Here is a 144,179-nt window from a genome sequence, read left to right on the forward strand (position 1 = left end):
TTGACATTGGGGATAGTAAGCCTGTAAAGTTAGCTCCCTACCGCATCAACCCTATCAGACAGAAAGCTCTCGATAATGAGATCAAGTATATGTTGGACCATGGATTGATCAAGAGGAGTTTCAGTGAGTGGAGTTCACCAGTTACCTTGCAGCCGAAGCCAGATGGGAAGGTTAGGTTGTGTGTGGACTTCCGGAAGGTTAACTCACTGTCTAAGACCGATGCTTATCCCTTGCCTCAGGTCGATGACTCCGTGGACAAGGTGGGAAATGCCACTTATATCACCAAACTTGACTTAGTAAAAGGATACTGGCAGGTCCCGCTGACAGAACGGGCTAAACAAGTGGCTAGCTTTGTTGTCAGTGGTGCAGTATATCAGTGCCAGGTGATGCCTTATGGATTGAAGAATGCTCCAGCCACTTTCCAGAGGCTTATGGATAAAGTGGTGGATGGCATACCTAATTGTGTCGTTTACATCGATGATGTCATTGTGTATGACACCAAGTGGGAGGAGCACCTTGATCATGTGGAAATGCTCATTAAGCGGTTGGAGGAAGCTGGCTTAGTAGTCAACTTGGACAAGTGCGAGTTTGTACGTGCTAAGGTCCAGTACCTTGGATTTGTTGTAGGACATGGGCAAGTGTCTCCACCTCGGGCTAAGGTGGATGCCATTTCCAACTTTGCAGCACCCCAGTGTCGCCGTGCCCTCCAGCGATTTTTGGGCATGATCAGCTATTACAGAAGATTTATTGGAAATTACTCCACAGTGCTTGCCCCTCTTACTGACTTATTGCGAGAGGATAAGAAGTGGCAGTAGACAACCGAGCGTGAGCAAGCTTTTACTACTGTTAAGTCTCTGCTGTGCCACCACCCTATATTGCATGCACCAGATTTTGACAAATCTTTTGTGCTGGCAGTTGATGCCAGCCGAGTAGTGGTAGGAGCAGTGTTGATGCAGCCGGATGAGGGCCAGGTTGAACATCCAATATCATACTTCTCAAAGAAGTTTAATAGAGCCCAGAAGAACTATTCCGTCATAGAGCAGGAGTTATTAGCGATTATCCTGGCCCTGCAACACTTTGCTGTCTACCTGCCCCCTTTTGGCCCTGTGATCAAGATTTATTCAGACCATCATCCCCTGCAGTATTTAAACAAGTTTAAATTTAAGAACCAGCGTTTGACCTGCTGGAGTTTTGCAAGAGTACAATTTAGAAGTTAGGCATATTAAAGGGATTGATGACGTAATTACTGATTGTTTATCCAGGGAGGGGTCAGGGTCTTGATTCGACAATTTTGATCCAGGGCTCAAAATTTTCCCTTTGGGAAGGGCGTGTTACGCTTTCCACCTGTCCGTTCCCATGGGTGCAGCCGTTACAGCTGGGCTAGGGGATTATGCAGTATCCGTGTCATTCGCGGAGTTTAAATTAGCGAGTGTTACAAGTTCTTTTGTTTCTTTCATTCCTGACACTGAGGGCAATTTTATTTAATACCATGCTGAGAATGCATTTGATTATTTTGATTGTCTTATGTGAGCTACCAGTATATTTAATGATGTTTTGCTTGCATTAGAAGTACCAATTCATTGTAGAGAGAGAGTTGCACGAATTTAAGTTCCTTATTAATTAATCTGATTCATGCGTTCACGCTTGGCTGCACACGAGCCTAGCATTCGACCAGTGTCTTCCCAACCAGCTTCAGTATCGTGTGTGTGTGTACACTCTCTCTCTCCCCAGTCATATTTTTACATAGAGAGAACACGTCGGTGTCTCTAAGCCGAGCTGGCGTTTTCATTTAAGTTCATTTTATTCTTTTGTTTGCTGACTGAGGGAAGTAGCTATTTTATTTGATTTTATGACCGTGTTGCCTTTGGAGGGCCAGGCTGGCTCACCGTGGTCCACTCGCTGCCTTTATTAACGTTCCCCAACACACGTACATACACACACACCCCTAACCCCTACACAGTTCAGTCCCATCTCCTTGCACAACGCTAGTGAGAACTATCGTGAGCTATCAACTGCGTCCCCCCTTGGACACGGGTTAAGTAGAAATTCGTCACCACCGGAAATAAGTGGGAGGTGTTCCTGTAGACTGTCTCGGGCGGTATTATTTCCGGTAGTGACGATAGTAGGCTAAATCCATAGGTAGGCTGTTCCATTTGTTACTATCAAAGTACAGAGTGTTGCATACTTAAGTGATAATTCTTCCGTTGCACAGTTTTTCTCTAGTTTACGGAGTGTGAGTGCCGGGGTCTGTGTTATTTTCTCAAGCGCAGTGGAGGCCGATCATCTAAACCTACCTTGTTGTCTTTTTGTAATAGCCCCGGGCTGGCGCTACCGTATAGTGGCGACCTCGCAACAGGATATCCTAACAGTGCCTTCTTCTTGCTAGGATATCGTTACCTTGGCGTTCTCTGTGCTTTGAGGTGAAGTTGATGAGTGTGAAGTTTCTCAGTCAGCATTAGTTATTTCATTATTCAGTACTGCCATTGAATTGTCGCCATGGAGTCATGCGTGTCTACACCGGAAGGCTTACGTGCTGAGTCACCTGTGGATAAGGAAAATATGGAACAACGAGAGGCACATAGCAAAGGTACTCCCCGTGTGAGGCCTGTGTTTAACTATGGTGCTGAGCTGCCTCGTTTCGCTACCCCACCATTACCATGTATGATGCCGCCGAGCCAGTTTACAGCAGTTCCCCCAGGTATGTCTAGTGCTTTCCCTGGAGTTGTTCATTCCACTCCCATATACCCTGGAGTCTTGTCACTGGAGGCTCAGTTGCAGTTGGAGTTGAAAAAGATGGAGATGGAAATGCAGCGTGCAAGAGAGAAAGAAGAGATGGAGATGCAACGTGCCAGAGAAGAGATGGAGATGCAGCGTGCCATAGAAGAGATGGAGATGCAGCGTGCCAGAGAAGATATGGAGATGCAGCGTGCCATACAAGAGATGGAGATGCACAGATGCAGCGTGCCAGAGAAGAGATGGAGATGCAGCGTGCCATAGAAGAGATGGAGATGCAGCGTGCCAGAGAAGAGATGGAGATGCAGCGTGCAAGAGAAGAGATGGAGGTGCAGCGTGAAAAAATGCGATTTGAGCTGGAGAAGACTCGCTTGGAGGTGACTGCTAATAGGTCTACTTCAGATACCCATACCTCAGGCCGTGCAGAGGATAGGAAGAGTTGGCTCTCAAAGAGTCTGAAATTAGTGCCAGCGTTTGATGAGTTGAACGTGACAGAATGGTTTGTCAGGTTTGAAAAGAAGGCTAGGGAGTTTGAGTGGCCCAGACAGCGCTGGGTGGGCTTGGTATCTAATGTGCTGAAGGGAAAAGCTTTGGAAGCGTATAATAGGATGAGCCCTGAGGATGTAGATGATTATGATGAATTTAAAGCAGCCATTCTGAAGGCATATGAACTTAGACCAGAGGCTTATCGGTTGTTGTGGTGCTTGGAAAAGACCTGCTGACACCTATATGGCCTACGCCAGGTATCTGGAGGAGACGTTAGACGAGTGGTTGCTGAGTGAGAGCGCCACTTCGTATAACGAGGTGCGTGAACTGCTTTTGATGGAACATTTTACCAACATGGCTGACAAAGAAATTGGTGTTAAAATTAGGGAGAAGAGATTTAAGACCTTGAAGGAAGCAGCGACGTGGGCTGATGACCGGGTGTTGGCCTTGCGGAGTATGGGGGTCAAGTATGCTAATTGTCAGTATTCCAGGGAGAGGACTGTGAGTGGTCCGGCCTGGGATAAATCTCCTGTGAATCAGTCCAAGGGAAGTCCAGAGGAGAAAAGGAATTCAGGGAGAAAGAGCCCCGTATCCAGTTCGAAGCTACTTTGTTACTTTTGCAAACACAGTGGGCACATCAAGCCTAATTGCCTTAAGTGGAAGGCCTCCCAAAATGCCAAACCAGTGGCACTAGTTGTAGGTTCGAGTCAGGTGAATGAGAGGAGTTGGGAGAGTGGTAACGGTGAGGGAGAAGTCTGTGGAAAACTGGAGTGCAGCCGGCTGTGCTCGCTGCCAGCTCAGGCTGAAAAAGTTACCCAACATGCTACGCCACCTCTGGATGAACTGCCTCAGAAATCGTCCCTAGACTGGTGTAAACCTTTTATGTGTCACGGCACAGTGAAAATTCATGGGATCAATTATCCAGTTACTGTGGTTCGTGATACCAGTGCACAACGGTCTGTGTGCAGAACCGTGACTGGAGGGCCTGTAAACTCAGGGAAGTATGTGCTGTGTAAAGGCATGAGCTCAGATGAATACTATGATTATGTTCATGTGGAACTCGATTGCCCCATTGTTCAGGCTGCAGCTCAAGTCGCTGTTGCTGATGTAATGCCAGTAGAGGGGGTTGATTTTCTGCTGGGGAACCACCTGGCTAGGGAGAAAGTTGTTGTGGCAGAGAAGTGTTTTGATGCCCCAGAAATTGGTATTGAAGTTGATGCAGAAGTGGAAGCCATGTTCCCGGTCTGTGCAATTACAAGATCTATGGCACAGGTTGCAGCCTGGGAGGAAGAACTGGCGAAGTCACAGGTTCTTGGGGTCGACTGTGATGAGGCAGGGCCACCAATGGAGGAACCTAGTGAGCAGGGTGTTGCTGTGGTGGGTGAGGAGAGTAGGAATGCGTGAATGGGCGCCGCCCCACTTCCCACTCAGGACACTAGAGGTGGTGCTGAGTGTGCCTGTGTGGAGACTGAACCCAGCCCACCGACTGAATTAGAAGAATTTCAGGACGCTGGGGTCGACTGAAGGGATGCAGGACCACCGTCAAACGCACCTGAGGAACAGAGTGTCACTGTTGAGGGTAGAGGTGATGATGATGTCAGTGTCGAGTCTGACATTCCTCCCCCTGTCGAGTGTACTAGAGGTGGCGCTGAGATTGATCACCCTTCGCAATCCAGTGTCCCGACCAGTCCCTTATCTCAGTCCTCAGTAGAGCTGGCGGGTGTTGGGCCAGCAGAATTAAGGGTGAAGCAACAGGCGGATGTAACATTAAAGCCCTTGTTTGCTCGAGTAGGGGAAGAAAGAAGTATGGAGTGTGGTAAGGAGGAGTTCCTGATTAAAGACAATGTTTTACATCGCCGATGGAAGCCCACTGGCGCCACGGTGGATGGAGGAGTGGGTGAGTTAGTGCAGGTGGTGGTGCCTGTGCAGTATAGGGTGCCGTTAATACAGTTAGCACATGAGGGACCTTTAGCAGGTCACCTGGGAAATAGAAAGACAGTGCAGCGCTTAAGATATAACTTTTGGTGGCCAAGTATGCCGGGACAAGTTGCTGCGTACATCAAGAGCTGTCACACGTGTCAGATAGTGGGCAAGCCTAATCAAGTTCTTCCTGTGGCTCCTTTGACTCCCATTCCTGCAGTTGAACCTCCGTTTACCCGGGTAATCATTGATATCATGGGCCCTTTACCTCCTACTTCTGCTGGAAACAAGTATTTGTTAACCATAATGGATGTTACAACGCGATACCCAGAGGCTATACCAATCAGAAGCATGCAGGCAAAGTCAGTAGTCAAGCAACTTATCCTGTTCTTTACTCATTTTGGCCTGCCCAAGGAGTTGCAGTCAGACCGTGGAGTGAATTTAACATCTAATTTGTTTAAGCAGACAATGACAGAGTTGGGCATCAAGCACATTTTGTCCAGTGCCTACCATCTGCAATCACAAGGTGCCCTGGAAAGGCATCATCAGACCTTAAAGACAATGCTGCGCACCTTCTCCTATGATAGTGGAAAGGATTGGGACTAGCGGTACCCTTTGTTATGTTTGCAGTGAGAGAGGTACCAACTGAGTCATTAGTGTTTTCACCCAATGAGTTAGTGTTTGGGCACAGAGTTCGTGGTCCCTTGGATGTGGTGCGAGAGGCCTGGAGTAACAACAAATCTGGCAACCAGGAATCCATGCTTGACTATGTCTGCCGCACTCGTGAGAGACTGCATTGCGCTTTAGAGCTTGCCCGTGACCATCTAATCGGGGCTCAAGCGAGAATGAAGGCTCGTTACAATAAGAAGGTCAGAAGTCGTAAGTTTAAGCAAGGAGATGAAGTTTTGGCACTGCTGCCCATGCAAGGAAAACCTCTGGCGGCTAGATTCAGTGGTCCTTATATTGTGAAGAAGAGAGTTGGGGAACTTGACTATCTAATTGTTACCCCAGATAGGCGGAAGAGTACTCAGTTGTGCCACATTAATATGTTGAAGCCATACTACCGCCCACTTGATTCTCATTGTGAGATGACTTCTGATGTCTCTCACCTGGGATGTGAAGGACGGGGAAGGGAGGACGTTGCATCAAAGGAACATGCTGTGGAGGGAGCTGTTGGTACCGGTGATGTGAGTGGTGGACCAGGGTTATAGCCACAGTCCCTAGAAGGTGACTTTGGAGTGGACGTTGAGGGAACCAGGGATAAGAGCGCTCCTGTAGTTTTGGCGGTTGGTAGTGAGTTGGAGGAGCAGGAGGAAGTGCTTAGTCGTGGTGAGATGTTACCAGCTGACCTATGGGAGGGCAATGGTTATGCAGCTCTGGTGGAGAAATTGCGACACCTTGATCCAGTAAAGCGAGAAGAGCTGTGCAACAGATTATGGAAACATCCGAAAGTTTTTGGAGATTCACCGGGATTGACAACTTGGGCTACTCATGACATTGACGTTGGGGATAGTAAGCCTGTAAAGTTAGCTCCCTACCGAATCAACCCTATCAGACAGAAAGCTCTCGATAATGAGATCAAGTATATGTTGGACCATGGATTGATCAAGAGGAGTTTCAGTGAGTGGAGTTCACCAGTTACCTTGCAGCCGAAGCCAGATGGGAAGGTTAGGTTGTGTGTGGACTTCCGGAAGGTTAACTCACTGTCTAAGACCGATGCTTATCCCTTGCCTCGGGTCGATGACTCCGTGGACAAGGTGGGAAATGCCACTTATATCACCAAACTTGACTTAGTAAAAGGATACTGGCAGGTCCCGCTGACAGAACGGGCTAAACAAGTGGTTAGCTTTGTTGTCAGTGGTGCAGTATATCAGTGCCAGGTGATGCCTTATGGATTGAAGAATGCTCCAGCCACTTTCCAGAGGCTTATGGATAAAGTGGTGGATGGCATACCTAATTGTGTCGTTTACATCGATGATGTCATTGTGTATGACACCAAGTGGGAGGAGCACCTTGATCATGTGGAAATGCTCATTAAGCGGTTGGAGGAAGCTGGCTTAGTAGTCAACTTGGACAAGTGCGAGTTCGTACGTGCTAAGGTCCAGTACCTTGGCTTTGTTGTAGGACATGGGCAAGTGGCTCCACCTCGGACTATGGTGGATGCCATTTCCAACTTTGCAGCACCCCAGTGTCGCCGTGCCCTCCAGCGATTTTTGGGCATGATCAGCTATTACAGAAGATTTATTGGAAATTACTCCACAGTGCTTGCCCCTCTTACTGACTTATTGTGAGAGGATAAGAAGTGGCAGTGGACAGCCGAGTGTGAGCAAGCTTTTACTACTGTTAAGTCTCTGCTGTGCCACCACCCTATATTGCATGCACCAGATTTTGACAAATCTTTTGTGCTGGCAGTTGATGCTAGCCGAGTAGGGGTAGGAGCAGTGTTGATGCAGCCGGATGAGGGCCAGGTTGAACATCCAATATCATACTTCTCAAAGAAGTTTAATAGAGCCCAGAAGAACTATTCCGTCATAGAGCAGGAGTTATTAGCGATTATCCTGGCCCTGCAACACTTTGCTGTCTACCTGCCCCCTTTTGGCCCTGTGATCAAGATTTATTCAGACCATCATCCCCTGCAGTTTTTGAACAAGTTTAAATTTAAGAACCAGCATTTGACCCGCTGGAGTTTGCTTTTGCAAGAGTACAATTTAGAAGTTAGGCATATTAAAGGGATTGATAACGTAATTGCTGATTGTTTATCCAGGGAGGGGTCAGGGTCTTGATTCGACAATTTTGATCCAGGGCTCAAAATTTTCCCTTGGGGAAGGGCGTGTTACACTGTCCGCCTGTCCGCTCCCACGGATGCAGCCGTTACAGCTGGGCTAGGGGATTATGCAGTATCCGTGTCATTCGCGGAGTTTAAATTAGCGAGTGTTACAAGTTCTTTTGTTTCTTTCGTTCCTGACACTGAGGGCAATTTTATTTAATACCATGCTTAGAATGCATTTGATTATTTTGATTGTCTTATGTGAGCTACTAGTATATTTAATGATGTTTTGCTTGCATTAGAAGTACCAATTCATTGTAGAGAGAGAGTTGCACGAATTTAAGTTCCTTATTAATTAATCTGATTCATGCGTTCACGCTTGGCTGCACACGAGCCTAGCATTCGACCAGTGTCTTCCCAACCAGCTTCAGTATCGTGTGTGTGTGTACACTCTCTCTCTCCCCAGTCATATTTTTACATAGAGAGAACACGTCGGTGTCTCTAAGCCGAGCTGGCGTTTTCATTTAAGTTCATTTTATTCTTTTGTTTGCTGACTGAGGGAAGTAGCTATTTTATTTGATTTTATGACCGTGTTGCCTTTGGAGGGCCAGGCTGGCTCACCGTGGTCCTCTCGCTGCCTTTATTAACGTTCCCCAACACACGTACATACACACACACCCCTAACCCCTACACAGTTCAATCCCATCTCCTTGCACAAGGCTAGTGAGAACTATCGTGAGCTATCAACTGCGTCCCCCCTTGGACGCGGGTTAAGTAGAAATTCGTCACCACCGGAAATAAGTGGGAGGTGTTCCTGTAGACTGTCTCGGGCGGTATTATGTCCGGTAGTGACGATAGTAGGCTAGATCCATAGGTAGGCTGTTCCATTTGTTACTATCAAAGTACAGAGTGTTGCATACTTAAGTGATAATTCTTCCGTTGCGCAGTTTTTCTCTAGTTTACGGAGTGTGAGTGCCGGGGTCTGCGTTATTTTCACAACGCAGTGGAGGCCGATCATCTAAAACTACCTTGTTGTCTTTTTGTAATAGCCTCGGGCTGGCGCTACCGTAACAATATATATATATATATATATATATATATATATATATATATATATATATATATATATATATATATCGATATCCATGTCTATATATCTCTATATCTATATCGATATCCATATCTATATATCTCTATATCTATATCGATATCCATATCAATATATCTCTATATCTATATCTATATCCATATCAATATATCTCTATATCTATATCTATATCCATATCTATATATCTCTATATCTATATCGATATCCATATCTATATATCTCTATATCTATATTGATATCTATCTATATCTATATCGATATCCATATCTATCTATATCTATATCTATATACATACATACATACATTCATACATACATACATTATATTGAACAACCATGGAGGTATCACACGACCTTATTGCACGCCCACTATGTCTCACTGCAAATATTTGATCCACACATCCTTTGCCATTTCTAAAGCCACCCTGTTCAACACTCATTAGGACTTCTGATATCTCTTTTACTGTATGATAATTCATCCATATACCTTCCCTACAACATTCAATAAACTTATGCCATGATAATTCTTGCACTCACTGCGCTTACCTTTAATTTTGTACAGGTGTTCAATCACAGCCTTTTTCCACTTTGCTGGCAGAGTTTCACTCATCCATGCCTTCTTACATATCTCCAACAAGCACTTCATTCCGCTCTCTCCACTACTCTTAATCATGTCTGCATACACCTCAACCCCAGCTCCTTTCCCATATTTCAGCCGCTTCACGGCTTTCTTCACCTGTATGAGTGTCACCTTTCCTGGGACTATTCCTTCTCTGCACACCCCCAAGACCAATCATGTTTACAGCCGCTCTGCTTTCTCTCCTGTACTCCAACTCATCAAGCTTGCAATATATTCTGTCCATCTGGTCCTTACTTCAACCCCTTGGGTTAATAATCTACCACTTACATCCCTCATACTTTCACATTTCTTTCCGCTGTCACTTCTGTATCCCGCACCTCTTTCCAGAATAACTTTCTATTATCAGAATAGTTTGCATTCATTTGTCTTCCTAGATCATCATTTATCTCCTACTTTTTCCTCTTCACTAGTCTCTTAACGAGCAGCTTGCTCTCAATACATTCAGTTTTTATTCCGATTGAAACCCTGTTCTGTAAACACTCTAGCCACTTCCTCTTTTCCTCCACTGCTCCCTTAACCTCTTCAACCCACCATGCCATACCTTCCTTCTTTGTTGTTACTCTTACCACACCACCCACCACTTTAACAATTCAATTCAAGTAGTTTATTAGACATATGTGTAAGTACATATTTTTTAATACAAGATATATAAACATGGTGGTACCGTTAAATGAAGCATTTTTTAAAGTCCCCTAAGAAAATATAAATAAAATATAGATGCCTTGCAAATGTATAATACTTATATACAGACAAAATTATGCATCTACTGTACAGTCATAAGGAAAAGTATCGTTATGCTTCAGAGCTATGCACTATGACACAACGACGAAATGTTGTGGAATGATGGGACAGGAAAGTTTGTACCGCAAACCCGTCAATGTCGGTTATGTGAGACACACATATTTGAATTTGTTCTAGAGGTAATAAAAACTACTTAGATCTTTTGGCCTCTGTGCATAGAGACAATATATTTCATTATCTGGCACCGAATTTATTAAAATATAACAGAATGGTGCAGAGTCGGCAACACACATGCAGACAGGCAATAAGTATGTGCAGCGACGCCAGATGTATGATAGTAATTCAGCCGATACAAGCCAAGTTAATAAATTTCAGTGTAATAATGATATGTATTGCGCTCTACATATAATAAATGTTGAGTAGAAGGAAAATAATGTGTTCAGTCTCATTGCTTTAATATCTTGTATACCCACCCCCTGCTTCCAAAACAGCCTCTAGACGTCGACGCATGGATGCCACTAACTTAAGCATCCATCTGAACCATTTAACCACCCATCTGAAGCAAACAAATGAACTCGTGCATCCCTGCTACAGTATCATTTAAAAAGCAGTCAATGCCTATAGTTTTAATACACTTGAAAATATTTTATTTGTTGTATTCTATAGATAATTAGTGTTGAATTGTAGGAAACTAATAAACGTGCCGTTTCATTATTAATCCCCGGCGGGACGCTCAGAGTAACGCAAACACGTACTCTATATTTCCCCATATGGCTCATTCTTGCTCATTATTCCAACTCTTGTAATGGGATTGTGATATGATAGGGGAGGGGCGAACAGCAAGGACCCGCCCACATAGCCCAGCTAAAGTTCATTTTGCATTGAACATTCCTGGGGGTAACGAGAGTTTTTATTATGACTGTACATTGCATGTATAATCAACATATAAATCGCAACAATTTATATTAACAACTGTGCTTAATTTCCAGAACATACACATGAGATTCTATTAACGAATTCATACACACAAATGCATAAACTTTTGCTATTGCTCTTATTATCCTTTTCTGAAGCAACTGTAGTGGTTTTAAATTAGTCATGTGTGCCATACTGCAAAACAACATTGCAGTAATGTAAATAAGGATAAATTAATGTGTGAGGAGTGTGTCAGCGGTTAATAAATGTTTTACTTTATGTAGGATGCCTGGTAATCTAGAGACTTTATTGTGTAGCTGTGTGGTATTTCCAACTAATATTTTGGTCTATCAAGACTCTTAAGTACTTAATTGAATTTGAACTTTGTATTGTTTCCCCACATAATTTGATCGCAAAATTTCCAAACTTTTATTGCCAGCAAATAATAGATTTTATTTTTTTTCAGTATTTATAGATAATATGTTTGCTGTTACCCAAGTTGTAACATAATTCAATTCAATATTTAATGTGCTTGATAATAAGAGTATATCATATGCTGAATAAGTAATAATTGTATCATCAGCAAAGATAATAAATTTTAATAAGTTTGATGACTTAACATCATTTATGTATATTAATAATAGTAAAGGACCTAATATTGATCCTTGGGGAACTCCAGTTTTGATTTCTACATCTCCTGACATTATTTTATTTATTGAAGTATGCTATTTCCTATTGCATAAATAGCTATGAACCATTTTAGACATGTTTCTTATACCATAATGCTGCAGTTTCTTAATCAAGATTTTATGATTTAATGTATCAAACCCTTTTTTTAAATCAAAAAATACTGTTATTACATATTTGCCACGCCCTAATTCCTGCAGCACATGAGTCATTAATTTTGTAATTGCCAATTTTGGAGAACGATTCTTCCTGAAGCCAGAGATTCCGTTAAGATATTATTAATTGTAAGTAAATGATTTAATCTGTCGTACATACCTCGTTCATAGATTTTACTTAAAACTGGAACTATTGAAATAGGTCGATAGTTGGAAACGTCATCCATTTTCCCCCCTTTGTGAATAGGTATGAGTTTAGCCACTTTAAACCTCTCTGGAAAAATACCTGCGAAAAGATAATTAATTTTGAGATAATAGGAGCTAGGATTGTTACGGTTATTTTAATTACCTTAACGTGAATACCATCATATCCAGGTACTGAATCTTTTGTAGATTTTATTATAGAAATTATTTCTTCGTCTGATGTATCCAACAGTACAAGGTCTTGCTAGGTGTTTGACATATAACACATGGGAGATAAATTGCAGGTTGGAAGCTAATTATTAGATCATTGAAGACTGATATCTGAGAAACAGTTATTAATTTAATCACTTACAATTTGTGGGTCACAAGTATCACGGTTGTTCATATTCATACATTCTATGTTTTGGTTCCTTTTATATTGAGAGTTGATCACTTCATTAATTAATTTCCACGTTCCATTAGAGTTACTTGCACTGTCTTTAAATTTAGTAATATAATAATGCTCTCGTCTGTTTCCATCATGTTCTTAACCCTGTTTCTGTATTTCCTATAATGAGTTTCAAATGTCAAAGGGCGTTTTATATATTTCTTGTATAATTTATGTCTCTCCTTGATATGACCAAGTAGTTAGGATGTTACCCATGGTTTGTTGACTTCTTTTGCCTTAATTTTTATTGTTTTAAGGAGAATATTTTCATCCACTACCCTTGTTATGGCATCTGAAACTGTATTATAAGCAGTATTTGGATTGTTATCCATGTGTATGTTATCGAACTCTTCTTTCATTGCCCGACATAAATGCTCTTGATTGACATTGTTATAATCTCTATATGAAAAAATTAAAGGTTCTTTTTCACTCTTACTTTTACAATGAATAACTGGAGCAAAATGATCAGTTACATCGGTCAACAAAATACCGGATCCTGATATAAAAACGAGGCCATTAGTCCATATGTGATCAATGATCGTGGCACTCTTCTTATTTACTCGTGTGGGTTTATTGATGCATGGATAATATCCAAAACCGGCTAGTAAATCTATGAACATTCTAACATTTGTTTGCGAATTATTATGTAAATTGATATTAAAATCCTCTAGCAAAATACATTTTTTACCAGTTACAGCTATGTCCCTAAGAATATTTTCTAATATTTCTATAAATAACAGGATGCTTGCATTTGGTCTCCAATATAAAACACCACAGGTTATGCGTTTACTTAGGAAGTATCACTCATCATACTCTTATCACAAATTTGGCAAGAAATAATATTTTTCATATACAGACATACCTCCCCCTCCATAATGTTTCCTATTATTAGCATATAATATATATATCCTTTCAATTTATATAAATCCTCAGTATCTTTGGAAAGTCGTGTTTCACAATAAGCCATTATATCAATATTACGAGGATTTGCAGAGATACCGGAATGTAATAGAAACTTTTCTAAATTACTGGGAATAATATTAATGTTGTACAGTAACAATATTGGACAAGATTTTTCACTGTTTAAAAATTTATCAAAATCTTCTTGATTATATTTAGAAATAGGCAGTGAAATATTTAAACCACTTAATTCATCAGAATTGATTAAATCTTCTTAATCATAATTTATATTAAAATGATAATTCAAGATATTAAATTCAACATAAGTTAACACTGACAAACTCTCATTCAGCAGATCAGGAATTTCATCCTCCTCCAAGTGCGGAAAAAAAGCCATTATGAATGAAAACTATACATTGTGAATGAGAACAATACAATTTTTCATGTCTATACAAGTACTTACAGGGCACCTTTAATCTTTTTTGATCTTGTACTTCAGATCACAGTGTTGTCTCTGAGCTCCTCATCTGCCTGGTCGGATAGTTGACTTGGAGGGTGCTGCACTGACGGAGCCATGGCAGCAGCTGAACCAACAGCAGAGCGACTCCCATCTAGCTGAACAGCAGTCGGCATCGGCCGGAACAGCATCAGCCACAGCACCCACATCAGCCCAATGTTCCTCCGAGGTCTTCGTGGTGAATTCCTGCAACAGTGCTATCCGTTCCCTCCGCTCTTGAATGATAAAATTAGTATGACTGAAGTAGGCAATTTTCCATTCCGTTCTTGCCTTCTTTAGCTCCGGTAATTGGGCTTTTCTTGCATGTGCAGACGATTCACACATGTCCTCACTGATAAAGATGTTTGTGTTTTTAAGTTTGGCGGAGTTTTGTAGGGCTAGCTGACGCTCTTCAAATTTATTGAAGCAAGCCACCACAGTACGGGGACGAGTGACTCCCGAATTGGTAGTGTGGCTCACTCTGTGAGCCCGCTCAAGCTGAACTGGGCCCAGTTTCAGCTTAACTAGATGCAGTCTCTGAATCTTGGACTGAGTTTGTTCCCACGTCTCATTTGGGTTTTCCTCAAGTCCATCAAAGCGAAGATTGTTCCACCTCGAGTAGTCTTCCTGGTAATCCATCTAATCATTTAGCTTGTTTAACTTCTCTTCAAAGGTAAATTTCTTGCTTATTTCCTTCTTCAGTGTAACTAATTCTTCTTTGAAAGTCTTATTATCACACATCAAGTTGTCCACTTCCTTCTGTGTGAATTCCAATGAATGAGTCAATTCAGCGTTGAATAGCTCAAGTTACCTCATTCTGTTAGTTAGATAATTCAGAAGTAACCCCATTGCATCCTTATATGCTTTCTGTTGCATTTCCAGCATGATCTTGATGTACTCTGCAATCAGCATTTTCTTTGATATTAAGTTGTCAGTTGCTATCTTGCAGAAGTTTGTCATCTCTAATAGCAGGCACAGAGCAAAAACAGCACGTCATCACACTAAGGCGGCCAGAACACCTCTCAACATTCCTAACTAAGCAATTCCTATATGCATTCCACAGGCTGTTCAGATCCAGTTCATTCTAATTCACTGATTCCAGCTCCTCCCGTACTTTGGTCCTATATTCATCTGCCATTTCTTTGATTCTTCTCCACTTTCAATGTTACTCCCTGTCTGCTCCTCTCTCCCCTGGTCCACCTCACTCCTCTCATCTTGATCTTGCATACCACGATCATATCATCTGACAAACTTCCATATCGTCCTCTCACGGCCCTCGTATCATTAACCATTCCCAGCACTGACCTCTCTACAAACATGTAATCAATCAGGCTCCTTTCAACATAATCTCCGTTCCCACTATACCATGTATATTTATGTGCATCTTTGTGTTTGAAATACGAGTTACAAATGCACAACCTCCTTTCCTGACGCATATCTTTCAGTCGCTTCCCATTATCATTTCCTCCTGATACTCCATTACAACTCATTGTGTCATCCTCAGGACCAGTACCTACTTTTCCATTCATACCACTTATTACGATCACTTTATAGCTCTTGGGCATTACTCCCACTGCTTCATCCACCTCATCCCAAAGCCTGCCTTTCTCACTCCCGTCATCACGTGGTGCATACGCTGCAATCACTCCCACTTTCACCTTTTCAAATTTAAACTTGACAAACAACTCAAGCTGACACATCTGTAGTTTCTCAATCCACTCTGCCACACCTCACTAATCAACAAAGCAACTCCTTCCTTCTATCTTCCTCCCTCATTCATGTCCGATCTTACACATTTCATAATAATAACAAAAACAAAAACAACAGCAACAACAACACAGGTAGAACAGTTGTTGTTGTTGGTTGATTAGTTGTTGTTCTTTGGTTAGTTGGTTGTGGTTGTTGTTTGTTTGGTTGGTTGGTTGATTGGTTGGTTGTGGTTGGTTGGTTGGTTGGTTGTGGTTGGTTGTGGTTGTGGTTGTTTGGTTGTGCTTGTGGTTGTTTGGTTGTTTGTGGTTGGATGGTTGTGCTTGTGGTTGTTTGGGGTTGGTTGTGGTTGGATCGTTGTGCTTGTGGTTGTTCGGTTGGTTGGTTGGTCGTGGTTGGTTGGTTGTGCTTGTGGTTGTTTGGTTGGTTCGTTGGTAGGCTGGTTGTGGTTGGTTGGTTGTGCTTGTGGTTACTTGGTTGGTTGGTTGATTGGCTGGTTGTGGTTCGTTGGTTGTGCTTGTGGTTGGTTATTTGGTTGGTTGGTTGCTTGTTGTGGATGGTTGGCTGTGCTTGTGGTTGGTTGTTTGGTTGGTTGGTTGTGGTTGTTTGGTCGTGTTTGTGGTAGGTTGGTCGTGCTTGTGGTTGTTTGGATGGTTGGTTCTGGTTGGTTGATTGTACTTGTGGTTGTTTGGTTGGTTGGTTGTGGTTGGTTGGTTGTGCTTCTGGTTGGTTGGTTGTGGTCGTGGTTGTTTGGTTGGTTGGTTGTGCTGGTTGGTTGGTTATGGTCGTGGTTGATTAGTTGGTTGTATTTGGTTTGTTGTGGTCGTGGTTGTTTGGTTGGTTGTTGGTGGTTGGTTGGTTCTGGTGGTGGTTGTCTGGTTGGTTGGTTGGTTGGTTGTGGTGGTGGTTGTTAGGTTTGTTGTTGTTGGTCGTGGTGGTGGTGGTGGTGTTGGTGGTCGTAGTAGTTGTGGTGGTGGTGGTGGTTCTTGTTGCTGTTGTTGTTGTTGTGGTGGTGGTGGTGGTTCTTGTTGCTGTTGTTGTTGTTGTTGTGGTGGTGGTGGTGGTTCTTGTTGTTGTTGTGGTGGTGGTGGCAGTGGTTCTTGTTGTCGTTGTTGTTGTTGTTGTTGTGGTGGTAGATGTTGTGGTTGTTGTTGTCGTTGTTGTTGTTGTTGTTGTGGTGGTGGTGGTGGTGGTTGTTTGTGTTGTTTGTGTTGTTGTGGTGGTAGATGTTGTGGTTGTTGTTGTCGTTGTTGTTGTTGTTGTTGTGGTGGTGGTGGTGGTTGTTTGTGTTGTTGTGGTGGTGGTGGTTGTTGTTGTGGTTGTTGTTGTGGTTGTTGTTGCTGTCGTTGTTGTTGCTGTAGTGGTTGTTGTTGTCGTTGTTGTTGTTGTTGTCGTTGTTGTTGTTGTGGTTGTTGTTGCTATCGTGGTTGTTGTTGCTGTCGTGGTGGTTGTTGTTGTTGTGGTTGTTGTTGTGGTTGTTGTTGTGGTTGTTGTTGTGGTTGTTGTTGTGGTTGTTGTTGTGGTTGTTGTTGTCGTGGTTGTTGTTGTTGTCGTGGTTGTTGTTGTCGTTGTTGTTGTTGTCGTGGTTGTTGTTGTTGTCGTGGTTGTTGTTGTTGTCGTGGTTGTTGTTGTTGTCGTGGTTGTTGTTGTTGTCGTGGTTGTTGTTGTCGTGGTTGTTGTTGTTGTGGTAGTTGTTGTGGTTGTTTTTGTTTTTTGTTTTGTTTTTGTTGTGGTTGTTGCTGTTGTGATTGTTGTGGTGGTGGTGGTTGTAGTGGTGGTGATGGTGGTGGTGGTTGTTGAAGTGGTGGGGATGGGGGTGATTGTTGTTCTAGTGGTAGTGGTGGTTGTTGTTGTTGTAGTGGTGTTGGTGGTTATGGTTGTTGTAGTGGTGGTGGTGATTGTTGTTGTAATGGGGGTGGTGGTGGTGGCTGTTGTTGTTGTGGTGGTGATGGTTGTAATTGTTGTGGTTGTTGTTGTTGTTGTTGTTGTGGTGGTGGTGGTGGTGGTGATGGTGGTGGTGGTGGTGTTTGTTGTTGTTGTGGTGGTGGTGGTTACTGTTGGTGTTGTGGTTGATCTTGTTGTTGTTGTTGTTGTGGTGGTGGTGGTGGTGGTGGTTGTTGTTGTTGTTTTTTATACGAGAGTGAAAAGCACATCAATATTCTTTTTTACGTTATCACAGTTTCAATGTGGCTTATGGTGTAATATGAACCTCAATAATGAGCAAATGGTCCTTTTTTTTTTTTTTTTTTTTTTTACAATCAACTGGGCTCTACGTAATTATAAAATGCTTCTAAAAAAGAAAATATAAGAAATTTCTTGCTTGTTTCCGTGACCCCCTAAATCATTTGAAAATTATTGTCATTAAACAACCCAGATGTCAGCTCAATCTACGTGTCAATCGATTTCTTGTTATATGTTTCATAAATGTGATTTTTTCGCCTTCAGAAATGTCAACTGAATTTTTGAAATACTTCGGAGTCTTTCGCAAACAGTTTTGAGTACATCTGTGGTTCGCCCGAAAATAGGTTTACATAGCCGAAAAGTTTATGCTATCAGCCGTAGCTAGTTGACAATTAGCATTACTTTTTATCCTTCAAGTCATGGCAAAGACGAATTAAAAAAAGAAAAAATATATATATTTATAAGAATTATACTGTAGAATCCAGTTAATTTCAACACGACATTTCAAGCTGACGCTCCTGCAACCTGATTTTTATCAGACCCATCACGAACAATAAAACGGCAAACACTATATAAAGAACCCATTATCGTTTAAAACTTTACATCTCAGTGAGGCTATTTATTAATATTTCCCTAATAATGCATATCCTATAATCAATACCTAAATATTTTCTTGGAAACCACTTATTCCATTTCGGGGTGGGGGTGATCTTACCTTGGTAAATATGGATAATGATATCGCACAATCGACATAATGGGAAAATATTCCGTTTTTAAATTTGATCAGCAGGCTCAAGATGCCACTTTACTGCATTAGGTATATGGATAAAAATAATATCCGTTTTATCTTTAACTTTCCAAATTTTTTACAGGTCTCTAATCAAACAAAATTCTTTGGGGCTAAACCTATGAAATGTCAGTCTTCTTTACCAAGGAATCGATTTTATCCCACTTTTTACCTCATTTAGTCTTGTTTACTGATTTATTTTTCCGAGATTGAATTTTTACACCTTCAGAAATGTTTCTGGAAATTTAGATACAATTAGGAATGTTTCTAAGCTAATTTAGAGTACATTTGTGAAAGTTGCATATTAAGTGTTTTAGCCATCACTTATACTGTTTCTAGGATCACAAGTAAAATATTTTTGAATTACTCCTAAAGAGAATGTTTTTACCTTAAAAAAACAAGTTGTACAATTTTTCTATCCTGAAGCTACCACTACGATTTCAAAATTCACAATTGACCTTCCTAACGTAAAAAAACGTTATCCAGACGACATTAATTAATGTACTGTTCCTCCAACCTACATTTTCCTTTTTTAAGCTGTCACGCACTATAGGGAATAGCTACGCAGATTAGGACCAAAGTTATAAATAGCAATGAAATATATATCTCGGTATTTCGATAGTGTTTATACTTTCCCTTCAAAATTTTTATGTGTCTATTGACCATCAGTATTCCTTCTCAAGAGTTATCAGAGTTTTTAAAGGATTTCGCCTAAGGAAATGTGTCTTAAGGTGTAACACGAACCTTCAGAATGTTCAAATACTTTACTTTTTTTTTTAATTAAATGAGGTGGCTCTAAATATTTTCTAGTGCTTCTACTACAGATAAAAAAGAAATTATCCGAAATTTCTAGCTTTTAAGGTGACCCCCACCTTAACTGAAACTTATTTTTCTTAAACACCTCAGATGCCAGCTCTCATTAGGTGTCAATTGACTTCTTTGTTGATTTTTTCACTCTCAGAAATGTCTTCTGAGTTTTGGATACCATTGGGTGTGTTTCCCAATCAATTTTGAGAACATTTGTTGAAGTTGCATATTTAGCAATTTTGCCCAAATATGAGTTTATACACCCACTCTAATAAAATAGTAAAATAGTTTTTACCTACCCCCAATTGGCATTTCTTTTTCTTCTTGAAACCATAGCTAATATGAATTTTAAAGAAAAAGACAAACTCATCGGATTTTAAAACTTCAGTTAATCTGAAAACGACAGACACAACATGTCATGTCGACGCCTTCGCAACCTGATTTATTTTTTAGACCTAACATGAACAAAAAAAAAAAAAAATGGGGTATGTGAGGAACCAAGTCTATCTATCTATTGCCAGACGCCTCAATCCCGTTCGGGGTGGCCACAAACAGATCGCCTCCACGTCTCCCTGTCCCCCGCCATTTCACTGCCCTACTCCCAACTCACACCCCCCTCTCTCATATCCATCCCTCCATCTCATCCTCGGCCTCCCCCTCCCTCTTCCCCCCTCCACCTCACTCACATACACTCTCTTCGTTAGTCTTTCACCCTCCATCCTCTCCACATGGCCAAACCACCTCAGTGTGTTCCTCCTAACGCTTCCTATCACATCGAGATCCACACCACAACGCTCCTTTATATCCTCATTCGTCAGCCTGTCTCTCCATGTGACTCCACAGGCTCCTCTTAAATAACTCATTTCCACTGCTCTCACTTTTGACTTGTGTCCTTCCAACAGCGTCCAAGTTTCACTTCCATACGTTAGAGTTGGTATCACAATACTGTCATGTAGTAACTTTTTCACTTCCATTCTCACTTCCCTGTTTCTTATCACTGCTTTCAAAGAACCAGCAACCTTTCTTCCCTGCTGTACCCTTTCAAGCACTTCACCCTCCAAACCTCCACCCTTACTCATCACACTACCCAAGTACTTAAACGTACTCACATTTTCCAATTCCTCACCATCCAACCTCTCTGTACATTCACTGACTTCACCTCTCTCAAAGACCATCACTTTACTCTTCCCTACATTCACCTTTAGATTCCGTTTCTTACACTCCCAAACTCATCCACCAAGCCTTGCAGCTCCCCTTCGTCTTCACCTAACAACACAGTATCATCTGCAAACAACAGTACAGGGAGTTTCCAAACACTATCTTCTCTCACCAGGGCCTCTCCAACATCCACTACCCTACCTTGTACACCCGAAAGCACTAATCTCTTCCCCATGGTAGCCGGAGTCACGGCCAGTGAGCGACCAGGCGATCGAACACCCCACAACTACCGCCCCTCCCCCAACTTTGTGAAAGCTTTGGTGGATAGATATGGAACGGCTAAAGGTGGTGATGTTATAGTGTGTCGTGTTCGTTTTTATACACAATCAGAACCAGTAGGGATAAAAATATAAAGGCATTTAGTGTGTAATACTGCGTAGTTATCCAGAACATATGAGAAAAGACCGAAAATGAAAGAAGACCTACGATATTGTATGTGAAATTGTCTATATACTTACGTCCTCTGTTATACTGTAACAAATAAGTATAGTATAGTGAACAGTATCTGATGAAATATATGATGTCTTTTCTCATAAATTCTCACTCCCACCTCCACTATACATTCTCACTCCCACCTCCACCACCCTTCAATCTGGGCTGCTGTCTCCACCTAAAGCCTCTCATACCCTATCGTCCCCCACTCCAACCCATTGTTAACCAACATAAACGGAGATAATGATGATATAATCCGTCAGGTGTTGATCATATTTTACCATACACCTCTGCATGAAACACCAACAAATAAATAACAATACTCCGGTATACCTGCCAACCATTTCTTCCTGTTGTAAGGTGTTACGTGACATACGCATTGCAAGTTGAACCTTGTGTTACAAGGACATTCGTTAACACAGATTGTGTGGTTTTGGACGTTCATTAATTCATATGAGGGAGGCAATTTAAGCCTTACATTATCCTGTCATTATTAGATGATCTAAAAGAATCTGGGATCGGCTCTGACGAACCACAAACTCCCTGTTTGAACGAAAATATCCCGACCTCTTGTCACAACAGTGACACTATGTCATTATTTATACGACTGGATGTGGGTCAGTCGTATACATAATGACATTGTGTCACTGTTGTGACAAGATGTCGGTATATTTTCGTTAAAGCAGAGAGCTTGTGGTTCGTCAGAGCCGATCCCTGATTCATTTCCTTCATCCTGTAACGACAGGAACATAAACCTTACGTGATTAGAATGTAAGGCTTAAATTGTCACGTTCATATGAATTAATGGACTTCCAAAACTACACAACCCGTATTAACGATAAACAAACGTATGTCCTTGTAACACATGGTCCAACTTGCAGTTCGTTTGTCATGTAACACCTAACATCAGGATGAAATAGTTGGCATGTATACCGGAGTATTGTATGTTATTGATTTGTTGGTGTTTAATACAAAGGCGTATGATAATATCAATATGATCAATAACTGACTTTTCATTATTATCTTTGTTTATGTTGGTTAACAATGGGTGGGAGTGGGCTGCCAGAGGGAACGAGAGACATTTGGTGGAGACAGCAACCCAGAGAGAAGAATGGTGAGGGTGGGAGCGAGAATGTATGAGAAACGGCATCATATCTTTCATCAGGGGCTGTTCACTATACTATACTTATTTGTAACATTATACTATAGTATGTAAGTATATAGACAATTTCACATAAAACATCGTAGGTCTTCTTTCATTGTCGTGCCTTTCTCATATGTTGTGGATAACTGCACAGTATTACACATTAAATGCCTTTATATTCTTATCCCTACTGGTTCTGATTGTGTATAAAAATTATCATGACACTATAACATCACCACCTTTAGCCGTTCCACATCTATCCACCAAAGCTTTCACGAAGTTGGGGGAGGGGCGGTAGTTGTGGGGTGTTCGATTGCTTGGTCGTTCACTGGCCGCGACTCCGGCTACCATGGGGGAGAGATTAGTGCTTTCGAGTGTACCTCTTTTATTACCCCATCCATGAACAGATTGAACAACCATGGAGACATGACACATCCCTGTTTCAACCTAACCTCCAAAGAGAAAAATTCACTTAGTTCACCATCCACACGCACTGCAGCCTTAGCACCATCATTCATACTCTTCACAGCATTCAGCAACTTTCCATCTACTCCATATATTCTTAACACTTTCCACAATCCTTGTCTATCCACCCTGTCATATGCTTTCTCCAAATTCATGAAAGCCGCATATAACTTCTTTCCCTTCTCTAGAAACTTTTCCACTAAAGATCTAAGAATGAATATCTGATCTACACAACCTCTTCCATTCCTAAAGCCTCCCTGTTCTTCTCCAACTAATTCCTCTGCTCTTTCTCTAACTCTGTCAATAAGTATCCTACCATACACTTTTCCTATTATACTAAGAAGACAAATGCCCCTATGATTACCACACACTTCTTTTTCCCCTTTTCCTTTATACAAGGGAATAATTATACCTGACTTCCAATCCTCCGGGACTCTACCTTCCTCCCAGGCCAATCTGCACATCTTCCACATCCATTCTACTACTATCTCTCCCCCATGTTTCAGCATTTCACCACACACTCCATCAATTCCTGGGGCTTTCTCCAATTTAACTTCCTTCATTGCTTCCACATCTTCTATCCTACTGATTTCTTCCTGTCTTCTCACATCCCTCCTTCTCCCAGCCATTCCCCATCCACTTATACTAGCATTACATCCATCCTCTATGTTCAACAATTCCTTAAAGTGTTCTCCCCATCTGCTCACTTTTTCTCCCTTCTCCACTAGTAACCTACCATTTTTATCTTTCACTCCCCTGCTAACCTCACTTCCACCCTGTCTTACTCTCTTCACCTCTTTCCACAACATTTTCTTAGTCCCTCCACTTTACACTCAAATTCCTTCCAAATTCCTCATCCACTCTCTTCTTACTCTCTCTTACTAATCTTTTCACCTTTTTCTTTCTACATATAACTCTCTCTTCCGCCTCTCAACTTCTTCCACGCCCCTATTTCTCATCCATTCATTGTATGCTTTCTTCTTTTGTGCCACAGCCTCTCTCACCTCTTCAGTCCACCACGCTGTTCCTTGCACCCCCCTCCGTCTTCTCTTCCTCCCACACACCACATCACATGCTGCACATAATTCTTCAGTAAATATCCTGCACACACCTTCCACGTCCCCCATCTGCTTCAATTCATATTTGCCCAATCGTTCCTCCACTTCTCTCTTATACTCTGCCTTTTTCTCATCCTCTTGTAACCTTTCAACTCTCCTTGCAACTACTTCCTCTCGTCTTTCCCTCCTCCTATTCCTTCATCTTACTTGTATCCTAATTCTGGTCACCACCAAGTAGTGGTCAGAAAGTCCACTCCCCCAAACTCTATAACTTCTTGCATCCATTACACATCTTCGCATCCTTTCATCCACACACACATAATCAATCATTGCCTTCCTTTCATTCAGTTCACCACCCACCCTTCTCATCACTCGCCATGTATACCTGTGGATCATTTTATGCCTGAAGAGGGTATTGGCTATCACCAACCCCCTCCCAGCACAAATGTCCACTAACGCACTGCCATTCTCATCTATCTCAGCAGGCACACCCCACTCACCAACTATTCCATCCACCTTCACATTCCCTATTTTACCATTCATATCACCGATCAAAAACACTCTCTCAAGTAATGTTTATAATTTGTATATCTCAGTACGTCTATATATTTACTTTTTCCTAATAATATATATCTGATAACGAATACTTGAACATTTTTTTAAACGATTTATTGCCTTTCAGCGCATGATATTACATTGCTAAATATGAATAATGATACCACACGATCCGTCATACTGGGAAAATATTCCATTTATTAAATTTGATCAGGAGGCTCAGGAGGCCAAATTAAAGCCCTGGTTATATCAGATAAAAATAATTTTTGTCTTCTCTAAATTTCTAAGATGTTTACAAGCCACTAGTCAAAGGAAACTCTCGTTTTCCAGCCTTCTTTCCCTATGAATTGATTTCGTCCTACGTGATACCTCATTTATATTTGTTACTGATTTTTTCTTTGAGTCGGAATAGCTTCATCTTCGATAGTATTTTCTGAATTTTAGATGGAATTGGGAGTGTTTCCGAGGTAATCTGAGCACCTTTTTGGAAGTTACATATTTAGTGTTTCTCCGTCAATAATGAAGTTTTTAGGATCATTCAAGTATAATAGTTATGAATTACTCTAAAAGCAGATGGTTTTACCGTAATAAAACCTTTTTTTCTTTTTTTTTTTAATCCTAAAGTTACAACTACAAATAAAAAAATCACAAATGATCCTCTTTCTAACATGGAAATCCAAATAATATCCAGACGATATTAATACAGTTCATTCACTCTTCTTTTAACCTGCGTTTTTTTTTTTTTTTTTTTTGTAGGTGCCATGCACTAAATTTAGGTCTACTAAGATGAGGAATACTGTAAAATTACAAATGGTAATTAATTATATGTATCCGTATTCCGATTGTCTTCTTACTTTCTCGTATTAATTTTTACGTGAGAGTCAAAAGCTCATCAATATTCCTTCTCACGAATTATCACAGTTTGAGTGATGTTACCTAAGGAAATGTGGCTTATAGTATAACACAAGCCTAGATAATGTGCAAATATTGTTGTTGTTGTTTTTTTACAATCGTGGGTGTCGATGTAATTTTAGTGCATCTACTGCAGGTAAAAAAGAAAAGATTCGAAATCTATTTGTTTCGATGACGCCCACATCAAACGAAACTCATTTTTCTTAAGCTCCTCAGATTCTAGCTCTTTTTACGTGTCAATCGATTTTTTGTTATTTGTTTCATGTTTTCTAAGCGATTTCATCCTACATGTTACCTCATTTAGATTTGTTTCCGTTTTCTCTTTCGATGAGGAATTTTTTTCACCTGCGGAAGTGTTTTTAAATTTTAGATACAATTGGTAGTGCTTCCCAGGAAATTTAGAGCACCTCCGTGGAAGTTGAATACTTAGTGTCTTCCCCCTCAGTTATGCGGTTTTTAGGATCACTCAAGTACAATAATTTTGAATTGTTCCTATAGAAGATGCTTTTATCATAACAAGTTACTACTACAAACAGAGAAAGTCGCAAATGACCCGATTCCTAACGTTAAAATCGAAACAATCTTGAGACGATAATAATGCACTTCATTCAGCGTTCCTTCAACCTGCATTTTTTTGCATGTGCCATGCATATATATGCAGAGCTGTGGCACAAAGTTATAAATGACAATTATGTATCTCGGTATTGCATTATTTATACTTTCTCGTATTATTATTTTTTTTTAATCCGAGAGTGAAAAGCACATCAATATTCCTTTTCACAAATTTTCACAATTTGAAGGTGTCCTATGGTGTAACATGAAGCTCAATAATGAGCAAATAGACTTTTTTTTTTTTTTACAATTAACTGGTTCTACGTAATTTTAAAGTGCTTCTACTGATGATAAAAAAGAAAATGTAAGAAAATTCTTTCCTGTTTCCGTGACCCCCTATATCACTTGAAACTTAATGTCATTAAACACCTCAGATGTCAGCTCAATCTACTTGTCAATCGATTTCTTGGTATGTTTCCTAAATGTGTTTTTTTCACCTTCAGAAACGTCTTCTGAATTTTTGAAGTACTTAGGAGACTATCGCAATAAGTATTGAGTATATTTGTGATTCGTTCGATAATAGATTTACCTAGCCAAAAATCTTATGCTATCAACCGTAGCTAGTTCACAAATGGAATTACTTTTTATTCTTCAAGTCACGGCAAAGATGAATTAAAAAAAAAAAAAATACATTCCAAAGAATTTTAGATTAAAGTTAATTTCAACACGACATTTAAGCTGACGCTCCTGTAACCAGATTTTTATCAGACTCATCACGAACAATAAACACGCATACACTATATAATAAACACATTATCGTTTATAAATTATACATCTCAGTGCGGTTATTTATTAATATTGTCTTAATAATGTATATCCGATAATCAGTACCTAAATATTTTCTTGGAAACTATTTATTCCCTTTCTGGGTGATCCTACCTTGGTGAATAATGATATCACACAACCGACATAATGGGAAAATATTCCATTTCTAAATTTGATCAGCAGGCTCAACATGCCACTTTACTGCATTAGTTACATAGATAAAAATAATATCCGTTTAATCTTTATCTTTTCAAAGTTTTTACAGGTCTCTAATCAAACGAAATTCTTTGGGGCTAAACATATGAAATGTCAGTCTTTTTTAGCAAGGAATCGATTTCATCCCACGTTTTACCTCATTTAGCCCTATTATTGATTTATTTCTCCGAGATAGAGTTTTTACACCTCCAGAAATATTTCTGGAAATTTAGATTCAATTAGGAATGTTTCTAAGCAAATTTAGAGTATATTTGTAGAAGTTGCATATTTAGTGTTTTCGCCATCACTTATACGGTTTTTAGGATCACAAGTAAACTATTTCAGAAATACTCTTAAAGAGAATGCTTTTATCGTAAAAGAACAACATGTACAATTTTTCTATCCTGAAGCTACTACTACAATTTCAAAATTCACAATTGACCTTCCTAACGTAAAAATACGTTATCCAGACGACAATAATGAAGTTTACTATTTCTCCAACCTGAATTTTTCTTTTTTAACCTTTCATGCACTACATACAGTGTCTACGCAGATAAGGAACAAAGTTAAAATAGCAATGAACCATATATCTCGGTATTCCGATAGTGTTTATACTTTCTCGTATAAATTTTTATGTATTGCCCAAGAGTTATCAGAGTTTTTAGAGGTTTTTACTTAAGAAAATGTGTCCTAAGGCGTAACACGAACCTTCAGAATGTTCAAATACATTCACCCTCCCCCCCCTTTTTTTTTTTTACTTTAAATCATGTCGCTCTAAATAATTTTATAGTGCTTCTACTGCAGATAAAAAAGAAAATATCCGAAATTTCCCGCATTAGCGGTGACCCCCACCCCAATTGAAACTTATTGTTCTTAAACACCTCAGATACCAGCTCTCCTTAGGTGTCAGTTGATTTCTTTGTTGATTTTTTCACTCTCAGAAATGTCTTCTGAGTTTTGGAAATAATTGGGTGTGTTTCCTAAACAATTTTGAGTACATTTGTTGAAGTTGCATATGATAGCGATTTTGCTCAAATATAAGTTAACACACCCACTCTAATAAAATTGTAAAATAGTTTTGACCTACCCGCAATTGGTATTTCTTTTTCTTCTTCAAGCCATGGGTAAGATAAATTTCAAAGAAAAAAAAGACAATAAACTCATCGGATATTACAACTTCAGTTAATCTGAAAACGACAGACACAACAGGTCATGCCGACGCTTCCGTAACCTGATTTATTTTCTATACCCATCATGAAAAAAAAAAAAATGGCGTATGTGAAGAACCAAGTAATGTTTATAATTTGTATATCTCAGTACGGCTATGTATTTACTTTTTCCTAATAATATATATTTGATAACCAATATCTAAACACTTCTTTTAAACGATTTATTGCCTTTCAGCGCGTGATATTACCTTGCTGAATATGGATAACGATATCACACGATCCGTTATACTGGGAAAATATTCCATTTATTAAATTTCATCAGGAGGCTATACAGATAAAAATAATATCTGTTTTGTCTCTAAATCTCTAAGTAGTTCACAAGTCACTTGTCAAAAGAAAATCTCATTTTTCAGGCTTCTCTCCCTATGAATCGATTTCATCTTACGTGGTACATCATTTCGATTTGTTACTGAATTTTTCTTTGAGTCGAAATAGTTTCACCTTCGATAGTGTTTTTTTAATTTGAGATAGAATTAGGAGTGTTTCCTAGGTAATCTGAGCACGTTTTTGGAAGTTACATATTTAGTGTTTTCTCCGTCAATAATGAAGTTTTTAGGATCACTCAAGTATAATAGTTTTGAATTACTCTAAACGCGGATGGTTTTACCGTAACAAAACCATTTTTTTTTTTTTAACCTAAATTTACCATTACAAATGAAAAGGGTCAGAAAGGATCCTCTTTCTAAAATAAATATCCAAATAATCTCCAGACGATATTAATAAGAGTTCCTTTAACCAGCATTTTTTTGGAGCTGTCATGCACTAAATTCAAGTCTACGGAGATGAGGAATAAAGTTACAAATGGTAATTTATCACATGTATCGGTATTGCGATTGTCTTCATACTTTCTCGTATTAATTTTTAGGTGATAGTCAAAAGCTCATTAATATTCCTTCTCATGAATTACCACAGATTTTAGTGATTTGACCTAAGGAAATGTGGCCTATAGTGTAACACAAATCTTGATAATGTGCAAATATTCGTTTTATTTTTCTTTTGCAGTCAATCATGTGTCGATGTAATTTTCAGTGCTTCTCCTGGAGATAAAAAAGAAATGTTTCGAAATTTATTTGTTTTGGTGACGCCCACATCAAACGAAACTTATTGTTCTTAAGCACCTCAGATGCCACCTCTTTTTACGTGTCAATCTATTTCTTGTTATATGTTTCATATGTTTCCTAAGCGATTTCATCCTGGGTGTTAACTCATTTAGATTTGTTTCCTTTTTCTCTTTCAATGAGGAATTTTTTTCACCTGCAGAAGTGTTTTCTAAATTTTAGATACAATTGGTAGTGCTTCCCAGGAAATTTAGAGAACCTCTGTGGAAATTGTATACTTTGCGTTTTCCCTCCTCAGTTATTGGGTTTTGGGGATTGCTTAAGTACAATACTTTTGAATTATTCCTATAGCAGATGCTTTTATCATAACAAGACAATTGTACCATTCTTTTATCTGAAGTTACTACTACAAACAGAAAAAGTAGCAAATGACCCGATTCCTAACGTTAAAATCCAAACAATCTAGGGATGATAATAATGCACTGCATTCCGCGTTCCTTCAACCTCCATTTTTTTTATGTCATGCACTATATGTGTGCGGAGATGTGGAACAAAGTTATATATGGCAATTAATAATGTATCTTGCTTTTGCGACAGAATTTATTCTTTCTCGTATTAATTTTTTATGCCTGAGTGAAATGCACATCAATATTCCTTTACACAAGCTATCACAGTATGAGTGTGGCTTATGGTGTAATATAAACCTCAATAATGAGCAAATTGTCTTTTTTTTTTTTTTTAGTCAACTGGCTCTACGTAATTCTAAAGTGCTTCTATCTATCTATCTATCTATAGCCCGACGCCCTAATCCCGCAAAGGGTGGCCGCAGACAAAACGCCTCCAAGTCACTCTGTCACCCACCATTTGACTCCCCTCCCCCCAACTCACCCCCCCTCCCTCATATACCTCTCAACTCCATCCCTCCACCTCATCCTCGGTCTACCCCTCCCTCTCCCTCCCTCCACCTCACCTACATACACCCTCTTAGTCAGTCTTTCATTCTCCATCCTCTCCACATGTCCAAACCACCTCAGTGTATTTCTCCTAATCTTTTCAACCACATCCACATCTACCCCACAACGTTCCTTCACTTCTTCATTCGTCAACTTGTCCCTCCATGTCACTCCACATGCTCCTCTCAAGTAACTCATTTCCACTGCTCTCACTCTTGACTTGTTCCCCTCTTGCAAGGTCCACGCCTCGCTTCCATACGTCAGGGTAGGGATCACAATACCATCATGCAGTGACTTCTTAACTTCCATACTCACCTCCCTATTTCTCATCACTGCTTTCAGTGTGCCAACAACCTTCCTTCCCTGCTGTACCCTTTCACGTACTTCATCCCCCAAAGTTCCATCCTTACTCATCACACTACCCAAGTACTTGAATGCACTCACATTCTCCATATCCTCACCATCCAACCTCACTGCACACTCTGTGACTTCATTCCTCTCAAACACCATAACTTTACTTTTGTTTACATTAACTTTCAGCTTCCTCCTCCTACACACTGTCCCAAATTCATTCACCAAACCTTGCAACTCCCATTCATCTTCACTCAACAATACTGTATCATCAGCAAACAGCAACACCGGAAGCTTCCAAATCTCACCCTCATTCATTAGGGCCACCCCCACATCCACTGCCCTACCTTGTACCTCCTTTACGACCCCATCCATATATATATTAAACAGCCATGGAGACATTACACACCCCTGTTTCAGTCCCACATTGAGATCAAAGAACTCACTCAGCTCACCATCCACTCGCACCGTAGCCCTAGCTCCCTCGTACATACTCTTCACAGCACTCAGCTTCTACAGCAGATAAAAAAGAAAATATAAGAAATTTCTTGCTTGTTTCCGTGACCCCCTTCATCACTTGAAACTTATTGTCATTAAACACCTCAGATGTCAGCTCAATCTACGTGTCAATCGATTTCTTGTTATATGTTTCCTAAATGTGACTTTCTCGCCTTCAGAAGTGTCTTCTGAATTTTTGAAATACTTAGGAGTCTATCGCAATCAGTTTTGAGTATAATTGTGGTTCGTTGGAAAATAGGTTTACCTAGCCCAAAATCTTATGCTATCAGCCGTAGCTAGTTCACAAATGGCATTACTTTTTATCCTTCAAGTCACGGCAAAGATGAATGAAAAAAAAAAAAAATACATTCAGATCAATTTTAGAAACCAGTTAATTTCAACACTACAGTTCAAGCTGACGCTCCTGCAACCTGATTTTTATTTGACCCATCACGAACAATAAAACCACATACAATATATAAGGGACCCATTATTGTTTATAAATTGTAAATCTCGGTGCCGTTATTTATTAATATTTTCCTAATAATGTATATCCGAAAATCAGTACCTAAATATTTTCTTGGAAATCAATTATTCCCTTTCGGGGTGATCTTACCTTGGTGAATATGAATAATATCACACAACCAACATAATGGGAAAATATTCCATTTCTAAATTTGATCAGCAGGCTCAAGATGCCACTTTACTGCATTAGTTACATAGATAAAAATGATATCCGTTTTATCTTTAACTTTCCAAATTTTTTACAGGTCTCTAAACAAACGAAATTCTTTGGGGCTAAACCTATGAAATAGTCTTCTTTACCAAGGAATCGATTTCATCCCACGTTTTGCCTCATTTACTGATTTATTTCTCCGAGATAGAATTTTTACACCTCCAGAAATATTTCTGGAAATTTAGATTCAATTAGGAATGTTTCCAAGCTAATTTAGAGTACATTTGTGGAAGTTTCATATTAGAGTTTTCGCCATCACTTATGCGGTTTTTAGGATCACGAGTAAAATATTTCTGAATTACTCCTAAAGAAAATGCTTTTACGGTAAAAGAACAACATGTACAATTTTTCTATCCTGAAGCTACCACTACAATTTAAAAATTCACAATTGACCTTCCTAACATAAAAAAACGTTATCCAGACGACATTAACTCAGTTTTCTTTTTTAATTTTTCATACATTACATACCTACGCAGATAAGGAACAAAGGTAAAATAGCAATGAACCATATATCTCGGTATTGCGATAGTTTATACTTTCTATTAAAACTTTTTATGTCTATTGCCCATCAGTATTCCTTCTCAAGAGTTATCAGAGTTTTTAGAGGTATTTACCCAAAGCAATGTGTCCTAAGGTGTAACACGAACCTTCAGAATGTTAAAATACTTTTTTTTTTTTTACATTAATTCGTGGCTCGAAATAATTTTATTGTCCTTCTACGTCAGATAAAAAAAAAATTCTCGCTTTTATGGTGACCCCCCACCTCAATTGAACCTTATTTTTTTTAAACATCTCAGATGACAGCCCTCATTAGGTGTCAATTGATTTCTTTTTTGTCTCAGAAATGTCTTCTTAGTTTTGGAAGTAATTGGGTGTGTTTCGCAATCAATTTTGAGTACATTTGTCGAAGTTTCATAATTAGCGATTTTGCCCAAATATAATTTTATACCCCCACTCTAATAAAATAGTAAAATATTTTTGATCTACCCCCAGTTGGCATTTCTTTTTCTTCTTGAAGCCACGGATAAGATGAATTTTAAAGAAAAAAGACATTAATCTCATCGGATATTAAAACTTCAACTAATCTGAAAACGACAGGCACAACAGGTCATGTCTACGCGTCCGCAACATGATTAATTTTTTAGACCCATCATGAACAAAAAAAAAAAAAAGTTTATCCAAGTAATGTTTTAAATTTGTATATCTCAGTACGTCTATGTATATATTTTTCCTAATTATATATATCTGATAACCAATACCTAAACAGTTTTCTTTTAAACGACTTATTGCCTTTCTGCGCGTGATATTACATTTCTAATTATGGATAATGATATCACACGATCTGTCATGCTGGGAAAATATTAAATTGATCAGGAAGCTCAGGAGGCCACTTTAAAGTACTAGTTAAACAGATAGGAATAATATCTGTTTTGTCTCTAATTCTCTATGTTGTTTACAAATTACTAGTCAAAAGAAACTCCAGCCTTCTTTCCCTACGAATCAATTTCATCCTACGTGATACCTCATTTTTATTTAACTGATTATTTCTTTGAGTCGGAATAGTATCACATTCGATAATGTTTCCTGAACTTTAAATAGAATTGTGACTGTTTCCCAGGTAATTTTGGCAACTTTTTGGAATAACATATCTAGTGTAATCTCCGTCAATAATGAAGTTTTTAAGATCACTCATGTAAAATAGTTTTGATTTACTCTTAACCCGGATGGTTTTACCGTAACAAAACATTTTTTTTTTTTAATCCTAAAATTACCACTACAAATGAAAAAGGTCACAAATGATCCTCTTTCTAACGTAAAAATCCAAATAATCTTCAGACGATATTAATACAGTTCACTCATTCGTCCTTTAACCTGCATTTTTTTGTTGATATCATGCACTAAACTCAGATCTACGGCGATGAGGGATAAAGTTACAAATGGTAATTTATCAGCGATTGTGTTCATACTTTCTCGTAATAATTTTTAGATGAGTCAAATGCTCATTAAAATTCCTTCTCACGAGTTATCACAGACTTGAGTGATTTTAACTAAAGAAAATATGGCTTATGGCTTAACACAAGCCTTGATAATGTGCAAATATTCGTTTTATTTTTCTGTTGCAGTCAATCATGAGAGTCCATGCAATTTTAAGTGCTTCTACAGGAGATAAAAAAGAAAAGATTCAAAATTCATTTGTTTCGGTGACACGCACATCAAACGAAACTTATTGCTCTCAAGCACCTCAGATGCCACATCTTTTTTCGTGTCAAACGATTTCTTGTTATATGTTTCATATGTTTCCTAAACGATTTCATCCAAAGTGTTACCTCATTTAGATTTGTTTCCGTTTTCTCTTTCGATGAGGAATTTCTTCACCTGAGGAAGTGTTTTCTAAATTTTAGATTCAGTTGGTAGTGCTTCGAAGGTAATTTACAGCACCTCTGTGGAAATTGTATACTTCGTGTTTTCAACTCATGCGGTTTTTGTGATCGCTTATGTACAGTAGGTTTGAATTATTCCTATACCAGATGCTTTTATCATAAGACAATTGTACCACTCTTTTTTCAGAAGTTACTACTACAAACAGAAAAAGTCTCAAATGACCCGATTCCTAACATTAAAATCCAAACAATCTACAGACAACAATTATACACTTCATTCTGCGTTCCTTCAACCTGCATTATTTGGCATGTGTCATGCACTATACGACTCCGGAGATGTGGAACAAAGTTAAAAATGGTAATTAATTATGTATCTCGAAAATGCAATAGAGTTTATCCTTTCTTGTATTAAAATTTTATCCAAGAGTGAAAAGCACATCAATATTCCTTTTCACAAGTTATCACAGTATGAGTGTGGTTTATGGTGTAACATGAACCTCAATAATGAGCAAATAGTCCTTTCTTCTTTTTTTTTACAATCAACTGGATCTACATAATTCTAAAGTGCTTCTACTGCAGATAAACAAGAAAATATAAATTTCTTCTCAATTTCCGTTACCTTTTTTTACATCAATTGAAACTTATTGTCATTAAACACCTTAGATGTCAGCTCAATCTACGTGTCAATCGATTTCTTGTTATATGTTTCCTAAATGTGATTTTCTCGCCTTCAGAATTGTCTTCTGAAATTCTGAAATACTTAGGAGTCTTTCGCTATCAGTTTTGAGTATATTTGTGGTTCGCTTGAAAATTGGTTTACCTAGCCCAAAATCTTATGCTATCAGCTGTAACTAGTTCACAAATGGCATTACTTTTTATCCTTGAACTCACGGCAAAGATGAATTAAAAAAATAAAAAAAACAATACATTCGTAAGAATATTAGAATCCAGTTAATTTCAACACGAGAGTTCAAGCTGACGATCCTGCAACCTGATTTTATCAGGCCCATCACGAACAATAAAACCGCATTCACTCTAAAAGGAACCCATTATCGTTTATAATTTGTACATCTCAGTGCGACTATTTATTAATATTTTCCTAATAATGTATATCCGATAATCAATACCTAAATATTTTCTTGGAAATCATTTATTCCCTTTCGGGGTGATCTTACCTTGGTAAATATGGATAATGATATCACACAATCGACATAATGGGAAAATATTCCTTTTTTAAATATGATCAACAGGCTCAAGATGCCACTGTACTTCATTAGTTACAAATTACAAAAATAATGTCCGTTTTACCTTTGTTTCCAAATTTTTTACAGGTCTCTAATTAAACGAAACTCTTTGGGGCTAAACTTATGAAATGCCAGCCTTCATTATCAAGGAATCGATTTTATCCAACGTTTTACCTCATTTAGCCCTGTTACTGATTTCTTTTTCCGAGACTGATTTTTACATCTTCAGAAATGTTTCTGGAATTTATAATTAGTGTTCTCGCCATCACTTACGTGGTTTTCAGAATCACAAGTAAAATATTTGTTAATTACTCCTAAAGACAATGCTTCTACCGTTAAAAAAAAAAAAAAGGACTATTTCTATCATGAAGGAAACTACAATTTCAAAATTCACAATTGACCTTCCTAACGTTTTTACGTTATCCAGACGACATTAAGTTAATTTACTGTTCCTTCAACCTGCATTTTTTTAGGCTGCCATGCACTATATAGATACGAAATTAAGGAGCAAAGTTACAAATAACACTGAATCATGTATCGCTGAATTACAGTAGTGTTTATATATTCTCGTATTAATTATGTATCTAATGCCCATCAGTAATCCATCTCATAAAATATCACAGTTTTTCGAGATTCGTACCTAAGGAAATGAGGCTTAAGGTGTAACACGAACGTTCAGAATGTTCAAATATTCATTTTATTATTTTTATTTTACATTCAATCAGCATTCTCGATGTAATTTTAATGAAGTTATACTGTAGATAAAAAAGAAAAAAAAAATCGAAATTTTTCGCTTTTCTCGGTGAAGCCCACATCAATTTAAACTTACCGTTCTTAGACACTTCAGATGCAAGCTCTACTGTAAATGTGACTTTTTTCACCCTCAGAAATGTTTTCTGAATTTTAGAAAAAACTGGGTTTTTCCAAATCAATTTTGAGTGTGTTTGTGGAAGCTGCATATTTAGCGATTTCGCCCGAAAGTAGGTTTATACAGCCATCACTCTACAAAAAAAGTTTTGACCTACCCGCAAAGTTTATGCTATCAGCCGTAACTAGTTCATAATTTCCATTTTTATCTTTCAAGTCACGGCCAATATTAATATTAATATAAAAACAGACAATACACTCATCGGAAGCTTAGAATCCAGTTAATTTAAACACGACAGACAAAAGTTCCAGCTGACGCTCCTGCAACTTGAGTTTTGTCAGGCCCATCATGAACAATAAAACTACGTCTATGAGGAACCAATTTTCCTTTGTAAATTGTACTCTCAGTACGGCTATTTATAAGTTTTGTTAATAATGTACATCTGACAATCAATACCTAAAATAATTTCATGATAACCATTTATTGCCTCTCGGAGAGATTTTCTATCTATCTATCTATCTATCTATTGCCAGACGCCTCAATCCCGTTTGGGGTGGCCACAAACAAATCGCCTCCAAGTCGCCCTGTCCCCCGCCATTTCACTCCCCTGCTCCCAACTCACACCCCCCTCTCTCATATACCTCTCCACCCCAATATGGATAATCATGTCACACAACTAACATAATGGGAAATTAATTCATTTTTAAATTTGATCAGCAGGCTCAAGATGGCACTTTATATCATTAAGTTGTATATACAAGAATAATATCCGTTTTATCTCTAATTTTCAAAAAATTTTACAGATCTCTAATTCAATAAAACTCTTTGGGCGTAAACCCATCTAATGCCAACCTACTTTGCCTTGGAAGCAATTTTCTCCTAAGATTTACCTCATCTAGCCTTGTTGCTGATTTATTTTTCCGAGACGTAACTTTTCAACCTCAGAAATAGATACAGAATTTTAGATACAATTGGGAATGTTTCCCAGCTAATTTAGAGTATATTTGTAGAAGTTGCATATTTAGTGTATAATTATTCTGAATTACTCCTAAGGAGGATCCCTTTACCGCAACAAAACAACATACATTTTTTTTTTTTCCCTAGAGCTACCATTACAAATTCAAGACCCACATGTGACCTTCTTCCTAACGTCAAACAACCTTATCCGGACTACATTAATTCAGTTAATTTAATGTCTCTTCATCCTGCATTTTTTTTTTTTTGTGTGTGTGTGTGTGTGTGTATCTGTTTGAACTGTATGCAAAGGCAGATGAGGAACAAAGAATGAACCATATATCTCAGTATTGCGATAGTGTTTATACTTTCTCGTAAAAATTTTTATGTCTATTGCCAATCAGTATTCCTTCTCAAGAGTTATCAGAGTTTTTAGAGGTTTTTACCTAAGGAAATGTGTCTTAAGGTGTAAGACGAACCTTCAGAATGTTCAAATACTTTCTTTTTTTTTTCTTACACGAAATAATTTTACAGTGCATCTACTGCAGATAAAAAAGAAAATATCCAAAATTTCTCGCTTTTTTCGGTGACCCCCACCTCAATTGAAACTTATTGTTCTTAAATACCTCAGATGCCAGCTCTCCTTGGGTGTCAATTGATTTCTTTGTTGATTTTTTCACTCAGAAATGTCTTCTGAGTTTTGGAAATAATTGGGTGTGTTTCGCAATCAATTTTGAGTACATTTGTTGAAGTTTCATAATTAGCGATTTTGCCCAAATATAAGTTTATACACCAACTCAAATGAAATAGTAAAATAGTTTTGACCTACTCCCAGTTGGGATTTCTTTTTCTTCTTGAAGCCATGGATAAAATGAATTTTAAAGAAAAAAGAATAATCTCATCGGATATTAAAACCAGTTAATCTGAAAACGGCAGGCACAACAGATCACGTCGACGCTTCCGCAACCTGATTTATTTTTTAAACCCATGAACAAAATATATATATATATATATATATATATATATATATATATATATATATATATATATATATATTTGATTAACCAAGTAATGAATAAAATTTGTATATCTCAGTACGGCTATGTATATACTTTTTCCTAATGATATATATCTGATAACCAATACCTAAACAATTTCATTTTAAACGACTTATTGCCTTTCTGCCCGTAACATTACATTTCTGATTATGGATAATGATATCACAATATCCGTCATACTGGGAAAATACTAAATTTATTAAATTTGATCAGGAGGCTCAGGAGGCCACTTTAAAGCACTAGTTAAACAGATAGGAATAATATCTGTTTTGTCTCTAATTCTCTGTTGTTTAAAAGTTACTAGTCAAAAGAAACAAATTTTCCACCCTTCTTTCCCTACGAATCGATTTCATCCTACGTGATACCTCATTTATATTTGTTACTGATTTTCTCTTTGAGTAGGAATAGTTTCACCTTCGATAGTGTTTCCTGAATTTTATATAGAATGGGGATTGTTTCCCAGGTAATGTTGGCACCGTTTTGGAAGTTACATATTTAATGTATTCTCCGTCAATAATGAAGTTTTTAGGATCACTCATGTAAAATAGTTTTTATTTACTGAACGCGGATGGTTTTAGTAACTTTTTTTTTTTTTCCTAAAGTTACCACTACAAATGAAAAAGGTCACAAATGATGCGCTTTCTAACGTAAAAATACAAATAATCTCCGGACGATATTAATACAGTTCATTTTTTTGTTGGTCATGCACTAAATTCAGATCTACGGCGATGAGGGATAATGTTACAAATGGTAATTTATCATATGTATCGGTATTGTGATTGTGTTCATACTTTCTCAAAATAATTTTTAGATGAGAGTCAAATGCTCATTAATATTCCTTTTCACGAGTTATAACAGTTTTGAGTGACTTTACCTAAGGAAATGTGGCTTATGATGTAACACAATCCTTAATGTGCAAATATTCGTTTCATTTTCCTTTTACAGGCAATCATGAGTGTCGATGTAATTTTAAGTGCTTCTACAGAAGATAAAAAAGAAAAGATTCGAAATTTATTTGTTTCGGTGACACCCACATCAAACGAAACTTATTATTCTTAAGCACCTCAGATGCCACATCTTTTTTCGTGTCAATTGATTTCTTGTTATATGTTTCATATGTTTCCTAAGCGATTTCATCCTAAGTGTTACCTTATTTAGATTTGTTTCCGTTCTCACTTTCGATGAAGAATTTTTTCACCTGCGGAAGTATTTTCTAAATTTTAGATTCGGTTGGTAGTGCTTCGCAGGTAATTTAGAACACCTCTGTGGAAATTGTATTCTTAGTTTTTCCCCCAGAGTTATGCGGTTTTTCGGATCGCTTATGTATAACAGTTCCGAATTATTCCTATAGCTGATGCTTTTATCATAAGACAATTATACCATTCTTTTATCAGAAGTTACTACTACAAACAGAAAATGTCGCAAATGATCTGATTCCTAACCTTAAAATCCAAACAATCGAGAGACGAAAATAATGCACTTCAATCCGCGTTCCTTCAACCTGCATTTCTTTGCATGTGTCATGCACTACATGTCTGCGGAGATGTGGAACAAAGTTATAATTGGCAATTAATTATGTATATCGGAATTGCATTAGAGTTTATACTTTCTCGTATTAATTTTTTATGCTAGAGTGAAAAACAAATCAATATTCCATTTCACAAATTTTCAGTTTGAGTGCGGCTTATGGTGTAACATGAACCTCAATGATGAGCAAATAATCCATTTTTTTTTTTTTTATACAATCAACTCCATGTAATTTCAAAATGCTTCCACTGCAGATAAAAAAAGAAAACAGGAAATTTCTTGCTTCTTTCCTTGAGTCCCTGCATCAATTGAAACTTATTGTCATTAAACACCTCAGATGTCAGCTCAATCTACGTGTCAATCGATTTCTTATTATATGTTTCCTAAATGTGATTTTTACCCCTTCAGAAACGTCTGAATTATTGAAATAGGAATCATTCGCAATCAGTTTTAAGTATATTTGTATTTCTTTCGATAATAGGTTTACCTAGCACAATAGCATATGCTATCACCCGTAGCTAGTTCACAAATGGCATTATTTTTTATCCGTCAGGTTACGGCAAAGATGAATTTAAAAAAATAAAAAAGAATACATTCGCAAGAATTTTAGAATCCAGTTAATTTCAACACGAGAGTTCAAGCTGACGCTCCTGCAACCTGATTTTTATCAGGCCCATCACGTACAATAAAACCGCATACACTATATAAGAACCCATTATCGTTTATAAATTGTTCATCTCAGTGCGGTTTTGTTAATATTTACCTAATCCTTTATATCCAATAATCAATAGGTACAAATCAGAAGGCTCGATGTAATTTTAATGAAATTATACTGTAGATTAAAAAGAAAAAAATCGAAATTTCTCGCTTATCTCGGTGAAGACCACATCAATTAAAACTTACTGTTCTTAGACACTTCAGATGCCAGTTCTAAATGTGATTTTTTCACCCTCAGAAATGTCTTCTGAATTTTGGAGAAAAAAAATTGGGAGTCTTACTACATCAATTTTGAGTAGGGGGGGTTTCAAGAATACTCCCCCAGTATCCCTGCTTGTCGTACAAGGCGACTAAAAGGGTTGGTGGTGGGTTAGTGCCCCACCCCGTAAAAAGAACTAACTAAAAAAGCGAATAAAGCGCCTCGGACCCGGACGGACCATACGTTGACGACTAAGGAACGGACAAAGGACATTCTTAGGGTGGGAACGTGGAATGTGAGTGGAGTGAATGATGAAGTGAAAGAGAGATTGTTCAGGTGATTGAGGATGCAAAATTGGGTATATGTGGATTGACTGAAACTAAATGGTAGGTGAAAGGGTGACAGAACGGGACTATGGTTTAGGTATATGTGCGGGAGTCAATGAAAATGAGAGGGCAAGAGAGACAGTATATCTGATGATAAGCAAGAAGTGGAAGAAGAGTATCGAACAGTGGGTGCAAGAATTGTATGGGTGAGGATGAAAGTAGGTATACAAGCGTGGGCGATTGTATGTGTGTATGCCCCGACAGAGGATCGAGTGGCAAGAATGAAAGATGAGTTTTGGGCGAGTGGACAAGTTTGAGAGGAGAGAGAGAGTGCTGTTGATTGGACATGAAGGGCAAAGTTGGGAATGTACGAGCGGATGGAGTGGTTGGTCAGTGAGGTGTGCCAGCTGACGTAGATGGGAATGGAAGTGCTTTGGCAATAGCCAACACCTACTTTCGGCATAAGATGATCTACCGGTACACATGGAGAGTAATGAGGAGGATGGATGGTGAACTTGTTGAACGAAAGGCAATGATAGACTACGTGTGTGTGGATGAGCGAATGAGAAGACAAGTGTTGGATGCAAGAGTGTGGAGAGGGTGGGGGAATGGAGTCTCGGACCATCACTTAGTGATGGCCAAGGTAGAGCTGCAAAGAAAGTGGTTGAGGAGACGAAGGGGAAGACAGGAGGAAGCAACTCCTGTGAGAAGTGGAGAAATTGCGATAGTGAGAAAATGATTGTATAAGAGCATAGTGGAAGAAAGACTGGGAAGGTATGAGCTAGAGCAGATGGAAGGGGTGGAAGACGTATGTAAGATATTCACGGAAGAGATAGGCGCAGCGTGTGAGGCGGTTTGTGAAGTGAGGAGGAGATGCAAGGGTGTGCAAGGGACAGCATGGTGCAATGATGAGGTGAAACGAGCTGTGGAACAAAAGAAGAAGGCATATAGGGAATGGTTAGTGAGTAGAGGTAGGGGAGAAGATGAGAGAGAGGAGAGAGGTATATGTGAGCAGGAGAAAGGAGGTGATGAGATTGGTGAAGATTAAGAAGAAAGTGGAAGAAGAGTTTGGGAGGAATCTGAGTGTAAAATGGAGGGAGAGTAAGAAATTGTTTTGGAAGGAGTGTGAAAGGGGAAATAGTAGGGGAGTGAAAGATAGGAATAATAGATTGTTGGTGGAGAAGAGAGAGAAAATGAGGAAATGGGAGGAGCACTTTGAGGATTTGTTGAATGTAGAGAGTGAGAGCAGTGCGAGTATAAGTGGTTGGAGAAGAAGAGATGAGAGGAGGGAGGAAGAGATCAGTAGGGCGGAAGTAGTGGAAGCGATGAAGATTAAGTTGAGAAAGGCCCCAGGAATTGATGGAGTGTGTGGTGAAATGCTTAGGTATGGGGGTGAGATTGTTGTGGAGTGGGTATGGAAGTTGTGTAGATTGGCTTGGGAAGAGGGAAGGGTTCCAGAGGACTGGAAATCAGGTATAATTGTTCCTTTATACAAAGGAAAAGGGGAGAGAGAAGTATGTGGTAACCATAGGGGTATTTACCTACATATGGTAGAATACTCATTCATAGGGTTAGGCATATGACAGAGGAGCTAGTTGGAGAAGAACAAGGGGGATTTAGGAAGGGAAAATGATGTGTAGATCAGATATTTGTTCTAAGATGTTTAGTGGAGAAGTATCTAGAGAAGGGAAGGAAAGTGTATGCTGCCTTCATGGACTTGGAGAAAGCTTATGACAGAACAGATAGGCAAGGTATGTGGAGGGTATTAAGAATATATGGAGGGAAAATTGTTGAGTTCTGTGAAGAGTATGTACGAGGGCTGCGGTGAGAGTGGATGGTGAGATAAGTGAGTTCTTTGATCTCAATGTGGGACTGAAACAGGGTTATGTCTCCATGGCTGTTTAATATATACATGGATGGGGTTGTAAAGGAGGTGCAGGGTAGGGCAGTGGATGTGGGGGTGGCTCTAATGAATGAGGGTGAGATTTGGAAGCTTCCGGTGTTGCTGTTTGCTGATGATACAGCATGTTGAGTGAAGATGAATGGGAGTTGCAAGGTTTGAATGAATTTGGGACAGTGTGTAGGAGGAGGAAGCTGAAAGTTAATGTAAACAAAAGTAATGGTGTTTGAGAGGAATGAAGTCACAGGGTGTGCAGTGAGGTTGGATGGTGAGGATATGGAGAATGTGAGTGCATTCAAGTACTTGGGTAGTGTGATGAATAGGGATGAAACTTTGGGGGATGAAGTGCGGGAAAGGGTGCAGCAGGGAAGGAAGTTTGTTGGTACACTGAAATCAGTGATGAGAAATAGGGAGGTGAGTACGGAAGTTAAGAAGTCAGTGCATGATAGTATTGTGATCCCTACCCTGACGTATGGAAGCGAGGCATGGACCCTGCAGGAGGGGAACAAGTCAAGAGCGAGAGCAGTGGAACTGAGTTACTTGAGGAGCATGTGGAGTGACCTGGAGGGACAGGTTGACGAATGAAGAAGTGAAAAAAAGCTGTGGGGTGGATGTGGAGGTGGTTTGGACATGTGAAGAGAATGGAGAATGAAAGACTCACTAAGTGAGGTGGAGGGAGGGAGAGGGAGAGGTAGACCGAGGATGAGGTGGAGGGATGGAGTTGAGAGGTATATGAGAGAGGGGGGGTGAGTTGGGGGGAGGGTAGTCAAATGGTGGGTGACAGAGCGACTTGGAGGCGTTTTGTCTGCGGCCACCCTTTGCGGGATTAGGGCGTCGGGTTATAGATAGATAGATAGATATATTTAGCGATTTCGCCGGAAAGTAGGTTTACACAGCCATCACTCCACAAAAAAAGTTTTAACCTACCCCTAAATCTTATGCCATCAGCCTTAATTAGTTCACAATTTCCATTACTTTTATCCTTCAAGTCACGGAAAAGATTAATATAAAACCCAACAAAAAACTCAACGGAAGTTTAGAATCGTTAATTTCAACAAAGACACAAAAGTTCCAGCTGACTCCTCTGCAACTTGATTTTTATCTGGTCCATCATGAGCAATAAAACTACGTATATGAGTAACCTAGTTTCGTATGTAAATTATACTATCAGTACGGCTATTTATAGGCATTGTTAATAATGTACATCTGATAATCAATACATAACATAATTTCTTGGTAACCATTTATTTCCTTTCGGAGAGATTTTACCTTGGTAAATATGAATAACCATGTCAAACAACGTGCATAATGAGAAAATAATTCATTTTTAACTTTGATCAGCAGGCTCAAGATGGCATTTTATAGCATAAAGTTGTATATACAAGAATAATATCCGTTTCATCTTCAATTTTCAAAAATTTTTAAGTACTCTAATTCAGTAAAACTATTTGGGCATAAACCCATTAAATGCCTGCGGTCTTTACCTTGAAGCGATTTTGTCCTAAGTTTTACTTCATCTACCCATGTTACTGATTTATTTTTCCCTCAGAAATGACACGAATTTTAGAAACAATTGGGAATGTTTCCCAGTTAATTTAGAGTACAGTTGCAGAAGTAACATTTAGTGTATAATTGTTCTGAATTACTCCTAATGAGGATGCTTTTACCGTAACAAAAATATATATATTTTTTTCCTAGAGCTACCACTTCAAATTCAAGAGTCACGTGACCTTCTTCCTAATGTGAAACTACCTTATATTGACTACACTGATTCAGTTAATTTAATGTACCTTCAACCTGCATTTTTTTTTTTTTTTTTGCATCGATCGTGCACTGTATCCAATGGCAGATGAGGAACAAAGTTATAAACAGTAATGAATCATAAATATCGGTATTGCGGTAGTTTATACTTTCTCCTACAAATTTTTGTGTCTATTGCCCATCAGTATTCCTTCCCAAGAGTTATCAGATTTTTAGAGGTTTTTACCTAAGGAAATGTATCTTGAGTTGTAACACGAACCTTCAGAATGTTCAAGTACTTTCCTTTTCTTTTTACATTAAATCAGATGGCTCGAAATAATTTTACAGTGTTTCTACTGCAGATAAAGAAAATATCCGAAACTTCTCGCATTTTTCGGTGACCCCCATCTCAATTGAAACTTACTGTTCTCGAATACCCCAGATGCCAGCTCTCCTTGGTTGTCAATTGATTTCTTTGTTGATTTTGTTCTCTCTACGGAATGTCTTCTGTTTTGGAAATAATTGGGTTTGTTTCCTCAATCAATTTTGAGTACATTTGACGAAGTTGCATATTAAGCGATTTTATCCAAAAATAAGTTTATAAACCCACTTTAGTGAAAAAGTATTATAGTTTTGACCTACCCCCAATTGGCATTTCTTTTTCTTCTTGAAGACATGGACAAAAGGGATTTTAAAGGAAAAGAACAATAAACTCCTCGAATATTAAAACCAGTTAATCTAAAAAAGAAAGACGCAACAGGTATTGTCGACTCTGCCGCAACCTGATTTATTTTTTAGATCCATAATAATAATAAAAAAAAAAAAAAAACGACGTGTATGCGGAACCAAGTAATGTTTATAATTTTTATATCTCAGTACGGCTATGTATTTACTTTTTCCAAATAATATATACGTATCATAACCAATACCTAAACAATTTTCTTTGAAACGTTTTATTTCCTCTCAGCGTGATATTACCCTGCTAAATATGGATAATGATATCACACGAACCCTCATACTGGGAATATAATCCATTTAATAAATTTCAAGAGGCTCTGGAGGCCACTTTAAAGCCATTGTTATACAAATAAAAACAATATCTATTTGTCTCTACATCTAAGTTGTTTACAAGTCACTAGTCAAAAGAAACTTTCATTATCCTCATAAGTCGAATTCAATCTACGTGATACCTCATTTGGATTTGTTACTGATTTTTTCCTTGTTAGTTTAACCTTCGACAGTGTTTTCTGAAATTTAGAAAGATTTGTGTGTATCCCAGGTAATCTGAGCACCTTTTTCGAGGTTACGTATTTAGGGTTTTCTCCTTCAATAATGAAGGTATTAGGATCATTCAATTGTAATAGTTTTGAATTACTCATCGCGGATAGTTTTACCGTAAAATCTTTTTTTTTTTTTTTTATCCTAAAGGTACAACAACAAATGAAAAATGTCACATATGATCCTCTTTCTATCGAAGAAATCCAAATAATCCAGACGAAATAGTTAATTCACTCTTCCTTTAGCTTGCATTTTTTGTAGCCGTCAGGTCTTCGGAGATGAGGAAAAATGTTACGAATCGTAATTTATTATATATATCGGTATTGCGATCGTGTTCATATTTTCTCGTATTACTTTATAGGTGTTGAGTCAGATGCTCATTAATATTCCTTCTCACGAGCTATCACAGTTTTAAGTGATGTTACCCAAGGAAATGTAGCTTATGGTGTAGAACAAGCCTTGATAATGGGCAAATATTCTTTTTTATTTTTTTTTTTCTTACAATCATAGGTGCAGATGTAATTTTAAGTGCTTTCATTGGAGATGAAAACGAAAAGATTCGAAATTTATTCGTTTCGGTGACGCCAACATCAAACGAAACTTATTGTTCTTAAGCACCACCGATGCACCCTATCTCTATCTCTCAATCAATTCGTTAAATGTTTCATATGTTTCATAAGCGATTTCATCCTAGGTGTTACCTCATTTAGATTTGTTTCCGTTTTCTCTTCCCATGATGAATTTTTTCACATACGGAATTGTTTCTTAAATTTTAGATACAATTGGTTGTGCTTCCCAGTTAATTTAGAGCACCTCTGAGAAAGCTGTATACTTAGATTTTCCCCCCTCAGTTATGCGGTTTTTAGAATCAAGTACAATAGTTTTGAATTATTCATATAGCAGATTCTTTTATCATAAAACAATTGCTCCATTCCTTTATCTGAAGTTACTACTACAAACAGAAAAAGTCGAAAATGACCTGATTCCTAACGATAAAAAGCAAACAATCTAGAGACGACAATAAAGCATTTCATTCAGCGTTCCTGCAACCTGCATTTTTTGAATGTGTCATGCACTATATGTCTGCAGAGATGTGGAACAAAGTTTTAAATGGAAATTAATAATGTATCTCGGTATGGCGATAGAGTTTATACTTTCTCGTATTTTTATGTCTAAAGCCCATCAGTATTCCTTCTCATGAGATATCACAGTTTTTCAAGATTTGTACCTAAGGAAATGTGGCTTAAGGTGTAACACTAACCTTAAGAATATACAATATTCTTCGTTTTTTTTTTTTACATTGTCAGCCTGCTCGATTTCATTTTGAAGAGGTTCTACTGTAGATAAAAAAGAAAATCGTAATTTATTGCTTCTCCCGGTGATCCCCACATCAATTGGAACATTTCTAATTTTAGTCACTTAAGATGCCAGCTCTCTTTACCTGCCAATAGATTTCTTTTTATGTTATCTAAATGTGATTTTTCAGCCTCAGAAATATCTTCTCAATTATGGTAAAAACTGGGAGTCTTTCCAAATCAATTTTGAGTGTATTGGCTGAAGATACATATTTAGGGATTTCGCCCGAAAGTATGTTTATATAGCCATCACCCCAAAAAAGAAAATATTGACCTACTCCCGAAACTAATGCTATCAGCCATAACTAGTTCCCATTTCCAGTATTTTTATCCTTCAAGTCACGGCAAAGATTAATTTAAAAACAGACAATACACTGCATCGGAAGTTTAGAACCCATCATGAACAATAAAACTACGTATAAGGAACCAATTATCGTTCGTAAATTGCTCTCTCAGTAAGGCTATTTATTTGTTTTATTAATAATGTACACTCGCCAGCACTTCCGCGTGTTACAGGGGCTCGCACATTTTCTGAGATGTGGCACCACTGTGATGGTCTAGCTGGAAACATTCAACGTGTGTGAGATGCAGTAGCCTCGATACAGTGGCGCATGAAGTGAACTTTGTTTGCTTAAAGCTTCGAACCTCAAGGTATCATTACAACCCGAATTGTGTTTAACCTATATATATATATATATATATATATATATATATATATATATATATATATATATATATATATATATATACATATATATATATATATATACATATATATATATATATATATATATATATATATATATATATATACATATATATATATATATATATATACATATATATATATATATATATATATATATATATATATATATATATATATATATATATATATACTGTATATATATATATATATATATATATATATATATATATATATATATATATATATATTATTCAATATTTGCCATTATATAACGCATTTTAATTGTCCTCAGTTCTGTGATTACATTTCGTTCGTATCTAATCAACTTATCTGGATCCCTGTGTCTGAGGTCAGAGAAAGGAGGGAGCTGTAAGCCTCGCACATAGCATGCTCAGATGAGACCACACTTGCTTGAAGAAACGAGTTTTCTTCACCTTGCCGGTGCAGCTAGTTTATTCATTCTAGCCAGAATATCGTCATGAACAGACAGGAGAACCTAATTGCTCAACGTAGGCGGATCATCGCCCTACGGGAAGCCAGCCAAAGTGTTAGAGATATCGCCCGCCTCCTAGGACTCTCCCCAACTACAGTGGCGAAATGGATTAGAAGGTGGAATGACTCAGGAGACCTGAGGACGCGGGTAAGTTTGCCAATGAATGTGTGTAATCGATTGTTGTAATAAATTAACTGAATACCATTAACAGCTACGTATTATAACATTATACAATATTGTAAAAATAATGTGTCCAAATTTCGTTGTTGCATATTAATTGACGATATTCATGAATTAAAGGATCGGTGCCTGCATATTCATCCTTTGAGGGAAAGTATGAACTTTATTAAAATAACCGATCCTTTCTGATGACCACTAACGCTACTCAAACTTCAAATAACCTTTTTTTATAATCAGTACTTATAAACATTTAGTGATTCAGATCCTGTCTTTCATTCTATCAGGCTATTCTATGAATCAGACTTGCAACAAACAAGTATGCTGCTGCTAAGAACTGGTGTTCCAAATAGTGGTCGTTATATATATATATATATATATATATATATATATATATATATATATATATATATATATATATATATATATATATATATTGTTACGGAACAGAGAAAGATAATGCACACTTTAAGTGAGAATACTAAAAATCACTACTGTCCCGTAAAGTTCCAGGTTCAAAACAAAAGAGTTAGGTAATTACAAGTTAAAGTTTAATGCTCAAACTAACAACAAAACATTCAGGACTCATAAGGATAATGTAATGGCAAAAACAGGTTTAATATATGGTTAACTGCAATAGCCTCTATTAACACGAAATTAGCAAGAGTAAATTTATCTGTCAGCCCTGTTAAAATGAGATACCAGATAATACTCAGTGAATGCCAGATATATTATTACAGATACAAAATATTATTAATGATGACTGACATAAAGAACCCTACATGAATTACAAAAACCTTACTAGGCCTAAGAATTAACCTTATGCTACACAGTACAAGAAAAAATGCAAGTTATACTCAAATTACACACAGCTGCTAGATGGTTGGAGACTTCCTGAGCACTCACAATAATAACTGTACAGGGGAGGACAGAGATGTGAACAATATGAGGAGCAGATCTAAGTGGCAATAATGCAGAGACTGAGCTCATTATATAGGGGCCAGCAGAGCTTGATACAACTTGTAAGAAGGACGTGCAAATGAAGCCATGGGGAGAAAGAGTTGACAATCCCGCTCTGAACAACAGAAAGAACGACTTACTCTAACGGTAGAAGGGGGGGACTGAGGCAGAACACGCTCGTGATCAAACATGCAGCATACTGTGCGTTAGAATTACAAAAGGATGATGAAATCATAGGCTATGTAACACCTCCTGACAAAGAAAAAAGAAATTTACAAAGGAAATTTCTTATTACTCTAAAACAATCTGTCTAAAGTCTAGATAAGCAATCTGCAATAACATTTTCTTTCCCCTTGACATGTTGTATGTCTAATGAATACTCCATCTTGTCAATCTCTGATTTTTATCTTTAAACTTACTAAGGAATTTCAGTGGGTTATGATCGGTATAAATGACTATGGGGTCAAAACCAGAACACAAATAAAATGAAGAATGCTGTAAACCCAAAATCAAGGCCAAAAGCTCTTTCTCAATAGTTGAGTAGTTCTTTTGAGGTGGAGTGAACTTCTTACTGTAATAAGATACAGGATGTTCAATACCCTGATCATCCTCTTGCAGCAAAACAGCCCCAGCCTGTATCACTTGCATCAACAGCCATCTTAAAAGGCTTAGCAAAATTTGGAGTAGCGAGCACTGGCTGACTTAATAGGATAGCTTTAAGTTTGCTGAAAGAGGATTCACAGTTATCGGTCCAGACAAATTTAACTCCCTTTTTCAGTAGGTCTGTAAGTGGTGATACAAGAATAGAAAAGTTAAGAACAAATCTGTAATAACCTACCATTCCCAAAAATCTTTGTAGCTCTTTCCTACTTTTAGGTCTGGGAAGATCACTTATAACCTGAACCTTAGCTGCTGGTGGTGCAACATGTCCATCACCAATTACGTACCCAAGGTACTGAACTTTAGCTTGACCAAACTCACACTTTCACAAATTAGCTACAAGATTAGCCTGAACCAAACGCTCAAGAAATTTACTGACATGGCATAGGTGATCTTTCCAGTTGTCACTGAAGATTAATACATCAATATAAAAAACACACCCTGCCAAACCCTCTGTTACAACATTCATGAGCTTCTGAAAAGTGGCTGGTGCATTCTTCATACCATATGGCATTACAGAACATGCAAAAGTCTTTCCTAGTGTTACAAACATGAGATCTCCCTACCACGTTCGCTCATAGGTACTTGCCAATATCCCTTTAACAAATCAAACTTACTTATGTACCTAGCCTTTCCGATCTTGTCTATGCAATCTTCCACACGAGGGAGAGGGTAAGTGTCTGTTTTGGTTATCTGATTAACACGTCTGTAGTAGATGCAAAGCCGCTGTGACCCACCTGGCTTAGGGAATAGAGTGACAGGAGAACTCCACTCGCTCTGACAGGGCTCAATCATCTTGTGGTCCAACAGGTAGCCAAGCTCCTTCTGGATGAGAGGAACTTTCACTGGGTTCACATTGTAAGGAGGAAATTTAATTGGCTTTGCGTCTCCAACATCGACATCATGCATCAACACAGTGGTTCTTCCTGGAGTGGCACGGAACACTTGCGGGTACTCCTGCAGTAATGCCGAAAACTCCTGCCTTTCCTCGGGAGGTAGATGAGAAAGCTTAGTCTGGAGATCATTCATGATATCAGGATTCTTCCCCAAACTATCACTCAGGCTCATGCTGCATGGGAGAGCTTCACTTGCAGACTCGGGTGGAACAGCTACAGTGCAGACTGGATTATTTTCGTCCCGCCTGTGATATAACTTTAGCATATTGATGTGACATAGTTGCTTGTTCTTTCTAAGATCTGGTGTGGCGATGACATAGTTGACCACTGAGTTTCTTCTCCACGAAATAAGGACCACTAAACTTGGCTTGAAGAGGTTCCCCATGAACTGGTAGCAGAATCAAAACCTGATCTCCTGGCTGAAAGTGGCGTAACCTGGACTTCTTATCATACCAAGTCTTCATCTTCTCCTGAGCAGCTCCTAAATTCTCTCTCGCCAGCTGTAAAGCAGTGGACAGCCGTTCTTTGAGCTTCATCACATACTCCAGCAGGTTGACGTCATCTTCCTCCGACAGCCAGCATTCCTTGAGTAACTTAAGGGGTCCTCTTACTTCATGGCCAAACAGTAGTTCAAAGGGTGAGAAGCCCAGTGATTCATTTGGAGATTCTCTTGCGGCAAACACAACGAATGGAAGACCTTTATCCCAGTCTTTCTGATGTTCCAAACGGTATTTCTTGAGCATCGATTTGAGTGTTTGATATCTCTCCAACGCTCCTTGGGTCTGGGGATGGTAAGCTGAAGACGTGATCTGGGTGATGCCCAACTCTTTCAGAGACTGCTTGAAAACGTTTGACATGAAATTACTTCCCCGGTCTGACTGTACCTCCTTGGGCAGACCAAACTTTGTGAAGAACCCTAGCATTTCCTTAACCACGTTCTTTGCTGAGATATTTCTAAGTGGAATGGCTTCAGGATAAAGAGTAGCCATATCAATCAGGGTCAACACATAAGAAAATCCTGAAGAGTCTTAGGAAGAGGGCCCACAATATCCACCAACACACGGGTGAAAGGCGCCTCAAAAGGAGGAATGGGAACTAGAGGTGCAACCTTTTCGGTCTGATTACACTTCCCCACAACTTGACAGCTGTGACAAGACTTACAATACCAGGAAACATCACTGAAGATACCTGGCCAGTAGAAGTGTTTCAAAATGCGTGCCACAGTCTTCCTAACTCCAAGGTGTCCTGCCAAACTGGAATCATGAGCCACTCTAATGATATCCTGCCTACAAACACGAGGGATGACAACTTGATGTACAACCTCCCATTCACAGTCGGCTGATGCTGTTGGGGGTCTCCACTTCCTCATAAGTACTCCTGACTTTATATAATAACAAGTAGAAGCACCAGCTGACTCTTCCTCACTGCAAGCAGAGTTAGCTAGACCTTTCAAGTCAGGGTCAGCAACCTGCAACTCAACCAACTCTTGACGAGACAAATTATCAACACTACGGGGTACTGCCTCATCTGGTGAGTGGTCCAAATTAGAAAGAAAAGTGTCAGCTAGGATAACATCATCATCATTATCCTCTAAATAACCAGTAACTTTAGACTTAGCCCTAGTGACAGCACATGCAGGGAACACATCAGGGACATCACAATCCTGGGACGCAGCCACTGGCTCACTAGACAACTGAGGAGCTGGACACACTTGACTTCCACCAATATCATTTCCAAGTAAGAAAGTTACACCTGACATTGGGAGTGTCTCAACCAACCCAACCATAACGGAACCATTAGCAAAACCAGACTCTAAATTCACTCTGCACAGAGGGACAGAATTATTCCCTACACCTTGTAAGATTACAGTTTCATCAGAGGAATTAACATTAGAGCCTAGAACACTGGTCAGCATAAGGGATTGGCAAGCACCTGTATCACGATATATTTTAACTGATTTCCTGTCATTACTGTCCAGAGGACTGACAAAACCATCAGACAGGAAATTAGCACATGAACTCTTGAGAGTGTCACCCACGTTACTGCTCAAAAGAGGAGCTTCATTATGAGAATTTAAGTTACCCCTCAAAGCAGGTTCAGTTAACTCAGTTAAAGAATTCTGGGAACTCTCAAGAGTGGACACTAGACCAATTAACTGAATATTTAAAGACTCCTTTTTGTTCACATCACGCTGTCTCCTGAAACATTTCTCCGTAGTATGACCAAGCTTACTACAATAAGTACATTTACTTTTCTGAAATCTAGAGGTGGAGCTGGTATTTACTTCTGAGAAACATCATCTTTATTCTCTTTCCTGTTACCTGTACTCTGAGTAGAGGCAAAGTACTTACTCTCAGCTTTCCCTTTTTCTCTAGAATATCTCTTGTGAGAACATATTCATCAGCCAAAACTGCAGCATCAGACAAATTATCTATTCTTCTCTCATCAAGATATAGGCTTACATCTTTATAAATACACCTTTTGAAGTCCTTCAGCAAAATCATCTGCTTAAATTTACCAAAGTCAGAATCCACATTCTTAGAATTTAACCACTGCTCTAACAGATCTTCTTTGATTTTTGCATACTCAACATGGGATTGCTTATCTTGCTTGTAAGTTGTCCTAAATTTTACTCTATAGGCTTCAGGAACAAGCTCATAGGCCTTAAGAATCAAGCTCTTAACTACAACATAATTATGAGATTGATCCTGAGGCAAAGATGCATAAGTTACTTGAGCTTTACCGGTGGGAACAGTTTGAAGGAGTACTGGCCAATACTTTTTGGGCCAATTAAAACCTGTAGCTACCCTCTCAAACAACTGGAAATACTTTGTTAAATCAGATTCATTAAAAGGAGGGACAAGTTTAATATTTTTAGCCACATCAAAATCATCAGAGCTAGATGATCCAGTTCCACCTTGTTTCATGCGATACTCATGGTCTGCCTGAATCCTGGCAAGTTCAACTTATGCCTCAGCCTCCTTAGCACGAGACTCCGCCTCCTTAGCACGAGACTCCTGCAGGTCTAGCTGTAACTTAGCTACTTCAATCTGCGTTTGCTCATTTGGAGGAGTTACATTAAACAAGCTTTCATTAATCATGTCAACAATTTGATCTTTAGAATGATGAGAGCGAACAGCAATTCCCAATTGTTGAGCAACAAGCTTAAGTTCATTCTTTGTTCTGTTTTCTACATCACACACTGTTTCCACATTTGACAAAAAATCTTTGGCTTCATCAAATGTAGTAATAGTAGACATCATGAATTAGTAACAGTCACAAAATATCAAGCAATATCCTTATGATAATATCCTGAATATCCTGATGAGAGATCGCCAAATTTATGTTACGGAACAGAGAAAGATAATGTACACTTTAAGTGAGAATACTAAAAATCACTACTGTCCCGTAAAGTTCCAGGTTCAAAACAAAAGAGTTAGGTAAAATTACAAGTTAAAGTTTAATGCTCAAACTAACAACAAAACATTCAGGACTCATAAGGATAATGTAATGGCAAAAACAGGTTTAATATATGGTTAACTGCAATAGCCTCTATTAACACGAAATTAGCAAGAGTAAATTTATCTAAGGCAGCCCTGTTAAAATGAGATACCAGATAATACTCAGTGAATGCCAGATATATTATTACAGATACAAAATATTATTAATGATGACTGACATAAAGAACCCTACATGAATTACAAAAACCTTACTAGGCCTAAGAATTAACCTTATGCTACACAGTACAAGAAAAAATGCAACAAGTTATACTCAAATTACACACAGCTGCTAGATGGTTGGAGACTTCCTGAGCACTCACAATAATAACTGTACAGGGGAGGACAAAGATGTGAACAAAATGAGGAGCAGATCTAAGTGGCAATAATGCAGAGACTGAGCTCATTATATAGGTGCCAGCAGAGCTTGATACAACTTGTAAGAAGGACGCGCAAATGAAGCCATGGGGACAAAGAGTTGACAATCCCGCTCTGAACAGCAGAAAGAACGACTCTACTATAACGGTAGAAGGGGGGGACTGAGGCAGAACACGCTCGTGATCAAACATGCAGCATACTGTGCGTTAGAATTACACAAAGGATGATGAAATCATAGGCTATGTAACAATATATATATATATATATATATATATATATATATATATATATATTGGGTGGGAGGTGATATTTGTGAAGTAGAAGCAGCATAAGTAGCATAACGTTTTTATGATCACAGAGAGGAGGCCCCGTTCTCGAGTAACAACTGCTGAACGGGACGGCATGATTAGACAGGCAGCAGAAGAAACCCCCCTGACAACTGCAGTGGTCATTCGGCAGCAGCTGCAGCTACAGGCGTCTGTGGATACCGTTAGGAGACGTCTCCATGAGGCAGGTATTCATCATAGAATTCCTGCCCAGAAGGAAACCCTCACTGATCAACATCACGTTGCACGACTAGCGTTTGCTGAAGGATACGTAGACAAAGACCTTCAATATTGGTCGAGTTGTTTTTTCCGATGAAAAAACATTGTTCCCATAACCATGGACGCCGCCATGTGTGGAGACGAAACAACTCGAGGTATTGCTTTACCTACGTTATAGTATTGCTTTGTGGACAAACCCGCATCAATTGCTATTTGGGAAATTATACTTTACTTATACGAAAAATATGGCTGAAACGTTGTAGTACTCTCTTTTTTGCTTGGCCACTCGTTTGAGAGTGTGAAGAGAGTGTGTGGGTGGGGTTGGAGGGTGTCCGACCTGGCGCTGGAGACACGATAATGATCAGTATGTTTGGAATGTTTCTCTAGTTAAATATTGAATACAGTTTATGATTTATACTTATTACGCAACGATATTGTCACTTAGCAATATTTTTTTGGCTATTTACTTCTCTAGCATTCCAGTTGTCAGTATCCATTAATAATAATGATCAGAGCAATTACCAGTATGCCGGGAATCGAACCCGGGACTCTCAGGTGAGAGCCAGGCAGCATACCACTACACCACGACCAGGTAAAAGTTAACTCACGTTGTCACAATCTTGTAACCAACGTCCCTCCGCCCCCACTGTGGGCATGAAGAGGATGAGTTAACCCCCTGGCACTCGGGCAAGTAGATGCTTTTAATCTATCCCAAACACTTACGGCAAGTCAGAATGAAGAGAGAACCTGTATTTTTTTCACAGGAAAAATCGTCATGCCCGCAGTGGGGGCGGAGGGACGTTGGTTACAAGATTATGACAACGTGAGTTAACTTTTACCTGGTCGTGGTGTAGTGGTATGCTGCCTGGCTCTCACCTGAGAGTCCCGGGTTCGATTCCCGGCATATTGGTAATTTCTCTGACGATTTTTCCTGTGAAAAAAATACAGGTTCTCTCTTCAAAAATAATGATGATGATGATATCCTAAAATTAATATCCTAGGATTGCATTTTTCAGGTATGACCGTCAAAACATTAGCGAAGAGGCACGCAGCGGACACATCAGCTGCAATATGTGGGGTTACATGTCAATCCACGGAGTTGGCGACGTAACAAGAATTGAGGGAAGGTTTACGGCAGAAAAGTATATCGATATTCTGCAAAATATCTTCCTTCCGTCCCTCGAACATGAGAATTTTCCATTTCCACCAGGCACGTTCGCTGCCCGATTCATACAGCCAGGGTAGTGAGGGAATGGTTCAACCAGCAGGATAATTTGCAGCTTCTGGAGTTGCCTAGCAAGGGATGCGATTGCAATCCCATTGAACATATTTGGGCCAACATGGTTAACTGTTGGGAGCCCGACAGAGAGCGAACTCCGGAGCAGCTGATGCAACACACGAGGGAGCAGTGGGAGTTTTTCCGAGGCAAGTCAGGGCTCCTTCGCAGCCTCGTGACCAGTATGCATGACCGATTAAGGGAGGTTATTGAAAAAGACGGAGGGTGGACACATTACTGAGTGGTTATATTACACATCATTCATAATAAAACATTGTATTAACTGTGGCTGTTGTATACTAGGTCATTTATGAGTTTGGTAATGGATTTTCTTCTGCCTCCTAGAAGACTACAATATTTGGAAACTTTTGTTTGCGCTATGAATGTGTTTGCTTTTGTTACAAATGGTCCAAGGTAATTGATCCGAGAAAAGGTTTCTGCAGGGCACTATCTTTCATTTATAAGTTAAAATGTATCCTATATGGAAGTGATGTTGATAATTTTATTTACCCAAATATAAAAGGTTGTTATAAGGCAACCGTGGTTGTCATAAAGCCAGAATTACAAACATGATCAGCATAGTTTCCATCCATACGTCTGTCTCAGTGTTCATTTGTTTATTCAGTTCATGGGTATCGCTTTCTGAGTATAACTTATACAGATTAACAATGTTAATAGATAGGTATAGATACATATTTTGTTGACCATAACAATGAATATTCTCACAACTTGCAATAAGTAAAATTGCATTAAATTCCCCGATGAGGGGTTCGGTCTACAGTATTTAATTCTTTAACTGTCCCTCCTTTCTTTGTTTCCCTCTTGCTTCCTGTCCCTTGTCTCTGACTCTACTGCGAATACTGAAGCAAGTGTGGTCTCGTCTGAGCATGCTATGTGCCAAGGTTACAGCTCCCTCCTTTCTCTGACCTCGGATACGGGGATCCAGATAAGGTGATAAGAGACGAACGAAAAGTAATCACAAAACTGAACTGAGGACAGTTAAAATGCGTTATATAATGGCAAGTATTGAATAATATATATGTAGAACATTTAGGTTAAACAAAATTCGGGCTGTAATGATACCTTGAGGTTCGAAGCATTAAGCAACAAAGTTCACTTCATGCGCCACTGTATCGAGGTTACTCCATCTCACACACGTTGTTTCCAGCTAAATCATCACAGTGGTGCCACATCTCAGAAAACGTGCGAGCCACTGTAACACGCGGAAATGCTGGCGAGTGTACATCTGATAATTATACCCGAAATAATTTCTTGGTAACCATTTACCGAAATTCGGAGATATTTTACCTTGGTAAATATGGATAATTGTCACACAACCTACATAATGGGAAAATGTTTCATTTCAAAATTTGATCAGCATGCTCAAGAAGGCACTTTCTAGCATTAAGTTGTATATAAAAAAATAATGTTTTAACTCTAAATTTCAATAAATTTCACAGGTTTCTAATTCAGTAAAACTCTCTGGGCGTAGAACCATTAAATGCCAGCCTTCTTTACCTTGGAAGCCATCTTTCCTGCGTTTTACCTCATCTAGCCTTGTTACTGATTTATTTTTTCGAGACGTAACTTTTCATCCTCAGAAGTGATTCCGGAAATTTAGATACAATTGGGAATATTTCCCAGCGAATTTCGAGAACGTTTGTAAAAGTTGCATATTTAGTGTCTTCACCCTCGCTTAAGAAGTATTTTTGTTTTGATTTACTCCTAAGAAGAATTCTTTTACCGTAGAAAAACCATTATATATTTTTTTTTAAATCCTTAAGCTACAACTACAAATTCAAAAGTCACAAGTGACCTTCTTAACATTATCCAGACGACATTAATTCAGTTAATTATGTGTTCCTTCAACCTGCATTTCTTTTTTTGTGGAGCTGTCATGCACTTTATGCAAAGGTGGACGAGGAGCGGTTATAAATAACAATGAACCATATACCTCGGTATTACGATAGTGTTTATACTTTCATATAAATTTTTGTGTCTATTGCCTATCAGTATTCCATCTCAAAAGTTATCAGAGTTATTAGAGGTTTTTACCTAACGATATGTGTCTTAAGATATACCACGAACCTTCACAATATTCAAATACTTTCCTTTTTTTTTTTTTTACATTGTCTGGTGGCTCGAAATAATCTTACAGTGCTTCTACTGCAGATAAAAGAGAAAATATCCGAAATTTCTCGCTTTTGTCGGTGACACACCCTCAATTGAAATTTATTGTTCTTAAAATCCTCAGATTCCAACTCTACTTAGGTGCCAATTGATATCTTCGTTGATTTTTTCACAAATTTTTTGTTTCGGAAATATTTGAGTGTGTTTTCCAATCAATTATGAATAAATTTGTCGAAGTTTCATGTATATAGCAATTTTGTCCAAAAATAAGTTTACACACCCACTATAGTAAAACAGTAAAATAGATTTGGCTTACCCCAAATGGCATTTTAAAGAAAAAGGACAATAAGCCAGTTAATCTCAAAAAGACAGATACAACAGGTTAGGTCGATGCTTCCGGAACCTGATTTATTTTTTAGACCCATCATTAACGAAAATAAATAAATAAACGGCATGTATCCGGAACCAAATAATGTTTATAACTTTTATATCTCATTATGGCTATGTATTTACTTTTTCCTAATAATATACATCTGATAACCAATACATAAACAATTTTCTTAGAAAAGTTTTATTGCCTATCAGAGTGATATTACCTTGCTAAATATGGATAATGATATCACACGATCCGTCATATTCCATTTATTAAATTTCATAAGGAGGCTCTGGAGACCACTTTAAAGCCTTAGTTATACAGATTTAAAAAAAAAATCTGTTTTGTCTCTAAATCTCAGTTGTTTATAAGTCACTAGTCAAAAGAAACTCATTTTCCATTCTTCCATCCTTTTGAATCGATTTCATCCTTCGTGATACGTCATTTAGTTATGTTACTCATTTTTTTGAGTCGGAATAATTTCACCTTCGATGGTGTTTCAGAAAGAATTGGGAGTGTTTACCCAGGTAATTTGAGCACCTTTTTTAAAGTTATATATTTTTGTTTTTCTCCGTCAATAATGAAGCTCTTACGTTCACTCAAGTATAATAGTTTTGAATTACTCTTAACACGGATTGTTTGACCGTAAGAAAGCCATTTTTTTTTCTTTCTAACGAAAAAATACAAATAATCTCTAGACGATATTAAAACAGTTCATTCACTCTTCCTTTAATCTGCATTTTTGTAGCTGTCATGCACTAAATTTAGGTCGTTGGAGATGAGGAATAAAGATAAAAGTGGTAATCTGTTATATGTAACGGTATTGCGCTCGAATTCTTTCTCGTATTAATTTTTAGGTGGGAGTAGCTCATTATTTCTTCTCACGACTTATCACAGTTTTGAGTGATTATCTAAAGAAATGTGTTTTATGGATTAACACAAGCTTTAATAATAGGCAAATATTCGTTTTTTTTTTTTTTTTTTTTTTAGTCAATCATGGTTGTAGATGTTATTTTAAGTGGTTCTACTAGATGAAAATGAAAATATTCAAAGTTTATTTATTTCGGTGACACCTACATCAAACAAAACTTTTCTTAAACACCTCAGATGCAAGCTTTTTTTGTGCCAATAAATTTCTTGTTATATGTTTCACATGCTTCCTAAGCGATATCATCCAACGTGTTATCTCATTTAGATTTGTTGCCGTTTTCTCTTTCGATGAGGATATTTTTCATGTGCGGAAGTTTTTTTTATTTTTATTTTAGATACAATTAGTGCTTCCCAGATTTAGAGTACCATTGTGGAAGTTGTATACTTACTGTTTTCCCTCCTCAATTGTGAGGTTTTATGATCACTCAAGTACAATAGTTTTCAATTATTCCTATACCAGATGCTTTTATAATAACAAAACAGTTGTACCATTCTTTTATCTGAACTTCCTACTGCAAACAGAAACAATCTCAAATGACCCGATTCTTAACACTAAAATGCAATCTAGTGATGACAATAAAACACTTCATTCAGCGTTACTTCAACCTGCATTTTTTTGCATGTGTCATGCCCTATATGTCTGCTGAGATGTGGAACAAAGTCATAAATGAGAATTAATTATTTATCTTGGTACTGAGATAGATAATACTTTCTCGAATTATTTTTTTATGCGAGTGAAAAGCCCACCAGATGCCACAGTTTGAGTGTGGATTATGGTGTAAAATGAACCTCAACAATGAGCAAATACTTATTTTTTTTTTTTTTTTACAATGAACTGGCTCTAAGTAATTTTAAAGTGCTTCTAGTGCAGATAAAAAAAAAATATATAAGAAATTTCTTGCTTGTTTCAGTGACTAAATCAATTGAAACTTATTGTCCTTATACACCTCAGCTCAGCTCAGTCTCCGTGTCAACCGATTTCTGGTGATAAGTTTCTTAAATGTGATTTTCTTGTCATCAGAATTGTCTTCTGATTGTTTGAAATCCTTGTTATTCTTCCACAATAAGTTTTGAGTATATCTGTGGTTAGCTCGAAAATAGGTTTACCTAGCCTAGAAGTTTGTGCTATCAGCCGTAGATAGTTCACAATTGGCTTTACTTTCTATCCGTCGTCAGGGCAAAGACGAATTAAAAAAAAAAAAATGATGGAAATTTAGGAATTCAGTTACTCTCAACACGACAGTTCAAGGTGACGCTCCTGCAACCTGATTATTATCAGACCCATCACGAGCAATAAAACTGCATACACTACATACTGAACCCACTTTCATTTATAAACTGTACATATCAGTGAGGATAATAATATTTTCCTAATAATGTAAATCCGATAATCAATACAAAAACATCGGGGGGAATCTTACATTGGTAAACATGGATAATGATATCATGCAACCGACATAATGGGAAAATATTCCAGGCTCAAGATGACACTTTACTGGATTAGTTACATAGATAAAAATGTTTTATTTCCAAATTTTATATTGGTCTCTAATCAAAGGAAACTTTTGGGGGCTAAACATACGAAATGCCAGCCTACTCTACAAGGAATCGATTTTATCCCACGTAATACCTCATTTACCCTAATTTATTTTTCCGAGACTGAATTTTTACATCGAAGTATTTCTGGAATTTTAGATACAATTAGGAATGTTTCCACGGTAATTTGTGCAAGTTTCCTATTTAGTGTTATCGCCATCACTTATGCGATTTTGGGGATCACAAGTAAAATATTTTTGAAATACTCGTAAAAAGAATGCTTTTACAGTAAAAAAAAAAAAAAAAAGTACAGTACCTCTATCATGAAGCTAGCACTAAAATTTAAAAGTTCACAAATGACCTTTCTAACGTTTTTACCTTGTGCTGACTATTTATTTTTTACGCTAACATGAATTATATAGATACGCAGATAAGGACCAGAGTTATAAATAGCAATGAATCACATATCGCGGTATTACAACCTCCTCGTAATTATTATAACGTGTATCTAGAGCCCATCAGTATTCCTTTTCATATCACAGTTTTTCGAGATTTGTACCTAATGAAATGTGGCTTAAAGTGTAACACAAACGTTCAGAATGTTCAAAATTTTTTTTTTTTACTATAAATCACTATAGTCGTTCTATTTTATGAAGGCAGTTTGGGTGGGGCTCTCTGGGACCTCAGTCTGTTAGCTCTGTTGTCACATCGTCGCCACACACGTGCTCTCTCTCTCTCTCTCTCTCTCTCTCTCTCATATTTATATTAACTACTACTAATTGTATTTTCTTTATTTTCTCTCTTGTTTTCGACTTTTTTCCACACCACCTCTGAGGTAAAAGTCTATAGGTGCGTTTTTTTTTTATAGCTTCCATGGCGGGAGACTGACCGAGTATAACCCGCTCACGCAGGGCTGTCCCTCGTGTCACCACCTGACAACGTCGCAAAAGCAACTCTGACAAGTCTTATGAGATTTATACTATACTATAGCTTTTTATTGAATTACATCTATACAGAGTGTTTAAAATTCATTTATAAGTAGTTACTAGCTTAAAATAGGAGAGTGAGAGAGAGAGAGAGGTGAACACAAATAATTACACGTGTGTCGGCGGCGATGTGACAACAGAGCTAACAGTGTGAGGTCCCAAATCGCACCACCCAAACTGCCTTCATAAAATAGAACGACTGTAGTCGATGTAATTTTAATAAACGACTGGAAATATAAAGAGGAAAAAAATCGAAATTTCTTGCTTTTTTCGGCGAAGCCCACATCAATTGTTCATAGACAATTCAGATGCCAGCTCTAAATGTGTTTTTTCACCCTAACGAAACGTCAAGAATTTTGGAAAAAACTGTCTTTCCACATCAATTTTAAGTCTGTTTGTGGAAGTTGCTTATATATCGATTTCGCCCGAAAGTAGGCTCATACAGCCATCACTCCACAAAAAAGTTTTGACCTACCCCTAAAGTTTATGCTATCAGCTGTAACTCGTTCACAATTTCCATTACTTTTTTACTTCAAGTCACGGCATATATTAATATAAGAACAATACACTCATCGGAAGTTTAGAATTCAGTTAATTTCATCACGAAATACATAAAAGTTCCATCTGACACTCCTGCAACTTGATTTTTATCAGGCCCATCATCAATAATAAAACTACGTGTATGAGGAACTAATTATCGTTTGTAAATTGTACACTCAGTACGGCTAATTACATGAGTTGTTAATAATGTACATCTGACAATCAATACCTAAAATATTTTCTTGGTAACCATTTATTGTCTTTCGCAGGGACTTTACCTTGGTAAATATGGATAATCATGTCACACAACCTACATAATGGGAAAATATTTCATTTTTAAAATTCATCAGTATGCTCAAGACGGAACTTTATCGGATTAAGTTGCATATAAAAGAATAATATTCATTTCATCTCTAATTAAAAAAAATTTTTATTAGTCTATAATTCAATAAAACTCTTAGGGCGTTAACCCATTAAATGCCTTTTTTTTTTTACCTTGGAGGCGATTTTGTCCTATGTTTTACCTTATCTAGCCTTGATGCTGATATTTCCCAGCGAAATTAAAGCACATTTGTAGAAGTTGCATATTTAGTGTTTTTGCCCTCAAGAAAGAGGTATGATTGTTTTGAACTACTCCTATGGAGGATGTTTTTACAGTAACAAAACTTATATTCTTTTTTAATCCTAATGCTACAAATACAAATTCAAAAGTCACAAGTGACCTTCGTCTTAACCTCAAAGTACGTTATCCAGAAGACATTAATTCAGTTATTTGGTGTTTCTTCAACATGCATTTTTTTTTAATGCAACTGTCATGCACTATATGCAAAGGCAGATGAGGAATAAAATTATAAATAGAAATGAACCATATTTCTTGGTATTGCAATGTGTTTATACTTTCTCATAAATTTTTATGTCTATTGCCCATCAGTATTCTTTCTCAAAAGTTAGAGTTTTTAGAGGTTCTTACCTAACAATATGTGTCAAGATGTAAAACGAACCTTCAGAATGGTAAAGAACTTTCCTTTTCTTTTCTTTTTTTTTTTACATTAAATCAGTTGGCTCGAAATAATTTTATAGTGCTTCTTCTGCAGATAAATAAGAAAAGATCTGAAATTTCTCGCTTTTTTCGGTGACCCAAACCTCAATTGAAACTTATTGTTCTTAAAAATCTCAGATGCCAGCTCTACTTAGGTTTCAATTGATTTCTTTGTTAATTTTTTCACTCTCAGAAATGTCTTCTAAGTTTTGGAAATAATTGGGTGTGTTTCCCAATCAGTTATGAGTACATTTGTCAAAGTTGCATATTTAGCGATTTTGTCCAAGAATATGTTTACACACCCATTCTAGTAAAATAGTCAAATAGATTTGACCTCTGCCCAATTGGCATGTTAAAGAAAAAGGACAATAAACTCCTCGGATATTAAAACTCCAATTAATCTCAAAACGACAGAAACAACAGGTCATGTCAACGCTTCTGCAATTTGATTTATTTTTTTGACCCATCGTTTAAAAAATAAAAATAAATAAATAAATAGCGTGTACCCGGAACCAAAAATTTTTTACAATTTTTATATCTCAGTACGGATAACTATGTATTTACTTTTCCTAATAATATAAAATAACAAATACCTAATTGATTTTCTTTCAAACGTTTTATTGCCTATCAGCGTGATATTACCTTGATAAATATGAATAATGATATCACACGATCCGTCATACTATGAATATATTCCATTATATATATATATATATATATATATATATATATATATATATATATATATATATATATATATATATATATATATATATATATATATGTTTTGCTCTAAATCTCTAAATTGTTTACAACTAGTGCAAACAAACACTCATATTTCATCTTTCTTTCTCTATGAATCGATTTCATCTTACGTGATACCTCATTTAGATATGTTACTGATTATTTCTGTCCGAATAATTTCACCTGTGATAGTGTTTTCTGAAGTTTAGGTAGAATTGGGAGTATTTCCCACGTAATCTGAGCACCTTTTTGAAAGTTACATATTTAGAGTTTTCTGCGTCAATAATGAAGTTTTTGGATCACTCAAGTATAATAGTTATTCCTAACGTGGATGGTTTTACCGTAACAAAGCCATTTTTTTTTTTTATGCTAAAGTTACCACTACAACTGAGAAAAGTCACAAATGATTCTCATTCTAATAAAAAAATCCAAATAATCTCCAGACAGTTCATTGATTGCATTTTTTTTTAGCTGTAATTCACTAAATTTAGGTCCACGGAGAAGAGGAATATGCAAATGGAAATTTGTTATTTGTATCGGTATTGCGATCGTGCTCATACTTTCTCGTCAAAAGCTCATTAATATTCCTTGTCGCTAGTTATCACAGTTGTGATTACCTAAGGAAATGTGGCTTATGGTTTAAAACAAGCTTAGACAATAAGCAAATATTCGTTTTTTTTTTTTTTTGTCAATCAGGGCTGTAAATGTTATTTCAGTTGCTTATAATGCTGATGAAAAAGTAAATATTCTAATTTTTTTTGTTTCGGCGACACCCACATCTAAAGAAAAATTTTTCTGAAACACTTCAGATGCGAGCTTTTTACATGTCAATCAATTTCTTGTTATGTTTCATATGTTTCCTAGCTGATTTCATTGTAGTTGTTACCTCATTTAGATTTGTTTCCGTCTTATCTTTAGATGAGGAAATTTTTCACCTGAGGAAGTGTTGCTTAAAATTTACATACAATTGTTCGTACTTCCCAGGTAATTTAGATCACCTCCTTGGAAGTTTTATACTTAGTGTTTTCCCTAGTCAGGGAAACAATTGTACCATTCTTTTATCTGAAGTTACTACTACAAACAAAAAAAGTAGCAAATGACCTGATTCCTAACGTAAAATCCAGACAATCTTGAGACGAAAATAACGCACTTCATTCAGCGTTCCTTCAACCTGCATTTTTTTTTTTATGTGTGCGCAGATGTGGAACAAAGTTATAAATGGCAATTAATTATGTATCTCGTTATTGCGATAGAGTTTATACTTTCTCGTATTAATTTTTGTGTCTAAAGCCCATCAGTATTCATTCTCATATGATATCACAGTTTTTCAAGATTTGTACCTGATGAATTATCGCTTAATGTGTAACATGAACCTTCAGAATGTTCTATTCTTCTTTTTTTTCTTTTTTTTATATTCAATCAGCAAGCTCGTTGTCATTTTAAAGAGGTTGTACTGTAGATAAAAAAGAAAACTCGAAATTTCTCGCTTTTCTCGATGATCCCCACATCAATTGAAGCATTTTTTTAGACACTTTATATGACAGCTCTCCTTACGTGCCAATAGATTTATTTTTTTTTATGTTTCCTGAATATGATTTTCCACCCTCAGAAATGACTTCTAAGTTGTGGCAAACACTGAGTCTTTCCAAATCAATTTTGAGTGTATTGGATGAAGTTGCATATTTACGGATATTGCCCGACCGTCACTCCAATAAAAAAAAATTGACCTACCCCCGAAGCTTATGCAATCAGCCGTAACTTGTTCACAATTTCCATTACTATTATCCTTCAAGTCACGGCAAAGATTAATTTAAAAACAGACAATACACTCATCGGAAGTTAAGAATCCAGTTAATTTCAAAACGACAGTAACAAAAGTTCCAGCTGATGCTCCTGACACTTGATTTCTATCAGACCCATCAAGAACAATAAAACTACATGTATGAGGAACCAATTATAGTTTGTAAATTGCTCTCTTAGTAAGGCTATTAATTGTTTTATTGATAATGTACATCTGATAATCAATACCTAAAATATTTCCTTGGCAACCGTGTATTGCCTTTCGGAGAGATTTTCCCTTGGCAAATTTGGATAATCGTCACACAACCTACATAATACAAAAATGTTTCTTTTCCAAATTTGATCAGCATGCTCAAGATGACACCATAACATGCAAGAATAATATCCGTTGAATCTCTAATTTTCGGAAGCCTTTTCAGGTCTCTAATTCAATAAAACACTTTGGGCGCAATCTCATTAAATGCCAGAATTCTTTCCCCTGGAAGCTACTTTGACCTACGTTTTACGTCATCTAGCATTGTTACTAATTCATTTTCCCGAAACGTAACTTTTCACCCTCGGAAATGATTCCGTAATTTTTTACACAAATATGGAATATTTCCCAGCGAATCTAGAGTGCATTTGTAGAAGTTGCATATTTCGGTTTTTCTCCCTCACTTAAGCGGTATGATTTTTTTGAATTTCTTCTAAGGAGGATGCTTTTACCGTAACAAAACATTATATATATATATATATATATATATATATATATATATAATTTTTTTTTATCCTAAAGCTATAACAAATTCAAAACTCACAAGTGACCTTCTTAATATCAAACTGCCTTATCCAGATGACCTTAATTCAGATAATTTGATGTTCCTTCAACCTGCATTTTTTTTTTTTTTTTTTTGTGCCTCTGTCTTACACTATGTCAAAGTTATCAATAGCAGTGAAGAATATATCTCGGTATTGCTATAGTGTTTATATTTATATAAATTTTTGTGTCTAGTGCCCATCAGTATTCCTTCTCAAGAGTTATCACAGTTTTTATAGGTTTTTACCTAAGGATATGTGTCAAGAAGTAACACGAGCCATCAGAATGCTCACTTTCCTTTTTTTTTTTTTTTTTTTTTTTTTTTTTTACATTAAATCAGGTGGCTCTGTCATAAAAAGACTTTGTAGTTACTTGTAGAGAAGTTATATATATTAGACTTGACGAGCGGTTGATACACTTGAGTTTTTTGTACGTTGATAATCTTGGCTCCCATTTGTCATGAACTGACAGGAGAGATAAAGAAGAGTATGGGACTTTTTATTTGTCTTGGAAATATTAACAAGTCTCTCACTCACGAGTGAGTATAAGTAGAGTCCCTGTCTCCCTGTCCCGCTCTCTCTCTCTCTCTCTCTTCCAAGTTGCTAAGCCTTTCTCCCCACTACCTGCCGATTCTATGGCCTTCTGAGCTCTCTTTCCTAAATTCTGGTGAAACAGGAGTCGTGTCACATGTGTTCACTGTGGTCGGAAAGTTCTAGAAGCATGTGTGTGAGTATGAGTGCATGTGTGTGTATGGTCACTAGGCTTTGTTCTTTTGCTATATCGCTCATAAACTAACTGCATCATCTCCTGACTGGCTACTTCCTAATCTGTCGTCGCTTTTCCTCAGTGTAACTTGCAAGATCATTTCCCACTCCCAGAGCTGTCTATCTGTCTATTTATATATCTATTATAATTTGTAAATATAATATGGACTCATAACATTGCTCTGTCCATGCAGCTGAAGGTCCTCCGACAGCAATTATCATTGACGCATGCTAATCTATTAGTACATAATATTGATTATAATATTGTATACAAATATAATATTCATATTAAATATTCAGTAATATTACATTTTAAACAAATTGTATACATATTTGAATAAATGCATTAAAAGTAAACTATTTAACTGTAATACAGTATGTACTTGGGTTATTGTAGTGAAATGCATACATGCAAGAAAAAAAAAAGTTTAAAATTAAGATTATGGTAAGAGTTATTGATACTTCATTTAAAGATAATGGTACTGGTATGCCATACATGGGTCATTCTTCTTTGTATTATATATATATATATATATATATATATATATATATATATATATATATATATATATATATATATATATATATATATATATATATATATATATATACAAAATATGTACACTTCATTCAGGGGGGTTAACTTGGATGTTAATTCTACTCCCACTAAATACTGACTCCAAATTAACAATTCTTGCATGCATTCTGTGCACTGCGAACAGCAGTACTGCAAATACAATGCAGAAGATTATAAAGACAGTAGGTGCTGGGCTATACACATAATATGGGTTGAACATACTCAAACAAATCTTCCCCGGGTTCATTGTTTCATTGATCAGATGCATAGTTTCAAACTTAGGTGGTCAACTTAATACTTGTGCTCATATTTTAGGACATATCAAGCAGTGGGTGGAAATGTTTGTGTGTATGATTGAGAATGGCGTAGTGATTGATGGTGGATAAAGTAGACATGGCTGGTGTAAATACCGCACAGTAATCTGGTGCTATGTATAATCCTGAGGCTGAAGTATGAGATGTTGGTATATCTGGAAAGACTATGTAAACTGATGTGTCATGAGTGAAATAAATAAAACTGTGTCCAATGCGTTGATGGTGTACAAGGTTATCTGGAGCAAATGTGAAGTTGCAATGATGATGAAGTCATTTCTGATGATAGCCATTTCACAAGGGACTATCAGTAGGCTAAAACGTGAAAATATACGCAATACAAAGATGAACATCATATAAGGATGTGCGGCACTTTCGTTCAATCGTTGATTCACTTGCGAAAGTGACAGTGTCCCGTCTCTTGGAGACCATGATGAGTTCGGTGTCGGTGCTGATGATGATCAAAGTGTTCTTATTTTCATAGGGGAAGGGATGTATTTGGTATACTGTGAACAGGTCTTCAGTTACTGATGGTGTTAGTGTTGCTTCTAAATATGGATAATATTGCATGAATTCTCTACTGTGGAACAAAGGCTAATAATCTGACGTAGCTCATGAACTGGGAGTAAGTCAATTGTGATCTGGCCATCACCAGCATTCGAAATTCCTTGCATAAATGCCCTGAAACGATCTCTAGTGTTCTCTAATTGTAGTAGAATCTTGTCAAAATGTTCTGTGATGATGGAGAAGTGTTGGAAAAGTGTAATGTTTCCTTCCATTTCATTTATTTTATCTACACTCTCGAGTCAATATGTTCTGTGATGATGGAGAAGTGTTGGAAAAGTGTAATGTTTCCTTCCATTTTATTTATTTCATCTACACTCTCGAGAGCTATGTTTTCTGCCTTTTTCAGATTTTTCACAATTTTCATTGCTGAGTTCTGTCCTGTGATGAATTATTTTGGTATGTTAGTACCTGAGCTATCTTATTAAATTTGTTGTTTATTTCTTTAAGGTCATCCTCTGTAGCACATCCAAAGATGTTCCCAAGAACTGCGCCACCAAGGTCGAACAAACCGCGCTTTTGGCGAGTACTTGTGATGTTCCTGTCGCTCAGTACCTCCGTTCCATAAGATGGGAGATCTTGGATCATGATGAGCATAGTTGACTTTGCCTGTTCTAGTTTCCATTTCGCTAACTTTACCATTTCATTCACTTCCTTGGTGTTATGTGCTTGTGAAACATAATTTCCTATCATGAAGTCCAGAGTTCGCATCGGCGTCGCAAGTCTGTCTAGATAAGTAGGTAATTCATACAAGTAATCTAGACTTATTTCAGTACTCATGACGTCCTTAACGATTGTATTCGTGGCCGTTGGAGCTATGAGGCATCCTTGTCGTGTTATGTGTTGGGGGTCTAAGTGCGCATATCCTTATGCTATGTAGAGGAGAATCCATAGCATAAGTCCCTTCATCGTAACCTACCGAAATAAAAAAAATCTATTAATTTCCTAATATGGTCATGCTGTGGTCGATGATAGTGATGATGTGGGTTACGGTTGATTGTTATTTCATTTATAGAAGGAGTTTAAATCGATATTTAATTCTCGTAAATGATGTACTGTAGATTTGATTGGAACTGTTGCACCTATGCTCGATTGTTTGATATATGACCTTAAGTTCTTTTTGTAATCATTGTTGTTTTCTTGCTTGGTTTCTTGAGGTACGTTCGCCTGTTTGGTTGTATCCGAGGCTGAATAATCATTGGATAATTCCCTTGAAACTCGTTTTAAATGGTCAATATGAACTTGTTTCTCCTCGCCACTTGAAAGTGACAAAACTTTGTTTTTATGTTAATTACTCTGTATTGGCCCTCATATTTTGGGGATAATTTATTGTCTCGTATGAATGATACCGTAAACAATGTCACCTGAGCTGATAGGTGAATCTCTTGCCTTCTTGTTAAATGCCTCCATCATTTCTTCCTTGGACATCGTTAACTGTTTTTTGACTCTTTTGTGAATGTCCTGGAATTCACGTAAACGGAGTTTAGAGTAATCATCGTAATTGTATATGGGCATACTGTTCACCTTCTAGAAGCTCATATGGTAATTTTTATATGTTCAATGTATAATGAAACGTGGTGTGTCACCTATGGATTTATTTATAGATCCATTAATTGAGGCTTCTACTCTGGGAATCCAGTCATCCCAGCTTGCATAATTTTCAATGAGAATGTGTCGTAGCACATCTAATACTTTTTTATTTTGTCTCTCTACTAACCCATTCGATGCTGGGTGATGGCTAAAACGTTAACCTTTTTGATGTATTGTTTACATATTTCTTGTAAGATCTCAGAATTAAATTCTCCTCCATTATCACTTATTAGTACCTTTGGGGTAGTAAAGCGACATATTACATCATCTGTTATTACCTTTGCTATTGTCTCTGCTGTCTTATCTTTAATTGGAACTAAAATGACAACGGGAAAAATGATTCGTTATTATTGTATGATAATGGCATTTTGAGTAAATCAACAGCGACAACGTCCCATGGTTGATATGGTACAGGGTAATTACCCACCGGTGTAGGTGTGATTGGGTATCCTTTGTGTTTTGCACATGATTCGCATTTGTCTAAATGATTGTTTATATCTTTTCGTAATGAAGGCCAGTAATATAACAGCTGGGCTTGGTTGAATGTCTTATCCTTTCCAGGATGTCCTGCTTGTGGGCTGTCGTGTATCGTTCGTAATACTTGGGGTATCATGTCATTAGGTACTACCAACTGGTTAGTATTTCTTTGGCGTTTTGGTTGTTCAGAGTTAATCTTGTATAATGTATTATTGACCATTGTGAATTGTTCGAGTGGGATATGCAGTTTGGGTAATTGTATGTCATCTCCACTTTCTAACTTGTATATAACTTTAGACCATATTGCGATATCCTCGTGGTTTGGGATATTACCTTTGAGATCTAACGCCGCGACCTGAATTATGTTCGGGATCAGCTATGTTCATTTTACCTTGTATACAATGAACTTGTACATTGTAGTTTTCAACTGTACATTTCCATCTTGCTTTCCTCCCAGAAAGGAGTTTTTCTTTAAACATACCCACCAGTGGCTTATCGTCGGTGAATAATTGGATTTCGTAACCATATACCAAATCTCGAAACTTTTGTAATGCAAAAACTACTGTAAGTGCCTCTAAGTCTGTAGTGCAATAATTTTTCTCTGCACCTCTTGTTTGTCTGCTGGCAAATGCAATTGGTTGATTTTTTCCCCTTTTATCTTTATGCATCAGTACAGACCCTAATCCCTTAACTTATGCGTCTGTACAAATAAGAAATGATTTGTGTAATCTGGATATGCTAAACAAGGTGCATTTGTTTGTTTAATTTGTAGATTGTTAAATGCCCTTTTTTGTTCTTCCCATTGGAATACAGCATCTTTTTTGAGTAGTTGGAATAGATGAAAGGCTATATGAGAGAACTGTGGTACGAATGACCTATAGTACCCAGCCAGACCTAAAAATTGTCTAACCGTCAGTCGTAGTGGGTTCAGGAAAATCTCTCTGCCAGTATTTTGTCATCAGTGGTGTGAATACCATTAGAACTTAATTTGTGGCCTAAGAAATTTATTTCCTTAAAGCAAAATTTGCATTTGGAAAGTTTAATTTTTAAACCAGCATCACTAAGCTTTCGTAAGTCTAATTTCTTGAGATGATCCTTAATATTCTTCGTTGCGATTATAATATCGTTAAAATAGACAAATATTCCTTGTCCTAAAATTCTGGACAATACGTAATTCATAAGACGCTGGAATGTGCCTGGGGCTGTCCTCAGTCCCATTGGCATTCTTGTATATTGATAATGGCCTCTGTTTGTTGAAAAGGCAGTGTATTTACGTGACTCCTTCGATACCGGAATCTGATAATAGCCGTTTAGGAGATCGATGGTCGAGAATATATTATTCTCAGGACCAATATTCTGTAGAACGTCGCTTAGCAATGGCATGGGAAATCTGTCTGGGACTGTGTGATTATTTAGTTTACGGTAATCTACTACCGCACGCATTTCTCCATTTCGTTGGGGCATTCCACGGGGAGACTGAAGTCTCAATAATTCCAAGTTTTAACATTTCATCGACATACTGTTTTGCAAGTGTACGTTGGGAGTGTGGTATGCGGTAAGCTGGTACGAAAATTGGTGGTGTTTCTGGGTGCACATTAATCATGTGATTAATCAAGTTAGTACACCCTAATTGTTGTCCGGGCAATGCTACGGTGTCCTTGTGTGTTTCCAGCAGGGTTAACAAATAATTTTCTTCATCAAATTCAGCTGAGTGAATTAAATTCTCTTTTATTCTTTCTCTATCCTTAGATTTTCTCACTTGTCACTCCAGCTATAACTATTTCCTTCACAGGGGCGGGACATTTTTCAATATTAACTATGCAATTCCCTTTTTCAACTGAACTTCCCCATTCATGTGATTAATTATGAATATCTGAGTTTGCCCTTCGTCGTTCCTATGATATGATGCGTTTTCTACTGACAATCCCTTTCTTTACTTTATTCTTCTAAGACAAGAACAGTACTATTCCGTAATTTTCTCTTTATGGTAACTTTCATGTAGGAATTAGATGGTATAACTAAATCATTAGTGAGATGGGCTGGAAAAATTGATAAATCAGTACTGTTATCTGGGTCACAAATTCTGGACAATGGGGTTGGTGGTGGGAGTGGATGTATACACTCATCTGTTTGTATGTTTGTTTAAGCTTTTAATATTACCAATTCTTTTTGGCTCTCTCTTACCAATCGGTGAGGGCTATGAAGGTATTTCCTCTATGAATTCATTGTCAAAGTCTATTCCATTCATTTGTGGAAGTATGGTTATGTTCTCAGCTCTCATGGATCTTAAGTCCAGTAACATATGAGCTTTAATTGCTAAGTTTTCAACGATATAGAAAAATGCAAAGAATGGTCTTGTAGTCTCTGAAACTGATATTTAATCTTATCATATCTTTCACTGTAATTTGTTGTCCATCTACCGTGTATAAATCTAAATAAGCTTCATCCAGAAAAGTTACTTTCTTTTTTTTAATAATTTTATTTAGTTCTTCATGTGTTATTAAGTTCACTGGAGAGCCTGTGTCTAAAAATAAGGAAACGTTTTGATCCTCACATACAGCTGGTAACAAGATACACTCATTTCCCAACATGCCTCCTATGTGAATTTTAGACTTGTTTTTCTTTACGTTTGTTCGTTATTTATGACTTGGTCTTCCCCCGATTTGAACATAGAAACAATTTTTTTCTACTGTTTTGCAATCACTGGTCCAGTGCCCTTGGTATCTATGATGCCTACAGTAAGGACCAAATCCTTGTGTCTTTCGGTTGTCCTCTTTTGCTTTGATAAAGCATTCATACCTTGTGTGTCCTGGTATTGCACAATAATGACATAGAATGGACCTATCTCTTGACTGTGACCTACGATGTGATATCCCATAAGTGTTGTTTATGGCGCGAGACCTGCTCGGGCTGCGCGAAAACTTATGAAACTGCCTGTAGCCTGGCGTCAGTGATCGAGGCCTTGTCATGTTTGGTTGTTTGGTCTGCCTGCTTTCGGGTCGCGATCGATTTTGTTCTCTGTTTGGGGGTCGGTTTAGATGTTTTCACAGCTGATACTGTCTCAGGTACCCTCATTCTAGTAGAATGTGCATGTGTGTCGACCATACCTGCTTTACTGCACTGCATCTCTACCTCACACATTCCTGGCGTGTACGCGATTGTCTTGGCGATCTTATGGGTCCTATCAGGTAATTTACACAAGGCAGCTACATAACCAATGATGTCCACGACGAGGTCTGGGGACATCTCTCCATCATCTGTTATCCAATTTGAGTTTTCCAAAGTAACTAACAATGTTCTTTTGATTGGGGAGACATCAGCAGTTATTTCACTGAGTACATGGTTTGTAGTGTGCTCCATTACAAGATCTACAATTTTATGTAATTCTGGAATTATACCTGGCAAGAAGTTCATACCTCCAGAAAATTTCTTCAAAAAATAAGTTTTAAATTCATCATGTCCTAGCCTTATGGAGCTTGTCTGAGCGCAGTAAATTGCTTGCTGGACATCTTTCCTGGCTTATGCACGATGAAAAAATAGCAATTTTCTCTTGTTCATCTAATATGAGGCGCTTGATGAACATTTGTTTGCACTGACTAATGAAATGACATCAATGCGATCTTTGTCTGTGCCAGAGAATTTTGGGGCAGTTTTATCCTCGTGATACACAAACACGATGTGTGGTTGTTAGATCAGCGGTATTTGTTTCTTGATTCATTTTCACTTTTTGCTCTGTTAATTCAACTTGGACTTGTTTATCGTTGTGTGAGGGAATGGTGGAATATGTACGACCGGACCGGTGAACCCTGTTAAGTATATTGGCATACGTGTGCAAGTCAGCGACAAAGTCCGCACTTGCTACGTCAGAGGGGGTTTCCCACTCATCATCTGAAACTCTCGTATTTGTTTCTTGGTCTTTAGTTTGTGGTGAGGTTTGTTCCAGGGGTGGGTTGCCTTGGTGCTCTCTTAATTGTGTCTGTTGTTGTGGCAAATTGTGTCATCTGGTGTGTTGCCTTGGTGTTCTCTTAATTGTATGTTGTTGTGGCAAATTGTGTCATCTGGTATTAACGTGGGTGGTGGCGAAAATATTCCTGTCATTAAGATATGGTGTTATGAAATACGCCTTTTGTTTATTTGTCCTAACAAAATAGATGAGTAAATGATAGATAGTAAGTGTATGTGTATATATAGATAGTAAGTGTATGTGTATATATGGAAATAAGCAAAAAAAAGTTGAATATAAATTTTAGCAATGAGAAGAAATGAGTAAGTATAATTTTGCCCACTTGATACAGATCGTAGAGGTGTGTCGATACAAAAGTCGATCTCGGAAGAAAAATGCAGGTTTGATTGAAGATCTCTTGATAATTCTAGTGCTGTGTTGATGGACGATATTTCTCAGGAAATTCCATGGCCTGGTGCTTGTGGTGGTTAACAGCTGTCCCAGGCAAACCTCAGCATAGAACGTCGAATTCCCAACTCAACTGTGGAAATAAATGAGTATGAATAGGAGTTATGTGAATAATGAGTAATGAGTAGTGGGTGAGAAGTGCCTGGCGTCAGTCACACGTTGCTTGGCATGGCAGACTCGCGTTGTGATGTCATCTCAGCACATGGTAACGTCGGCTTTCCACACTGGTAGCTGTGGTGAGTAAATGAGTAGCGATGAGTAACTTCAGTGAAGATGAGTAAGACGAGTTGTGAATATGGACTTGGTATTTGCTTCGTCGTCTTGACCTCTTCACTCCTGCGTCAGCGGTGGAGGATGGGGGACGGTAGCAGAGAGAGGAGGGTGAGGTTTGGTAGTTGTGAATTGTGAGTCGTGTCTCACTTTCCGTTTGTTTGTTTTGTTTTTCTTCCTCGAGGTATTCGTGGTCCTTTTTTTTTTTTTTTGTGATTTACTCGTTGTGGGATGAAGACTGCCGCTACTTGTAGGTGCGTGTAGAAGATTATACAGACGACTCGTAGAGTTGTTACTTGTAGTTGATTGTAGATGGTTGTAGTTCGTTGGTTGTGAGAGGTATTTTTGTTTTGTTTTCAATCTTGATATTTTGTAGGAATTCACTGTTGATTCGTAGACGAGGTTCGTTCTTTTCGCTGCTATTAAATGTCATAAAAAGACTTTGTAGTTACTTGTAGAGAAGTTATATATATTAGACTTGTGGACGAGCGGTTGTTATACTTGAGTTGTTTGTACGTTGATAATCTTGGCTCCCATTTGTCATGTAGTGACAGGAGAGATAAAGAAGAGTATGGGACTATTTTTATTTGTCTTGGAAATATTAACAAGTCCCTCACTCACGAGTGAGTATAAGTAGAGTCCCTGTCTCCCTGTCTCGCTCTCTCTCTCTCTCTTCCAAGTTGCTAAGCCTTTCTCCCTACTACCTGCCGATTCTATGGCCTCTCTCCTTCTGAGCTCTCTTTCCTAAATTCTGGTGAAACAGGAGTCGTGTCACGTGTGTTCACTGTGGTTGGAAAGTTCTAGAAGCCTGTGTATGGTCACTAGGCTTTGTTCTCCTGCTGTATCGCTGACAAACTAACTGCATCATCTCCTGACTGGCTGCTTCCTAATCTGTCGTCAGTTTTTCCTCAGTGTAACTTGCAAGATCATTTCCCATTCCCAGGCTAGCATAGAGCTATCTGTCTATTTATCTATCTATTATGATTTGTAAATGTAATGTGGACTCATAACGCTCGAAATAATTTTATGGTGCTTCTACTGCAGATAAAAAAGAAATTATCTGAAATTTCTCGCTTTTGTCGGTGACACACACCTCAAATGATACATTGTTCTTAAAAACAGACTCTAGCTTTGCTTAGGTATCAATTGATTTCTTTGTTGATTTTTTTCACTCAAATGTATTATGAGTTTTGGAAATAATTGGGTGTGATTCCCAATCAATTATGAGTAGATTTGTCGAAGCTGAATATTTAGCGATTTTGTCCAAAAATAAGTTTATACACCCACTCTAGTAAAATAATAATATAGTTTTGACCTACTCCAATTGGCATTTTAAAGAAAAAGAATAAACTAATTGGATAATAAAACCAGTTAATCTCAAAACGAGAGATACAACCAGTCATGTCGACGCTTCTGCAATTTGATTTATATTTTAGTCCCATCATTATCAAAAATAAATTAATAAAAAACGGCGTGTATCCGGAACCAAATAATGTTTATAATTTTCATATCTCAGTACAGTTATGTATTTACTTTTTCCTAATAACATATATCTGATAACCAATACTTAAACAATTTTCTTTGAAACGGTTTCTTGCCTATCAGCGCCGAACCGTCATACTGGGAATATATTTTATTTATGAAATTTGATCAGGAGGCTCTGGAGGCCACTTTAAATACCTAGATAAAAATAATATCTGTTTTGTCTCTAAATCTCTAAGTTGTTTACGTCACTATTCAAAAGAAACTCTCATTATTCAGCTTTCTTTCCCTATGAATCGACACCTCATTTAGTCGGAATAGTCTCACCTTCGATAGTGTTTTCTGAATTTTAGATGGAATTGGGAGTGTTTCCCTAGTAATATGTCGACCTTTCTGGAAGTTTCATATTTAGGGTTTTCACTGTAAATAATGAAGGTTTTAGGACCATTCAGTTATAATAGTTTTGAATTACTCTTATCGAGGATGGTTTTACAGTAACATTTTTTTTTTTTATCCTAGTTACCACCACAAATGAAAAAATCACAAATGATTCTCTTTTTAACTAAAATAATCCAAATAATCTCCAGACAACATTCTTACAGTTCATTCGCTCGTCCTTGAACCTGCATTTCTTGTAGCTCACATGCATTAAATTTAGGTCTAAGTAGATGAGGAAAAAAGTTACGAATAGTAATTTATTATATATATATATATATATATATATATATATATATATATATATATATATATATATATATATATATATATATATGTATTACGATCGTGTTCATACTTTCTTGTATTACTTTATATGTGTTGAGTCAAAAGCTCATTAATATTCCTTCTCACGACCTAATACAGTTTTGAGTGATACCAAATTAAATGTGGCTTATTGTGTCACACAACCATTGATAATAAGCAAATATTCATTTTTTTTTTTATTAGTCAATCAAGGGAGTAGCTGTAATTTTAAGTGCTTTTATTGCAGACAAAAACGAAAGGATTCGAAATTTATTCGTTTCGGTGACCCCCACATCAAACGAAACATTGATCTTTAGCACCCCAGATGCACTCTCTTTTTATGTGTCAATCAATTTCTTGTTATATGTTTCATATGTTTCCTAAGCGATTTCGTCGTACGTATTATCTCATTTAGATTTGTTTCCGTTTTCTCTTTCGATGTGGAATTTTCTCACCTGCGGGTGTTTTTTAAATTTTAGATACAATTAGTAGTGCTTCCCAGTTATTTTAGAGCACCTCTGCGGAAGTTGTATACTTAGTGTTTTCCCCCTCAGTAATGCGGTTTTTAGGATCACTCAAGTACAATAATTTTGAATTATTCCTATAGTAGATGCTTTTATCATAAAACAATTTCTCCCTTCTTTTATCTGAAGTTACTACCACAAAGAGAAAAAGTCGCTATTGACCTGATTTCTAACGTTAAAATGCAAACAATCTAGAGATTACAATAATGCACTTCATTCAGCGTTCCTTCAAACTGCATTTTTTTTTTCCTGTCATAACCTTTATGTCTGCGGAGATGTGGAACAAAGTTATAAATGGCAATTATTTATGTATCTCGGTATTGTGACAGTTTATACTTTCTCGTATAAATTTTTGTCATTTCCCATCAGTATTCCTTCTCAAGAGTTATCAGAGTTTTTAGAGGTTTTTACCTAAGGATATGTTTCTTAAGATATAACATGAACCTACAGAATGTTCAAATACTTTTCTTTTTTTTTTTACATTAAATCAGGTTGCTCGAAATAATTTTATAGTACTTCTACGGCAGATACAAAAGAAAATATCTATTTCTCGCTTTTGTCGGTGAAACACTTCAATTGAAGCTTATTGTTCTCGAAGACCTCAGATGCCAGCTCTACTTAAGTGTCAATTGATTTCTTTGTTGATTTTTTCACTCACATATATCTTCTGAGTTTTGGAAATATTTGGGCGTGTTTCCCAATCAATCATGAGTGCATTTGTCCAAAAATAAGTCTATACACCCACTCTAGTAAAATAGTAAAATAGTTTTGACCTACCCCAAATTGTGCTGTCTGTTCTTCACTCTGCTTCTTTCCGCTTCTTCTGGCACCTTGCCAAAAACCTTTCTAACAACTTTACCTCATTATCCTTCCCTCCTCTTTTCTACTCTGATGGTTCTGTAGCTGTTTCTTCCACTGATAAAGCAGATATCATTGCTCAAACTTTCTCCTCCAGTTCCACCTTAGATGATTCCAGTGTTGTTCCTCCATCACTTCCCCCCTCTGACTTGCTCATGGCTAACATTAAAATTTCTCCAGTTGATGTATTTTCTGCCATTGCTGGCCTCAGTACTAATAAGGCATATGGACCTGATGGAGTCCCTCCTGTTGTCCTCAAGAACTGTGCTTCCGTGCTTACACCCTACCTAGGTAAACACTTTTGCCCCTGTTTTTCAACTTGTACCTTTCCTTCTTGCTGGAAGTTTGCTCTCATTCAGCCAACCCCAAACAAGGGTGACTTCGCAACCCTCTAACTATCGTCCAATTGCTTTAACATCCTGTCTCAAAAGTTTTTTAGTCAATTTTTAATAGAAAAATTTTAAAGCATCTTTCCTATCACAACCTTCTTCCTGATCATTAGTATGGGTTCCATCAGGGATGCTTCACTGGCGATCTTCTCACCTACTTTCAGACTCCTGGTCATCCTCCTTTCGGGACTTTGGCGAAAGCTTTGCCATTGCACTTGACATCTCAAAGGCTTTCGATTGAGTCTGGCATAAATCTTTAATTTCCAAATTGCCCTCTTACGGTTTCTATCTTTCTGTCTGTGCCTTCATCTATAGCTTCCTTTCTGATCGTTCTATAGCAGCTGTTGTAGACGGCCATCATTCATCTCCTAGAACTATCAACATTGCTGTTCCACAGGGTTCTGTCCTATCACCAACTCTCTTCCTTTTATTCATCAGTGACAATCTAAGCTGTACGTCTAACCCTATCCACTCGTACACTGATGACTCCACCCTTCACCTTTCCATTCTGTTCCCGCATCATCCATCTCAACAGTTAATTCAACAAACAAGGGATGAGGCTATGACACACCTAATGTCTGACTTGGCTCATATCTCTGACTGGGGTAAAAATAATCTTGTTTTTAATGCATTAAAGACTCAGTTCTTACACCTATCAACCAAACAAATTCTTCCACATGTGTACCCAATAATGTTTAATAATATCTAGCTCAATCCTGCATCATCCTTGAACATGCTGGGGGTATCATTCACTCGGGACTTATCTTGGAAGGATCATTTTACATCTCTTGTAAAATCTGCTTCCAAGAGATTAGGTGTGCTAATCCGACACCATTCCTTCATTACCCCTGCACAATTGTTGACTCAATACACGGGTTATAGTCGCCCCTGTGTAGAGTACAACTCTTATGTGTGGGGAGGGTCCCCACATACAGCTCTTCTCAATAGGGTGGAGTCAAAGGCTTTACGTCTCATTAACTCTCCTCCTCTTACTGGCTCCCTTCAACCTCTGTCTCTTTGCTACAGTGTTGCAGCTTTATCTCTTTTCTATCACTACTTCAGTGGTCACTGCTCCTCTGAACTGTCTGCTTGCATTCCTACACCTTTATGACGGTCGCGTAGCACCCGTCTAGCAGCAAACTCTCATCCCTTTTCTGTTCATGTCTCTAATGCAAAAGTTAACCGTTACTCCCAGTCCTTCATTTATGCAACAGGTCACCTCTGGAACTGTCTCCCACTGTCTGTATTTCCTGCTTCCTATGATCTCCAGTCTTTCAAATGCGTTGTGTCCAGGCATCTCGAAATGACCGGATCTTGAATTTGGCTCTCTCTTGTATTTTGTTTTTCTCTTGGAAAGAACGGTTATTGCGGGCTCGTGGCCTTTGGTTCCTTCTTCCTAGCATAAAACAATAAAAAATCATCATCATCATCATCATCATCTGGACCTCCTTTCCGACCCTAGGGCAGGGTGAGGAGTAGCAACGTCCAGACAGCCTATGTTTGCCCACTCCAATGGGACATGCTTCCATTCACTCTTCATTCAAGCCCCCGGATTCCTGTTTGTATCTGATACGCCAAAAACTTTCATGACATTCTCTAGCTTCACATAAACGTATCCGATAAAGTCAATCCGAACGCTGTCTCGTTAAAACGGGGTGCCAGATCCTTGATCATGCACTTCTTTTCACAATATTCATCCAGCCTACTCGATCTCCTATCAGTCTCCTAGCCTGACCGATTTCCATACCTCTCTTCCTAACACACTCATCCACCACATCCCTGGACCTTCTTCTTGGCCTACGTCGCCTCCTCCCTTCTTCAAAATCGCTTAGATGTACCTTTTTCACCACTCCTATTGTTATCCATCCTCATTACATGACCATACCAACTTAGAACATTCTTTTCGATTCTGGTGTTCACATACTTCCTCACTCCGGGTCTTTCACGAATCAGTATTTCGTGTCATATCCACTCTCTGAACATTCCTCAGGAGTCCCATCACTGCTCTCTCGACTTCTCATTTTCATGCCACATCCTAGTCTCACATTCATATATTAAAGTTCGCACTAACACTCCTTCATGTAAGCCTCGTGCAGCCACAACACTCAAGCCTCTGTTTCTTATCAAGGCCTTCATAGCACCAGCTACATTCCTTCCTTGTGTCACTCTCCATTCCATTTCATTTGCTCATTTTCCTCTCCTTTCTATCACAGTACTGAGGAATTTGAGCTCTCTCCAATTCCACTTTCTCTGAATTCACTGTAACATCACACTAGGAGTCACCTTCTCTCTTGATTACCATCACTTTACTCTTTTCTCATTTACTTTCAAAGCACGACGCTCATAGACATCGGCAAAACTCTGCCCAAGTCTACCAAGCTCTTGCTGTGTATTTCCAAGTAGCACTGCATCATCAGGATACAACAAATTTGAGATATTACATCTATCTACCAACACCAGCCCTTTCATCATTACTCGTGTTTTTACGTCTCTCATCACCCCATCCTTATTCTCTGTCTCTACTATATATATATATATATATATATATATGTATAGGTAATCCCTCTACTTTCCGGACGCCACTTTCTAGACATCCACACTTACCGGATATTATCGTCCCAGGATCCGATTTTCCCAAAATGGTCCGAAAACCGAAAAGAAAAAAAAAAAAAAGATTTTTTCCCGCCCGTAATTTGAACTTGGCGCTCGCGGCGCGGGACAGCTTTGTTGTGGTGCGTCATTCCTCCGACGTCCGCTAGAGCGCCCCTGCATCCTCCCCACTTTTCGCCTGTCTCGTCGTGAGTGAACGCTCGTCGTCATGGCTGCCCACATCCTCGCTTTTGTGGTGGTGCCTTACCTGCTGCAGGCACTCCTGCTGCTCTCGTGCCTCTCCTTCGTGTGTGTGATGATGGCCCCGCCGCCTGAGAAGAGGAAGAGAGTGGTTCTGAGTCTGGAGAAGTGGGAGATATTGGAGAAAGTAGATATGGGATGGTCTTCGTCATGCATCCTCCGTGAGCTCAACCTGGCCCGATCTATTTTGTTTAATATTAAGGGATCCTGAGACAAACTCATGCAGTACACGGCTGACTTCTCGTTGAAAAGCAAATGCAATGTTGAGAGGAAGATGATGTTTACTTCCAAGTTTGCTAAAGTCGACCGCTCCACGTTGATTTGATAACGACAGCAACATGCTGCTGGTGTGATGGTATGTGGTACGGAGCTGAAGGCTGCTGCTGAGAAGTTCGCAAGGCTTCACGACGCCCTAGACTTCAAGGCATCCGAAGGTTGGCTCTTCGCGTTCAAGTTACGACATGGCCTTACCAACCGTAAGTCTCATGGCGAAGCTTTGGACGCCAACGAGGATGGAGTAGAGGAGTTTCGGCACAAGGTGAAGGGTGTGATCAATAGGGAGGGCCTCACTCTCAGTCAAGTCTACAGTGCTGAACTGGTTTATTCTATCGCTCTTTGCCTACAAACACTCTAGCCGAGGAGACAGAGAAGCGTGTACCTGGCCGCAAGCTCTCCAAGCAACAGATATCTGCTTTGTGTTGTGCCAATGCTAACGGCATGCACCGGCTTAAGCCCGTTATTGTTGGCCGCGCAAAGCAGCCTCGGTGTCTTCATGGGGTGATGGATGTCTTCCCTGTCGTCTGGTACCATTCCTTGAAGGCATGGTTCACAACCCACATCTTCAAAGACTGGTTCCACCGCCATTTCGTCAAGATCATACATTACCAGATGGAGAAACTGAGAATCCCATGCAACCAGGTAAAGGCCCTCCTTCTCCTCGACAATGCACCTGCCCACCCGTGCGACAAGGTGGCTGAGAATGGCCGCATTAGGTGCATGTTTCTGCCACCTAATACTACTGCTCTCATCCAACCAATGGACCAAGAAGTGATCGTGGCAACGAAGCGCCCATACCAACGGAAGTTCCTGGATGAGGTGATGGTTGTTCTCGAGGACGAGGACAAGCGCAGGGAGGGACGGGACACGCGAGGCCAGCGGACTTTGGAAAACCTTCGCCGCTACAACATCGTGTGCCATTTACAACTGAGCCAGTGCACTGAAGGAAATCCCTGTCAGGACTCTAGAAAATGGTTGGTCTCATCTGCATCACAGAACGGATGTGGAGTACGATTTCCTAGGTTTCGACGTGGATGATTTCCATGCATGTCTACGTGCGCACAGCGACGATGTTGATGTGGACTAAGTGCGTGAGTGGTTGGATGACGACGAGGGCGATCCTGGATATCAGACCCTGATATCGAGATCGCATCTTCAGTTGCAGGTGTCAGTACCCAGCTGAAGATTCCGACGAGGACGGCGATGATGATACGGACTCCTCTCAGCATGACACAACTCAAGCCATCCCCAAGCTGAGCTCACTCCGGGAACACCTAGAGTTCGTTCTGGACGACCTGGAACACCCGGACTGCGACAGGGAGATGGGGCCCTTGGGACTTGTGGAGGAAGTGCGTGCTTTCAGGTAGCACGTCATTAATCATCAGAATCGTCTTTCCTTGCATCAATCAACGATTAACAGCTTTTTCAGGCCCGTGACCCCCACTGAGCTCAGCTCTGGCTCCACTCTGTTGCCTCCCCAAGACAGGCCCTCATGCTCCAATCCACAGTCCAGCACATCAGCCACGGTGGAGTCACCGTTCGACGTGAGTTTGCGTCTATCTTCAGAGTCGTCTGCAGTGGGTACGCCATCACACGATCCAGCGACGCACCCCTAGGTCACCTCCCAGCGATACTCTCAGACTCTGACTGATTAAATGGCAAGAACTTCTCCACTAGACCACACGGGTATTTAGTGTTGTGCAGTGAAAGAAAAAGTGCATACAGTATTAAGAAATTAGAAATTTGAGTGAAAAGACAATTTTTGGACAAAATCTAACGTAAATAAACTTGATTTGTTTTGAAATTGGTTTCATGAGTGCAACACTTAAGTTGCAATGGAGCATAAGTAAGACAAGAGTGCGCAGTGTGAAGAGAATGAACTTCTGAGTGCGAATGACTAAGTTCAGTGCAAGACTTCATGAACTGTGTACTGCAAGTGCTTCAGAAAATCCTTCTTACTGAGAGTAGGAGGTTATTCATCGAGATGGCCATGGACTTGCTGTAAGTAGGCAGAATGTTTCATACTGTACTGTACTGTATTTTCCACACTATACTTACCTCAAACACCTCATTTCACTTTTTTATGTCCCTTATTTGTGTAAATATGTAGTCTTAAGTGCTATGCATGTGCAGTAGGAAGGTGTTTTTCTGAGTTAGGCTAGGTTCTGGTCCATAACTACCAGTCCAGGAGCCAGGGACTTGTAAGTACCCAGAATGTTTAATATTGTATAAACCTACCTCAAAAACCTCATTTTATGCTTCTTTTGCATTTATTTCAGTCTTTTACGTCCCTTATTGGTGTGATTTAGGTCTTAAATAGGTGCTATGCATGTCCAGAGGGAGTTTAGAGGTGTTTTTCTGAGTTGGGGTCCATAAGTACAAGTCCAGGAGGCTCTTACCCACTATCCAGACAGGACCACTTTCCAGACATGCCTTTGGCTCTATTACGTCGGATAGTGGAGGGATTACTATGTCCGTCTATCTATCTATCTATCTATCTATACATCTCTATCTATCTATCTATATATCTATATCTATATATCTATCTATCTATATATATATCCATATATATTTATCTTTCTATCTATATCTATTTATCTATCTATTTGTCAATATAGATAGATAGATATGGATATTGACAGATAAATAGATAGATAGATATGGATATAGACAGATAGATAGATAGATAGATATGGATATAGACAGATAGATAGATAGATAGAAAGATAGATATAGATATAGATAGATAGATAGATATAGAAATATAGATACATAGATAGATATAGATAGAGATATGTAGATACATAAAGAAATATATATATATATATATATATATATATATATATATATATATATGTCTCTCTCTCTCTCTCTCTCTCTCTCTCTCTCTCTCTCTCTCTCTATATATATATAGGTCTCTATATATATGTCTATATAAATATATGTCTATATATATCTCTATCTCTCTCTCTCTCTTTATATATATATATATATATTGTTACGGAACAGAGAAAGATAATGTACACTTCAAGTGAGAATACTAAAAATCACCACTGTCCCGTAAAGTTCCAGGTTCAAAACAAAAGAGTTAGGTAAAATTACAAGTTAAAGTTTAATGCTCAAACTAACAACAAAACATTCAGGACTCATAAGGATAATGTAATGGCAAATAAACAGGTTAAATATATGGTTAACTGCAATAGCCTCTGTTAACACGAAATTAGCGAGAGTAAATTTATCTAAGTCAGCCCTGATAAAATGAAAATACACCAGGTAATGCTCAGTTAATGCAAGATAAATTATTACAGATACAAACTATTATCAAAAATGACTGACATAAAACCCAACATTAATCAAAAACCTCACTAGGCCTAAGAATTAACCTTATGCTACACAGTACAAGAAAATATACAACAGTTATACTCAAATTACACACAGCTGCTAGATGTTTGGAGATTTCTTGAGCACTCACAATAATAATATCTGTACAGGGGAGGACAGAGATGTGAACAATATGAGGAGCAGATCTAAGTGGCAATGATGCAAAGACTGAGCTCATTATATAGGGGCCAGGAGAGCTTGATACAACTTGTAAGAAGGACGCGCAAATGAAGCCATGGGGACAAAAAGCTGAAAATCCCGCTCTGGATAACAGAGAGAACGACTTACTCTACTATAACAGTAGAAGGGGGGGACTGAGGCAGAACACGCTCGTGATCAAACATGCACCAACTGTGCGTTAAAATTACACAAAGGATGATGAAATCATAGGCTATATAACACCTCCCCACAAAGAAAAAAGAAATTTACAAAGGAAATTTCTTATTACTCTAAAACAATCTGTCTAAAGTCTAGATAAGCAATCTGCAATAACATTTTCTTTCCCCTTGACATGTTGTATGTCTAATGAATACTCCTGAAGAAGTAGACTCCATCTTGTCAATCTCTGATTTTTATCTTTAAACTTACTAAGGAATTTCAGTGGGTTGTGATCGGTATAAATGACTATGGGGTCAAAACCAGAACACAAATAAAATTAAAAATGCTGTAAACCCAAAATCAAGGCCAAAAGCTCTATCTCAATAGTTGAGTAGTTCTTTTGAGGTGGAGTGAACTTCTTACTGTAATAAGATACAGGGTGTTCAATACCCTGATCATCCTCCTGCAGCAAAACAGCCCCAGCTCCTGTATCACTTGCATCAACAGCCATCTTAAAAGGCTTAGCAAAATTTGGAGTAGCGAGCACTGGCTGACTTAATAGAATAGCTTTAAGTTTGTTGAAAGAGGATTCACAGTTATCGGTCCAGACAAATTTAACTCCCTTTTTCAGTAGGTCTGTAAGTGGTGATACAAAAATAGAAAAGTTAAGAACAAATCTCCTGTAATAACCTACCATTCCAAAAAATCTTTGTAGCTCTTTCCTACTTTTAGGACTGGGAAGATCACTTATAACCTGAACCTTAGCTCCTGGTGGTGCAACATGTCCATCACCAATTACATACCCAAGGTACTGAACTTTAGCTTGACCAAACTCACACTTTGATAAATTAGCTACAAGATTAGCCTGAACTAAACGGTCAAGAAATTTACTGACATGGCATAGATGATCTTTCCAGTTGTCACTGAAGATTAATACATCATCAATACAAACAACACACCCTGCCAAACCCTCTGTTACAACATTCATGAGCTTCTGAAATGTGGCTGGTGCATTCTTCATACCATATGGCATTACTGAACATGCAAAAGCCTTTCCTAGTGTTACAAAACATGAGATCTCCGTAGCACGTTCAGTCATAGGTACTTGCCAGTATCCCTTTAACAAATCAAACTTACTTATGTACCTAGCCTTTCCGATCTTGTCTATGCAATCTTCCACACGAGGGAGAGGGTAAGTGTCTGTTTTAGTTATCTGATTAACACGTCTGTAGTCGATGCAAAGCCTCTGTGACCCACCTGGCTTAGGGACTAGAGTGACAGGAGAACTCCACTCGCTCTGACAGGGCTCAATCATCTTGTGGTCCAACAGGTAGCCAAGCTCCTTCTGGATGAGAGGAACTTTCACTGGGTTCACACGGTAAGGAGGCAATTTAATTGGCTTTGCGTCTCCAACATCGACATCATGCATCAACACAGTGGTTCTTCCTGGAGTGGCACGGAACACTTGCGGGTACTCCTGCAGTAATGCCGAAAACTCCTGCCTTTCCTCGGGAGGTAGGTGAGAAAGCTTAGTCTGGAGATCATTCATGATATCAGGATTCTTCCCCAAACTATCACTCAGGCTCATACTGCATGGGAGAGCTTCACTTGCAGACTCGGGTGGAACAGCTACAGTGCAGACTGGATTATTTTCGTCCCGCCTGTGATATAACTTTAGCATGTTGATGTGACATAGTTGCTTGTTCTTTCTACGATCTGGTGTGGCGATGACATAGTTGACATCACTGAGTTTCTTCTCCACGAAATAAGGACCACTAAACTTGGCTTGAAGAGGTTGCCCATGAACCGGTAGCAGAATCAAAACCTGATCTCCTGGCTGAAAGTGGCGTAACCTGGACTTCTTATCATACCAAGTCTTCATTTTCTCCTGAGCAGCTCCTAAATTCTCTCTTGCCAGCTGTAAAGCAGTGGACAGCCGTTCTTTGAACTTCATCACATACTCCAGCAGGTTGACGTCATCTTCCTCCGACAGCCAGCATTCCTTGAGTAACTTAAGGGGTCCTCTTACTTCATGGCCAAACAGTAGTTCAAAAGGTGAGAAGCCCAGTCATTCATTTGGAGATTCTCCTGCAGCAAACACAACGAATGGAAGACCTTTATCCCAGTCTTTCTGATGTTCCAAACAGTATTTCTTGAGCATCGATTTGAGTGTTTGATGATATCTCTCCAACGCTCCTTGGGTCTGGGGATGGTAAGCTGAAGACGTGATCTGGGTGATGCCCAACTCTTTCAGAGACTGCTTGAAAACATTTGACATGAAATTACATCCCCGGTCTGACTGTACCTCCTTGGGCAGACCAAACTTTGTGAAGAACCCTAGCATTTCCTTAACCACGTTCTTTGCTGAGATATTTCTAAGTGGAATGGCTTCAGGATAACGAGTAGCCATATCAATCAGGGTCAACACATAAGATAATCCTGAAGAAGTCTTAGGAAGAGGGCCCACAATATCCACCAACACACGGGTGAAAGGCGCCTCAAAAGGACTAATGGGAACTAGAGGTGCAACCTTTTCTGTCTGATTACACTTCCCCACAACTTGACAGCTGTGACAAGACTTACAATACCAGGAAACATCCCTGAAGATACCTGGCCAGTAGAAGTGTTTCAAAATGCGTGCCACAGTCTTCCTCACTCCAAGGTGTCCTGCCAAACTGGTATCATGAGCCACTCGAATGATATCCTGCCTACAAACACGAGGGATGACAACTTGATGTACAACCTCCCATTCACAGTCGGCTGATGCTGTTGGGGGTCTCCACTTCCTCATAAGTACTCCTGACTTTACATAATAACAAGTAGAAGCACCGGCTGACTCTTCTTCACTGTAAGCAGAGTTAGCTAGACCTTTCAACTCAGGGTCAGCAACCTGCAACTCAACCAACTCTTGACGAGACAAATTATCAACACTACGGGGTACTGCCTCATCTGGTGAGTGGTCCAAATTAGCAAGAAAAGTGTCAGCTAGGATAACATCATCATCATCATTATCCTCTAAATCACCAGTAACTTTAGACTTAGCCCTAGTGACAGCACATGCAGGGAACACATCAGGGACATCACAATCCTGGGTCGCAGCCACTGGCTCACTAGACAACTGAGGAGCTGGACACTCTTGACTTCCACCAATATCATTTCCAAGTAAGAAAGTTACACCTGACATTGGGAGTGTCTCAACCAACCCAACCATAACGGAACCATTAACAAAACCAGACTCTAAATTCACTCTGCACAGAGGGACAGAGAAGTAATTATTCCCTACACCTTGTAAGATTACAGTTTCATCAGAGGAATTAACATTAGAGCCTAGAACACTGGTCAGCATAAGGGATTGGCAAGCACCTGTATCACGATATATTTTAACTGATTTCCTGTCATTACTGTCCAGAGGACTGATAAAACCATCAGACAGGAAATTAGCACATGAACTCTTGAGAGTGTCACCCACGTTACTGCTCAAAAGAGGAGCTCCATCATGAGAATTTAAGTTACCCCTCAAAGCAGGTTCAGTTAACTCAGTTAAAGAATTCTGGGAACTCTCAAGAGTGGACACTAGACCAATTGACTGAATATTTAAAGACTCCTTTTTGTTCACATCACGCTGTCTCCTGAAACATCTCTCCGTAGTATGACCAAGCTTACTACAATAAGTACATTTACTTTTCTGAAATCTAGAGGTGAAGCTGGTATTTACTTCCTGAGAAACATCATCCTTATTCTCTTTCCTGTTACCTGTACTCTGAGTAGAGGCAACGAACTTACTCTCAGCTTTCCCTTTTTCTCTAGAATATCTCTTGTGAGTGAGAACATACTCATCAGCTAAAACTACAGCATCAGACAAATTATCTATTCTTTTCTCATCAAGATATATGCTTACATCTTTACTAATACACCTTTTGAAGTCCTCCAGCAAAATCATCTGCTTAAATTTGTCAAAATCAGAATCCACATTCTTAGAATTAAACCACTGCTCTAACAGATCTTCTTTGATTTTTGCATACTCAACATGGGATTGCTTATCTTGCTTGTAAGTTGTCCTAAATTTTACTCTATAAGCTTCAGGAACAAGCTCATAGGCCTTAAGAATCAAGCTCTTAACTACATCATAATTATCAGATTGATCCTGAGGCAAAGATGCATAAGTTACTTGAGCTTTACCAGTGAGAACAGTTTGAAGGAGTACTGGCCAATACTTTTTGGGCCAATTAAAACCTGTAGCTACCCTCTCAAACAACTGAAAATACTTTGTTAAATCAGATTCATTAAAAGGAGGGACAAGTTTAACAATTTTAGCCACATCAAAATCATCAGAGCTAGATGATCCAGTTCCACCTTGTTTCATGCGATAGTCATGGTCTGCCTGAATCCTAGCAATTTCAACTTGTGCCTCAGCCTCTTGAGAACGGGCCTGAAATTCAGCCTCCTTAGCACGAGACTCCTGCAGGGCTAGCTGTAACTTAGCTAATTCAATCTGCGTTTGCTCATTTCGAGGAGTTACATTAAACAAGTTTTCATTAATCATGTCAACAATTTGATCTTTAGAATGATGAGAGCGAACAGCAATTCCCAATTGTTGAGCAACAAGCTTAAGTTCATTCTTTGTTCTGTTTTCTACGTCACACACTGTTTGCACATTTGACAAAAAATCTTTGGCTTCATCAAGTGTAGTAATAGTAGACATCATGAATAAGTAACAGTCACAAAATATCGAGCAATATCCTTATGATAATATCCTGAATATCCTGATAAGAGGTCGCCAAATTTATGTTACGGAACAGAGAAAGATAATGTACACTTCAAGTGAGAATACTAAAAATCACCACTGTCCCGTAAAGTTCCAGGTTCAAAACAAAAGAGTTAGGTAAAATTACAAGTTAAAGTTTAATGCTCAAACTAACAACAAAACATTCAGGACTCATAAGGATAATGTAATGGCAAATAAACAGGTTAAATATATGGTTAACTGCAATAGCCTCTGTTAACACGAAATTAGCGAGAGTAAATTTATCTAAGTCAGCCCTGATAAAATGAAAATACACCAGGTAATGCTCAGTTAATGCAAGATAAATTATTACAGATACAAACTATTATCAAAAATGACTGACATAAAACCCAACATTAATCAAAAACCTCACTAGGCCTAAGAATTAACCTTATGCTACACAGTACAAGAAAAAATTCAACAGTTATACTCAAATTACACACAGCTGCTAGATGTTTGGAGATTTCTTGAGCACTCACAATAATAATATCTGTACAGGGGAGGACAGAGATGTGAACAAAATGAGGAGCAGATCTAAGTGGCAATGATGCAGAGACTGAGCTCATTATATAGGGGCCAGGAGAGCTTGATACAACTTGCAAGAAGGACGCGCAAATGAAGCCATGGGGACAAAAAGCTGAAAATCCCGCTCTGGATAACAGAGAGAACGACTTACTCTACTATAACGGTAGAAGGGGGGGACTGAGGCAGAACACGCTCGTGATCAAACATGCAGCAACTGTGCGTTAAAATTACACAAAGGATGATGAAATCATAGGGTATGTAACAATATATATATATATATATATATATATATATATATATTGTTACATAGCCTATGATTTCATCATCCTTTGTGTAATTCTAACGTACAGTATGCTGCATGTTTGATCACGAGAGTGTTCCACCTCACTCCCCCCTTCTACCCTTATCGTAGAGTAAGTCGTTCTTTCTGTTGTTCAGAGCAGGATTGTCAACTCTTTGTCCCCTATGGCTTCATTTGCGCGTCCTTCTTTCAAGTTGTATCAACCTCTACCGGCCCCTATATAATGAGCTCAGTCTCTGCATTAATGGCCAATTAGATCTACTCCTCATTTTGTTCACATCTCTGTCCTCCCCTGTAAAGTTGTTATTATTTGTGTGAGTGCTCAGGAAGTCTCCAACCGTCTAGCAGCTGTGTAATTTGCATTTTGTTCTTGTACTGTATAGCATAAGGTGTTGATTAATAGGCATAGTAAAGTTTTTATAATTCATATTGTCAGCCAGTGGTAATAATATTTTGTATCTGTAATAATATATCTTGCATTCACTGAGTATTATCTGGTTTTCTCATTTTATCAGGGCTGACTTAGATAAATTTACTCTTCCTAATTTCGTGTTAATAGAGGCAATTGCAGTTAACCACATATTTAACCTGTTTTTTGCCATTACATTATCCTTATGAGTTTTGAATGTTTAGTTGTTAGTTTGATTATTAAACTTTAACTTGTAATTTTACCTAACTCTTTTGTTTTGAACCTGGAACTTTGCGGGACAGTTTTCTCTGTTCCGTTACATAAATTTGGCGACTTCTTATCAGGATATTCAGGATATTATCATAAGGATATTGATTGATATTTTGTGACTGATTTATTCATGAGGTCTACTATTACTACGCTTGAAGAAGCCAAGATTTTTTGTCAAATGTGCAAACAGTGTGTGATGTAGAAAACAGAACAAAGAATGAACTTAAGCTTGTTGCTCAACAATTGGGAATTGCTGTTCGCTCTCATCATTTTAAAGATTAAATTGTCGACATGATTAATGAAAGCTTGTTTAATGTAATTAATCCAAATGAGCAAATGCAGATTGAATTAGCTAAGTTACAGCTAGCCCTGCAGGAGGCTCGTGCTAAGGAGGCTGAATTTCAGGCAAATGCTAAGGAGGCTGAATCTCAGGCTCGTATTCAGGAGGCACAGGTGAAGGCTCAGGCACAAATTGAACTAGCTAGGATTCAGGCACACCATGAGTATCGCATGAAACAATGTGGAACTGGATCATCTAGCTTTGATGATTTTGATGTGGCTAAAAATGTTAAACTTGTCCCTCCTTTTAATGAATCCGATTTAACAAAGTATTTTCAGTTGTTTGAGAGGGTAGCTACAGGTTTTAATTGGCCCAAAAAGTATTGGCCAGTACTCCTTCAAACTGTTCTCACCGGTAAAGCTAAAGTAACTTACGCATCTTTGCCTTAGGATCAATGTGATAATTATGATGTAGTTAAGAGCTTGATTCTTAAGGCCTATGAACTTGTTCCTGAAGCCTATAGAGTAAAATTTAGGACAACTTATAAGCAAGATAAGCAATCCCATGTTGAGTATGCAAAAATCAAAGAAGATCTGTTAGAGCAGTGGTTAAATTCTAAGAATGTGGATTCTGACTTTGGTAAATTTAAGCAGATGATTTTGCGGAAGGACTTCAAAAGATGTATTATTAATGATAGATAATTTGTCTCATGCTGCAGTTTCTGCTGATGAATATGTTCTCACTCACAAGAGATATTCTAAAGAAAAAAGGAAAGCTGAGAGTAAGTACGTTGCCTCTACTCAGAGTACAGGTAACAGGAAAGAGAATAAAGATGATGTTTCTCAGGAAGTAAATACCAGCTTCACCTCTAGATTTCAGAAAAGTAAATGTACTTATTGTAGTAAGCTTGGTCATACTACGAAGAAATGTTTCAGGAGACAGCGTGATGTGAACAAAAAGGAGTCTTTAAATATTCAGTCAATTGGTCTAGTGTCCACCCTTGAGAGTTCCCAGAATTCTTTAACCGAGTTAACTGAACCTGCTTTGAGGGGTAACTTAAATTCTCATGATGAAGCTCCTCTTTTGAGCAGTAACGTGGGTGAACTCAAGAGTTCATGTGCTAATTTCCTGTCTGATGGTTTTATCAGTCCTCTGGACAGTAATGACAGGAAATCATTTAAAATATATCATGATACAGGTGCTTGCCAATCCCTTATGCTGACCAGTGTTCTAGGCTCTAATGTTAATTCCTCTGATGAAACTGTAATCTTACAAGGTGTAGGGAATAATTACTTCTCTGTCCCTCTGTGCAGAGTGAATTTAGAGTCTGGTTTTGTTAATGGTTCCGTTATGGTTGGGTTGGTTGAGACACTCCCAATGTCAGGTGTAACTTTCTTACTTGGAAATGATATTGGTGGAAGTCAAGTGTGTCCAGCTCCTCAGATGTCTAGTGAGCCAGTGGCTGCGACCCAGGATTGTGATGTCCCTGATGTGTTCTTTGCATGTGCTGTCACTAAGGCAAAGTCTAAAGTTACTGGTGACAGAGGATAATGATGATGATGTTATTGTAGCTGACACTTTTCTTGCTAATTTGGACCACTCACCAGATGAGGCAGTACCCCGTAGAGTTGATAACTTGTCTCGTCAAGAGTTGGTTGAGTTGCAGGTTGCTGACCCTGACTTGAAAGGTCTAGCTAACTCTGCTTGCAGTGAGGAAGAGTCAGCTAGTGCTTCTACTTGTTATTATATAAAGTCAGGAGTACTTATGAGGAAGTGGAGACCCCCAACAGCATCAGCCGACTGTGAATGGGAGGTTGTACATCAAGTTGTCATCCCTCGTGTTTGTAGGCAGGATATCATTAGAGTGGCTCATGATTCCAGTTTGGCATGACACCTTGGAGTGAGGAAGACTGTGGCACGCATTTTGAAACACTTCTACTGGCCAGGTATCTTCAGGGATGTTTCCTGGTATTGTAAGTCTTGTGACACCTGTCAAGTTGTGGGGAAATGTGATCAGACCGAAAAGGTTGCACCTCTAGTTCCCATTCCTCCTTTTGAGGCGCCTTTCACCCGTGTGTTGGTGGATATTGTGGGCCCTCTTCCTAAGACTTCTTCAGGATTATCTTATGTGTTGACCCTGATTGATATGGCTACTCGTTATCCTGAAGCCATTCCACTTAGAAATATCTCAGCAAAGAACGTGGTTAAGGGAATGCTAGGGTTCTTCACCAATTTTGGTCTGCCCAAGGAGGTACAGTCAGACCGGGGAAGTAATTTCATGTCAAATGTTTTCAAGCAGTCTCTGAAAGAGTTGGGCATCACCCAGATCACGTCTTCAGCTTACCATCCCCAGACCCAAGGAGCGTTGGAGAGATATCATCAAACACTCAAATTGATGCTCAAGAAATACTGTTTGGAACATCAGAAAGACTGGGATAAAGATCTTCCATTCACTGTATTTGCCGCAAGAGAATCTCCAAATGAATCACTGGGCTTCTCACCCTTTGAACTACTGTTTGGCCATGAAGTAAGAGGACCCCTTAAGTTACTCAAGGAATGCTGGCTGTCGGAGGAAGATGACGTCAACCTGCTGGAGTGTGATGAAATTCAAAGAACGGCTGTCCACTGCTTTACAGCTGGCGAGAGAGAATTTAGGAGCTGCTCAAATGATGATGAAGCCTTGGTATGATAAGAAGTCCAGGTTACGCCACTTTCACCCAGGAGATCAGGTTTTGATTCTGCTACCGGTGCATGGGCAACCTCTTCAAGCCAAGTTTAGTGGTCCTTACTTCGTGGAGAAGAAACTCAGTGATGTCAACTATGTCATCGCCACACCAGATCGTAGAAAGAACAAGCAACTTTGTCACATCAACATGCTAAAGTTATATCACAGGCGGGACGAGAATAACCCAGTCTGCACTGTAGCTGTTCCACCCGAGTCAACAAGTGAAGCTCTCCCATGCAGCATGAGCCTGAGTGATAGTTTGGGGAAGAATCCTGATATCATGAATGATCTCCAGACTAAGCTTTCTCATCTACCTCCCGAGGAAAGGCAGGAGTTTTCGGCATTACTGCAAGAGTACCCGCAAGTGTTCCGTGCCACTCCAGGAAGAACCACTGTGTTGATGCATGATGTCGATGTTGGAGACGCAAAGCCAATTAAACTGCTTCCTTACCGTGTGAACCCAGTGAAAGTTCCTCTCATCCAGAAGGAGCTTGGCTACCTGTTGGACCACAAGATGACTGAGCCCTGTCAGAGCGAGTGGAGTTCTCCTGTCACTCTAGTCCCTAAGCCAGGTGGGTCACAGCGGCTTTGCATCGACTACAGACGTGTTAATCAGATAACCAAAACAGACACTTACCCTCTCCCTCGTGTGGAAGATTGCATAGACAAGATCGGAAAGGCTAGGTACATAAGTAAGTTTGATTTTTTAAAGGGATACTGGCAAGTACCTATGACTGAACGTGCTAGGGAGATCTCATGTTTTGTAACACTAGGAAAGACTTTTGCATGTTCTGTAATGCCATATGGTATGAAGAATGCACCAGCCACTTTTCAGAAGCTCATGAATGTTGTAACAGAGGGTTTGGCAGGGTGTGTTGTTTGCATTGATGATGTATTAATCTTCAGTGACAACTGGAAAGATCACCTATGCCATGTCAGTAAATTTCTTGAGCGTTTGGTTCAGGCTAATCTTGTAGCAAATTTATCAAAGTGTGAGTTTGGTCAAGCTAAAGTTCGGTACCTTGGGTACGTAATTGGTGATGGACATGTTGCACCACCAGGAGCTAAGGTTCAGGTTATAAGTGATCTTCCCAGACCTAAAAGTAGGAAAGAGCTACAAAGATTTTTGGGAATGGTAGGTTATTACAGGAGATTTGTTCTTAACTTTTCAATTCTTGTATCGCCACTTACAGACCTACTGAAAAAAGGAGTTAAATTTGTCTGGACCGATAACTGTGAATCCTCTTTCAGTAAACTTAAAGCTATCCTATTAAGTCAGCCAGTGCTCGCTACTCCAAATTTTGCTAAGCCTTTTAAGATGGCTGTTGATGCAAGTGATACAGGAGCTAGGGCTGTTTTGCTGCAAGAGGATGATCAGGGTATTGAACATCCTGTATCTTATTACAGTAAGAAGTTCACTCCACCTCAAAAGAACTATTCAACTATTGAGAAAGAGCTTTTAGCCTTGATATTGGGTTTACAGCATTTTTCATTTTATCTGTGTTCTGATTTTGACCCCATTGTCATTTATACCGATCATAACCCACTGAAATTCCTTAGTAAGTTTAAAGATAAAAATCAGAGATTGACAAGATGGAGTCTACTTCTTCAGGAGTATTCATTAGACATACAGCATGTCAACGGGAAAGAAAATGTTATTGCAGATTGCTTATCTAGACTTTAGACATTGTTTTAGAGTAATAAGAAATTTCCTTTGTAAATTTTTTCTTTGTGGGGAGGTGTTACATAGCCTATGATTTCATCATCCTTTGTGTAATTCTAACGTACAGTATGCTGCATGTTTGATCACGAGCGTGTTCTACCTCACTCTCCCCTTCTACCCTTATCGTAGAGTAAGTCGTTCATTTTGTTGTTCAGAGCAGGATTGTCAACTATTTGTCCCCAATGGCTTCATTTGCGCGTCCTTCTTACAAGTTGTATCAAGCTCTGCCGGCCCCTATATAATGAGCTCAGTCTCTGCATTAATGGCCACTTAGATCTACTCCTCATTTTGTTCACATCTCTGTCCTCCCCTGTACCGTTGTTATTATTTTTGTGAGTGCTCAGGAAGTCTCCAGCCATCTAGCAGCTGTGTAATTTGAGTATGTTATTACATTTTGTTCTTGTACTGTATAGCATAAGGTGTTGATTCGTAGGCCTAGTAAAGTTTTTGTAATATTGTCAGCCAGTGGTAATATTTTGTATCTGTAATAATATATCTTGCATTCTCTATTATCTGGTTTTCTCATTTTATCAGGGCTTAGATAAATTTACTCTTGCTAATTTCGTGTTAATAGAGGCTATTGCAGTTAACCATATATTTAATCTGTTTTTTGCCATTACATTATCCTGAATGTTTAGTTGTTAACTTTAACTTGTAATTTTATCTAACTTTTTTGTTTTGAACCTGGAACTTTGCGGGACAGTTTTCTCTGTTCCGTAACGATATATATATATATATATATATATATATATATATATATATATATATATATATATATATATATATATATATATATATATATATATATATATATATATATATATATATATATATATATATATATATATATATATATATATATATATATATATATATATATAAATAATGTGGAGTCCTAACATATATATATATATATATATATATATATATATATATATATATATATATATTTATATATATATATATGTGTGTGTGTGTGTGTTAGGACTCCACATTATAATTTTAAATCATGATAGATAGATAAATAGATAGATAGACAGAGCTCCAGGAAAGCCTGGGAAAGCGAAATGATCTTGCAACCTAACTGAGGAAATGTTGACAATACTCAGGAAGTAGCAAGTCAGGGGATGATATAGGTAGTGTGTCAGCGAGATAGCATACGAACAAAGCCTAGCGACCATACACACACATACACACAGGTTTCTACAACTTTCCAACCACAGTGTAACACACGTGACACGACACCTGCTACACCAGAATTTAGGAAGCAGAGCTCAGAAGGAGGCTAGCATTAGAACAGACAGGTAGTGGAGAGAGAGAACAAGAAGAGGGGTCCAACTAGACTTACTTAGTGTATTCAGTCTATGGAATACATACACTACTGAACTTGAGATTTTCTCTGAAGATAATAAACCAAGATAAACTCCCTGTATTCATCTTTAATTCCTACTACAAGAATTGATAACTACATTTGGTTGGCAGCAAATGTACGGACATCGTCTCTGAATCAATAGTGAATTTCTACAAAAGCAGGCGAGACTCTACAAGATTAGCTTCAGTTCCACAGTGAATTCCAACAAAATACAGGCTAGAAGCCAATGAGCCTGCAAGTCTACAAAACAACTCTATAATCTTCACGTAACTTCAAGCAGCAGCAAGAAGAATAAAAAACAAAGTAAAGAAAAAGAAAGACCAAAGCAACAAGCACACAAAACCCTAACACTCTCTCCCGCCTACCTCTATCGCTGACGCAGAGATCAAGACACGCAGCAAAACACCAGAGCCACATTTATAACGCGTCTTACTCACCTTTCTTCACCCAGATTATGCATCGCTTCTCATTTACTCACCACAGCTACCAGTGTGGGAAGCCGACGTCACCATGTGTTGAGATGACATCACAAAGCGAGTTTGCTGACATAAGGCCACGCCAAGCAACGTGTGACTGACTACAGGCACTTCTCACCCACTACTCATTACTCATTATTCACATAGCTCCTACTCATACTTATTTATTTCCACGGTATTGAGTTGGAAATTCGACGTTCTATGCTGAGGTTTGCCTGTGACAGCTGTTAACCACCACAAGCACCAGGCCATGGAATTTCCTGAGTAAGATCGTCCGTCAACACAGCACTAGAATTATCAAGAGATCTTCAATCAACCCTGCATTTTTCTTCCGAGATCGACAGTTGCATCGACACGCCTCTCCGATCTGTATCAAGTGGGTGAAATTATACTTACTCATTTCTTCTCAGTGCTAAAATAATGTATATTCAACTCCTTTACTTATTTCTATATAAACACATACACTCACTATCTATCATTTATTACAACTCATTTACTCATCTATTTAGAACATTAAAAAAAGCCGCATTTCATAACACCATATCTTAATGACAGGGATATTTTCGCAACCACCCACGTTAATACCAGATGAAAATCAGTTAGCTCCAACAACAGATTCACAATTAGGAGAGCACCAAGGCAACACACCCATTGTATAAAACTCAACACAAACTAAATATCAAAAAACAAATACATCAGCTTCAGGTGATGAGTGGGAAACCCCCCCTGACGTAGCAAGTGAGGACTTAGTTTCTACCTTGCATACCTATCAGAATACACTTGATATAGTGCAACGTGCAGGCGAATCATATTCCACCATTCCCTCACACAACGATAAACAAGTCCAAGTTAAATTAACAGAGCAAACAGTGAAAATGAATAACGAAACAAATACCGCGGATCATATTTCCCCACCTCATGTTTATGTTTACCATGAAGATAAAACTGCACCAAAATTCTCTGGCACAGAAAAAGATCGTATTGACGTCATTTCATTGGTCAGTCAGTGCGAACAAATGTTCATCAAGCGCCACATACTCGATGAACAAGAGAAAATTGCCATTTTTCCGTCTTGTATAAGCCAGGAAAGATGTCCAGCAAGCAATTTGTTGAGATCAGACAAACTACTCAAGGCTAGGATATATGATATTTCAAAACTGAATTTTTGAAGAAATTTTCTGGAGGTATGAACTTGCCAGGTATAATTCCAGAATTACATAAGATTGTAGATTTTGTAAGGGAGCACACTACAAACCATGTGCTCAGTGAAATAACTACTGATGTCTCCACAATCAAAAGAACATTGTTAGTTACTTTGGAAAACTCAAATTGGATAACAGATGATGGAAAGATGTCCCCATACCTCGTCGTGGACATCATTGGTTATGTAGCTGCCTTGTGTAAATTACCTGGTAGGACCCTTAAGATCGCCAAGACGGTCGCGTACACCCCAGGCATGTGCTTACTAGACTTAATGAACGAGGTAGAGATGCAGTGCAGTAAAGCAGGTATGGTCGACACACCCGCACATTCTATTAGAATGAGAGTACCTGAGACAGTATCAGCTGTGAAAACATCTACATCGACCCCAAACAGAGAACAAAATCTATCGGGACCCGAAAGCAGACAAAACAAACAAACGTGACGCGAGTTCGATCACAGACACCATGCTACAGGCAGTTTCATAAGTTTTCGCGCAGCCCGAGCAGTTCTCGCGCCAGAAACAACACTACATATGGGGAGTCACCTCGTTGGTCACAGTCAAGAGATAGGTCCATTCTGTCATTATTGTGCAAAACCAGGACACACAAGGAATGAATGCTTTATCAAAGCAAACGAGGATAGACAAATGACACAAGGATTTGGTCCTTACTGTAGGCATCATAGATATCAAGGGCATTTGACCAGTAACTGCAAAACAGTAGAAAAAATTGTGTCTGTTCAAATCGGGGGAAGACCAAGTCATGACAAAAAAACGAACAAACGTAAAGAAAAGCAAGTCTAAAATTCACATAGGAGGCATGTTGGGAAATGAGTGTATCTTGATACTAGCTGTATGTGAGGATCAAAACGTTTCCTTATTTTTAGACACAGGCTCTCCAGTGAACTTAATAACACATGAAAAAAATAGAATTCTTAGAAATAAGAAGAAAGTAACTTTTCTGGAAGAAGCTGATTTAGATTTATGTACGGTAGATGGAAAACAAATTACAGTAAATGGTATGATAAGGTTAATTATCAGTTTCACAGAGACTACAAGACCATTCTCTGCATTTTTCTATATCGTTGAAAACTTAGCAATTAAAGCTCATATGTTACTAGGCTCAAGATGCATGAGAGCAGAGAACATAACTACAGTATACTCCCACAAATGAATGGAATAGACTTTGACAATGAATTCATAGAGGAAATACCATCAGAGCCCTCACCAATTAGTAAAAGAGAACCAAAAAGAATTGGTAATATTAAAAGCTTAAACAAACATACACAAACAGTTGAGTGTATAGATCCACTCCCACCACCAGCCCCAGCCTCCAGAATTAGTGACCCAGATATCAGTATTGATTTATCAGTTTTTCCAGCCCATCTCACCAGTGATTTAGTTATACCACCTAATTCCTATATGAAAGTTACCATAAAGAGCAAATTACGGAATAGTACTGTTCTTGTCTTAGAAGAATTATGTAAAGTAAAGAGATTGTCAGTAGAAAACGCATTGTCAGATGAACGACGAAGGGCAAACTCAGATATTCATAATTAATCACATGAATGGGGAAGTTCAGTTGAAAAAGGGGACTTGCATAGTTAATACTGAAAAATGTCCCGCCCCTGTGAAGGAAATAGTTATAGCTGGAGTGACAAGTGAGATAAAATCTACGGATAGAGAAAGAATAAAAGAGAATTTAATTCACTCAGGTGAATTTGATGAAGAAAATGATTTGTTAACCCTGCTGGAAACACACAGGGACACCGTAGCATTACCCGGAGAACAATTAGGGTGTACTAACCTGATGAATCACAAGATTGATGTGCACCCAGAAACACCACCAATTTTCGTACCAGCCTACCGCATCCCACACTCCCAACGTACGCTTGCAAATCAGTATGTCGATGAAATGTTAAAACTTGGAAATATTGAACCTTCAGTCTCCCCGTGTAATGCCCCCTTATTCTTCGTGCCCAAACGAAATGGATAAATGCGTGCGGTAGTAGATTACCGTAAACTAAACAATCACACAATCCCCGACCGATTTCCCATGCCATTACTAAGCGACGTTCTACAGATTATTGGACCGGAGAATACTGTATTCTCAACCATCGATCTACTAAATGGCTATTATCAAATACCGGTTGCAGGGGAGTCACGTAAAAACACTGCCTTTTCCACAAACAGAGGCCACTACCAATATACGAGGATGCCGATGGGACTGAGGACAGCCCCAGGCACATTCCAGCGTCTTATGAATTACGTGTTGTCCGGAATTTTAGGACAAGGAATATTTGTTTATTTTGACGATGTTATCATCGCAACGAAGAATATTACGGATCATCTCAAGAAATTAGACTTACTCTTACAAAAGTTTAGTGATGCTGGTTTAAAACTTAATCTTTCTAGATGCAAATTTTGCTTTAAGGAAATAAATTTCTTAGGCCACAAATTAAGTTCTAATGGTATTCAGACCACTGATGACAAAATACAGGCAGAGAGATTTTCCTGAACCCACTACGACTGACGGTTAGACAATTTTTAGGTCTAGCTGGGTACTATAGGTCATTCGTACCACAATTCTCTCATATAGCTTTTCCTCTATTCCAACTACTCAAAAAATATGCTGTATTCCAATGGGAAGAAGAACAAAAAGAGGCATTTAACAATCTACAAATTAAACTAACAAATGCACCTTGTTTAGCATATCCAGATTACACAAAATCATTTCTTATTTGTACAGACGCATCAGTTAAAGGATTAGGGGCTGTACTGATGCAGGAAGATAAAAGAGGAAAGAATCAACCAATTTCATTTGACAGTAGACAAACAAAAGGTGCAGAGAAAAATTATTGCACTACAGACTTAGAGGCACTTGCAGTGGTTTTTGCATTACAAAAGTTTCGATATTTGGTATATGGTTACGAAATCCACTTATCCACCGACCATAAACCAATAGTGGGTATTTTTAAAGAAAAACTCCTTTCTGGGAGGAAAGCAAGATGGAAATGTACAGTTGAAAACTACAGTGTACAAATTCATTATATACAACGTAAAATGAACATAGTAGCTGATGCATTTTCTAGGAACCCGAACACAATTCAGGTCGCGGCATTAGATCTCAAAGGAAATATCCCAAACCACGATGATATCGCAAAAGCACAAAGACTTGACCCAATATGGTCTAAAGTTATATACAAGTTAGAAAGTGGGGATGACATACAATTACCCAAACTGCATGTACCACTCGAACAATTCACAAAGGTCAGTAATACATTATACAAGATTAACCCTAAACAACCAAAACGCCAGCGAAATACTAACCAGTTGGTAGTACCTAATGACATGATACCCTAAGTATTACGAACGATACACGATAGCCCACATGCAGGACATCCTGGAAAGGATAAGACATTCATACAGGCCCAGCTGTTATATTAAAGGCCCTCATTACGAAAAGTTATAAACAATCATATAGACATGCGAATCATGTGCAAAACACAAAGGATACTCATTCACACCTGCACCGATGGGTAATTACCCTGTACCACATCAACCATGGGACGTTGTCGCTGTTGATTTACTCAAGATGCCATTATCATTCAATAATAACCTATACCTATTCGTAGCAACGAATCATTTTTCCCGTTGTCATTTTAGCTCCACTTAAAGATAAGACAGCAGAGACAGTAGCAAAGGTAATAACAGATGATGTATTATGTCGCTTTACTACCCCAAAGGTACTAATAAGTGATATTGGAGGAGAATTTAATTCTGAGATCTTACAAGAAATATGTAAACAATAAAACATCAAAAAGTTAACGTTTTAGCCTATCACCCAGCATATAATGGGTTAGTAGAGAGACAAAACAAAAAAGTATTAGATGTGCTACGACGCATTCTCAGTGAAAATTATGCAAGCTGGGATGATTGGATTCCCAGAGTAGAAGCCTCAATTAATGGACCTATAAATAAATCCATAGATGACACACCACATTTCATTATATATAGGACAGATAAAAACCTACCATATGAGCTCCTAGAAGGTGACAGTCTGCCCATATACAATTACGATGATTACTCTAAACTCCGTTTACGTGAATTCCAGGACATACACAAAAGAGTAAAAAAAGAAACAATTAACGATGTCCAAGGAAGAAATGACGGAGGCTTTTAACAAGAAAGCAAGAGATTCACCTATCAGCTTAGGAGACATTGTTTATGGTATCATTCATATGAGACAATAAATTATCCCCAAAATTTGAGGGACCATACAGAGTAATTAACTTAAAAGCAAACAAAGTTTTAATTAAGTCTGTCAAGTGGCAAAGAGAAACAAGTTCATATTGACCATTTAAAAAGAGTTTCAAGGGAATTATCCAATAATTATTCAGCATCGGATACAACCGAACAGGCGAACATACCTCAAGAAACCAAGCAAGAAAACAACAATGATTACAAAGAGAAATTAAGGTCATATACCAAACAATCAAACATAGGTGCAACTGTTCCAATAAAACCTACCGTACATCATTTACGAGAATTAAATATCGATTTAAATTCCTTCTATAAATGAAATAACAATCAACCGTAACGCAATCATCACTATCATCGACCACAGCATGACCATATTAGGAAATTAATAGATTTTTTATCGGTGAAGGGACTTATGCTATGGATTCTTCTCTACATAGCAAGAGGATATGCGCACTTAAACCCCCAACACATGGCACGACAAGGATGCCTCATAGTTCCAACGGCCACGACTTCAAACGTAAAAGACGTCATGAGTACTGAAATAAGTCTGGATTACCTGTATGAATTACCTTCTTATCTAGAAAATCTCGCGAAACCCATGCGAACCCTGGACTTCATGATAGGAAGCTATGTTTCACAAGCACATAACACAAAGAAAGTGAACGAAATAGTGAAGTTAGCGAAATGGAAAATAGAACAGGCAGTATCAACTATGCTCAACATGATCCAAGATCTCCCATCTTATGGAACGGAGATATTGAGCGACAGGAACATCACACGTACTCGCCAAAAGCGCGGTTTGTTCGACCTGGGTGGCGCAGTTCTTGGGAACATCTTTGGATGTGCTACAGAGGATGACCTTAAAAAAATAAACAACAAATTTAATAAAATAGCTCAGCTATATACCAAGATAAATTCATCACAGGACATAACTCAGCAATGAAGACAATTGTGAAAAATCTGAAAAAGGCAGAAAACATAGCTCTCGAAAGTGTAGATAAAATAAATGAAATGGAAGGTAACATAACACTTTTCCAACACTTCTCGATCACCACAGAACATATTGACTCAACACTAGAGTTTGTTACAGGGCACTTATGCAAGGAATTTCGAATGCTGGTGATGGCAAGATCACAATAGACTTACTTCCAGTTCATGAGCTGTCAGATAATTAGTCAAGGCATACATAAACATAAATTGAAGCCTTTGTTCCGAGGTAGGGAATTCATGCAATATTATCCATATTTAGAAGCAACACTAACGCCAACATCAGTAGTAGTTCATGTACCATTCATAACTGAAGACCTGTTCACAGTATACCAAATACACCCCTTCCCCTCTAAAAATAACACTTTGGTCATCATCAACATCAACACAGACACAGAACTCATCATGATCTTCAAGAGACAGAACACTGTCACTTTCGCAAGTGAATCAACGATTGAACGAAAGTGCCGCACATCCTTATATGCTGTTCATCTTTGTCCTGCGTACATCTTCACGTTTCAGCCTACTGATACAGTCCCTTGTGAAATTGTTGTCATCAGAAATAACTTCATAATCATTGCAACTTCACTTTTGCTCCAGATAAGCTTGTACACCATCACTGCATCGGACACAGTTTTTTTATTTCACTCATAACACATCAGTTTACATAGTCTGTCCAGATATACCACTATCTCATACATCAGCCTCAGGATTATACACAGCACCAGACTACTGTGCGGTATTTCCCCCATCCATGTCCACTTTATCCACCATCAATCACTACGCCATTCTCAATCATACACACAAACATTTCCACCCACTGCCTGATATGGACTTAAACATGAGCACAAGTATTAAGTTGACTTCACCTAAGTTTGAAACTATGCAACTGATCAATGAAACAATGAAGCCCTGGGAAGATTTGAGTTTGAGTATGTTCAACCCATATTATGTGTATAGCCCAGCACCTACTGTCTTTATAATCTTCTGCATTGTATTTGCAGTACTGCTGTTCGCAATGCACAGAATGCATGCAAGAACTGCAAATTTGGAGTCAGTATTTAGTGGGGGTAGAATTAACATCCAAGTTAACCCCCCTGAATGGTGTACATATTTTTTATATAGTATTAATTATATATATATATCTATCTATATATATATATATATATATATATATATATATATATATATATATATATATATATATATATATATATATACAAAGAAGAATGACCCATGATATAGAAGTATGGCATACCTGTAGCATTATCTTTAAATTAAATATTAATAACTCTTACCATAACCTTAATTTTAAACTATTTTTTTTTCTTGCCTGTATGCATTTCACTACAATAACCCATGTACAGTCGTGGCCATAAGTAATCACCTATCCTTGTGTACTCCGTGCCTCAGGCTGGCTACCTTACGCGCGGCAACTCACACTGGAGTAAGAGGAGCTGAGAGGGAGGGGCCAAAGAGAGAAAGGAAGGTGGGTGGGGGAACGAGTGATGGTGCTTAGGAGGAGCGAGGGAGGGGAGGGAGGGTAGGTAGGGGAGGGAGAATGGTATGCGAAGTTGTGGCCACATAATTTGTCTATTTTCTTTCATTCAGGGCATCATAGAAAGGAGTTACTATTCGGTAGATAAAGTTGCAATACACCTTGTATAGCGGCGTCAGATAAACTTTAGATAGGTGGTGATGTCAAGAACTGGCTCTTGAGAGAAGTATGCTGACGTGACAGATCAAATATTAGTGTAAAGCCATTGAGATTTTGTCGGCCCAGATTGTCAACATGTGGCGTGTGGATAAGGCGACCAGAGTCCCGCCTTTATAAAGGCTGGACGGTCCTGCCTTTTTTTTTTTTTTTTTTTTTTACCTCTCCCGCTTTTTAAATTGTGACTAAAATGTCCTGCTTCTGGGGCAAATTATGTAAAATGGCCCGCTTTAGGAAAATTAATATTACATTAGATATATGACCTTTTATGAAATTATGACGAATTAGTATAATTATGCATAATCCAAACCAAGTGAAATGCCAAATTGTTAAAATAAAATTTATAATACTAACTGGTAACTTTGGTGGGCCAATTCACCGTACTGTACTGTATATTGGTTACTCAGTTACTGGAGTTCGTTTGAGACGTTAGTGTTTGATTAGCAGCCGGAGGGTGAGGCGTTGCTGCCCGAGGGTGAGGTGTTGCGTAGCAGTCGTCGCACTCTCTCTCTCTCTCTCTCTCTCTCTCTCTCTCTCTCTCTCTCTACACACACACACACACGTGACATTGTCCCGCTTTTAGCTCCAATAAATCTGGTCACCTTATGCGTGGAAGCCAGAGAACGAGGGGATACGGGCCCGCCTCCTCCAGCTCACCAAAGACGAGTGGGAGCTGTTCAAACGTAACCAGCAAACCATCAACAACATTGTTTCCCCGGTGCCGCGACGCCTGCGTGAGGTGGCATGAGGCCACTGGCTTGACCAGTGTCGGTAGACACTGACATTGATATCTTCTGGGAGTTTGGGTAAGATTTTTTATTTTCCCTCTAATAGATTACGAGCGATACCGCTACCATATCCACCCATGAGCACAGACATCAAATTTATTTACCTTTTATGCGCAGTTATTTTGAAAAGCCTTTTCATATAGAGATGTCATTAAATAATTATTGAATTATCATGATGGTGACTGTATAGAGGGAGTGTACAGTATACCGCGAGGGAGATCATATTTACTGTGGACACAGCCATGTCAAAGGTTGCATATATTATTTAGTTCCAAAAATTAATTACATGTAAGGGTAGAGGACGTTTCTTACACAAACATTACGGAAGTCAGTCATCCAGATTCCATTCTGCGTCTGAAGTCAAAATACACTGATAAACACAAATATCTGGCTCTGCACAAATGTTTGATGTCACGTTAGTATATTTCTATGACGAGCCAGTCCTTGTCATCACCACCTATCTAAAGCTTGTTATCTGACGCCGCTATACAAGGTGTAATGCAGCTTTATCTACCGAATAGTAACTCCTTTATATGATGCTCTGAATGAAAGGAAAGAGAAACTATGTGGTAGCATTTCATTCTCCCTCTCCTCCCTCCCCTCCCTCCCGTCCCTCGCTCCACCCCAGCACCATTGCTCGTTCCCCCACCCACCTTCCCTTCTCTCTCTGACCCCTCCCTCTCAGCCCCTCTTACTCCAGTGTGACGTCTCGCATAAAGGAGCCAGTCTGAGGCACGGCGTACAGAGTGATAGATGATTATTTATGGCCACGACTGTACATACTATATTACAGTTAAATAGTTTACCATTAGTGCATTTATTCAAATATGTATACAGCTTGTTTAACATGTAATATTACTAGATCATTGCAATTTACTATGAATATTATATGTATACAATATTATAATCAATATTATGTACTAATAGATTAGCCTATGTCAATGATGATTGCTGTCGGAGGACCTACAGCGGCGCTGCCGAGCAATGTTAGGATTCCACATTACAATTACAAATCATGATAGATAGATAAGTAAATAGATAGATAGACAGAGCTCCAGGCAAGCCTGGGAAAGGGAAATGATCTTGCAAGTTAACTGAGGAAATGTTGACAATACACAGGAAGCAGCAAGTCAGGGGATGATATAGGTAGTGTGTCAGCGAGATAGCATACGAACAAAGCCTAGCGACCATACACACACATACACACATACTCACACACAGGTTTCTAGAACTTTCCAACCACAGTGTAACACAGTGACACGACCCCTGCTACACCAGAATTTAGGAAGCAGAGCTCAGAAGGAGGCTAGCATTAGAACCGACAGGTAGTGGAGAGAGTGAACAAGAAGAGGGGTCCAACTAGACAGTGTATTCAGTCTCTGGAATACCTACACTCTTAAGATTTTCTCTGAAGATAATAAACCAAGATAAACTCCCTGTAATCATTTTTGATTCCTACTACAACAATTGAGAACTATATATATATATATATATATATATATATATATATATATATATATATATATATATATATATATATATATATATATATATATATATATATATATATATAATCATCAACAGCCGCTTAAGTATCCACTGCAGGAACAGCCTATCTCGACCGAACTCGGGACGATACAGCCAATGTATCTCTACCAAGTGGCTTAGGCTGTCTGGTAGAGCTTGTATGTAGGGTGAGAAGTGCTTGTTAGTGTAATTTTAGTTTTGGAGTGGCTTTGGATGTGTGTGTAGTCTGTGAACCAAGTGTAATCGGCCCGCCCAAGCCGACTGGGTGCAAGCATACTTTACAGAAAGTGACATTGGTTCAACCACAGCATCTCTGGTGTCCGCCAATGTAGTACGTGGCCGGTTGAACACTCCCAAAGTTTATTACCCTGGCGGGGCGCGAACCTTGGCTCACCAGTGTACGAAAAGCACACTCTACCACTGTACCACAGAGGCTCCGTATATATATATATATATATATATATTTCTATATATATATATATATATATATATATATATATATATATATATATATATATATATTTCTATATCCATATCTATATATATATCTATATCCATATCAATATATCTCTATATCCATATCTATATATATCTATATCCATATCAATATATCTCTATATCTATATCTATATCCATATCTATATATCTCTATATCTATATCGATATCCATATCTATATATCTCTATATCTATATCGATATCCATATCTATCTATATCTATATCTATATCGATATCCATATCTATCTATATCTATATCTATATCGATATCCATATCTATCTATATCTATATCTATATCTATACATACATTCATACATACATACAATTATATTGAAAAACCATGGAGGCATCACACGACCTTATTGTACGCCCACTATGTCTCACTGCAAATATTTGATCCACACATCCTTTGCCACTTCTAAAGCCACCCTGTTCAACACTAATTAGGACTTCTGATATCTCTTTTACTGTATGATAATTCATCCATATACCTTCCCTACAATATTGAATAAACTTATGCCATGATAATTCTTGCACTCACTGCGCTTACCTTTAATTTTGTATCTATATCTATATCACAGCCTTTTTCCACTTTGCTGGCACAGTTTCACTCATCTATGCCTTCTTACATATCTCCAACAAGCACTTCATTCCGATCTCTCCACTACTCTTAATCATCTCTGCATACACCTCAACCCCAGCTCCTTTCCCATTTTTCAGCCGCTTCACGGCTTTCTTCACCTGTATGAGTGTCACGTTTCCTGGCACTGTATTCCTTCTCTGCACACCCCCAAGACCAATCATGTTTACAGCCGCTCTGCTTTCTCTCCTGTACTCCAACTCATCAAGCTTGCAATATATTCTGTCCATCTGGTCCTTACTTCAACCCCTTGGATTAATAATCTACCACTTACATCCCTCATACCTTCACATTCCATTCCGCTGACACTTGTATATTCCGCACCTCTTTCCAGAATAACTTTCTATTATCAGAATAGTTTGCATTCATTTGTCTTCCTCGATCATCATTTACCTCCTACTTTTTCCTCTTCACTAGTCTCTTAACGAGCAGCTTGCTCTCAATATTTTCAGTTTTCATTCCAATTGAAACCCTGTTCTGTAAACACTCTAGCCACTTCCTCTTTTCCTCCACTGCTCCCTTAACCTCTTCAACCCACCATGCCATATCTTCCTTCTTTGTTGTTACTCTTACCACACCACCCACCGCTTTAACAATTCAATTCAAGTAGTTTATTAGACACATGTACATATTTTTTTTAATACAAGATTTAAACATGGGTGGGACCGTTAAATGAAGCATTTTTTATAGTCCCCTAAGAAAACATACATAAAATATAGATGCCTTGCAAATGTATAATACTTATATACAGACAAAATTATGCATCTACTGCACAGTCATAAGGAAAAGTATCGTTATGCTTCAGAGCTATGCACTATGACACAACGACGAAATGTTGTGGAATGAGACAGGAAAGTTTGTACCGCAAACCTTTCAATGTCGGTTATGTGAGACACATATTTGAATTTGTGATAGAGGTAATTAAAACTACTTAGATCTTTTGGCCTCTGTGCATAGAGACAATATGTTTCATTATCTGGCACCGAATTCATTAAATAAAAATATAACAATGGTGCAGAGTCGGCAACACACATGCAGACAGGTAATAAGTATGTGCAGCGACGCCAGATGTATGATAGTAATTCAGCCGATGCAAGCCAGGTTAATAAATTTCAGCGTAATAATGATATGTATTGCCCTCTACTTATAATAAATGTTGAGTAGAAGGAAAATAATGTGTTCAGTCTCATTGCTTTAATATCTTGTATACCCACCCCCTGCTTCCAAAACAGCCTCTAGACGTCGACGCATGGATGCCACTAACTTAAGCATCCATCTGAAGCATTTAACCACCCATCTGAAGCAAACAAATGAACTCGTGCATCCCTGCTACAATATCATTTAAAAAGCAGTCAATGACTATAGTTTTAATACACTTGAAAATATTTTATTTGTTGTATTCTATATATAATTAGTTTTGAATTGTAGGAAACTAATAAACGTGCCGTTTCATTATTAATCCCCGGCGGGGTGCTCAGGGTAACGCAAACACGTACTCTATATTTCCCCATATGGCTCATTCTTGCTCATTATTCCAATTCTTGTAGTGGGATTGTGATACCATAGGGGAGGGGCGAACAGCAAGGATCTGCCCACATAGCCCAGCTAACGTTCATTTTGCATCGAACATTCCTGGGGGTAACGATAGTTTTTATTATGACTGTACATTGCATATATAATCAACATATAAATCTCAACAATTTATATTAACAACTGTGCTTAATTTCCAGAACATACACATGAGATTCTATTAACGAATTCATACACACAAATGTATAAACACTTGTATACATACTCATATGAATGCGTAGTGGATAAACAATATATAAATGACTATTGAGTAATTAATATGTGGTAAGTATATATTTCTTTTAATTTATTTTAAACGTAGCTTTGTTATTAATGCATTTTAAGTGTTCAGGCAGATCATTCCATTATAAACATCCATAATATGTTACAAATCTTTTTTGAGATTCAGTAACTGGAAAAGGTGGTCTAATTTGATTTCTGTTTCTGGTATTTATATTATGTATTTGATACGCTTTCTGCAGGTCAACAGAATGAATTATGTACAATTGTTCATAGAAATATTTTAAACATTCAAGTATATAAATGTCACTAGTTTTAAGAATTTTGTAGTTTTTAAATAATTTTTCAGTGTGTACATGATAATTAACTTTTGCTATTGCTCTTATTATCCTTTTCTGAAGCAACTGTAGTGGTTTTAAATTAGTCATGTGTGCCATACCCCAAAACAACATTGCAGTAATGTAAATCAGGATAAATTAATGTGTAGTATAGTGTGAGGAGTGTGTCAGTGGTTAATAAATGTTTTACTTTATGTAGGATGCCTGGTAATCTAGAGACTTTATTGTGTAGCTATGGGGTATTTCCAACTAATATTTTGGTCTATCAAGACTTCTAAGTACTTAATTGAATTTGAACTTTGTATTGTTTCCCCACATAATTTGATCGTAAAATATTCAAACTTTTATTGCCAGCAAATAATAGATTTTTTTTTTTCAGTATTTATAGATAATGTGTTTGCTGTTAGCCAAGTTGTAACATAATTTAATTCAATATTTAATGTGCTTGATAATAAGAGTATATCATATGCTGAATAAGTAATAATTGTATCATCAGCAAAGATAATAGATTTTAATGTTTGATGACTTAACATCATTTATGTATATTAATAATAGTAAAGGACCTAATTTTGATCCTTGGGGAATTCCAGTTTTGATTTCTACATCTCCTGACATTATTTTATTTATTGAAGTTTACTGTTTTCTATTGCATAAATAGCTCTGAACCATTTTAGACATGTGTTTCTTATACCATAATGCTGCAGTTTCATAATCAACATTTCATTAATGTATCAAACGCTTTTTTTTAATCAAAAAATACTGTTATTACATATTTGCCACGCCCTAATTCCTGCAGCACATGAGTCATTAATTTTGTAATTGCCAATTTTGGAGAACGATTCTTCCTGAAGCCAGAGATTCCGTTAAGATATTATTAATTGTAAGTAAATAATTTAATCTGTCGTACATAGCTCGTTCATAGATTTTACTTAAAACTGGAAGTATTGAAATAGGTCGATAGTTGGAAACGTCATCTATTTTTCCCCCCCTTTGTGAATAGGTATGAGTTTAGCCATTTTAAACCTCTCTGGAAAAATACCTGATCGAAAAGACAATTAATTTTGAGATAATAGGAGCTAGGATTGTTACGGTTAATTACCTTAACGTGAATACCATCATATCCAGGTGATGAATCTTTTATAGATTTTATTATAGAAATTATTTCTTCGTCTGATGTATCCAACAGTACAAGGTCTTGGTAGGTGTTTGACATATAACACATGGGAGATAAATTGCAGGTTGGAAGCTAATTATTAGATAATTGAAGACTGATATCTGAGAAACAGGTATTAATTTAATCACTTACAATTTGTGGGTCAAGTATCACGGTTGTTGATATTCATACATTCTATGCTTTGGTTCCTTTTATATTGTCACTTCATTAATTAATTTCCACGTTCCATTAGAGTTACTTGCCCTGTCTTTAAATTTAGTAATATAATAATGCTTTCGTCTGTTTCCAGCATGTTCTTAACCCTGTTTCTGTATTTCCTATAGTGAATTTCAAATGTCAAAGGGCGTTTTATATATTTCTTGTATAATTTATGTCTCTCCTTGATATGGCCAAGTAGTTAGGATGTTACCCATGGTTTGTTGACTTCTTTTGCCTTAATTTTTATTGTTTTAAGGAGAATATTTTCATCCACTACCCTTGTTATGGCATCTGAAACTGTATTATAAGCAGTATTTGGATTGTTTTCCATGTCTATGTTATCGAACTCTTCTTTCATTGCCCGACATAAATGCTCTTTATTGACATTGTTATAATCTCTATAGGAAAAAATTAAAGGTTCTTTTTCACTCTTACTTTTACAATGAATAACTGGAGCAAAATGATCAGTTACATCGGTCAACAAAATACCGGATCCTGATATAAAAACGAGGCCATTAGTCCATATGTGATCAATGACCGTGGCATTCTTCTTATTTACTCGTGTGGGTTTATTGATGCATGGATAATATCCAAAACCGGCTAGTAAATCTATGAACATTCTAACATTTGTTTGCGAATTATTAAGTAAATTGATATTAAAATCCTCTAGCAAAATACATTTTTTACAAGTTACAGCTATGTCCCTAAGAATATTTTCTAATATTTCTATAAATGACAGGATGCTTGCATTTGGTCTCCAATATAAAACACCACAGGTTATGCGTTTACTTAGGTAGTATCACTCATCATACTCTTTTCACAAATTTGGCAAGAAATAATATTTTTCATATACAGACATACCTCCCCCTCCATAATGGTTTCTATTATTAGCATATAATATATATCCTTTCAATTTATATAAATCCTAAGTATCTTTGGAAAGTCGTGTTTGACAATGACATTATATCAATATTACGAGGATTTGCAGAGATACCGGAATGTAATAGAAACTTTTCTAAATTACTGGGAATATTATAAATGTTGAACAGTAACAATATTGGACAAAAATTTTCACTGTTTAACAATTTATCAAAATCTTCTTGATTACAATATTTAGAAATAGGCAATGAAATATTTAAACCAATTAATTCATCAGAATTGCTTAAATCATCTTAATCATAATTTATATTAAAATGATAATTCAAGATATTAAATTCAACATAAGTTAACACTGACAAACTCTCATTCAGCAGATCAGGAATTTCATCATCCTCCAAGTGCGGAAAAAAAGCCATTATGAATGAAAACTATACATTATGAATGAGAACAATACAATTTTTCATGTCTATACAAGTACTTACAGGGCACCTTTAATCTTTTTTGATCTTGTACTTCAGATCACTGTGTTGTCTCTGAGCTCCTCATCTGCCTGGTCGGATAGTTGACTTGGAGGGTGCTGCACTGACGGAGCCATGGCAGCAGCTGAACCAACAGCAGAGCGACTCCCATCTAGCTGAACAGCAGTCGGCATCGGCCGGAACAGCATCAGCCACAGCACCCACATCAGCCCTATGTTCCTCCGAGGTCTTCGTGGTGAATCCCTGCAACAGTGCTATCCGTTCCCTCCGCTCTTGAATGATAAAATTAGTATGACTGAAGTAGGCAATTTTCCCTTCCGTTCTTGCCTTCTTTAGCTCCGGTAATTGGGCATATCTTGCATGTACAGACGATTCACACGTCCTCAATGATATAGATGTTTGTGTTTTTAAGTTTGGCGGAGTTTTGCAGGGCTAGCTGACGCTCTTCTAATTTATTGAAGCAAGCCACCACAGAACGGGGACGAGTGACTCCCGAATTGGTAGTGTGAGTGTGGCTCACTCTGTGAGCCCGCTCAAGCTGAACTGGGCCCAGTTTCAGCTTAACTCGATGCAGTCTCTGAATCTTGGCCTGAGTTTGTTCCCACGTCTCGTTTGGGTTTTCTTCGAGTCCATCAAAGCGAAGATTGTTCCACCTCGAGTAGTCTTCCTGGTAATCCATCTGATCATTTAGCTTGTTTAACTTCTCTTCAAAGGTAGATTTCTTGCTTATTTCCTTCTTCAGTGTAACTAATTCTTCTTTGAAAGTCTTATTATCACACTTCAAGATGTCCACTTCCTTCTGTGTGAATTCCAATGAATGAGTCAATTCTGTGTTGAATAGCTCAAGTTACCTCATTCTGTTAGTTAGATAATTCAGAAGTAACTCCATTGCATCCTTATATGCTTTCTGTTGCATTTCCAGCATGATCTTGATGTTCTCTACAGTCAGCATTTTCTTTGATATTAAGTTGTCAGTTGCTATCTTGCAGAAGTTTGTCATCTCTAATAGCAGGCACAGAGCAAAAACAGCACGTCATCACACTAAGGCGGCCAGAACACCTCTCAACATTCCTAACTAAGCAATTCCTATATGCAATCCACAGGCTGTTCAGATCCAGTTCATTCTAATTCACTGATTCCAGCTCCTCCCGTACTTTGGTCCTGTATTAATCTGCCATTTCTTTGATTCTCAACGTCTTCTCTTTCAGTCTTACTCCCTGACTGCTCCTCTCTCCCCTAGTCCACCTCACTCCTCTCATCTTGATCTTGCATACCACGATCATATCATCTGACAAACTTCCATATCGTCCTCTCACGGCCCTCGTATCAGCAACCATTCCCAGCACTGACCTCTCTACAAACATGTAATCAATCAGGCTCCTTTCAACATGATCTCCGTTCCCACTATACCATGAATATTTATGTGCATCTTTGTGTTTGAAATACGAGTTACAAATGCACAACCTCCTTTCCTGACGCATATCTTTCAGTCGCTTCCCATTATCATTTCCTCCTGATACTCCATTTCAAACCATTATGTCATCCTCAGGACCAGTACCTACTTTTCCATTCATACCACTTATTACGATCACTTTATAGCTCTTGGGCATTACTCCCACTGCTTCATCCACCTCATCCCAAAGCCTGCCTTTCTCACTCCCGTCATCACGTGGTGCATACGCTACAATCACTCCCACTTTCACCTTTTCAAATTTAAACTTGACAAACAACTCAAGCTGACACATCTGTAGTTTCTCAATCCACTCTGCCACACCTCACTAATCAACAAAGCAACTCCTTCCTTCTATCTTCCTCCCTCATTCATGTCCGATCTTACACATTTCATAATAATAATAACAAAAACAACAGCAACAACAACACAGGTAGAACATTTGTTGGTGGTTGATTAGCTGTTGTTCTTTGGTTAGTTGGTTGTGGTTGTTGTTTGTTTGGTTGGTTCGTTGTTTGGTTGGTTGTGGTTGTTGGTTGGTTGGTTGTGGTTGTGGTTGTGGTTGTTTGGTGGGTTGGTCGGTTGGTTGATTGGTTGGTTGTGGTTGTGGTTGTTTGGTGAGTTGGTCGGTTGGTTGATTGGTTGGTTGTGGTTGGTTGGTTGTGGTTGTGGTTGGTTGGTTGTGGTTGTGGTTGGTTGGTTGGCTGTGGTTGTTTGGTTGTGCTTGTGGTTGTTTGGTTGTTTGTGGTTGGATGGTTGTGCTTGTGGTTGTTTGGGGTTGGTTGTGGTTGGATCGTTGTGCTTGTGGTTGGATGGTTGTGCTTGTGGTTGTTTGGGGTTGGTTGTGGTTGGATCGTTGTGCTTGTGGTTGTTTGGTTGGTTCGTTGATAGGCTGATTGTGGTTGGTTGGTTGTGCTTGTGGTTACCTGGTTGGTTGGTTGATTGGCTGGTTGTGGTTCGTTGGTTGTGCTTGTGGTTGGTTATTTGGTTGGTTGGTTGCTTGTTGTGGATGGTTGGCTGTGCTTGTGGTTGGTTGTTTGGTTGGTTGGTTGTGGTTGTTTGGTCGTGTTTGTGGTAGGTTGGTCGTGCTTATGGTTGTTTATTTGGTTGGTTGTGGTTGGTTGGTCGTGCATGTGGTTGTTTGGATGGTTGGTTCTGGTTGTTTGGTTGTGCTTGTGGTTGTTTGGTTGGTTGGTTGTGCTTGGTTGGTTGTGCTTCTGGTTATTTGGTTGTGGTCGTGGTTGTTTGGTTGCTTGGTTGTGGTTGGTTGGTTGTGCTTCTGGTTGATTAGTTGGTTGTATTTGGTTCGTTGTGGTCGTGGTTGTTTGGTTGGTTGTTGGTTGTTGGTTGGTTGTGGTGGTGGTTGTTAGGTTTGTTGTTGTTGTTGTTGGTGGTGGTGGTGGTGTTGGTGGTCGTAGTGGTTGTGGTGGTTGTTGTTGTTGTTGTTGTGGTGGTGGTGGTGGTGGTGGTTCTTGTTGCTGTTGTTGTTGTTGTTGTGGTGGTGGTGGTGGTGGTTCTTGTTGTTGTTGTGGTGGTGGTGGTGGTGGCAGTGATTGTTGTTGTTGTCGTTGTTATTATTGTTGTTGTGGTGGTTGTTGTGGTGGATGTTGTGGTTGTTGTTGTCGTTGTTGTTGTTGTGGTGGTGTTTGTGGTGGATGTTGTGGTTGTTGTTGTTGTTGTTGTTGTTGTTGTGGTGGTGGTGGTGGATGTTGTGGTTGTTGTTGTCGTTGTTGTTGTGTGGTGGTGGTGGTGGTTGTGATTGTGGTTGTTGTTGTTGTGGTGGTGGTGGTGGTTTGTGTTGTTGTTGTTGTTGTTGTGGTGGTTGTTGTTGTGGTTGTTGTTGTTTTGGTTGTTGTTGTTGTGGTTGTTGTTGTGGTTGTTGTTGTCGTGGTTGTTCTTGTGGTGGTGGTTGTTGTTGTTGATGTGGTTGTTGTGGTTGTTGTTGTTGCTGCTGTTGTGGTTGTTGTTGTTATTGTTGTTTTTGTTGTTGTTGTTGTGTTGGTTGTTTTTGTTTTGTTGTTGTGGTGGTGGTGGTGGTTGTAGTGGTGGTGATGGTGGTGGTGGTTGTTGTCGTGGTGGTGGTGGCTGTGGTTGTAGTGGTGGTAGTGATGGTTGTTGTTGAAGTGGTGGGGGTGGGGGTGATTGTTGTTCTAGTGGTGGTGGTTGTTGTTGTTGTTGTTGTAGTGGTGTTGGTGGTTATGGTTGTTGTAATGGTGGTGGTGATTGTTGTTCTAATGGGGGTGGTGGTGGTGGCTGTTGTTGTTGTTGTTGTTGTTCTGGTGGTGGTGGTGGTGGTGGTGGTGATGGTGGTGGTGGTAGTGTTTGTTGTTGTGGTTGTGGTGGTGGTTGTTGTTGGTTGTTGTTGTGGTTGTTGTTGATCTTATTGTTGTTGTGGTTGTTGTGGTGGTGGTGGTTGTGATGGTGGTTGTTGTTGTTGTTGTGGTGTTGGTGGTGGTTGTTGTTGTGGTTGTGGTGGTGGTGGTTGTTGTGATGGTGGTGGTTGTTGTTTTTTATACGAGTGAAAAGCACATCAATATTCTTTTTTACAAGTTATCACAGTTTCAATGAGGCTTCTGGTGTAATATGAACCTCAATAATGAGCAAAGAGTCCTTTCTTTTTTTTTTTTTTTTACAATCAATTGGGCTCTACGTAATTTTAAAATGCTTCTACTGCAGATAAAAAAGAAAATATAAGAAATTTCTTGCTTGTTTCCGTGACCCCCTAAATCATTTGAAAATTATTGTCATTAAACAACCCAGATGTCAGCTCAATCTACGTGTCAATCGATTTCTTGTTATATGTTTCATAAATGGGATTTTTTCGCCTTCAGAAATGTCAACTGAATTTTTGAAATACTTCGGAGTCTTTCGCAATCAGTTTTGAGTACATTTGTGGTTCGCTCGAAAATAGGTTTACATAGCCGAAAAGTTTATGCTATCAGCCGTAGCTAGTTGACAACTAGCATTACTTTTTATCCTTCAAGTCACGGCAAAGACGAATTAAAAAAAGAAAAAAAAAAAACAATATATTCAAAAGAATTACAGAATCCAGTTAATTTCAACACGACATTTCAAGCTGACGCTCCTGCAACCTGATTTTTATCAGACCCATCACGAACAATAAAACGGCAAACACTATATAAAGAACCCATTATCGTTTAAAACTTTACATCTCAGTGAGGCTATTTATTAATATTTCCCTAATAATGCATATCCGATAATCAATATCTAAATATTTTCTTGGAAACCACTTATTCCCTTTCGGGGTGATCTTACCTTGGTAAATGTGGATAATGATATCACACAACAGACATAATGGGAAAATATTCCATTTTTAAATTTAATCAGCAGGCTCAAGATGCCACTTTACTGCATTAGTTATATGGATAAAAATAATATCCGTTTTATCTTTAACTTTCCAAATTTTTTACAGGTCTCTAATCAAAAAATATTCTTTGGGGCTAAACCTATGAAATGTCAGTCCTCTTTACCAAGGAATCGATTTTATCCCACTTTTTACCTCATTTAGACTTGTTAATGATTTATTTTTCAAAAATTGAATTTTTACACCTTCAGAAATGTTTCTGGAAATTTAGATACAATTAGGAATGTTTCCAAGCTAATTTAGAGTACATTTGTGGAAGTTGCATATTAAGTGTTTTAGCCATCACTTATACTGTTTCTAGGATCACAAGTAAAATATTTTTGAATTACTCCTAAAGAGAATGTTTTTACATTAAAACAACAACTTCTACAATTTTTCTATCCTGAAGCTACCACTACGATTTCAAAATTCACAATTGACCTTCCTAACGAAAAAAAAACGTTATCCAGACGACATTAATTATGTACCCTTCCTCCAACCTGCATTTTCCTTTTTTAAGCTGTCACGCAGTATACAGTATAGCTAAGCAGATAAGGACCAAAGATAGATATAAATAGCAATGAAACATATATCTCGGTATTTCGATAGTGTTTATACTTTCCCTTAAAATTTTTTGTCTATTGCCCACCCTATTCCTTCTCAAGAATTATCAGAGTTTTTAAAGGATTTCACCTAAGGAAATGTGTCTTAAGGTGTAACACGAACCTTCAGAATGTTCAAATACTTTACTTTTTTTTTTTTAAATTAAATGAGGTGGCTCTAATTAATTTTCTAGTGCTTCTACTATAGATAAAAAAGAAACTATCCGAAATTTCTAGCTTTTAAGGTTACCCCCACCTTAACTGAAACTTATTTTTCTTAAACACCTCAGATGCCAGCTCTCCTTAGGTGTCATTTGATTCCTTTGTTCATTTTTTCACTCTCAGAAATGTCTTCTGAGTTTTGGATACCATTGGGTGTGTTTCCCAATCAATTTTGAGAACATTTGTTGAAGTTGCATATTTAGCGATTTTGCCCAAATATGAGTTTATACATCCACTCTAATAAAATAGTATAATAGTTTTTACTTACCACCAATTGGCATTTCTTTTTCTTCTTGAAGCCATAGATAAGATGAATTTTAAAGAAAAAAGACAATAAACATCGGATTTTAAAACTTCAGTTAATTTGAAAACGACAGACAACATGACATGTCGACGCCACCGCAACCTGATTTATTTTTTAGACAACGAACAAAAAAAAAAAAAAAAAAAGGGGGGGTATGTGAGGAACCAAGTCTATCTATCTATTGCCAGGCGCCTCAATCCCGTTTGGGGTAGCCACAAACAAATCGCTTCCACGTCTCCCTGTCCCCCGCCATTTCACTGCCCTGCTCCCAACTCACAACCCCCTCTCTCATATACCTCTCTACCCCATCCCTCCGTCTCATCCTCGGGCACCCCCTCCCTCTTCCCCCCTCCACCTCACTCACATACACTCTCTTCGTCAGTCTTTCACCCTCCATCTTCTCCACATGGCCAAACCACCTCAGTGTGTTCCTCATAACGCTTCCTATCACATCCACATCCACACCACAACGCTCCCTTATATCCTCATTCGTCAGCCTGTCTCTCAAATTGACTCCACAGGCTCCTCTTATATAACTCATTTCCACTGCTCTCACTCTTGACTTGTGTCCTTCCAACAGCGTCCAAGCTTCACTTCCATACGTTAGAGTTGGTATCACAATACTGTCATGTAGTAACTTTTTCACTTCCATTCTCACTTCCCTGTTTCTTATCACTGCTTTCAAAGAACCAGCAACCTTTCTTCCCTGCTGTACTCTCTCAAGCACTTCACCCTCCAAACCTCCATCCTTACTCATGACACTACCCAAGTACTTAAACGTACTCACATCTTCCAATTCCTCACCATCCAACCTCGCTGTACATTCACTGAATTCACCTCTCTCAAAGACCATCACTTTACTCTTCCTTACATTCACCTTTAGATTCCGTTTCTTACTCTCCCAAACTCATCCACCAAGCCCAGCAGCTCCCCTTCGTCTTCACCCAACAACACAGTATCATCTGCAAACAACAGTACAGGGAGTTTCCAAACACTATCCTCTCTCACCAGGGCCACTCCAACATCCACTACCCTACCTTGTACCTCTTTTATTACCCCATCCATAAACAGATTGAACAACCATGGAGACATGACACACCCCTGTTTCAACCTAACTTCCAAAGAGAAAAATTCACAGTCCACCATCCACACGCACAGCATTCAACAACTTCCCATCTACTCCATATATTCTTAATACTTTCCACAATCCTTGTCTATCCACCCTGTCATATGCTTTCTCCAAATACATGAAAGCCGCATACAACTTCTTTCCCTTCTCTAGAAACTTTTCCACTAAAGATCTAAGAATGAATATCTGATCTACACAACCTCTTCCATTCCTAAAGCCTCCCTGTTCTTCTCCAACTAATTCCTCTTCTTTCTCTAACTCTGTCAATAAGTATCCTACCATACACTTTTCCTATTATACTAAGAAGACAAATGCCCCTATGATTACCACACACTTCTTTTTCCCCTTTTCCTTCGTACAAGGGAATAATTATACCTGCCTTCCAATCCTCCGGGATTCTACCTTCCTCCCAGGCCAATCTGCACATCTTCCACATCCATTCTACTACTATCTCTACCCCATGCTTCAGCATTTCACCACACACTCCATCAATTCCTGGGGCTTTCCCCAATTTAACTTTCTTCATTGCTTCCACAACTTCTATCCTACTGATTTCTTCCTGTCTTCTCACATCACTCTTTCTCCCAGCCATTCCACAGGCACTTATACTCGCATTACATCCATCCTGTATGTCCAACAATTCCTTAAAGTGTTCTCTCCATCTGCTCACTTTTTCTCCCTTCACTAGTAATCTACCATTTTTATCTTTCACTCCCCTGCTAACCTCACTTCCACTGTCTTACTCTCTTCACCTCTTTCCAGAACATTTTCTTAGTCCCTCCACTTTACACTCAAATTCCTTCCAAATTCCTCATCCACTCTTCTTACTCTCTTACTAATCTTTTCACCTCTCTCTTTCTACATATAACTCTTCCGCCTCTCAACTTCTTCCACGCCCCTATTTCTCATCCATTCATTGTATGCTTTCTTATTTTGTGCCACAGCCTGTCTCACCTCTTCAGTCCACCACGCTGTTCCTTGCACCCCGCTCCGTCTTCTCTTCCTGCCACACACCACATCACATTCTGCACATATTTCTTTAGTAAATATCCTGTACACACCTTCCACGTCCCCCATCTGCTACAATTCATATTTGCCCAATCGTTCCTCCACTTCTCTTTTATACTCTGCCTTTTTCTCATCCTCTTGTAACCTTTCCACTCTCCTTGCAACTACTCCTTCCTCTCGTCTTTCCCTCCTCCTATTCCTCCATCTTACTTGTATCCTAATTCTGGTCACCACCAAGTAGTGGTCATTCCCCCAACCTCTATAAGCTCTTGCATCCATTACACATCTTCGCATCCTTTCATCCACACACACAATCAATCATTGCCTTCCTTTCATTCAGTTCACCACCCACCCTTCTCATCACTCGCCATATATACCTGTGGATCATTTTATGCCTGAAGAGGGTACTGGCTATCACCAACCCCCTCCCAGCACAAATGTGCACTAACGCACTGCCATTCTCATCTAACTCAGCAGGCACACCCCACTCACCAACTATTCCATCCACCTTCACATTCCCTACTTTACCATTCATATCACCAATCAAAAACACTCTCAATTAATGTTTATAATTATTATATCTCAGGAAGTCTATTTACTTTTTCCTAATAATATATATCTGATAACGAATACTTGAACATTTTTTTTAAACGATTAACTTTTAAGCGCGTGATATTACATTGATAAATATGGATAATGATACCACACGATCCGTCATACTGGGAAAATATTCCATTTATTAAATTTGATCAGGAGGCTCAGGAGGCCCTGGTTATATCAGATAAAAATAATTTTTGTCGTCTCTAAATTTCTAAGATGTTTACAAGCCACTAGTCAAAGGAAACTCTCGTTCCCAGCCTTCTTTCCCTATGAATTGATTTCATCCTACGTGATACCTCATTTATAATTGTTACTGATTTTTTCTTTCAGTCGGAATAGCTTCATCTTCGATAGTGTTTTTTGAATTTTAGATAGATTTGGGAGTTTTTCCCAGGTAATCTGAGCACTTTTTTGGAAGTTAGATATTTAGTGTTTCTCTGTCTATAATGAAGAGTTTAGGATCATTCAAGTGTAATAGTTTTGAATTACTCTAAACGCGGATGGTTTTACCGTAATAAAACTTTTTTTTTTTTTTAATCCTAAATTTACCACTACAAATAAAAAGTCACAAATGATCCTCTTTTTAACATAGAAATCCAAATAATATCCAGACGATATTAATACAGTTCATTCACTCTTAACCTACGTTTTTTTTTTTTTTTTTTTGTAAGTGCCATGCATTAAATTTTGGTCTACTGAGATGAGGAATACTGTAAAATTACAAATGGTAATTAATTATATGTATCCGTATTCCGATTGTCTGCTTACTTTCTCGTATTAATTTTTACGTGAGAGTCAAAAGCTCATCAATATTCCTTCTCACGAATTATCACAGTTTGAGTGATGTTACCTAAGGAAATGTGGCTTATAGTGTAACACAAGCCTTGATAATGTGCAAATATTGTTGTTGTTATTTTACAATCGTGGGTGTCGATGTAATTTTAGTGCATCTATTCCAGGCAAAAAAGAAAAGATTTAAAATCTGTTCCGATGACGCCCACATCAAACGAAACTCATTTTTCTTAAGCACCTCAGATTCCAGCTCTTTTTACGTGTCAATCGATTTCTTGTTATTTGTTTCATATGTTTCCTAAGCGATTTCACCCTAGGTGTTACCTCATTTAGATTTGTTTCCGTTTTCTCTTTTAGATTTGTTTCCGGTTTCTCTTTTGATGAGGAATTTTTTTTCACCTGCGGAAGTGTTTTTCTTTAATTTTTGATACAAATAGTAATGTTTTTCAGGAAATTTAGAGCACCTCCGTGGAAGTTGAATACTTAGTGTTTTCCCCCTCAGTTATGCGGTTTTTAGGATCACACAAGTAAAATAGTTTTGAATTGTTCCTATAGAAGATGCTTTCATTGCAATAAAATAATTGTTCAATTCTTTTATCTGAAGTTACTACTACAAACAGAAAAAGTCGCAAATGAACCGATTCCTAACGTTAAAATCCAAATACTCTTGAGACGACAATATTGCACTTCATTCAGCTTTCCATCAACCTACACTTTCTTGCATGTGTCATGCACTATATGTCCGCGGAGATGTGGAACAAAGTTATAAATGGCAATTAATTATGTATCTCGGTATTGCGATAGTTTATACTTTCTCGTATTAATTATTGTGTCTAACGCCCATCAGTATTCCTTCTCATGAGATATCACAGTTTTTGGAGATTCGTACCTAAGGAAATGTTGCTTAAGGTATAACACGATCCACCAGAATGTTAAAATGTCCTTCTCATTATTTTTTTTAACATTAAATAGAGTGGCTCGAAATAATCTTATAGTGCTTCTCCTGCAGATAAAAAAGAAAATATCCGATATTTCTCGCAATCGAAAATTATTGTTCTAAAACACCTCAGATACCAGCTCTCCTTAGGGGTCAATTGATTTCATTGTTGATTTTTTCACTCTCAGAAACGTCTTCTGAGTCTTGGAAATAATTGGGTGTCTTTCCCAATCAATTTTGTGTACATTTGTCGAACGTACATATTTTGCCCAAATATAAGTTTATACACCCACTCTAATAAAATAGTAAAATAGTTTTGATCTACCACCAATTGGCATTTCTTTTCCTTCTAGAAGCCATAGATAAGATGAATTTCAAAGAGAAAAGACAATAAACTCATCGGATATTAAAGCTTCAGTTTACCTGAAAATGACAGACACAAAAGGTCGTGTCGACGATTCCGCAACATGATTTATATTTTAGACCCATCATTAACAAAAAAAAAAATAAATAAATAAAAAATGGTGTATGTGAGGAACCAAGTAATGTTCATATTTTGTGTATCTCGGTATGGCTATGTTTTTAATTTTTCCTAATAATATATATCTGATAACCAATACCTAAAAAATTTTCATTTAAACATTTTAATGCCTGACTTTCAGCGCGTGATATTACCTGTGCTAAATATGGATAATATATCACACGATCCGTTATACTGGGAAAATATTCCATTTATTAAATTTGATAAGGAGGCTCTGAAGACCACTTTAAAGCCCTAGTTATGCAGATAAAAATATCTGTTTTGTCTCTAAATCTCTAAGCTGTTTACAAGTCACTAGTCAAAAGAAACTCATTTTCCAGCCATTTCTCCATGTGAATCGATTTCATCCTACGTTACACCTCATTTATATGTGTTACTGACTTTTATATATTTATTTTTTTTTTAGTCGGAATCATTTCACTTTCGATAGTGGTTTCTGAATTTTAGATAGAATTGGGGGTGTTTTGCAGGAAGTTTTAGCACCTTTTTTGAAGTTACATATTTATTGTTTTCTCCGTCAATAATGAATTTTTAGGATCACTCAAGTATAGTAGTTTTGATTTACTCAACGCGGACGCTTTTACCGTAACAAAACTGTTTTCTTTCTTTTAACCTAAAGTTACCACTACAAATGAGAAAAGTCACATATAATCCTCTTTCTAACGTAGAAATTAAAATAATCTCCAGACGATATTAATGCATATATATATATATATATATATATATATATATATATATATATATATATATATATATATATATATATATATATATATATATATATATATATTTTGCTGTCATGCATTAATTTAGGTCTACGGAGATTATTAAAGTTACAAATGGTAATTTATCATATGTATCGGTGTTGCGATTGTGTTCATACTTTCTCGTAATAATTTGTAGATAAGGGTCTATTGCTCATTAATATTCCTTCTCACTAGTTATCGTAGTTTTGACTGATTTTACCTAAGTAAATGTGGCTTATGGTGTAACACAAGCCTTAATAATGTGCATATAATCTTTTTATTTTTCTTATTCAGTTAATCATGAGTGTCCATGTAATTTTAAGTGTTTCCACTGGAGATAAAAAAGAAAAGATTCGAAATTTATTTATTTCGGTGACGGCCACATCAAACGAAGCTTATTATTCTCAATCACCTCAGATGCCAGTTCTTTTTACGTGCCAATCTATTTCTTTTTATATGTTTCATATGTTTCCTAAGCGATTTCATCCTAGGTGTTACCTCATCTTGATTTGTTTCCGATTCTCTTTCGATGAGGAATTCTTTCACTTGCGGAAGTGTTTTCTAAATGTAAGATAGTTAGTAGTGCTTCGCAGGTAATTTAGAGAACCTCTGTGGAAATTGTATTCTTAGTTTTTTCCCCTAGGTTATGCGGTGTTTGGGATTGCTTATGTACAACTGTTTTGAATTATTCCTATAGCAGATGCTTTTATCATAACGACAATTGTACCATTAATTTATCAAAAGTTACTACTACAAACAAAGTCGCAAATGACTCGATTCCTAACGTTAAACTCGAAACGATAATAATGCAGAGCTGTGGCACAAAGTTATAAATGACAATTAATTATCTCGGTATTGCATTAGAGTTTATACCTTCTCGTATTATTTTTTTTAATCCGAGAGTGAGGAGCACATCAATATTCCTTTTCACAAATTATCACAGTTTGTTTGTCTCATGGTGTAACATAAAGCTCAATAATGAGCACTTTTTTTTTTTTTTTTACAATTAACTTGTTCTACGTAATTTAAAGTGCTTCTACTGTTGATAAAAAAGAAAATTTAAGAAAATTCTTGCCTGTTTCCGTGACCCCCTCTCAATTGAAACTTATTGTCGTTAAACACCTCATATTTCAGCTCAATCTACTTGTCAATCAATTTCTTGGTATGTTTCATGTTTTGTTTTTTTTCACGTTCAGAAATGTCTCCTGAATTTTTGAAGTACTTAGGAGACTATCGCAATCAGTATTGAGTATATCTGTGATTCGTTCGATAATAGATTTACTTAGCCAAAAATCTTATGCTATCAGCCGTATCTAGTTCACGGCAAACAATTAAAAAAAAAAAACTACGTTCAAAAGAATTTTAAATTAAAGTTATTTTCAACACGACATTTCAAGCTGACGCTCCTGTAACCAGATTTTTATCAGACTCATCACGAACAATAAACACGCATACACTATATGATGAACCCATTATCGTTTATAAATTGTATATCTCAGTGCGGTTATTTATTAATATTTTCATAATAATGTATATCCGATAATCAGTACCTAAATATTTTCTCGGAAACTTTATTCCCTTTCCGGGTGATCCTACCTTGGTGAATATGGATAATGATATCACACAATCAACATAATAGGAAAATATTCCATTTTTAAATTTGATCAGCAGGCTCAAGATGCCACTTTACTGCATTGGTTACATAGATAAAAATGATATCCGTTTTATCTTTAACTTTCCAAATTTTTTACTGGTCTCCAATCAAACGAAATTCTTTGGGGCTAAACCTATGAAATGTCAGTCTTCTTTACCAAGGAATCGATTTCATCCCACGTTTTGCCTCATTTACTGATTTATTTCTCCGAGATAAAATTTTTACACCAGAAATATTTCTGGAAATTTAGATTCAATTAAGAATGTTTCCATGCTAAATTAGAGAACATTTATGGAAGTTTCATATTAGTGTTTTCGCCATCACATGCGGTCTTTAGGATCACAAGTAAAATATTTCTCAATTACTTCTAAAGAACATGTACAATTTTTCTATCCTGAAGCTACCACTACAATTTAAAAATTGACAATTGACGTAACATAAAAAAACGTTATCCAGATGACATTGATGAAGTTTACTATTTCTCCAACCTGAATTTTTTTTTAATCTTTCATACATTTAATAGCTACGCAGATAAAGAACAATGGTAAAATAGCAATGAACCATATATATCGGTATTGCGATAATGTTTATACTTTCTAGTAAAAATTTTTATCTATTATCTATCAGTGTTCCTTCTCAAGAGTTAGAGTTTTTAGAGGTATTTACCTAAAGAATTGTGTCCTTCAGAATGTTAAAAAACTTTTTTTTTTTTTTTAATTAATTCGTGGCTCGAAATCATTATATTGTTCAGTTAAAAAAGAAAATATCCTAAATATCTTGCTTCTATGGTGACCTCCCCACCTCAGTTGAATTTATTTTTCTTAAACACGTCAGATGCCAGCTCTCCTTAGATTTCAATTGATTTCTTTGTTGTCTCAGAAATGTCTTCTTAGTTTTGCAAGTAATTGGGTTTGTTTCGCTATCAATTTTGAGTACATTGTCGAAGTTTCATAATTAGCGATTTTGCCCAAATGTAATTTTATACACCTACCCTAATAAAATAGTAAAATAGTTTTGATCTACTCCCAGGTTGCATTTCTTTTTCTTCTTGAAGCCAGGGATAAGATTAATTTTAAAGAAAAAAGACAATAATCTCATCGGATATTAAAACCAGCTAATCTGAAAACGACAGGCACAACAGGTCATGTCTACGCTTCCGCAACCTGATTTATTTTTTAGACCCATCATGAATTAAAAAAAGAAAAATATTAACCAAGGAATGTTTAAAATTTGTATATCTCAGTACGTCTATGTATATACTCTTTCCTAATTATATATATCTGTTAACCAATACCTAAACAATTTTCTTTTAAACAACTTATTGCCTTTCTGCGCGTGATATTACATTTCTAATTATGGATAATGATATCACACGATCTGTCATGCTGGGAAAATATTAAATTGATCAGGAAGCTCAGGAAGACACACTAAAGCACTAGTTAAACAGATAAGAATAATATCAGTTTTGTCTCTAATTCTCTATGTTGTTTACAAGTCACTAGTCAAAAGAAACAAATTTTCCACCCTTCTTTCCCGACGAATCAATTTCATTCTACGTGATACCTCATTTACATGTGTTAATGATTATTTCTTTGAGTCGGAATAGTATCACATTTGATAGTGTTTTCTGAATTTTAAATAGAATTGTGATTGTTTCCCAGGTAGTTTTAGCAACTTTTTGGAAGTAACATATCTAGTGTAATCTCCGTAAATAATGAAGTTTTTATGATCACTCATGTAAAATAGTTTTGATTTACTCAACCGGATGGTTTTACCGTAACAAAACTTTTTTTTTTTTTTGTTTATCATATAGTTACCACTACAAACGAAAAGAGTCACAAATGATCCTCTTTCTAAAATAAAAATCCAAATAATCATCAGACGATAATATTACAGTTCAACTAAATTTTTTTTTTTTTTTTTATGTACTAAATTCAGATCTACGGCGATGAGGGATAAAGTTACAAATGGTAATTTATCATATTTATCGGTATTGTGGTTGTGTTCATACTTTTTCGTAATAATTTTTAGATGAGAGTCAAATGCTCATTAAAGTTCATTCTCACGAGTTATCAGTTTTGAGTTATTTGACCTAAGGAAATGGCGTAACACAAGCCTCGATAATGTGCAAATATTCATTTTATTTTTCTTTTGCAGTCAATCATGAGTGTCCAGGAGACAAAAAAGAAAAGATTCGAAATTCATTTGTTTCGGTGACATCCACATCAAACGAAACGTATTCTTCTAAAGCACCTCAGATGCCACATCTTTTTTCGTGTTTGGATTTCTTATGTTTCATATGTTTCCTAAGCGATTTCATCCTAGGTGTTACCTTTCAGACTTGTTTCTGTTTTCTTTTTCGATGAGGAATTTTTTCACCTGAGGAAGTGTTTTCTAAAATTTAGATTCTGTTGGTAGTGCTTCGAAGGTAATTTACAGGATTTCCTACTTCGTGTTTTAAACTCATGCGGTTTTTGGGATCGCTTATGTACAATAGGTTTGAATTATTCCTATAGCAGATGCTTTTATCATAACAAGACAATTGTACTATTCTTTTATCAGAAGTTACTACTACAAAGAGAAAACGTCTCAAACGACCCAATTCCCAACATTAAAATCCAAACAATCTACAGACAACAATAATGCACTTCATTCTGCGTTCCTTCAACCTGCATTATTTTACATATGCATTATACTACGATGTGGAACAAAGTTAAAAATGGCAATTAATTATGTATCTCGAAAATGCAGTAGAGTTTATACTTTCTCGTATTAAATTTTTATCCAAGCGTGAAAGGCACATCAATATTCCTTTTCACAAGTTTTCACAGTATGTGGCTTATGGTGTAACATGAAGCTCAACAATGAGCAAATAGTCTTTTTTTTTTTTTTTAAACAACTGGTTCTACTTAATTTTAAAGTGCTTCTACTGATGATAAAAAAGAAAATATAAGAAAATTTTTGCCGGTTTCCGTGGCCCCCTTTATTACTCGAAACTTATTGTCATTAAACACCTCAGATGTCAGCTTAATATACGATTCAATCGATTTCTTGTTATATGTTTCATAAATGTGATTTTTTCGCCCTGAAATTTTGAAATATTTAGGAGTCTTTCGCAATCAGTTTTGAGTATATTTGTGTTTCGTTCGAAAATAGGTTTACCTAGCCCATAATCTATGCTATCAGCTGTAACTATTTCACAAATGGCATTACTTTTTATCCTTAAACTCACGGCAAAAATGAATTAAAAAAAAAATAATACATTCGTAAGAATTTTAGAATCCAGCTAATTTCAACACGAGAGTCCAAGCTGATGATCCTGCACCCTGATGTTTATCAGACCCATCACGAGCAATAAAACCGCATATACTCTAAAAGGAACCCATTATCGTTTATAATTTATACATCAGTGCGACTACTTAATATTTTCCTGATATTCTATATCCGATAATCAATACCGAAATATTTTTTTGGAAATTATTTATTCCCTTTCGGGGTGATCTTACCTTATGATATCACACAATCGACATAATGGGAAAATATTCCTTTACTTCATTAGTTACAAATATAAAAATATCCGTTTTCTCTTTTCCAAATTTTTTACAACTCTAATTAAACGAAACTCTTTCGGGCTAAACCTATGAAATGCCCGCCATCATTACTAAGGAATCGATTTTATCCAATATTTTACCTCATTTAGACTTGTTACTGATTTTTTTTTCCGAAACCGAATTTTTTCATCTTCAGTAATGTTTCTGGATTTTTATATAGTTAGGATTTTTTCCAAGCTAATATGGAGAACATTTCGGGACGTTGCATATTTTGTGTTTTCGCCAGAATCACAAGCAAAATATTTGTTAATTACTCCTTAAGACAATGCTTCTACGGTTTTAAAAAAAAAATCGACTTTCTATCATGAAGGTAACAGTACAATTTCAAAATTCACAATTGACCTTCCTAACGTTTTTACTTTATCCAGACGTCATTATTTATATTAATTTACTGTTCCTTCAACCTGCACTTTTTTAGGCTGTCATGCACTATATAGATACGCAGTTAAGGAGCAAAGTTATAAATAGCAAAGATTCATGTATCGCGGAATTGCAGTAGTGTTTATACATTCTCGTATTAATTCTGTGTCTAATGCCCATCAGTAATCCATCTCATGAAATATCAAAGTTTTTCGAGATTCGTACCCAAGGAAATGAGACAAGGTGTAACACGAACGTTCAGAATATTAAAGTATTCATTTTATTTTTTATTTTTTTAACTTCAATCAGCAGGCTCGATGTAACTTTAATGAAGTTATACTCTAGATAAAAAAGAAAACCGAAATTTTTCGCTTCTCTCGGTGAAGCCCACATTAATTTAAACTTACTGTTCTTAGACACTTCAGATGCAAACTCTGTGATTTTTTTACCCTCAGAAATGTCTTCTGAATTTTAGAAAAAACTGGGAGTCTTTCCAAATCAATTCTGAGTGTGTTTGTTGAAGCTGCATGTTTAGCGATTTCGCCGAAAGTAGGTTTATACAGCCATCACTCCACAAAAAAAGTTTTGACCTACCCCCAAAGTTCATTCTATCAGCCGTAACTAGTTCACAATTTCCATTACTTTTATCTTTCAAGTCACGGCCAGTATTAATATAAAAACACAATATACTCATCGGAAGACAAAAGTTCCAGCTGACGCTCCTGCAACTTGAGTTTTATCAGGCCCATCATGAACAATAAAACTACGTCAATGAGGAACCAATTATCCTTTGTAAATTGTACTCTCAGTACGGCTATTTATGTTTTGTCGATAATGTACATCTGACAATCAATACCTAAAATAATTTCTTGGTAACCATTTATTGCCTCTCGGAGATATTTTCCCTTGGTAAATATGGATAATCATGTCACACAACCTACATAATGGGAAAATAATTCATTTTTGAATTTGACCAGCATGCTCAAGATGGTACTTTATGGCATTAAATACTATATACAAGAATATCCATTTTATCTCTAATTTTCCAAAATTTTTATAGATCTCTAATTGAATAAAATTCTTTGGGCGTAGACCCATCTAATGCCAGCCTACTTTACCTTTGAAGCGATTTTATCCTGTTTTACCTCATCTAGCCTTGTTGCTGATTTATTTTTCCGAGACGTAACTTTTCTACCTCAGAAATGGATCAAGAATTTTAGATACAATTGGAAATGTTTCCCATCTAATTTAGAGTATATTTGTAGAAGTTGCATATTTAGTGTATAATTATTTTGAATTACTCCTAAGGAGGATCCCTTTACCATAACAAAACAACTTATATTTTTTTTTTTTCCTAGAGCTACCATTACAAAATCAAGAGCCACATGTGACCTTCCTCCTGACGTTGAAGTACCTTATTCAGACTACATTAATTCAGTTAATTTAATGTCCCTTCATCCTGCATTTTTTTTTTGTGTATGTATCTGACATGAAATGTATGCAAAGGCAGATGAGGAACAAAGTTATAAACAACAATGAACCATAAATCTCGGTATTGCGATAGTGTTTATACTTTCATATAAATTTTTGTGTTTATTGCCTATCAGTATTCCATCTCAAAAGTTATCAGAGTTATTAAAGGTTTTTACCTAACGATATGTATCTTAAGATGTAACACGAACCTTCACAATGTTCAAATACTTTCCTTTTGTTTTTTTTTTAAATTGAATCTGGTGCTCGAAATAATTTTATAGTGCTTCTACTGCAGATAAAAGAGAAAACATCCGAAATTTCTCGCTTTTGTCGGTGACACACGCCTCAATTGAAACTTTTTGTTCTTAAAAACGTCAGATTCCAACTCTACTTAGGTGTCGATTGATTTCTTCGTTGATTTTTTCACTCTCAGAAGTTTCTTCTGTTTTGGGAATATTTGGGTGTGTTTCCCAATCAGTTATGAGTACATTTGTTGAAGTTTCATATATATTGCGATTTTGTCCAAAAATAAGTTCATACACCCACTATCTTTGGCTTACCCAATTGGCATTTTAAAGAAAAAGGACAATGATCTCAAAAAGACAGATACAACAGGTTAGGTCGATGCTTCCGGAACCTGATTTATTTTTTAGACCCATCATTAACAAAAATAAATAAATAAACGCCATGTATCCGGAACCAAATAATGTTTATAACTTTATATCTCAGTATGGCTATGTATTTAATTTTTCCTAATAATATATATCTGATAACCAATACATAAACAATTTTCTTAGAAAAGTTTTACTGCCTATCAGAGTGATATTACCTTGCTAAATATGGATAATGATATCACACGATCCTTCATATTCCATTTATTAAATTTCATAAGGAGGCTCTGGAGACCACTTTAAAACCATAGTTATACAGATTTTAAAAAAAAATCTGTTTTGTCTCTAAATCTCTGATGTTTACAAGTCACTAGTCAAAAGAAACTCTCATTTTCCATTCTTCTATCCTTTTGAATCGATTTCATCTTTCGTGATACGTGATTTAGATGTTACTCATTTTTTTGAGTCGGAATAATTTCACCTTCGATGGTGTTTCAGGAAGAATTGGGAGTGTTTACCCAGGTAATTTGAGCACCTTTTTTAAAGTTACATATTTTTGGTTTTCTCCGTCAACAATGAAGTTCTTACGTTCACTCAAGTATAATAGTTTTGAATTACTCAACACGGATTGTTTGACCGTAAGAAAGCCATTTTTTTTTTTTTCCAAGAAAACTACAAATAAAAAAAATTAAAAATTATACTCTAACGAAAAAATAAAAATAATCAGACGATATTAAAAAAGTTCATTCACTCTTCCTTTAACCTGCGTTTTTTGTACCTGTCATGCACTAAATTTAGGTCGTTGGAGATGAGGAATAAAGATACAACTGGTAATCTCTTATATGTATCGGTATTGTGCTCGATTTCTTTCTCATTAATTTTTAAGTCAGAGTAGCTCATTAATATTCCTTCTCACGACTTATCACAGTTTTGAGTGATTATCTAAAGAAATGTGTTTTATGGATTAACACAAGCTTTGATAATAGGCAAATATTCATTTTTTTTTTTTTTTGTCAATCATGGTTGTAGATGTTATTTTAAGAGGTTCTACTACTGATGAAAATGAAAAAATTCAAAATTTATTTATTTCGGTGACACCCACATCAAACAAAATTTTTATTAAACACCACAGATGCCAGCTTTTTTACGTGCCAATAAATTTCTTGTTATATGTTTCATATGTTTCCTAAGCGATTTCATCCAACGTGTTACCTCATTTAGATTTGTTTCCGTTTTCTCTTTCGATGAGGATATTTTTCATCTGCGGAAGTGTTTTTTTAAATTTTAGATACAATTAGTGCTTCCCACGTTATTTAGAGTACCATTGTGGAAGTTGTAAACTTACTGTTTTCCCTCCTCAATTATGAGGTTTTATGATCACTCAAGTACAATGGTTTTCAATTATTGCTATACCAGATGCTTTTATGATAAAACAATTGTACCATTCTTTTACCTGAATTTACTTCCAGAAACAGAAACAATCGCAAATGACCCGAGTCAACATTAAAATGCAATCTAGTGATGACAATAAAACACTTCATTCAGCGTTACTTCAACGTGCATTTGTTTAGCATGTGTCATGCACTATATGTCTGCTAAGATGTGGAACAAATTTATAAATGAGAATTATTTATCTCGGTACTGATACAGATAATACTTTCTCGAATTATTTTTTTATGCTAGAGCGAAAAGCCCATCATTATTCCTTCTCACCAGATGCCACAGTTAGAGGGTGGCTTATGGTGTAAAATGAACCTCAATAATGAGCAAATTTTTTTTTTTTTTTTTTTTTTTTACAATGACCTGGCTCTAAGTAATTTTAAAGTGCTTCTACTGGAAATAAAAAGAAAATATAAGAAATTTCTTGCTTGTTTCCGTGACTCCCTAAATCAATTGAAACTTATTTTCCTTATACACTTCAGATCTCAGCTCAGTCTACGTGTCAACCGATTTCAGGTGATATGTTTCTTAAATGTGATTTTCTTATCAGAATTGTCTTCTGAATTTTTGAAATCCTTGTTATTCTTCCACAATAAGTTTTGAGTATATCTTTGGTTAGCTCGAAAATAAGTTTACCTAGCCTAGAAGCTTGTGCTATCAGCCGTAGATAGTTCACAATTGGCATTACTTTCTATCCGTCGAGTCAGGGCAAAGATGAATTAAAAAAAAAATACACTGATAGAAATTTAGGAATTCAGTTACTCAACGACAGTTCAAGCTGACGCTCCTGCAACCTGATTATTGTCAGACCCATCACGAGCAATAAAACTGCATACACTATATACGGAACCCACTTTCGTTTATAAACTCTACATCTCAGTGAAAATAATTAATATTTTCCTAATAATGTATATCCGATAATACAAAAACATCTGGGTGATCTTACCTTGGTAAACATGGATAATGATATCACGCAACCGACATAATGGGAAAATATTCCATTTATATGTTCAATCAGCAGGCTCAAGATGCCACTTTACTGGATTAGTTACATAGATAAAACTATGTTTTATCTTCGTTTCCAAAATTTATATTGGTCTCTAATCAAACGAAACTCTTTGGGGCTAAACCTACGAAATCGATTTTATCCCATGTTTTACATCATTTAGCCCTGTCTGATTTATTTTTCTGAAACTGAATTTTTACACCTTTGAAATGTTTCTGGAAGTTTAGATAATTAGTAGTTTCCACGGTAATATAGAGTTCATTTGTGCAAGTTTCCTATTTAGTGTTTTCGCCATCACTTATGCGATTTTTAGGATCAAAATATTTTTGGAATACTCGTAAAAAGAATACTTTTACCTTAAAAAAAAAAAAAGTACAGTATCTCTATCATGAAGCTAGCACTAAATTTAAAAGTTCACAAATGACCTTTCTAACGTTTTTACTTTATGCTGACGACATTATTTAAGTATTTTTTACGCCATCATGAATTATATAGATACGCAGATAAGGACCAAAGTTATAAATAGCAATGAATCACATATCGCGGTATTGCAACAGTGTTTATACGTCCTCGTAATTATTATAGTGAGTATCTAGAGCCCATCAGTATTACTTTTCATGAGATATCACAGTTTTTCGCGATTTGTACCTAATGAAATGTGGTTACTTAACATATGGAGAAGCATCAGCAAGAGAACACTGCAAAAAACTGCATAAGAAGAGAGGTGATAAAGACGTAAAGAAATTCAGTTTCCCAAACAGAGCAATTGATCAATGGAATGCACTACAGAATGAAATAGTGTGTGCCAAAACAATTCACAAATTTAAAGATATGTACGATAAATATGGTTTAAGACACGGGACAGTACGAGCTTGACTCATTCCTGTAAAGATAAAATTAGGTAAGAACACACACACACACACACACACACACACACACACACACACACACACACACACACACACACTTCCAGACACATGAGAACACACACACACACACACACACACACACACACACACACACACACACACACACACACACACACACACACACACACTTCCAGACACATGAGAACACACACACACACACACACACACACACACTTCCAGACACATGAGAACACACACACACACACACACACACACACTTCCAGACACATGAGAACACACACACACACACACACACACACACACACACACACACACACACACACACACACACACACACACACACACTTCCAGACACATGAGAACACACACACACACACACACACACACACACACACACACACACACACACACACACAGGCGTAGGCAAAAATATTATCCTTCTGCCTTCTAAATGTGGGCGATAATAAAATATTAACAACTTAGATGTGTAGTGTTCCTAACATTACACATAAAAACCGCAGATCGAAACATGCCTACATTACGGAGCTTTGACATATTAACCACAGAATCAACCACAGACCTTTCTTATCATTACCACTGGACATCCCTAGAAAACTTCACCATGGTAATACAACCCATTGTAGTTCTTTGTGGGATCACTACAGCTGTTTGGGGGAAATAACAATGCACGACATGCCAACAAACCAATAAAATACACCTGTGATGTTTCACTGACGTCCATCAAATAGCCTAGGAGAAGTTAGTGTACAAACAAACAAATTACTGGACAAAAACAGAGACCGAATGTCATGCATCAGTATATGACGACCTGACAAAACTGTTCCCATCCTGCTTTCTAGGTGTCATCATAGTTATAGCAATAATAATAATAATAATAATAATAATAATAATAACAATGATCATCATCATCATCACATGTTATTAGGCACGATACAGAGGAGGACAAACACTGATATAGCATGTGTCGACGCAATGCAGAATCTGTTTGCCAGGACAGAATGTTGGGTTGCTGTCAAACATTAATTCAGTATTACTATAACCCTACCATTACAGCATATTATGGCAATGTTTGGTTTCATATGTCAAAGCTGTGTTCACGTGTTTTTTGTCAGGGAATTATGGTGTTTGTCCTCTGCATCATGCGTATTGACATTAGATTACGACTACTACTGCTACTACTACTACTACTGTTGCTGCTGCAGTTATTTTATTATTATTATTATTATTATTATTATTATTATTATTTATTATTATTATTATTATTATTATTATTATTATTATTATTATTATTGCTATAACTATGATGACACCTACAAAACAGGATGGTAACAGTTTTGTCAGGTCGTCATATACTAATGCGAGACATTCGGCCTCTGTTTATGTCCAGTCGTTTGTTTGTTTTTCCGCTAACTTCTCCTAGGCTACTTGATGGATGTCAGTGAAACATCACAGGTGCATTTTAGTGGGTTGTGGGCATGTCGTGCGCTGTTATTTTTCCCGAACAGCTGTAGTGATCCCACAAAGGAATACAATGGGTTGTATTACCATGGTGAAGTGCTGTAGGGATGTCCAGTGGTAATGATAAGAACGGACTGTGGTCGGTTGTGTGGTTAATATATCAGAGATCCGTAATGCAGGCACGTTTGGGTCTGCAGCTTTTATACGTAATGTTAGGAATACTAAACATCTATGTTGTTCTTATTATTATAATTATTATTAATGCATACCACGTATATTCACCGGTAAAGGGTGAACAACAGACCTGGTGGCCCGAGGATGAGATGAGGGATAATGTGGTGTCAGAGTGGGGGAGGAATAGTGTCTATGGTGGGTGGGAGAGAGGGGGGGGGATGCAACTGGAGTAGAGGTGCAAGGTAAGTGACAAATTGTCGACGATGGGACAGGGACGATGTGGTTAGTAGATACACAGGCATAAGGACAATCATATGTATTGTTATACAGACATATTGGATTAGTAGTAGGAGTAGCAGTAGTAGTATTGAGGGAAATTAGACACAATGGGAAAAGGGGTATTAGTAGTGGCAGTGCCAATAATGATAATAACAGATTCAGAAGTCTTGTGCTAATGTTTGTGTGACAATGATGTGAGGAATAATGTAATACAATAGAGGTTATAGGACCGGACGACTAGAAACCCCCTGAAGAATATGACGGTTCGCAGTACGAGGATACGGGGAAGTAAGAGTAATAAAAAAAAAAAAAAAAGGCAGAGACTGAAGGAAAATAAAGCACATATGAGGTGAAGCAACAGTTAAGGCCTGGATAACGTGGCGTAGCTGGATACCACAGCTGTATCTTCGTTGTCTCATAATATTTTTTGTTTGCATATAATTTCATCCGTGCTCGGATGTTTCGGCCACGGATTTTGAGCCATGGGCCACCACCCTTGGACGTTTTGGTTATAGGTTAGGTTAGGTTAGGTAAGGTTCACAACTGTTCACATTTCAAAACGTCCTAGGTTGGTGGCCCATGGCCCAAACGTCCTTGGCCCAAACGTCCTACATTTATTTTCATCTGGTTATAGTAAATTATTGGTGAATGCTCTCCGCTCCCCATCACAATGTGGTTTCTACGTCCAAAAATAATTGCAACATTTATAACCATCAGCACAGCTACTGTGGGAATCAGCATTAAATTCACAATCATTCTATATTATAGCTATAGGCAATTCAGGAATAACATATTCACAAAAATTATCGCTGCAGTGATAAAGACCAGTTGCAGCTTATATACAACGGCTTAGTGCATTATTTGTATGATGAGGATCCGAAACAGATGGGTCGTCTGGACCAGTTTCACAGAACTCCATAATAACATAGTAGTCTAAATTATAATATATGCTATGTATGTTACGAACGAATAATGTTTCGCAGGTGAATAGTATGGGAATGTTTCGAATCCAGTGTCACTAGGTTTCTCACTTTTCGCCTCGTAGCTCAGTTCCAAACTACCACTCACGGTTGTCCGTTCGCCTGCCCTCTCTCTAACCCTGACTTCCACTTCCTTCCACCGAGGGGGGGGGAGGGTACAGAAACTTTGGTGCATGGGTGTACACACACTCAAAAACGTACCATGACAGGGAGCTCAGATGAGTTTCTTACTGAACAATCCAGCTGTCTCGGTAGGGTTGGAAGAAGGCATTTATCAAACGCTTCATTCGTGGTGTCAGTTTGTATCGTGCAATAGGTTTAACGATACTTTTTTGAGTGCGTGTACATCATGCAGTTCGAACGGACATCAGCAATGAATGGGCTGCTGTGCAGAAACATTCCTGGATTCATTCCACCTTCTGACCAGAGCTGAAATTTTAGTTCGTCCACCTTAACTTGGAGACTTTAGTTCGGTTGCAACGTCTTTTTCTTTTCTAAACGTCATATTAATGACAGCCCTACAATATATAGATGTATATATATATTACCATTTCCACGTAAACAGCATCATATCCTAATGTTAATCTTCTGTTGCAATACACTGGCAGAAGAAAGCAATACAACCGACCTGCAACCGTTCCGTAACATTTCGTTGTGTGCAACATCATTATTTTAGTGTTCATTTTGGTTACAGTTTGACATTTTAAATAGCGATCTGGTAATTTAAAGTTAAGGTACAGTGGATAGCGTATAGTATGAAATACTATAGGGCATTATTCTCCATTAACAAAGATCCTCAACTCCTTTCAGCTTCGTTGATGGCCAAGTGTTGTCAGACTGAAGGCATTCTTGGCTACTAAGCAAGGAGATTCATTCCTGCAAAAAAACTATGCCTCATCGAATTTCATGCAACCACGATTGGGTATTTAACCTGTAAGATCAGTTCAGTTCAGGAAAATGAAAATAAACCAACAAGAGCATTGCCATTACAACCTTGTTTTCCTTCTTCCCCTTAGCTCCTGTCATTTAGTTGTTATCAACACACCCCACCAATGCTGATGGCACAGATACAGTATCTTCTCTCTCTCTCTCTCTCTCTCTCTCTCTCTCTCTCTCTCTCTCTCTCTCTCCTGGTGGCAGCCTGTCTGGCTTCTTCAACAACTGCTTCAATATGATGAGCAGAACCAGCAGCAACGCGACCTCCACCCACATCACCAGCACCACATCTGCACTGTCTTGTCTTGTGTCGCCCTTACCTTTACGCCACCACTGAAACACCACACAGGAACAACACAGGGAATGGCAAAGTCTTTATTACTGTCCACTTTTCTATATTAAAATTTTATTCTTGCTACGTACAGACTTAGTGCAGTCCTCAAGTACAGTAGGGGTTAACGAAACTGTTTAGCCAGTAAAGTTCGAAATTAAAAGTATGGAGACAACAAGAACAAAATATAGCATCGTCAGAGTGAAACAGTTAATCCCTTCAGCAAGAGTAGTTTATATTACTTTTCCCTGCAAATAGACAATT

The sequence above is a fragment of the Coenobita brevimanus genome, chromosome 2 (genome assembly GCF_032717465.1).
Source record: "Coenobita brevimanus isolate Jiangsu-jjx chromosome 2, ASM3271746v2, whole genome shotgun sequence".
NCBI classification, from domain to species: Eukaryota; Metazoa; Arthropoda; class Malacostraca; order Decapoda; family Coenobitidae; genus Coenobita; species Coenobita brevimanus.